Below are 128,168 nucleotides of genomic sequence, written 5' to 3' on the forward strand. Positions count from 1 at the left end.
TAAAATTAAGCTCTCTAACCTAACTCGTTTAAATTGTAAGGTCCTTTATAATGGAAATGGAGCATTTTACCGGTAAAGTTTTCAATGTTCATGTCTTACCGCGCGCGATATCTGAATCCTGCAGTGTAGCTGTAACACGAGTGATGCAATTAAGACGGTCTACTTATAACAATAAATGCTCGGGGTGTAGAATTAGTGCCGGTAACGACGCCCCCTTCTTGCCATTACATGGAAATTAGACAGAACGTTGTCGCCTATACCGAAATGTAAATTCCAAAGCAACCCAGCGTGGAAAATAATTTTATATATATACTTGGGGTAATCTTTGAAATTTGTAGGGGTGAATTTAAAAAATATATAACCTTCCTGCGCAAATTGGGATATACCGCCAGGATGAGACGCTCGCTTTTTGCCGGCCTTGCATTGTCGTTGATAAAATTTAACGCTCAATGTAAAAATTTGGCTTGTACAGTTTCACTTCTTAATCCCATAATAAGAAAATGCACCGACAAATGAAAACTGAATGCAGCTTAATACTAGGTAAACATTGACATTTCAGTTAATTCCTTTTGTAATTTAATCAGAATGTTGCTGTAAAGTAGTGCGAGTATTATGCAAACAGCTTGTCAAGTTCACATTTCTTTTGGTATTTACATACAAATTGGTTTGTAGTTTCCCGGTTTTACTGAATCGCAAAATTGGACGTTATTTCAAGTAAAACTATGCAGATATACACAAAACAGGAAAAGTTTCGCGATTTACATAACTCAGCTTTCAGTAGGTATAGAAGTTCCACGTCCTATACGCGCTGTAATTAAGTGAGACTAGCCAAACGTTTTCGTTATGTATGTAAAAATAATTAAAATCCTTAACAGAAAATGGAATCTGGTCTCTGTAACGACGCATGGTGTTCAATGGGGGTAAATTTCTAAAATTGAAAAGAATGCTCGTTACGGCTGTGCTGAATGGCGCACTCAATGGGAGCCCGTATTTTAAATATAATTAAAATCGTTTCGATTGGCAAAAATTGAATGGGAACTAAGCACCTCTTCTAAATGTACATTTTTGATTCTACGAAGAGAATTTTGTAACACTTCAATAGGGAAATGAAATGGCAACCGCATTTGCTTAAATACGAGCAATGTAATTTTTAGTTTCAAAAGAAAATAGAGCAAACATTCGAGTGGTATTTCAGCATTTAACTTGTGAAGTAACCCGTTTTCTGTTTAATCGTATATTACATTACACATTATGTCGTAAGCAAATATATTTAAATTCTGACTGGCTTTAGCATGGAGGTAAAGCAAATATTTGCTCTATTTGAAAAGGAATACGGGAAAGGTAAATATATGGCATGCGACGTCTCAGGCCAAAAGTAAAATTCTCATTCTGCAATTATAGTTTATGTTTTAATTAGCGAATAATATTGCCTGATAAATAGAGACATAACGACAAGGGTCTTAAAACCGATTCCATTGTTACTTCCAGTACAGACAATTGTTGATTTGCGTTCGTAAATTTATAGATATTGAACATTGAATAACCACAGTTTACCAACCGAAAATACTTGGCATCGAAAAACCATTAGGGTAGGTTTCTCCCGCGCAACTCGTGTATAAGGAACATAATCGATGGTAAAAGAATAATTTATTGCACTCGCAAATTGCCATTTTAATCTATTTGTCGAACGTGTCCAATCTCTTAATAGACATCTAAACATGTATATCCACCAAGCGACACCTTCCAATAAATGGTCGAACGTGACACGATAAAATATCCTTTATTTTCAAAGTTTTCCTTCGTAAATTAGATTTATCATGGCGTTCTCTCTAATGTAAAATTTAGAGAGCCAATTGCGGAGAAATCAGGAGGTAAAGGTAATTGAATACGGCGAAGTGTATGGTGACAAAAGTTTCCCTACTGGGTGGTACTCGTGCGAAAAAGCAATGTTTCTAACGGTTTATTTGTGTCTGTCCACCGCCGAGTAGTTTACGAGCAAAAACACGACCCAGCTCTGGTTAAATCTCTTCAACACAGGAGTACGACATGATCGCTAAGGAACTTTTTACTTATTTGTTTGATCGCTTTAATATAGCGATCGTGATTGATTACGCTTTCCAGGTTACTTACTCGCCTTTATAAGAATAAGCAGCTCGTAACGAATTACAGTTTGGGTATTGAGGACCTAAATTTGATTTAATTAATAAATTATGCACTAATTCAAATTAGTGCTCTTTTACCGAAAAAAATAATGAAGCTGCTAAATATAAAAAGATCTGGATCTAATCTTTGGTCGTGCATAGGCTTTTTTTTATAAGGTAAAATTGGCGATTGTTACACCCACGTGGTGTGATTAATTAATTTTACTGTGACTTACTTATTGGAAAATTTATCCTTTTCTGAAAATTTCATTCAAAATCTTCTTCCTAGTTTGCTTGCTTGCAAAAGAAAATTCAAACAGTGAAAGAATTCCAATGTACATTTCCTTTTTTACAGATTTTTTCTATGAATTGAAATTAACAAGATAAAGGTTCGTGGTCACGATTTTCTGCACTAGCCTGAACTTAAATCGAACTGCTATTCTACTCTACTATTATGTAAAGCTAAACGATGCAATTATAGTGGGTTTCTAAATGGTAAAGTGCATGCAATACAAAACGGCTTCAAATGCCCTAAGATTGATCTCTTTAAGAACGTACAACTCGGAATTTATTTACTATTTTTTTTGTGAAATTTAATTTACGATAATTTTCTTAAAGATTAAGACCTTTAAGTTAATTTAAATGGAATAGTAATGCCTCATATAAGACGGCCCTGTTTCAGGCTGGAGACAACATTGGGAGATTTCCCGTCGGATAACATTTTCTTCCACTAATCGGGCTGTTACCTTATCGGGATGAAATTTATTCCAAAGGTTCATCCTTGGGTTTAACAGATACAAGCGAGCCCTTACCATTTGTTTTCTAAATATTTTTATGCTGGCTTTTAGCCATACCTTTTCAATATTTTGAGTATGAACACCATCAACATAATTTTCTTAATCGTTAATTATTGAACTGATATACCCCATCCTTGTACCTTTCTCAAAATAACAGGAATTGATATTTAGTTTATAAAGTTTTCCATTTTGTTATAAGGTAAGTAGGTAAATGACAAATTCAATTTTTGCGTGAAATTCGGCCGAAATCGATCGCTCTAGGAAAAATATAAGCTTCATGAAAAATTGAATTTCTTATTTACCTACTTACTTTGTAACTTAGAAATTCAAAAAAATGGAAAACTTATAGGAATTAATATTAACCCTAGTTTACTGGCCACTAAAACTTTCAAGTTTACGGGCGTGGGGTGGAACGAACCCCCATATAAAATATTGAAAGAAAAAAACGTATGGACATTGAAAGTGGCTGTGGGGTGCGATCCACCTCAGACCTGTAAACTTGAAAGTTTTTCTAAAAGTAGTGATAAAATAAAAACTCAAATCCTAAGAACGCCAAAAACTATAGAAAAGACTAAACTTGGAAGGTACTTGAGCTCCCAGGCCAAAATATTGAAAGAAAAAAAACTTATGGACATTGAAAGAGGCTGTCGGGTGCGATCCACGCCAGACCTGTAAACTTGAAAGTTTGTCTAAAAGTAGTGATAAAATAAAAACTCAAATCCTGTCGGGTGCGATCCACGCCAGACCTGTAAACTTGAAAGTTTGTCTAAAAGTAGTGATAAAATAAAAACTCAAATCCTAAGAACGCCAAAAACGCCAAAAACGATAGAAAACACTAAACTTGGAAGGCATTCGAGCTCCTAGGCCAAAATATTGAAAGAAAAAAAACTTATGGACATTCGAAGTGGCTGTGGGGTGCGATCAACCCCAGACCTGTAAATTAGGGTTACGTGAGATGAGAGGGAGATACAAATTTTATTTATTTATTTATTTATTTATTTATTTGTTTATTTATTTATTTATTTATTTATTTTGATACTTGCGGAGCACATGGATACCAAATTAAAGGATAATTAAGTATAATAAATTTGTAAGGATCTGTGTACTTGGGGTTGTGATGTAAATTGCAATGTAAATATATACTCGTATTTTAGTTAGCTCAGCCTATGAGTAAAACCACCCCTGTGTAGAATATCTGTCAGGTAGCTAATGCAGACAGTCTGTAAGCTGTCCGTCCCACAAACAAATTTTTAATAGGATATCTTATAGTAAAATGAATAAGTGACCCCTTAATAATATACGGTACTATTTATTAAGAAGTAGACAGAGATTTACGTGTATTTTTCCCTATGTCTACTTTCAAATGACAAAATCTGTTCTGAAGGGCGCTTAATTTTATGCAACCAAAATAACTTCTTAAAACAAATAAAGATCTGGCTCCCGTATTAATCAATTTGAATATTGTTGCTTTGGCTTCGCAGAAAATAAATCCCTCGCGATTTTTAAACTGCTACCGCCAGTATACTAATTGAAAACGTTTTCTTCAGTTGAAATATATCACAGACGAACGAGAATAAAAATACGGAAGCCAAAACAACAATATCCAAATTAATTAATATGAAAGCCAGGTCTTTATTTGTTTTAAAGTTATTGTGGATGCATATAATTAGGTGCGCTCCAGAAGAGATTTTGTCATTTGAAAGCAGACATAAGGAAAAACAATATACGTAAATCCCTCAATATACGTAAATCCCTATGTCTACTTCTTAATAAATAGCAATGTATATTATATGATACAATAACACTATAGAAGCTTTATCGAATCGTTTTTCACCCATTACTATCGAAATGTATTGATTCATTGACGAATTTACAATCCAGAAATTAGAAATGCTCATACCTATGTCTTAAATACTATCACCTATTATTGTGAACCTGGAAAGTGAACGATTAGATATGCCTTTCCAAATAGAAGAAAGTATTTTACTTTCATGACTGCTTTCGCTGTAATATCATTAAGTTAACAAGATTAATTTAAAAACCTTAATTTTCTTTTTCGTGAAACAGTTTTAAATTAAGTTTTTACCATTGTATCTTGATTGATGTGTGACAGTTAGGTCGTGGCTGAGTACTTGTGACTATTTGCGCTACAGTCAACGATAATGGATCCTAATGAACTTTGTCTTGGAGCAACATTCGCGAATCGAGCAACGTGCACTGGTAAAAACTCGTTCAATTGGAGTTTTTTTAAAAAAAGGTAATCAAACCATCTGTAATTGTAAGGAAAATCAAATTTTTGGAATGCTGAAAACGTCCAGGAAAGGTTCAATGAACAACATTATTAGGCTCAAAAGTTTGCTATGACACGGAACGTCCAAAAACTGGCATTCAATTCCCGTCGTGGACTGACTATGTTTTCAACAGTCCTATTTGCATTAATAGGGTCTTTTACCTCTCAAAACTCTTCTAATTGTTCTACATGGGACAAAAGAGTTTTGTATTTCTCTTTTTCATTTTTATGGAAAAACTCTTAAAATTGTAATCGCTGCTAGTACTCTCAGACCTCTAACTCCTTTCAACAACTAAGGTCCAAATACCTCTGTTCTACCAGAGCTTCGGTCATGCCACTATTCTTGAGATACTGGCCGAAGCAGGTGATAACAATTTTTCCTGTATAGGTAAAAGAGCTATGAAACAGCAATAATTGAAGTTCTTTTGCTAAGCGATATACCCCCGCGTCACTCCAGAGAGCTCCACTTGTGACATTGCTTCTTGAAAGTTTACCATTGTTGCGAATAAGGAGGCTTGAGCTGTGGCGGGATGAGGAAGAATGGGTACACAAGTTTTTGGTATATGTTTGTTTGTTATTAGTGAATTGAAAGCACCCCTAGAGGGTATTTTGCAACAGTCAAAAAGAGTGTCTTCTATGAATTAAAAGTCCACAAAATTCAGGCGAATGACCATGTCAACGCAATGTCTTCGATTGTAGAGGTCACATAGTCTGTTCTTGAGATTATGGATGGAACTTAATCAGTGCATCCTCTCGTTTTCTGTTTGGTAAATGGACTAGGTGCAGTTTTTCAAATTGTCCACTTTACACGTTTCCTCGAGCTTATAATTGATTACCGAGGTACCCTATTTTCTGGGGATCCGTAAACTACAAAGTTTTCAACAATTTACAACCGCTTCAAGTTGAGCTTTGCAATTAGGCCAAGATTATACTGCATCGGATGTCGTAAGTGTAAAACTAAGTAATTATCACATACGTTACCTTCTGCATAATCATAAAACACAAACTGCATGCAATTAGTTTCACCCCCAGTTGATTTAAATCTCTCACGCCTTACAAGATATTAAAGCGTTAAATGAAAAATCTAACTTTCGTTATTTTACACGCTCAGCGTAGAATTCACTGTAATTTGCATTGCTTAAAATAACATATTCAGTATTTAGTAATAAAGAATGATATATGTAGTCGGTTGTATTCGTTTGTATTAAAGTAGGTACCTACTTCAATAATTTTATTGTCGTGAATGGACGGACTGTTACATGGAAACACAGGCAGGTTTTAGAGATTACGGATGCCGCCCGAAGTGAAATTATCAATTTCTTATATCTTCTTTGCTTGAGTAATTTGAATTCTCAAGACAAAAACTTTCCATAATACTGGAGATTGTGAAAGCTCTATAGTGACAAAGTGGTGATTTGAGTAAATCAAGAAGTTAATGCATCGTGTAACCGTTATTGGTAGATTATCTAGTAACACATTATTGTACGGTGCAAACTCTATAAATCGGTAAGAGAAACCATCAATCATAAATAATTTTCCCAGTACCCCCGGATTTTAATATGTAATCGAATCGCACAAGCACAAAAGGTTACCAAATACGAGATGGATATATTACGTCAAAAGTATTTTGGTATGTCAGAAGTCAGCGTAGATTTTACAATAGACGACTTGGATGTTGAGTTATTTATTCGTAATATAAAAGAGATGTTTACATGAAGTTGTAAATGCAAACTTACGCATAAGGAAGTTCAAATACACATTATAAATATGTTCAGATTTTGAATACATGAATAAAGGCATAAGGGAAACGGAATATAATACGTTTTAAGGGTATTTTCACAAATCTCGTAAAGCATACTTTCAAAGTAGGTGTCTAAATCCATTTAACTTACGATATTACGCAGAGATTGTAACACATAAAGGTGCAAATTGGTGTTTTGATCATTTTCAGTAACTAACTCAATTTTGTGAAAACGTCCAAACCTATTTCTCTTATTTATTGCAATAAGGATAAGCGATGGGTCGCAGCGCACAGCTTGCGCCCTCTCATATACCCTCTCAGAGACTAAATTATTAAAGCACGAAATAAACGTTAAAGTAAGTTCATTATACAAACATACACTAAAAAATGAAAATTCAAAGTGTTTGTGTCCAAAGTAAAACGTATTGGATCCCAACCCCATTTCTTATAGCCCATTTTGTAACCAGTGGGTTATTTATTTTTTATAAATAAATAACTTTCCTTCACATTTGTACGCATTACAAAAGTAAAACAGAATAATAACTAGGTATTTCAGCACGGTCTATGAAACAAAAGCTACATATAATAGTTTTTTAATTACCCCAAAAAACCATATAATTTGAACTGAAAGTGTTGACTAAAAGAACAATAGAATTTCAGACATCGAAAAGAACCGTTTACATCTTGCTATTCATCCCTTTTTTAGTGAAGCGTATAGCTCATTCCACACAGGAAGCGCGCTGAGCCCCACCGCGTTTCGCCCCGCCCGCCGCCGAAGAATATTCCTTCACTCAGCTGTGTAAAGCTCATCCCATACAGGGAGCAGAAAAATATTCCGGCTTAATACTTTGCCTTTGGTATCCCTCGCTAACCCTCGGAAGCTCGTAAATGTTTTCCGAAGACATCTTAAATTGGTTCAAACATGTCCCTTGATCCTTCAGTAAATGGGGAGAAAGATGGTGAAACTCCCCGTATCGTTTATTGAATGAATACCTCTCCCTCTTCTCCTCCTCTTCCAATTCAATTAGGCAAAATAAAAGCAAATCCTCATCCTCAGAATTGCTCATCTTAATACACAAATGAAAACGTAAACTGCTCAGTGCGGGACACGGGAGAAAATGGCGGCAACGGGCGGGAGGAGAGGAAGCGGAGTCTCCGGTGTGCGACCTGCAGTGGAATAAAGCAATTAAGAAGGCATCTAGCTATTATTTTTAATTTTTAGCGCATTTTTTTAAGAATTAAACGAAAGTGCTATTGTTTGCGTTTTGTCCGTCCGTCCGTCCGCCCGTTCGTCCGTCCGTCCGTCCTCTTTTGCCGGGAAGGGGGGTTAGAAATTAATTTTATCTTTCATGGTATTTAATTAAAGGTCGCAACGAAAATAACCGTTTTGTACCAACTACCGCGCTTCTTTCTGACCCCTTATCAAAAGCGGGAATTGGGGGGGGGGGGGGCTGGTTCTATCCTTCATGATGCTCTAATGGAAGACTATTTATACTTATTTTTAAAAGCGCTTGTAATGTACCTCGGACATTTACAATGAACAATATTGTTTTCTGCAAACATATACGAAGCCGTTTTTAAATACGTTTTCTGCCTAACTATAAAGGAAACCGTACAAAGCTTCAGGAAAGATCATATCTCTACGTACCGATCACCCACATTAATACATTTAATCCAGCTCTTTCATTCCATAAAAAAATCATTTGTTCCGTTTCAAAAAACGACGGTATTCTGCATTCCCGGTCATAATCTGAGGCAAATTTGGGACCACCGAGGTACTTTTTGAGATGTTTGACGAAAAGAAGTCACATGGTGCTAAATCTGAGCTGTAGAATAGACGCGGTAATTCTGTGAAGCCACGGATTGCGATAACTGATTGAATATGGCGAGGTTTGCGGATTCTGTAGTGCAATTCTCGTGCAACCGCGCATTTTTTGCTTTAAGGGCCTTGTTCAAGGATTCAAACGTGCTTCCATGAACCTCGACCTTAATCACGGTTCCCTTTGACAAGCATTCAATCCGTAAAACGCCCTGATAGTCCCCAATAATTGGCCGTCATGTATTATAACGGCAAAGAGTGAGTTTTCTCTGTATGGTTTTCTCAGTTCTAGCCTCAACCGATATTCCTGAGGTCATTATCTCATGTATGTGTGTCGCTCCTCCTCCATTGATAGGTATAGTCTAAGCCTAAGTCAGGGATGGGGCCCACCTAAGCAGAGTTGGACTGGGTCAAGCATAGAGTGACCCAGTGACCCGGTGACCCAGTTAGTTTACTGACCCAGTGACCCGGTGACCCAGTTGACCCGGTGACCCACCTTGACCCAGTGACCCAGCTTGACCCGGTGACCCAGCTTGACCCAGTTTGTGACCCAGCTTGACCCGGTGACCCAGCTTGACCCAGTGACCCATCCTGACCCAGCTTTACTCAGTGACCCGTCCTGACCCGGTGGCCCAGTAATTAAATTATTGTTAGGTATCATCCAAAACAATTTCAAGTAACTTTTAATTTAAAAAAAAACTTCCTCAATAATATTCGGCAACAAGCACGTAGCCCAATTTCATTCAAGAGAACTAATACCTAAAAAAATCAAATGCATTTGTTTATAGTTTGTAGTCAAGTAGTCAATGAAAGTATTTAGAGAAAAGCTTTATTTGGATTAAGCTAACTAGTAGAAAAAAATTAAATGTGAATGAACACCTGTAAGCAAACTGGTAAGCCCTGAAGCAAAGAAATAACATTATTCTAATACAATTCGGGACATGGAAAGTTTTTTACGGCAGTATTAAAGCAAACATCACAGAAATGGCAGTTGTCAAGCAATCGAGTATTATTTTCAACAAACCAGCATTTCATTTATTTCATAATCTGTACACTTGAACCGAGGGCACTGACTTAACTGCGTTATTCGATCAAACTAGGTGACTGGGTCGAATTGGGTCCCCGGGTGAAATTGGGTCGCTGGGTCAAACTGGGTCACTGGGTCAAACTGGGTCACTGGGTCAAGTTGGGTCACTGGGTCACTGGGTCAAACTTGGTTGGTGGGTATGACGTGACCCAGCGACCCAGTGACCCAGTTTAATTTAGTGACCCAGGTGACCCAGTTGACCCAGTGACCTAGTCCAACTCTGCACCTAAGTGCTGTGTCCCTCCTTTAAATCTAATTTCTCATTCCTGGTCTAAGTTAAATTACTCATTTTTTGAAACAGAAACTACTGGCAAAATTGAGCCGACAGAATTAGGTCAAGGTAATTAGTACAATAGCAGTTATTTAACGACAAAGCAATTAATTTCATACTCAATTCTTGATAAGTAATAATTGTCTTCTCATTGTGTGCCATTTTTTTGACGTATTATCCAAATTTTGTGCTTTTAAGATCTTAAAACTATTTGATAGAATATCTAGATATCCAATGAAAAATGTAATGGACTGAACCCTGTTCCTCTCTGAACTCCAAAACAAATTTTTATTTTCTAGGTAAACCAAAAATTTCTGATTTGGCCTTTGGTTAGCTCTAAGAGAAAAATCTCAATACGATTTTACCCTACCCTAAACTGCTCTTTCTGGAAAAACAAAAAAAATGTACTTTCTCTATTCGGTATCTAGAGGTAGACGCCTGGGTGCTCTCAGCTCTCGAAAAATAATCCCGTCCCCTAGTTACTTCGTAAAATTTTGCACGCCCGCAATGGCGGTTTTTGCTACATATATCGATGTCTAAAATTTTCCATGGCTAGTGTCTTTCTTACTACCAATCACAGACGGTTGTTATACATCGTTAATCACTTCCATCTCTATTCAAACATGCACGTCAACAGTTTCTACTGTACGAGTTTATTTTATGATTATCCATGAAAAAAGACCGAATTTGCAACTGATCACTGCAATTTTGACGCCGAAAGTAATTAAGGAACAAAAAAGCCTATTGAAATTTGGATATGTAGGAATGACACTCGCAATTATCCAGATAAATTCGTTGCATAATTAAGGCCAAATTTTGTTTGGGGAGACACTTTAAAACCTTGACACCTTTTACAGCTTTAAAAATCACGAGAATATTTTAGCAACTCCTAAAGTATATAAAGCACTTCTGAAGATCGCCTCAGAGATACTAATTTATGAACCCCTGGGAAAGCTTTGTGAAGAATTTCTATGAATAAATGAATTTTTTGCAGGAATTCCGAAGAGGATTTTTAAGGAATCTCTTATAATTACGAAAAAACTTCTAAAGAATCTGAAGCTATAAAAAACCTCTGTAAAGTCATCGAATCATTTTTGAAAAAGTTCTTAGGAGTCCTTAATCCGCGCCGCTTCTTGGTAATCTTGAGAACATTCGAGTTTTTCTCACCTTCTTTTAGGTTTTGCTTTTTGTTAAGTGGGAGGTTAGAATTCTACGATCACCAGTGGCCCTTTCCTTCTCACCGTTTCCACATTCCTTTTTCATTAAATGTGCGTTGGTTGAGATCCAGGGGGTATTGTTGCAGGGTAAACGATCGTTACATTTTGTCGCGTATCTCTGGCGTGGACGCTGCTAATTCTGCGGTTTTAATACAACATGACGTTATGTATAGACGACGGAAGAATAAGTGCGTGAATGGTAATTAAATCGCAAGGGAAATTGGTTGCAGATTTGGGTACATTTAGTTAAATTGGAGGTCGTGATTATCTGGTGTTACCGTCACTATGTGCTAAAAAAAGTTTTGTAGAAAGGTAGTTGAGTGCCCTAAGAGATTTGTATTGCGCCATTTTAAGGTGAATTAAAAAAGTGAAGTTTACGAAGGAGGCAACTCCAAAGATATGCAACTTGAAGCTATAGTAGTTTGGTGCAATAGTCATATTTTTGCACCTCTATAATCACTGGTATTGTTTTTGCAACTTTTTTGGAAGAGCAGCACATGGCATACATGTCATTGCTGAACCTCGCCCATTCCTAGTGAATAAAGGCATTATTATTATTATTATGGTCGGTGTTTCTTGTGAGAACTCAGGTCTAGCCTGGTTAACTAATCGCACGGATTAAAATCAAGTAACGATTAGTGTCTGTGTCTGTGTCTGGTGAAGTTATGTAGGGTCCTTAAAAAAAAAAAAAAATCACACACGTACATTGGACATCTAGGGATAGTATGTAATTCGTACTTACCAACATACCTATTGATGGGCACAATAGCCAACGCTATCAGGAAAGAGGAAAACAAAACAAAACAAAAAATCATTATAATAATTCCTGTAATTTTATTAAATGGAGTTTATTGTGTAAGTGTTTCTTTGGCTTTGCGTTTGGGTTGAATACGAGTGGGTTGTGATAACGTGGTGTGTTTCTGTGAAGAAGGAGGTTTGTGTTTTTTATTTGTATTTATGGTGTTTCTTTGTTCCTGAGGTCGTATTTGTGAGGTTGCCTGGGTTTTTGGTGGAGATATTGCAGTATTTTGTGAGCCTGTGATGCTGTTAAGGTTTTTGAGCTTCGGTTGTATACGAGTGGGTTGTTTCTGAGAAGAAGGAGTATTGTGTTTTTTAAGTGTGCTAGGGCGTGTAACTTTATTGGATGGACCTGTCTTTGTAGTACATGTTGCGTTACTTGTATTTATGGTGTTTCTTTGTTCTTGAGGTTGTATTTGTGAGGTTGCTTGGGTTATTGATGGAGATATTACAGTATTTTGTGAGCTAGTAGTGCTGTATAGGTTTTTGCGTTTGGGTTGAATACGAGTGGGTTGTGATAAAGTGGTGTGTTTCCGAGAAGAAAGAGTATAGTGTTTTTTAGCTGTGCTAAGCCGTGTAACTTTATTGGGCGAGGACGTCTTTGTAGTGCATGTTGCGTTACTTGTATTTATTGCGTTTGTTTGTTCAGGAAGTTGTGTTTGTGTGGTTGGTTGAGTTAAGGGTGGAGATATTACAGTATGTTGTGTGTCATGTTGTGAGTCTAAAGTGCTGTTTAGGTTTTTGCGTTTGGGTTGAATACTAATGGGTCGCGATAATGTGGTTTGCTTCAGAGGTGAATCTCTGATTGTAGTATAATGTTGTATCATTTGTTGTACTTGTTTGTTCGGTAAGTTGTATTTGTGTGTATGTTTGGGTTAGAGGTGGAGATATTACAGTATGTTGTGTACCGTGTTGTGAGCGAGTACTGTTGTTTACATGTATACGTTGTGGATCATTTGTGTATGTAGTATCTTGTGTTATGTTTAGAAATTTACGAACAATATGGCATGTGCTGATAATGACTGCTTTTTGTAAATGTTTGTATGTGTTTTTGTCTAAACCTAATAGCTGTAAATTGTGGTGTATTGTCTTTGGTATAACTCCGGTAGCACTAAGAATAATGGGAACTATAACAGTAGATTTCATTCTCCATTGCGTCTTAAGCTCGATAGCTATATCGGTGTATTTACGGTGTTTTTCTGCATGTGTTTTAGTTAAGTTGTTAGTGTTGGGTATGGCAATGTCTATAATACAAATGGATTTTTGTGTTTTATCTATAAGTGTAATATCTGGTCTATTATTGTGGATAGTTTTGTCTGTGAGTAGTGTCCTGTCCCAATATAATTTGTGTGTGTTGTTTTCAAGTATGATCTGTGGCGTGTATTTGTAGTATGGTGTCTTATCTGTTATGAGATTGTGTTTAAGTGCTAATTTTTGATGTATGATTTTAGCTACCTGATCGTGTCGATGTTTGTATTCAGTTTGTGCAAGTCGTGTGCATGCCGATATTATATGTTGGATTGTTTCTGATGTTTGTGAACAGAGTCGACAAGAATCATTTGTCACTGTTTTGTCTTTATGTATGTGTTTTTTATAGTTACGTGTGTTAATGACCTGGTCTTGTATTGCTAACATGAAACCCTCAGTCTCCGGGAAGACATCACATTCAGACAACCAACTGTGCGTTGCTATAGAATCAACACAATCCTGGCTAACCTCTTGTGGAAATCGTCCATGTAAAGGCTTTTGGTTCCATGTTTGTATGTTATTTGTGATGTATGTAATTTTGGATGTGGGTGGGAGTATATTAGTTTCGTGTAGGTTAAGTGGTGTGTAAGATTTGTCTGCATATGTTACTGTTTTGTGTAAGACTGAAGTATCTGATTTGTTATAAAAGTATTGTCGTAAATTGTGTATTTGTGTTTGGTGCAATAGTTTTATATCTGTAAGTCCTCTACCTCCTTCCGAACGAGGAAGGTAAAGTCGTATAGTAGAGGAGTGAGGGTGATGTATATGGTGTTTTGTTAATAGTGTACGTGTGTTTCTCTGTATTTGTTCTAAATCTGTATTTGTCCAACGTATAATCCCAAAAGAGTATGTAAGTACTGGTGTGGCATAAGTGTTAATAGCTTTGATTGTATTTCTACCGTGTAATTTTGTTTTAAGTATACTGCGTACTCTTTGTAGGTATTGTGTGATAAGTGTTTGTTTTATACTCGTATATTTAATGTGTGTGTTTTGCTGAAATCCAAGATACTTATAAGTCTCATTCTCGTCCATGGAATTTATTAAATTACCCTGTTCGAGCTCATAATCTAAAAGTTGTCTTTTACCAGCTGTGATGTGTTGTGTTTTACATTTATCGATTCCAAAGTCCATTTGTATGTCACGTGAAAATGTTTCCGCGATGTGTAGAAGGTGATTAAGTTTTATGCTTGTGGAAGAGTATAATTTCAGATCGTCCATGTAAAACAGGTGTGTAATGTTGTGATGTATTTCGTGGTTATGTTTAATATTGTACCCAAAGTTAGTAGTGTTTAACAAATATGAAAGTGGATTAAGAGCAAGACAAAACCAAAGCGGACTTAAAGAATCGCCCTGAAAAATGCCTCTTTTAATTTGTATTGGGTCAGTAATAAGTTTTGTGTCGTTTAGTGTAAGTGTTAACGTAGTGTTCCAACATGACATTATGTAATTGAGGAATTGTGTAATATTGTTGCTGACTTTGTACATTGAGAGTACTTGTTGTAACCAAGAGTGTGGTACTGAATCAAATGCTTTTTTGTAATCAATGTATGCAGTGTGTATGTTTCGTTTGTTATGTCTGGATTGTTCAAGTATTACAGAGTCTATAATGAGTTGCTCTGTACAGCCTCTGGAACACTTATGGTACACCCTTTTTGTTCTTCGTATAAAATGTTGTTATCAGTACAGTGTTGGTATATTTTGTTTGTAATGCATGATGTAAGGATTTTGTATATTGTAGGAAGGCATGTAATTGGTCTATATTTAGATGGGTCTTGTGTATTGTTGTCTTTTGGGAGCATGTAAGTGATACCTTGTGTAAAGAATGCAGGAGTGCGATCTGGTGAATTAAGAAGTTCAGTAAATTGTTGTGCAAGGTAAGAGTGAGTGTAGGTAAAATATTTCCACCAAAAGTTGTGAATGTTATCAATGCCTGGACTTTTCCAGTTATTATCGGTGTTTCTTGTGAGAACTCAGGTCTAGCCTGGTTAACTAATCGCACGGATTAAAATCAAGTAACGATTATTATTATCGGTGTTTCTTGTGAGAACTCAGGTCTAGCCTGGTTAACTAATCGCACGGATTAAAATCAAGTAACGATTAGTGTCTGTGTCTGGTGAAGTTATGTAGGGTCATTAAAAAAAAAAAAAAAAATCACACACGTACATTGGACATCTAGGGATAATGTAATTCGTACTTACCAACATACCTATTGATGGGCACAATAGCCAACGCTATCAGGAAAAAGGAAAACAAAACAAAAAAAATCATTATAATAATTCCTGTAATTTTATTAAATGGAGTTTATTGTGTAAGTGTTTCTTTGGCTTTGCGTTTGAAGAAGGAGTATTGTGTTTTTTAACTGTGCTAGGGCGTGTAACTTTATTGGGTGGACCTGTCTTTGTAGTGCATGTTGCGTTACTTGTGTTTATGTGTTTCTTTGTTCTTGAGGTTGTATTTGTGAGGTTGCTTGGGTTATTGATGGAGATATTACAGTATTTTGTGAGCTAGTAGTGCTGTATAGGTTTTTGCGTTTGGGTTGAATACGAGTGGGTTGTGATAACGTGGTGTGCTTCGGTGAAGAAGGAGTTATGTGTTTTTTAATTGTGCTAGGGCGTATAACTTTATTGGGTGGACCTGTCTTTGTAGTGCATGTTGCGTTACTTGTATTTATGATGTTTCTTTGTTCTTGAGGTTGTATTATTATTATTATTATTATTATTATTATTATTATTATAAATATTCGAGGGAGAAAGAATCAAGTAAATTTAAACTACATGCATATATTAAAGAATCTTTTCTTTTTGAATCGCCAACAGTTTCTAAGAACTTCTTTGAGTTGAGTCTACAGAAGTCATATAAAGGTTTTTAGAGTATTTTAAAACCTTTAAACGTCTCTATGGACCTCCAGAAGTTTAGAAGACTCCCCAAAATACTCTAAGGAGTCTAAGGGTCTTCTAAAATCGTTGAGGGCCATTGTTTGTCTTCAAATAGTCTTTATTAGTTTGTATTGAGGAGGTACATTCGGATTTGCATACTACCTACCTTTACTATGCTCTAAATGTATAAAAATATTCGTGATATGCTGGTTGTCTAAATCATCGCAACGACTAAATATTACATTTTTGCATTTGAGACAATTATTTTGTACTTCGTTGCTATTCACATTAAATGTAACGAAAAAAAGAACGCTTGTCCTACTTTCGCCAACACATTTGTGAGAATATAATAATCCCAAATTTAAAATGTCATGTTACGCCGCTGGGTAAGGACAATTAACTATAAAGGTTTTATTAATTGAATATTTTTTACATAAGAGTGACGCATCTTATTACGTTTCACAATAAATCACCGAGCTCTCCATACTTGCATAATGGTCCTAATAAAAAATAGTACGAGTGATAACTGTTTTTAAATGATTACAATGGAAAGAAAATTGCGGTAATTGAGACACTGCGCACGAAAAATCAGCGCCCATCTCTCTTTTTTCGATCACCTAACCTTGTTGCTTCACGGTGGTGTATGTGCTACTCGCCCAACTATTTTGCTTACGGTCATTTCTAAGTTTTTTTCGGTTTTTAAAAAGAAGTTCGTGAATATTACGGTTAATTTGTTATTATTGAAATGTACGAAGTGAATAGTGCGAACTGCATAACGTAGGATAAGTACAGAAACTGATTGTGTCTCATTATTTTTGTTTGATCTGCATGATCTCATCATTAAGAAGTGACAGTCCATAAACGATACCAAAGTAAAGTATGATAAGGTTATTGTTATGCACTAAAAGAATCGGCTAGAAAATAGAAGCATGAAGAAGCAATTTTTCCGCGTCAAGCAGCTGGCCGATCAAACTTTCCTAAAGTGAGCGGTTTGTCGATCTTCCCTATAATACTAACACTTGTCATTTGTAGGGCTGATAAAAGTGACGTACTGAATCATGATGAATTGCGAATTGCCGATCATAAGGTCGAATATTTTCGAACTACCCTAACGAATATTAGCAAACGTCTTCCGACAACTCAAACTTCTGAAGCCGCAGGGGACAAGCGCATGGTAACCCTAACTCTTGAGGCTCCGAGTTTGTTATCATAGCTTTGTAGAAAAAGTATGCCGAATACCAACTGGCGCAAGTCTTGCAGGAGCAAGGAATGCGAAATGGCGAGACCGAGTGCAGATTACTCCAACCGATCATTAAGGAATGTGCTGCAGCGGAATTGGAGTTGGCGAGAGAGCAAGCCGATCACGAGTTGAAAGTCGAACAAATTGTCAGCACCCCCTTGCAGAAGATCATCGATAATGACCTGCCTAACATTATAAAGCACAAACGTAACTTAAATAAGTATATTTTAGACCGGGACTCTGCTAGTAATCGTTATAATGTAAGTTGCTCTCTTCCTGTCAAGGGGAATGCTATTGCTTAATCTGATGGCAATTGTTTAATTCAGATCTTACGAATGAAAGTAGCACACTACGTAATTTTCTAATGTAGTGTCTCGATTGAATGGATATTGCCATTGGTCTCTGATGGAAATGTTTAAACTGCTAGCACAAGGTGATATCCAATCCAATGTTGACATTTGTTGATGGTTATATACAGGGTGTTAACATGGCAAAAGTACTCTCTATCATTTGGTAAAAATGGTTGCCAAGGGAAGTCATAGTTCATGTTTGATTTGGTAGCCCCCAAAACCCAAAAATTATGTTTCTTTCTAATCTTATGCTTGGCAACCATTCAAAAACAAGGTTTTTTTATGGACAAATGATGCTCCTCCCCCAAATTAAATTAAATTATTTTATCGAAAAAAACTCTTAGTAAAAAAATACAAAGGAATTTGCTTCCTGAAGATTGGTGATCCGTCAAACGCCAAAATGAAAAAGGGTACACTTTTCAGGGACAAAAAAAAATATAAAATGCACCCCCTAATTACAGCTCCAATTGAAAATAATCATTGTCACTTTACAATTAATTTTATGCATGTACGGGTGATATGCTTTAGAAATTTAAGTAAGTTTTGAAAAAAATAGCGTTTGAAGTACAAAGAGCATTTTTGTATTTTTTTTTTCAAAAAACTGCCGTTTTTTCAAAATAACTCAAAAACTATTCTTTGTTGAATGCATACTTGTAGGTTTTGCTTTTCTGAAAATATAAAAAAAAATGGTTCTTCTTGTATAACAATTGAGTCAGACATGATTGTTTAAAGTCTCCATACGTTCGTAAATAGTAACTTGTTCAATTACATTCAGTTCAAACGTTTTGAAAAATAAGGGCTCGAAGAACATTGACAATTGTCAAAGTCGAGGTCAAAGTAATGATACAATTATGGACCAAAAGGCAGAACGATGAGGATGAAGCAGGCGTAGAAAGGAATGAAGAAGTGAAGAGGATTTTTATGTTTTTTGTAATAGAATTCAAAAAATGAATTCCATATAAAATAAAATTTTTATTTTAATTCTTTTTTATTGAAAATTTTTATCAATATGGTTTTGTTAGCAAACGCTGTTTTATATTGCTTTACTGTGTAGAATGTTTTGCTAAGTTGTAAGAATGTAGTTGGATGAGCAAATGATTGTAATCAGTTGAGGTATACAGGGCGCTTAAAAATACCAGGGCGAACCACTATGATTCTATTTGGTAAATGACTTAACGGTATAAAACTAATCTTGAAAACTTTAAAATGATTAAAATTCCTCTCATTAAATAAATCAGACAAAATTGTTTTTTCTAGGAATTTAGAGTCGATGAAGAAGGATTTTGGCCTGTTCATAACCCCCTAGATTAAAAAATAAAATTACACTATTCTTTCAACCCCCCCCCCCCCTCGTCGTATGCATTATCAAAAACAAGTATCAGGTGTAAAAGTGTATAGAATCCAAAACGTAAAAATATACAGGGTGTACCAGTTAATTTTCGAAATTTTGAAGCGATATAAAAATATTACTTTGAGCATCTAATTCGTCATATACAATATATATACTATTTATATGTATAATTTGGCAATGATGACTTTCGAATCTAATTTTTTTAAGGAAGCTAGGGAAAAGTTTGGTTGGAAACTAATAATGGTACATTCAGTGGTGAAGAAGATACACAATATCGCTAAAGGAATTTCTTTGAAATATTTTCGGTTATCTCGTGAGGTTGACCATGATATTTCAGAACTGGATTTTCAAAAAAAGGTAAAGGTGGCGTGCCCTTATTTTAAAGCGGGTGCGGTTATATTTTATGCTATCTAGATTTTGTTCTAGTGATATATTCTACTTCTACTATCGAAAAGGTTCTAGGTCATCAGCTCATCACAGTGGAAAAAAATTATTGTCAGCATTTATGGTTGGTACGCTTTTTCTGTATGTCTTATCTCGAGGCATCATATGGACAATCTATCGGAAAATGACGACCAAACCAAAATATTCCGTATTGGAACAGTTCAACTTTTCGTATTTCAAACGTCAAAACATCCTTTCCCTTTTTATCTCTAGTTAAAGGTGTCATTGGATTAATCATTGAAAAGGAAACAACTGCAACATTCATTTTTTCAAAAATCTAGAAACCCAATCCCCAAGCGTTGATTGGCCAGTGCCCAGTTAACAGATTTTCCAAAGCATTCCCCTTAAGTTTATCATAGTTGTTAGTATATCTCCCTCACCGAAGTCTGTTGCAGGCGTCAAAAAACGGCAACAACAAGGAGTCGCTTAAAGATGACATGGAAGAAGCGGACACTAAGGTGGAGCAGCACCGAGACACATTGGCTGTGGAAATGTTCAGCTTACTGCGGAAAGAATCCGAAATAGCCCAACATGTACTACAGTTACTTAAACTTCAGAGGGCCTATCACGAAAGTGCCTTGAAAAGTTTAGAAAAAATTATTCCTAGTCTTGAACAAAAAATAGGTATTCCATTGCTCTCTTAAATTGCATGCGTGTTTACAATTCACTTGTTTTTGTAGGAGATAGTTCGGTTAAGACGGTCTTTGGCATACCGCTCGAGGAACATTTGCGCGTAACAAATCGAAAGTTGGCCTACCCCTTGGAGATTTGCGTCTGCGCGTTATCGGACGGCGGTATGTCGGAGGAAGGTTTATTTCGGGTGGTCGGTAGTGCATCCAAAGTGAAACGTTTAAAATTAGCGATCGATTCGGGCTGTTTCTCGTTACCCCTACTCTCCGAGTATAGAGACGTTCACGTCTTGGCGAGTACTTTAAAGTCTTACTTACGCGATCTCCCCGAACCCTTATTAACGTATAGCTTATACGACGAGTGGATGGACGCCATGCATTATCCCGAAGAGCAGAGGGTGGCGGTCGTCCAAAAAATACTTAAGAAACTTCCGCAGGCCAATAAAGATAACTTAACTTATTTAGTACAATTCTTCGCGAAACTATCGAAAAACGCCGAAAATAAAATGACAGCCTCAAATATCGCGATAGTCATTTCGCCTAATTTACTATGGAGGCAAAATATGGAGATGGACATGCATATGGCGAACTGTATGACGCTGAACATGATCGTCGAAATGTTCATATCCAACGCAGAGATACTATTTTCGGATAGCGTCAACAGTTACCTGACGATGACCCCGGCCGAGCTGTGTCCGGAGGAAATGGAGAAAATTAGTCACGAATCGGGCGGAGAGTTTGTCTCCGGTAATTACAGCATGGACCATTTTAGTCATCCGGAAACGGCCAGTCCTAAACCTCAAATACGGGCGCGTAAGTCGAAATTGGCGCCAACGCCACCTGTCACGCTGATGAGCAAAAGTGACGAGTACAGCACCGAACACGTGCTGCCATCGTATCCGTCGGGGAGTACTACTCTAAATAGGTCGCATAAGTCCAAGGCGAATCAGGAACATAAAGTGAAAGTCTTGGTAAGTATCTTGATTAGCTGAAAACACGGTGCTACACACATATTAAGCAACAAGGTCGTGAAGTTCTCTACAAAATTGGTAAATTTAGCAATGTATTATTAACGAGAGACAGCTTTCTTTAATCTTTTTTTTGCGAATTCGAATGTTTAACTCTACTTTCACTTTTCAAGCACCGTATTGCACAAGGTTTCGTCCATAGAATATAGAAGGTAGGACTTTGTTCGTTCAGCATAAACAAGTTTCAGCTTTCCTTATAGTCTAAGCGGTACATATTAAAAATCGAAAAAATCTGACGAACAATGCAGAAAGCAAGCCATTTGCCATAAACGATATGTATGTCCAATAGATCGATTTGACCCGTAGCACTCCCTTCCCCCAACCTGTGGAATCAATATGGCGGCCATTTAGGAAAAAGCTGTCACTAGCTAAAAAATATATTTTCAAGGATGGCATCTGCGACAAAAAGAACAAAATTCAAGCAATTTACACTCTAATTGGTCATTTAAATATTATTAAAAATACTTCTTCCAGTTAATATTTTTTTTTTCTTTTAATGTCGATCTAAATCATAAAATAATTGTTGGATAAATAATTACAATATTGGTTTTTAAAAAAAATACATTTTACTAATAAAAAGTAAAACCATCTTTAGTTTAAAAATTCGTAGAAGGCCAAGGAGGGGAGATATAAAAAAAAATTTGCGTTATGAGCGATTAGCCTCGCTATGGACCGTTACAAATCAGAGCGAGTGGAGCCGAGCGTATGTCTCATCAAATCCAAAAAGTGTTATCAAAATTAAAAAATCTTGTGTGCAATTATGTGCAGATCTGGATTCAACAAGTTGAATGGAAATTTTCAAAAAAACGTCACTTTGTATAGGTGATGTTTCCAAAAAATAAAAATATTACTCACAAATTAAAAAAAAATGTCAAGTCAGTCTGCTCAATATCGTTTTCTTACCGTACGAAAACTGAAACTGAAAAATTGTCTTGGATGAACAGTGAAAAGTGCGAGGCGAAGCCGAGCTATAGACCGTTACAAATCTGAGCGAGTCGAGGTGGCAGAGAAATTTAATAAAATCATTAAAACATTCAAATCAAAATCAACTAAAAAATCCCCCCCTCGCTACCGAGAGTATCTCTAGGGTCTTCGTTGATTACAAAGAAAGGAAATGAATAAGTGAAAACCTTCCAGGAAATGTGTTCTAATAATATGAATTCTACAATTACATTATAATTTATAGTTCTCAACGTGTACGACAACATCGAAAAATTTCATTATTTTTCATAATAATGTTACAGGAGTATCATATTGGTAAAACATGTACACTGAAAATTAAAAAAAATTTCAACTTTTCAACGAAAAAAATCGTTAAATTTCCCATTATTATGTATTCTTGAAAATGCAAATAAAGAAAAACCAAACATAGCTTTTGAAATTAAAAAAATCAATTTGACAAGAAAAAATGGTCCGATTTTTAACTATTCCGTATTATTTTGAAAACGAAAATAAGGAAAATCGTTGGATTTGAAATTATTCCATATTTTGGAAAGAGTAAATAGTGAAACCAAACTTGGTTATCAAAACTTAAAAAATTCTCAAATTGACCACAAAAAAATTGTTGATTAATAGTTATCTCGTATTTTTGAAAATTAAAACAACGAAACCAGACTTGGATTTTGAAAATGTCAAACTAGTCAACGGCAAAATTCATTAAGTTTTTCCAATTAATCTGTGTGCTTGAAAAAGAAAATAAGGAAACCAAAATTGGTTTTTAATAGTTTTTTTTTTAATTCTCTTCTTGAGAATGAATAATCGTTAGGTTCCAAAGGATTTCCTATGTTTGGAAATGAAAATGAATTTTTAAAAACTCAATTTCCCGACAAAAAATGATCGATTTCTAATTATTCGGTGTTTTTGAAAATGCAAATGACAAAAACAAACTTGTTCTTTTGAAAATTTAAAAAACATTGTCCACTTTTCAACGAAAAAAGTCGTTAAATATTTAATTATTATGTTTTTTTGAAAATGAGAATAAAGAAAATCAAATTTGGTTTATGATAATTAAAAAAATTCTCTTCTTGACAACGAAATTTCAAATTATTTCGTATTTCTAAAAATGGTAACCAAGAAAACCAAATGAAAATTAAAAGAAAAAGAATCCGAGGAAATGATTCTCATTCGCATTCCCTCTCAGTCCTGAAATCGCCTGAGGGAAATTAAAAAAAAATGTCAAGTCAGTCTGCTCAATATCATTTTCTTACCGTACCAAAACTGAAACTGAAAAATTGTCTTGGTTGAACAGTGAAAAGTGCGAGGCGAAGCCGAGCTATGGACCGTTACAAATCAGAGCGAGTCGAGGTGGCAGAGCCGCCGGAGCCGAGCGTATGTTTCATCAAAACCAAACAGTGTTATCATAATTAAACAAGTATAAATTGTGCACAACTCTTGTGCAGATAAAGCGCATTTTTTTAACCGAAATAGCTTTTGTTTTGATATCACCCTCGATATCACCAATGGATATATTTCTTGCAGACGTCTCAATCGCCCTTTGTGAGTACCTACCCTCTTCCGACAATCGGTTCATGAGGTGCGTAAGGGAATATACCCAATCACGATAAGAAGTCGAGGAGGAGGGCTATGGTTGGTAGAAATTAATTCCTTACGTTGAGACTTTTCATTAGAGTACCATGAAGGATAAAACTAATTAAAGCTTAAATTTATTACATTTTGTTTTTTTGACCTCAGATTTGAAATCAGCAACTTCAAATTATCCTTAAAACATTACTCGCATGCCATCCTTGAAATATAAATATATATTTTTTTAGTCAGAAGCAGATTTTTTCTTAAATAGCCGCCATATTGGTTCCACATGGTAGGGGAAGGGGGTGCTGCGGGTCAAATCGATCTATTGGACATAAAAATCGACCATGCCAAACGGCATGCTTTCTGCATTATTCGTCAGATTTTTCTGTGTACCGCTTAGACTATTAGGGATACATATGGACTCCACGGAGATGAGGCCAGCAGAAACGTGTGTGGTACGTGACCAAGTAAGTTACAGGTCACTGGACACGAAAATCCGGGTCGCACAATGGATTCGAATAAACACACAATTGACAATGACAAAAATTTATTCTGAAACACATGAAAAAAAAAACCTTAATTAGATTTCCCCGCACGCAGACGGCCGACAATTAAAATAAGAAATCTTAAAACTACTTCCGTTTTTTCTTAATAATGCAAACAATCTGATCGTACAAGATTTGCGACAATAGGCGCACTTTTATTATTTCTATCTTGTGGTTTTCTATGTCAACCTACCCATTGCTTCAATTGCGATTGTCTGGCTAGCCTCACGCGAATATTTTGAATGTTTTCCATACCAATTTAAACACAGTACACGCTGATATTGTATGATAACGAGTGGCTACTTTATTTATGTTTGGTAAATGTTGCGATATTGTTTTCGTAGACGACAGAAGACGCAACTTCTAGTCAACGTCGGCAGAGTTTGGTTCTTGACAACGGATCATCCGAAACAATCGAACAAGCAAACATGCACAAGCCAAATGATCACGCAAGATCACCTCTAGTCAACTTAGATGAATCGCAAACTGTCGAAGTAACCTACGTCTCTCAACCAACGGCCAGTATTCAAATCTCCAAGGCAAAACCGATTCAGCAAATCGCTGCGCAAACGGTAAACGTAGATAAGATCACGATCACCTCAAACAACATCCACTCAAAGGGGAACAGTACTCCAATCGTTGACGGTAAATTGACAATCAAGCCGATTGCGGCGCCTCGTACTAGTGTAATATGTGATAGCCAAAAACCTCCGGTGGACACGTCACGAAGTCAAATCTCCAGGGTAGACTCTGTAATGAGCAAGTCCTTAAATTGTGTAGACATCGATGGCGATCCTGTGCAATTGCGGAAAACATACGACAATGCTAACGAAAGACCTTCAAAGCCCGTTGTACCCGTACGCCCGCCTTCCCTAAAAACGTCCGTACGGAGTGCCTCGGAAATCATCGACCCGGCGTTACAGCGCACCCAGTGCTCTGTGTACAGCGTCGCCAATAAACAGCAACCGAGCTATGTCAACATTCAGCTGAAAAACATCGACAAATTCCAAGCGGGCCACGACACGCAAATGGCCGAGAAGGAGAAATTTCTGGGCCATCACGTCGAGAAACCCCAGTCTAGGCCCTCCATCGAGAACAAGTGCGGCGACGTTAACTTCAATTTCACCGAGACAACGCGCAGTCGCACGTCGTCGGTAGGTAGCAACAACAGACCCGAAATACCTCCGAAACTGGGCATAATGAAGTCGAATGAAAAGTTAAATTCCGATTCAGTAGAGAAGCTAAACGGAAACACGAAAGCTAGTCATACACGCACACAGTCGGACGGCAACATCGTCGACGCCGTTCTTCCGGGCACGCTGCTTCAAACGCCGCCCTCCCCCCGTAGCCTGAACAAACCGACACAACCTCCGCCGCCGCCGCCTGTCAATCGAATTAAATCAGATTCGGATAGTACTGATTTATAATATGCTCATGAGTTGGTGATTATTATTAGCGATAAGTATATTAATAGAGGGCGCCCTTTGTAGCACCTCTTCACTTTGATATTTTACTCTGTGCGGGAGTGCGTACTACAAGGGCGCTCTGTATTTAAACGTTTTAGTTGACTGAAATTATGAATTTTACAAAAAGTTGTTCTGTGTTAAGTTTAAAATTGTACGCGAGGTGCTGCAATACTTAGGTTGCCAGTAACGGCGGTTCACTCCACTTCAAGTAGTATGTAGCATGGTGCTATGTACACGTTGTTATACCTCTAGGAAATTTAGGCAACTACTTCCGACTTCTATCTTGCCAGAGAAAAAAACCATACTTTGCAGTTCTTCTAATGTATTTCAGTATTAGATCAATCTTTGGCGTCGTTCAATATTATAAATGCACAATGCAATCAATGTTTCGCTTTAGTTGTATTTAAGAGGCTTCAACATGTGTAAAGAAAAGAAAGAATTAAGTAAATTTTTATAAAATATATCGGTAAGGGCTCTTGTAATAGAAGCTTTTAAAAAATTCACGTTTGAAATTGTTGAGAATTTAGCCGATGGAATTTGGCAATTTTTTTTATTTATTATATATTTTAAGTTTTGCTTTTCTTTGAAATGCATTTATTAATATACAAAATGTATGAGATGTTTTAGTTTGTCAAATTTATTTTGTAAACGTTCAATAAATGAAATGTTGATCAACGATGTTTTCTGTATTTTGTTATAGGAAGCACAAACTACGGCTGGCAATGGATACGAATTTTTCGTTTATTGGAATAAACCGGTTTTTTTGCATACATTTTTTTTAACATAGGCCCGTATGCCCCAAAATTTTTCCAAAAATGTTTTTCATTGATCCTCATTCCTCACTTACGTCTTGAAAACATTTTTTTTAACGTCTGTGGTTAATGGTTCTCTTATGCTATAAAAAACCGCTTTTTGTCAACATCTTGAGAGGTTCCACCCTGTATATACAACTTGGGACGCTGCACACATTTTTTAGAGCTGGCAACCACGCAATTTTAGGGGAAAAGCTCTGTGCCATCTATAGATCACGAACGTCAGTGGTTGCGTTTGGCAACTTGAACGAGTTTCAATCTTAGATTTTGAAGTTGAGTTGATTTAACCTTAAATGCAGATTCATGTGTTTGATACCGTTAACCTTTTGTCTGAAATCGCGTTCATTTTTTGTGTAATGTTTACTAAATCTTTGTTTATGTTTCGATTGCATGGTCTTGGCCCCAACTTAGATTTATATTTTTGATCATTCTTTTAAACGTGGAATTTTTTATGTGTATGTGTCTACGAGTAAAAAATAACAGGAGAGAATATAATGATGGTGGAAAATAGCATAACACGCGACGGAAGTCGTCAAAATATCACTTCCTTTGCGCTGGTCAGTTATGTCGACTTGACTTATCATAAAACAGAAGAGACGATGTCATTTTTGTTTTATTACACCACTGCCAATAATGACGCGTTTCTCCCCACTCTTCTCGCACTTTTATCACTTCCTTTTTGTCCATTTCTGTCAAGTCCCCTTTTAATGCAAGGTTCTCCTTTTATTTTTTATTCTTAGGTATGTGTACTTGTTTTGTTTGTAAACTAACTCTCGCTTTGAAGAGACGGTCACGGGGGTGGGGAAAACTGTAACCAAATGAGTTACTGAATACCGGGACTGATCTTGATAGTCAACTGTGGACTCGAACGAGGGGCGAGTTATCTATCCCAGGGGGTGAGGTTCTGCTAATAAAAACCCTTGGGTTTAGAATCTATGTGTGATATATGAGTTGCGATTCACTGATTTCCACACGTTTATTGTAACATTGAATTAGCTCTACAAGGCCCTTGTTAATATTGTTCTAATTTCATGTTAGGCATTCATATCATTACAAACAATTAATTTTGGTACACAATTTAATATTAATTTATTGGCTGGGGAGTCTTGACTTAGATTAGATGTTATTTGTTCACGTGCCGGGTCGCTTTTTGATTTCAAATTTAAGCCGAAGCAGTTTAGCTTTTAGAGGGAATAGTCATATTCCGGCGGCCATTTTAAACGTTGCCGGGTTGCGTATTGCATATTTACATGTAGGCATTGAATATTATTCAATGATTTAGGTAAACCAGAAACAAATTTTGGTTGGGCTGATATTAATTTTGGGGGGGGGGGGGGGCGATTCTCAGGAGCTCGTAGGGACAAAATACGTATATCTGGCCATGGATACAGAAGAATTGAAAGAGCGTATTAAAATAGGGGCCATTGGATTATTGTTTTCATCTGAATTTTTTTACGTTTTGCTAACAAGGGGTTGATTTTTACGGAGCCAACTGGCTTATTCAGGGTAGCTCGTTTTAAGTTGAATGCACCGTAATAAGGATTCTACGGAAATTTTAAAGATTCTGGACTCTGGAGGGGAAATAAAATTTGAGTGAAGTTTTAAAAATTCCACGCGCTGCGTATCATAATTATAAATAGTGCGACGTAAAAATCACTGCCACAGGAAAAGTACCTGAAAACAAGGAAATCGCCGACGGCACAAACGAATAAGCGCAGGAAAATAAGTAGGTAATACCTAAGGTCTCGCTGTATCGTTCACTTACCTAAAATTAAGTGACAGTAGTGAGTAGAGGATCAAAGCAATTTTTTTTTCAATAATTAACTAAAGGCGCGTTTTTATTCAATTCTTTTTTCAACAGTCACAACACAGGAATACCTAGCTAACGAATTTTCCTATTTTCTTGGATATGCAAAAATGTGAATAAAATGACGCCCTCCGGTCCAGGGCCATCTTTGAACATAAATATAGCATAGGTACGTAAGCAGACAAAGAAGATAATAGTTCTGAAAGTTCTATGTAGGTATACTAGAAATTTTAAAAATAGGTACTAGATAGATTCTATAAAGCATATTCTAAGAAGGTTCCACAATATTATCCCATAAGATTCTAAGGAAGTTGAACATTTTAAGACGATGGTGTTAAGAAGACTATAAAAAATGTTTTCTGCGTTATATTCGTTATTCAATGGTTATATACATACATTCTAGAAATATATTAAGAATATTTGGAGAATACTCTAGGAAGAAGATTCTACAAACGCTAGAAAATTATAGAGATCATTCTTTAAGAACTTAAGAATATTTTCGTCGGTTCTGATGAACATTCTGAAACCTAGAAGACTATAGGTAGGTACCTACTTAAAAGTTGTCTCAAAATTTGTTAAACGTATTTATTATGAAAACTACGTGCGTGAATTTCGCCCGCCCCACTGTCCCACCCAGGGTGTGAGGTCTCAGCACAGATTGAGACTCCTAGGAAGAGGAACAGTAGGAAATTGGTTTTTTTTTCATTATAGGTTTCAACACGTGAAGTGGTAGTTACAAAATAGGTATTTTACTTGCGGTACAAGTCTGTACAAATTGTGACATATTTGGAAAACTGTTGACTTTAAGCTTATGTTATGACACTAAAAAGTGCTCAACATGTAGGTATCGTAAATTGCAAATTACAATATACAGAGCATTCCATTTGATAAAAATAATGTTTGAGACGCCCGTGTGTATGAAATTTTTAATGCAAAAAAAGTAGGTAATGGATGTGTTCGAGAATTTTTCCAGAACATAAAAACCTGAATTGAATTGAATTTATTTCTATTATTTAAAATTACAGGTGACCAAATTTTTCTTTATCTTGCTCCGTGTCTGAGACACAGGATAGAAGTGATCTCCTCTTACTAGAGTAGAGAAGGAGCTGGATGTTCAATTTTTTTATCTAGTTTCCGCCCTGGACCACTTAAGTCGTGCCAAATTTGGTGTGAATTAGTCCAGACGTGTCACATGAGACAAACTTAAACCTACTACGAAACTGCGCTTCTTTTATTTTTCATTCTTATTAGTTATTTCTGATCTTGAAGTCGGAAATTTCTACCCGTGTAGGGTCGGGAAAGAATAACCCTACCGCAGAGGGCACTGCGAGTCGTAAGAGGCGACTAAACAACTGCACCGTCAGGAGCAACGCCAAAGTGGCTAAAATGTGGAATACTTTGAGCAAAGGTGCTCTTTGCTTTGAGGCAAATTGTTCGTGTGACGGGAATGAATGTGGAAGGTGAATGATTTTCCTTAACTTTGACCTTGACTTGATGTTTCCCGAGCTTATAAGACAGAACATTACTTGGTCAGGAGTCGTAGACAAGCAGGATGTGTCATGGAATTTTTTTCTTTGTATTGTAAGTAATGGCGCGATAAAACTATTAGTTGCCCGTTGGTGCGAGATTAGCTCAAGTTCACAGGAAAAGCGTTGCATTTTTGAGGTGCTAAAGGGATTAGTTAGCTTTAAGAAGAAAGATTTTTAAATTACCTAACTAATGAGAGTTGAGCTGTCATAGTACCCACATCAAAATTATTAAGATTACGTCTTGAACCGCGCCGCGGTAGAGCTCGTTTGCGGAATTTGTTTTGGGGCCATACAAGCGTCAATTGCGCGGTTAAAAAGTTAGTAATTTTTTTTGGCGTTTCGTGGAAAACGCTCGAGCGCGATTTCAACAGTTAGAAAATTATCCGCGTCACTAAGTTAAGCTTAAGATTAATACTCGACTACAAACGATAAAAGCTCGTAAATTAAGGTTTCAAACAATGCAGATAAAAGTGGTTTGATGCCTCCATTCAAATTTCAGAATTGAATTTTGTAAAGTTAGTAAACTATTCGAAGCAAATTTCTCTGACTTTCAGAATTTTTTCTGCATAGGTTTAATTCTTTAATAATTTTATGACACTCGAGTAACTCGATTTGCAAAATTCCTCGACTTAAATTAGATCGCACCGTAATTAATTGTTTTCCGATTTTTTACTGTTTTTATATACATATATATAAATATATATAAAATCGCGTACCACGCGAAAAACTTTCAGTTTTCAGCAAATATTCATAATACCCGAAAAATAATTTTCCTGGACCACGGCACGAGTAGCTTGCTCGTGGTCTAAAACCGAATGCCCTAATGGCTACTGCTCTTTCTCCTGATGGACTAATCCCTACTTCTTTTTATGAGGTATTAGCACGCCCTGCTAATTAGTTAACGAGGCCATCTTTAATCATGAACGAGTCGAATGTGTGCAGCCTCACGACCCTTATCCATCTATCAAACCCACGGCCGTTTATTTTGCTAATTCAGTGCTTCCCATGGACCCGCACGATATTCTGCGTAATCCTGACCTAGCTGTGTTGAGCACGTAAAACCCAGCAAGGTAGTATTATCGCCAGTCGATACCCATCCGACTGGCACGAGTAGCTTGCTCAAGCCATTAACTGTGATGACGCGATGGAAACTAGCGACTCATAAGTCATAAGAATACAGAACGCCAATTTTATTAAAAACCTATTGATTTTAAAACATTGAACTCTTAAAAATGTTGTACAAACTGTTTAAGATCTATCAAATAAATTAATATATTTCACGTACACTACAAAAACTTCACGAATTTAATAATTAAATGGTTTAAACAATCTATTTTTGATTTATGTACTGCTTTAAGTGTGATTGCTATGGCCTTAGGAATCATATATCACGGGATGGGATTTTCAAAATTTAGTGCACGAAAATAGTGTACAAACTTAGTTCTACTTGGCATCTTTACATTTCTAATTTGTAATAATCGCTTAACCCAGTTTTTATACTACAAACTTAACTGATAATAATAATTGTGACAATTTTCTCATTATTACGGTGGAAGGTGTAAATGCATAAATACAGCCTACAGTTTCTCCCAAAATCAGTTTTTCTAACCAGTTCTGTGACTTTGAATCGAAAAATTATGGAGCGAAAATTGCGAAACGTCGTATTTTTGGGGATTGGAATGATGCTCGTGTTTAGCGCTTTTCAAACCATCAGCAATATAGAGGCAAGTTTTTTAAATGTATAATTAACGCTGAATATTCAAAAGATGCGCTGCCCGCGCATTTAATTTTCAAATCAGATTAGTTTGCGCGCTTTCGTCGCAGATGTCGGAGCGGTTTCATTGGAAAGTTTGAACGTATAAATTGTAGTAAGGGACATATCATTACTTAGTTTACAACAAATTGCTCGAATGCGGTTGTGTGCGGCAATAGTCAATTGTTTTTATTTACGACATTCTCAATTAACGTACACCAATTCCAATATGGATAGAAAACTAATTAACGTGATTTTACTGGGACTGGGATTCATGTTCGTTTTTACCGCCTTTCAAACGATGGGCAACATTCAGGTATGTCTTTCCAATTTTTCGGCCTGCTAACTCCCGGTGGCGATTGTTTAGGAATTGTAAACAAAAATAGTAGCTATATGTTTCGTATGGGCCACGCGACCTTGCACTTAACTGTTATGATAATTACACTCACAGATAAATACGCCCGGTTTCCTGCCAATGAATCTCTTCTTTTTTCAACATATCTTGAGGAATTCAAAAAATAGCCAACAAACTAAATCAGGTTGAGCAGGTAGGAATCTCACAGAGGGCATTGCCTTGCCCAATAATGGTACCCTCCAATCACGTTAACCAAATACGTTTTGCATTGCATTTTAATTTAATGCAGCTCTTTAAAACTAACATTTTTCTGTACGTTAATGATGGACGTAAACTGTTTGGGATTCAAATTAATTTAACTAATTACAACAATAGGTGCCTAGGTAGGTAGGTACATTAATTTTCAAATTAGATGTTTCGTTTTATTTTCGCCTATTAACAATGAAGCTATAATTGTACTATTAACATACGTCCTTCAAGTACAACACAACTTACGTTTACGTCGTACAATTACTACAATTTTCAAAAATGCTGAACTATATTGTACTGACAGATTTATTATGTATCATAATATATGGACAATTTGTTTAGTGGAAATTATTTCTGTCAGCACTATTTCAAACTACCAATAGCTTTATGTACGCAATAAGCTATGATGTTTTGTCATATTTTAATATGAATGTGCATCACGTTATCTGCTAACATGTTTTCAACATATTACGCGCGTTAATCCACAGTTGGGCGATTAGAATAATATATAACAGTAATAAAAGAATCTAATTTGTATAAGTGTGGATAATAAAGATAACAACAAACTGATTAAAAGATAACGCTGTTTTTAATAATATTTTTTCCGGTTATGAAACTTTTGAAGGGGACCAAAAATGACTCTTATGTGATGGTTTCCGTCCGTCTGTTCCTCACCTAACTTGAGAAGGAAAACAGACCGCGAGGTCTCACTGAGATTCATTCAACGGAGATATAATGTATTTTGAAGAACGAAGTAAGTGTCTGAACAGGGTACTCACAAAGTGAAGATAAAAGTTCTATGCTAGTTTTTGCTATTGTTATTTTGAATTTCCACTTACGGATAAGATTTCATCTAAAATTCCCCTCCTGAAATTCATAGGCGATTCATCGGTAGGTAACTTTAGTCATCATAGTGTACCTACAGTGTTAAAAAATAGTCAAGTGGAATTTCGTAGATAATAACAAAAGTAACGCGTATACGAACCGTATCATATCTAAAATAACGTTTGAATACACCTAAACAATTTTTTTTTGAAAGGGAGTAAACCAAAAATAATCTTGAATGATTGTTATGTGTATCTGATCCTACGAAGATTAGAATGGCAATAGTGATCAACAATTCCAAAAGTAAATGAAGTTTGAAACAATATGCCTACAAGACTCTACAGGCTTACGTTGCCAAATCAAATTGGGTTGATGCATTTAATTTTGTGTAAACTGTCCACTAGTATCGCTCTAGTATTCTTCCCAATGCTTTCCATGGTAGTATGACGTACAGACATTTGTAGCTATTAAAAGCTGGTTAACTGTTACGTTTCATGGACGTGCAAAGAGAAGCACGCGATATCTACTTCGAAGATCATCCCTCTAGGTTTCCAAAAAACTTCCTATTACTATGTAAAATAAACTATATGTTTTGGGAGCTACTGAGGCAAAACTTCAATCAAACCCTGAATTTTAGTGTCCCATTTCTGATACTTTAATAGGGTCCCAGCTAGCGCCGATATTCTATGAAAATTCTTACAACCGTCCCTAAACGAATATATCTCCAAAATCTCCCAGGAATATTCTAAATGTAGGTACTTAGAATAAAGTGAATATTCAAGGAATAATTATATTGGATATTCCATGATTATTTCCTAAAGAATGTTCCAGGAGTAATTAATTTTAGCGGAGGTTCGTAGGGTATTAACAACAGTGGGTGCCACTCCTACTTTCTTAATTTTGTCATTGGTTACACCCCAATATACTACAACAGATATTTTAATGTATAGCTGATCAGTAGTTAATTGAAAATATTCTAAGTAGGTATAATCAAAGTTAATTGCATTAGCGTCTTCACGTGGGACGCGAAATCGTAGTACGCAGATGCTGAGAAAGCGTCTCTCTGTATAAAAATACTTATGAAGAAAAGGTACGAGCAATATCGTTCATTTGAAAAAAAACTTTTTGTTTAATTTGTCCTTACTGATAATTATCAGTAAAGGGAAATTAAACAAACAAATCACTTTAGAAGATGATAGAAACCTCTTGAAACTTTTCACGGGCTTTTAAAGACGTTTAACGATGATTCGTGACACTAGGAATTGTGAAGGTTTTAATATCCCAACTGAGATCCTACAAATCATTTTAATTTTGAACTTGACTACCTCCCTTTAGCAACTTTCTCTGAACATAGCGCTCTTTCAAAAATTTTAAATTAAAGGGGGTACCTACGTATAAGTAGTAGGTACTTACCTTGTTTGAAATGGAGTTTAATGATCTATTCGCAACAGACAATTGGTGCCATAACTGAGAAGATGTAAAATTTTCATAATATCTCTATAACAAAACTCTACGCAATGCAATATTCAGTATATTAGTGTTAAAGCAAAAATCCATTCTACCAGACGTTATTTTCAGTACCCTCATAGTTCCACTGAAGGAGGTACTACTGAAAATCGACTTCATGAATGCTTTTAATACGGTTGATCAAGAGGAAATGTTGCGAAAAGTTTTAGAAATTTTACCACAATATTACAACTATTTGAATCAATGTTACCGTGATCATTCCAATCTTTATTATAAGTTCGAGATATACTCTTTGGTCCGAGGTTAGATATTTCTTTTCAAAGAGATCCTCTGGCTCTTCCGCAATTTTGCATGTATTAATTCAGGACATGATAACAACTATATTTGAGTGATGGTGCTTTGGCTGGTGATTACTATATCATCTTCGAAGATCTCGCATCCATTATTAAAAAATCTACAGAACTTGGTTTGCAACTCAATTGTAGCAAATGTGGATTGTCTTTCCTTTGTGCTGAAGATGATTGTACCTCCATCTCACCAGTTATACGGCAATTTGAAAGTTGTTTAACTTTTTATTTCCCATAATAAGGCAGCATTCAGTTGTTTGATATCAGAAAACAAATGAGTAACAAAAAACAATTGATTTTTTTTAATAGGAATGCACCCTTTCATTAGCCTCATTTTTGATAGAGACACTTTTTTTCTCTTTTCGATGATGTAACATGTTAGTACCCATATACAAGAAAATTAAAAAAAAATTATTATAATTACATCTACAACATTAATCTAGATATCCTGCAACCAAAATAAAACAAATGATCAACGTGTACCTACGTTTCTTATGAAACCTTGAAGACAGCAAGAAATTAGCAATAATTGCTGTAGCAATTTCTCCCAGAATACTCAGACTTTCATTTCAAGCTTTCCATGGTAGGTTAGTTCACTGTCTTGCAGTTAATAATAAAAATATTTTGAACACTAAAATAAAACCATTTTATTGCTAATTTCATTTTGTCTGCAAGGTTTAATAAGAAACGTATACACGTAAACACGATCATTTGTTTTATTTTGATGCAGGCTTAATGTTATGGATGTAATTATAATGAGTTCTTTTGAAACATTTTCTCGCATTAGGGTACAAGTTACATCACCGAACAGAAAAAAAAACCCTTTCAAATGAACCTAATGAAAAAGTGAACTGACATTAAAAAAATTCAATCGCTCTTCGTTACTCATTTGTTTTCTGAAATAAAAACAACTGAATGCTGCCTTATTAAGGAAAATAAAATGTTTAATTAATTTTATATAAAAAATTGTTTTTTACAGTCCTTATTTACTTACCGAGACATATACTATATTCCATACATAATGGGCACCCGAGTCTAGGAAAAAAAACCCGTGAAAAAAAACCCGGAATAAAAACCCACGGAAAGAAAACCCCCCGGAAAAAAAAAACCCCTGGAATGAAAACCCCCTTTTTGCATCTCCACAATAGGTAGGTAAACATCTTAGGGCGTTTGCACAAGGCAAGCCTATAGTATAAGTTATTCCAAGTACAAGATCTGAAAATTGGATTGAATTTTTAGATTTTATACTTGAAATAGCTTATACCTGGTATATACTTGCATTGTGGAACCGGCCCTTCGTAAAATTTCTAAAAGTGCGAGCTGTGTACTCCTGTGCTGAATTAGCTTGCAAAAAGCGTTGTTTATTGACTTATACCCAGTTTCACAAAGAGTGTTAGTTAATCAATGATTATATGGTATATGATTGGTCGATTTTTAATGTTTACCAAATGACATGGGCTCAAACCAAAGTTATTCATATGTTAAATATGAATAAATGATTGTGATCTTAATCACGTTTGCGAAAACATATTTTAAATTCATTTAAAATTACACCAACAACATTTAGGTCAATTAATCCCAAAAAGGAAGAAAGCAAAATATGTACTGCTGCAAAGTAGACTAAAAAATATCTGCGAAGAATACAGCGCCGGACAAAGAGATGTGGTAAACTTCTTAGAAGCTATAAGTCATAATATTAGGTTTAATTAGGGTTAATGGTAGTTTAGGGTAATATGCAATTACGTATTTTGTAAAAATTGTGAAAATTTGTTAATAGAATATCTCAACCGAGTTCTGTTTGATATTCCTGTTTCAGTAAACAATATGCAACTTTAGCTCTCGCGCAATATTTCCTTTTTTTCCCTGTGGTTTTTCTTCCGGTTTTTTACCAGGGGGTCTTTCTTTCCGTGGGTTTTTTTCCGGGGGGTTTTCTTTCCATGGGTTTTTATTCCGGGGGTTTTTATTCCGGGTTTTTTTTCCAGGAGCCTTTTTTTCCGGTACCGGGGCATCCTGTATCCTGTATATGGAGGCCTCGGATCTTTTTTTACGCACGAGTTTATCTTCAGCTATTCTTCCTCTCTATCTCATCAAATAATCTGGCTCTTGATGAAGCTTTATTATTTTGGAATTTATTAACAAATGCTGACCTTTTAGACTGTTCAGCTGCTTTTCCCCAATCACAATGGGATGATGTGATGTGGTCAATACCACCAATCATTCAATTCACAGTATGTTAACCGTCGCCATTTTCTGAATAATATTTAAAGTGAATATTATTAATATTACGTGTAGTTGTATAATATTGCATTATTCGGAGGCACTTTCCAAGCACGGAAAAGTCAACCTTCTTTTCTACGTTTTTATTATTATAATATATTAATAATAAAAGTAAACGTGATAATCAGATAAAGTTTAAGTAGTACACAATTGTGTAAGAATTCCAAACAGTCGTGTCAAACACGTGCCTCTTAGGAGAGATAAATTTTGCAATAAAATTTAGCGTAAAATACGTCACATTTAGGAATTACTTGTTCTTTGTATGCCAATTACAAAATAAAGGTATAAATTGAGGTGCAACATATAATTAATAATGGAAAAAAATTAAATGGTGGAATGGACCAAAACAAACGGTCCCAAAAGTTTAGTTTGCAAGCTACGCCTAAGTCCCAAAATGTGCGATTGTTGAAAGAGCATCTTCTTTTCGATTGTGTAAGAGATTTTTCCTTCTCTAAACGGAGGCGCCTATCAAATTCTGGTCTCCATGGATTTTGGTGCATGAAAGTATCTCAAAAAATTTTTTAAAAAACAATTAAAAAATATAAAAAATTGCATCATAATTACGCAATAATAACAATATCTAACAAACAATTATTTACTAAACTGACCCATTGTTTCAATTTCTTCAGATTCTGTACGTTTTTTTGCATTCTTCCATTCTTTCCAATTTTTCGGATTATTAATTTTTTTTTTCAGTTCGTTCAGATTCTGCAAATCCGTCTGATTTCTTAGACTTGTAGGATTTTCCGTTTCTTCTAATTCTTCTGGTTGTTCAAATTTCTTAAGATCCTGCGAATGCTTTCGATTCTTCGGTTTATTTAGATTCTTCGGTTTCTTCAGATTTTTTAAAGTATTCGGAGTTTGGCATTATATTTTTCTGTTTCTTTCAACATAGATTCTGCCGGCCCGTGTGGCGCAGTTCAGTTGAAGCTGGACTGCGGTACTAAGGGTCCCTGATTCGAATCCGGGTTCGGCCATGGATACCCCACCCTCTCAAAAATAAAGGCCAAAATTAAATTTTAAAAAATAAAAAATTACTTCAGATGTGCTTCAGATCCTTCTCATTCTTCAGTTGCATATCGTTCGAATTTTTAATTGTTTCCAGAAGCTAAAAATTCTTCACAGACTCTTTGAATTCCTCAGACTCCGCAAGTGTATCAAATTTTTAGATTCCTTACACTACAGAGCTCTTTCCCCTGTGACATTGAAAATTTTCGTTTTAAACCCTTCAACTCTCCAACATGTTGTTCAGAATCTTCCAATTCTCGAACGCTTCTCAGGTAATGTACCGTGTGTCCTATTTTGGTTGAGACTGTAGTGTACCTCGGCAATTTTTAAACCCTGTGCCACCTTTTTGTGAAACTTGTAATTCCACAAACACAATCAATCTAAAGTGCAGTTTACGTTTGTGATTTTGCTTACGATTTCTCTTGCGAGTTGTCCTGTTTTCGAGTCCGAACAAACTTATTCTTAATTGTTGATAGCAAATCGTAACGTAAACAGAAAACCACCAAAATAACCGCTAACAAGAGTCGAATAAATAATCGGACGAAAAATCATATGGGAAATCGTAAGTAATATCACATAACGTAAACTGCACTTAACTACGGTTGTTTCTGAGACACAGGGTGAAAACGATCCCATCCATGTAGCTCCTTAAGTCACGTAACCAAATTTTTACGCTTATCTCCGAAAACCCTCCGTTTTTTCCCGTTAAAACGCATTCTTATCACTAACAAATTAAGTCACCCGTTTAACAAAAGTAATCAAAGTGCCCATAAATTAAAACAAAACTGTTACTGTCACAAAATTTAACCATAACTTGTCCCACATTTAACAAATATAGGAATTAAGTTTTTAAAAAGGGAAAACAGGCCACTTGGATACAAATAGAAACGCAATAATCATTTTGTGTGACCCCACCAGAATTATTAAATAATTTCAGTTGAATTTTCGGCATTCTATCACATTGCACTTGTGTTGTCAACAATCTTAGTATTTATAATCCGTTAGGAATATTTTGCGTGTACAGGGTGTAACAATTAAGTATGTAAAAAGACTGGGTGATAGAGGCGGCTAAAAGTATTTTTTACCAAATAAACTGAAGGCCCAAAGTACTTCGTTTTGGAGTTGCTTTCTCATGCAAGAATCTCAAAATTTGCTTTTCTTCATTACTTTTTGCTCGACAACCATTCCACAATGATTAACGGTTTTACTTAGTTTTTGAGTTTTCTCATTTTTTTTTAAAAAGTTCTCAGAGTTATCAAATTTGTAGAAACCAATTCGAGATCGGCTTTTTTCGGATCCCCCTTTAGTGGCGTTGCATCTGGTGATAGAAATTTTAGGAACACTTTTACAAGATCGAAAAGGAAATGCCCAAAAACCTAAATAAAGCTGTTAATTCCATCCTTCTTTCCCTTATGATTACTGAGAAGAAACTGTTACACCTTGTATAGCTATAGTAGGTACTTCGCAAGAATTGCAGTTCGATTTTAACTCTTGGGTCGTCTTTCTCTGAATGCCTCAGAAATGAATTTTCAATATTGGCCAATTAAGTGATGTTGAAATCGTCATTTAGGTATGCTGGAAATTCGGTGAAAATTTTTCCAATGCTAAAAACGATTTGTGGTTGGGTACGCGTACTGTTTACCCGGTATCCCATAATAAAACAATCCGGCTCTGGATCTAATGTGAACTATAAAAGCCGTAGGTGTCTTGTGTGTTCGAGAAGTGAAACACGTTGACCTTTTCCTTTTCAAGAGAAGAAGAGACTTACCTACCTGACAGTGCTTTGTAAATACCTTCTTAGAGTAGGTAATGTCCACCCACGATGTCTATTAATATTTCTTTTCTATTGCAGAAAGTATCGTCGCTCAAATTTAAGACACTGTCAAATGTAACCCAGTAAGTTATTGTTAATGAAATGAAGAATTAATATTATAGGTCAAGTCGAGGGTCAAGTCTAATACTGCAAAGCTAAGGTTGACTCTAATTGGAAAGTGCCTTTTCAATTTGCTTATCCCAAAAGTGTCACTAGTTATTCTTTGCTAGTTTTGTCCGTGTAATGGCCATCGAAAAACAGAAGCAATAATTACTTAAATCTTCAACTATTTTTTGTTAATTGATATGACATTTGCAAATATCTTAGCTCTTAGCTATTGATTGCGAATTTTGCCAGTGCTTACATCACAACGGCTGCAACTTTCTATGGCGTTATGGCAGTTATGGCATTACTATCATTTTTACGCAAAACCGACCAATCCACTATCACTATCGTGATTTGAAAGTATCGGCAATGGCCATATCAACGTTTTGCAACGATAATCTTTACGTCCATTCTTCAATTTCAGTTAACTGTAATAATACGAAATCGTCTATTCATGTAACCTAATTATTGCAAACCAACAAACACGCGCATTCGTCACGGAATTTTCATAATTTAGATAATTATCGTAATTACAGATACCATTAGACTTTTGTTTATTCAGTTTTAATTAACCAAACTTTATGCAGGTGAACAACATTTTTTTTTCTTACACCTCGAATTTCTCTTTTTACTCGTAAGTACGGTGTACGGTTGGGTGTGGACGGATTTAATTGTATGGATATGGCTAGTAAAAGTGAAGGTGTTAACCTTTCGCGAAAGAAAAACACGTTGAACGTTTTGCCAAAACTTTTTTTTGTGAAATACTACCTAATCTGTATTCCATAACTATAGACCAAACAATCACACGTGGTGCTGGAAGGTTCTGATGAATAAAAAAAGTTAAGGTGAAGGCCTTGTTATTATGTAAAAATTAGTATTCGTATGCAAGACAGGTAAACAGCCGTAATTTAATTGAAGGAAAGGTTAAATTTGTACATACCTAACTGTTTACTTTCGCCATGAAAACTGCAATATTTGTATGCGAACGTGCATAGACGTAGGTTACCGCGAGATTCGGGAAACTCAAAGTATGTAAGTGGATTAAAATGGAACGTAATGATCGAGAGGAATGTACTAATCATTCGCTTTCGAATTTGAGGCTCCTTTTTGTTTGCATTAGTGGCATCACAATAGCTGCAGTGACCTCCTAAAGCCTCCTTGCTTATGGTTTTGATTTTCCTAAATATATCAAAAATGACAGAAAGGCAAGAAAGAGGTCAACCCAAACAAAAAAGTTGAAGAAGACGAGAAAATCGAGGGTTATAGCGACGAGAATCTTCAACCACAGGAGATGAAGTACTAAAGCTGAAGAGTACTGCAGGTAACCAAAGAGTCGTTTATTGGTTCAATGTTTGTTACCGTTTATAACGATTGGAAGAATTCGAAGGAACCTAGGAGATAAAAAGGCGAAGAAACCAAAAATAGTTGAGGAATTCGAAGAAGCGCAAAATACCGAAAATGTCAAAAAAACGAGAAACGTGATGAAGCTGATAATCTGCTCGCGTTCACTCTTCGCATGAAGCGGTATATATGAAATTTGACACATATCAAATACATAAAATTTAAACCGCACAGCGGGCTCCCGTTACATAATATTTAACATTTTCAAAGGTTTCAGCGCACTTTTTTCTGGGAACCTGCAGAGGAGAACATTCTTAGACAGTATAGTGTTAGGACGACTTCTAAGAACGTTTTAAAATAGAATTCTAAAATTCTTAATAAGTTTCTTTAGTATGAAAAGGTTTTATAAGAAATATTTCCATACATCAAGAAAATTTCTAGAACAATGTCTAAGGACTGAAGTCCATTATTGACAGTTGCCTATGAATCTTCACTTGAACCTCTGCCTCCAAGCAGCTCATTGATCCACGTTGTCACAAAATTGTATGTACACTATAACTAACACATATCAGAATATTTTCCATCTTACTCAGAGTAATTTATTCGAGGGTGAAAACAAAATGTCCATTTTTTTCTAATCTTAATTAAATATCTGAATATGAGAATCGCAGGAGAAGTATTGAACCGGTTTTTTTCCCCTGACATTTAGGTTACAGATTACAAAGATAAGATCTAAAAACAAATATTGCATTTGGGTTGTTGAACTTGTAATATCAAATTGGCTTTAGTTTCTTATACCGTCAAGTGAAGTTATACCCAAAAATACTTCGGGTATTAATACCAAACAATTTACTCTCATCGACAATCAACATTAGGGCCTATTCGCTTTCCAAATTAGTTAAATCAAGTTTGCTGCTCTGGAAAACGGAACCTTTTACCACAAAGGTTATCGTGAAGATATTAAGGTCAAGAGCTAGGTTAGTAGGTACATATATCAAGAAATTTATTCGTTCTATAAGATCCCCGTTTCTGCATCTTCAGTCAATAATAACAATGAACTTTGCAATGTATGAAGACGCAACATTTTTTATCATTGTTGCGTAAATCGCTCGTAAAACGAGAAATGGGAAAAAACCTAACAACAAATAGTAGATAATAATAAAAGACTTTCGATATTTATTGTTTGCCAAACACACACATTTTCGGGATTTTACTGCAATGGCCAAGAATGTTCAATTGGGAGCCTGTGAGGTCATTTTTTGTTCGAGACACAGTAGTATGCGGTGCAGAGGTGCAGAATTCGTACCCATGATCCATGGATGCAAGAAGAACTAAAATTCCCACCCTTGTCATAGATTTGTAAATCAATTTTACAATTTCACCTTTCTTTTAAGCGTCACTTGCAATACGGGGTTGACCATCACTTCTTTCAAATAAAAATATCGAATTTACTTCCTGAAAATGGATTTTAACAATAGTTTCTAGCTAGCAAAATGAAACGAACAATTACTATAAAACTTTAAATATATTGACCAAAAAATCGATAATGAAGTAGATCCAATTTGGAATTTCACCTTATAGATAATCAGAAGTCTTTTGGAGATTTGCTTTCTTGAAATTTGAACGAGCCAACTTAAAAAAACGATTTTTTGTATCAAACCTAATTCCAATGGATTCATAAATTGTAAAATACATGCAATACAAACGGCTTCAATTTGCTCGTAGTTGGATATCATATACAAATCTCAATTTTCCTTGATAATTGTTACTTAACTTCCACCAAATATAATTTACCTTTAATGTTAAATAAACAAAATTGCTGAAGTGATCCTTCTTTAATAAATTAAGATTAGTATAAGAACGATATGTAAAATTTTAACATAATGTAGAGATTTATCTAAATTTACATTTTTGAAGAGATCTTCCCAAATATTAATAGGGGTGGCCTCATGAACGGACGATATTTATTTGACGCAGTTTCGATGCAATAAAGTTTGTCACATTTCTAAATTGTTCTCAAATAATCGAATAACTTAAAAAGTATTGCCTTTTTTTGAGGCCGGAAAAGAAAATTGTCTGAGATCGACCGGGAAAAAACATTTTCCTATAGAATTTTGCCCGTAGAATCCCTAATTTCAGTTTTGAAGATTGGGCTACTAGATCAAAAGTTACAGCCCTTTGAATTTTTTTTCGAAATTGGTTTTCTGTCTATAACTTTTGATTGAGAAGTCTGATCGAAAAAGTACGAATTGTTTTGAATTCGATGCACCAAAATTAATAAGAAAAAGTGTTTTCCCGAGAAATTTTGGTGTGGTCGATTTTTGGTAAAAAAGGAAGGTTATACACTGCCTTTTTTTGAGGCCCGCAAAAAAATTGTCTCAGATCGACCCGGAAAAAAATTTTCTTATAGAATGTGGCCTGTAGAATCCATGATTTGAAACAGTTCCAAGATTGGGCTACTAGTTCAAAAGTTACAGCCCTTTGAATTTTCTTTCGAAATTGGTTTTCTGTCTATAACTTTTGATTGAGAAGTCTGATCGAAAAAGTACGAGTTGTTATGGATCCTACGCACCAAAATTAATAAGAAAAAGTGTTTTCCCGAGAAATTTTGGTGTAGTCGAATTTTGGTAAAAAAGGAAGGTTATACACTGCCTTTTTTTGAGGCCCGAAAAAAAAATTGTCTCAAGATCGACCCGGAAAAAAAATTTTCTTATAGAATGTGGCCTGTAGAATCCATAATTTGAAACAGTTCCAAGATTGGGCTACTAGTTCAAAAGTTACAGCCCTTTGAATTTTCTTTCGAAATTGGTTTCTTGTCTATAACTTTTGATTAAGAAGTCTGATCGAAAAAGTACGAATTTTTTTGGATTCTACGCACCAAAATTAATAAGAAAAAGTTTTCCCGAGAAATTTTGGTGTAGTCGATTTTTGGTAAAAAAGGAAGGTTATACACTGCCTATTTTTGAGGCCCGCAAAAAAATTGTCTCAGATCGACCTGGAAAAAAAATGTTCTTATAGAATGTGGCCTGTAGAATCCATAATTTCAAACAGTTAATTAATTTATCACTTGATGAATATGCATGGAAGTGTTTCAAAAAGTTGGTTTAGGTTGATTTTGGAATGTTTACTGCGGCTGACAGACCGTAGGACATTTCGGCCCTAATACCGGTCCGCGATTCCGTGGCCAATCAGTGCTGAGTACTGCTATTTATGCGCTTGCTCGTAAGTGGATCGAAAATTAAGGGTCTCAGTTAACGAAAATGGTCTAGGTGTACGCCTCCACGTCGGGCCTCACACGCCCCAACTCCTTGGGATCCAGGTTCGGTGACCGGAAAACAAAAAAAAAGACATACAAAGAAAATATCTGACCCAAAAGATGGAAGGTCGGTGGTATCGTTGCGGGCGGTTTATCGCGCATTCGTGTAGGTGTAAAGGTGGTGCCGTTAATTTACGGCATGCTTAATATACCATGCTACTACCTTAAAACGCAACCATTTACTAATCTATTCCGGTTTTAAAAAAATGCGCATTATCTACACAACACAATTTATACGCGTTTAAGAATGTAACTTCCTTCAAAGACCATAGATTGGCGTAGGGCGGTTTGAATTTGGTATAGTAATTCAAATTTAAAACTATTAAGATTTTAAAAGTCAATTTCCATTCGGAAAAGTATTACTTTAACACAAATTATTGCCATTCCTTTTACTTTTTATGTCTCAATATCAATTTTGATTCCATGCTTTCAAATCACAACAAAGTAGTTTATGCTAAAACAAGCTGGAAAGTAATGTATCTTGCAAACTGAACAACCTACTTGACATCCTTTATAAACATCAAACCAGGCAAGTTATGTTGCTCAGCTCAAGTCGAGTCTTTTGTACTATTCTGTTTCCTCCGTGGTTTCAATTTTACAACGAGGGAGCAGCTTAATGACTGTCCGTCGCAGTTTAGGAAAACAGAAAAATGCGATGAATGTACGAATTGATAATACTGTACTGTCAACATCCGTGCTCGTCATCTTCCATTCCTTTGTGTAAGATGACTGCCATGTAAAGTTTATATTTTAACAAACTGTAGAAATAGGTACTTATATTCACATCGTTTTCGTGGTGAGCATTTTGAACCGTTCGTCCTTACCTCACTTTATGGATGGAAGGCGAGGGGGCTTGTCTCACTTGAGAAAATGAGTTCACTGGGCCGTAAAAGTGCAACACTTCTTGCTGATAAGATACCTACCTTGACATAAAAATCTAAATTACCGATAAAAATCCGAACACAATTAAAAAAATACAAGGGATGACCATATGCTCTAATGAAATGCACATTCACAAATTGTGTGTGAAGTTCAATGGGAGAAAGTATGTTGTGCAGGTGTTCGATATGCTAATGCAAAATGATAAAGGCAAGGGATCGTAGTAATAATAGCACAATTATTGCATATGCCGTGAACTTGAACTGGTTTCATTTACAAAAATGGTTATCTGTGGGAAGATATTCGTTAATTTGGGACGCTTTATCGATCAGAAATTAAATTGTTGTCGTCATCGGCGTTTGGTTTATCCAGCTATCTCCGAGGCGTTCCAGTATTTGCGTAACGTATTGCGGTGTAAATGTCAAGAAGCTGTAAAAATCACCTACGCAAAATGCAGATTTAACCCAGATTTTCTTACATTTTTATGCACTTGCCCAAGAATTATTGCTTGAGAATGAAGGATAAATCTTGGAAAAAGTAAAAGTTCTGGGATCTTTCCGACTTGATATCTATCGGAAAAATCGATCGCCTACTCACACAAAATTTGGGAGAGCCGTCGTGTTGCTCAATTTGCACGGTTAGGCAAAGAAATCATAAGCTCATTTATCAAATTTGCGTATAAAACTCGCAAATTAGTCATTCGACAGCTTCCCAAACTAATGACCGGAGGTTTATACTGAATGAATATAGCAAGTTAGATTCCATAAAGCTTCCCAAAAGAAAAGCGTGCACTTTTATCCAGGTCACTTCAATAAAAGATTTAAGTCTGTAATTATACGACTTGTGGTGACTTAACATTGATGATACACGTTTTTCTCGTCACTTTCTTGAACTAACATGGCCAATACCATCATGGAAACCATATGAATATGTGTTCCATGCAGAATTTAGGTGGTATTGTTTCTGTAAAATCCTTCTTATCTGATTTGCACTTATTGATACATTATCTTCAACCAAAAAATCAGAATAATCATAATCTGTTTTTAAAATTTGATCCGAGGTTTTATAAGGGAAATCTAAAGAGTCTCCCATTTTAAAAACCCTCAACTTTTTAAAAATTATAATCGAAACCCGTACCACCAATCATCCACCTTTTGGTAATCAATGCCGATAAAGGTTTATCATCTTGTCATAAGATAAAGATAGAGAGTTTATTTAGTAAATAAATGCATGTTTGGTATGTTAACAAGTTGCCTATTTTAAGACACAAGATGGATATAAATGAATGACACACTTAACAATTTTTTCTGAATCTCTTTGCTGAAACCATATTCTTTGAATCGACTTACTAGACGTTTTGTCACTGTCAACAGATCCGATGTAAAAATGTTGTTTAGATTTTAGTGAGTTTTGGGGTCAGCGATACACGGTTCATTCATTTAGAAGAAGACATAGGGATTTCATGTGTCTACTTTTAAATGATCAAAATAATTCTGAAATACGCCTACTTTTATGCAACCAAAATAGCATGCGCACGCATTCCGTACTGTTATTCTGGGAATATTTTTTTTCTTATGGGATTCTTTTAACACAAATATTAAAACAGTCAATTTCATATCGTCCATTAAAATTAAGGGTTGTTTACGGTGGGGTCTCATGTGGATCGTATTTAAATAACCACTAATTTTAAAGCGATCAACACAGAAAATAAGTCTGTTATATTACAATTAATTAATATGGCATCAAAATCTTGGTTTGTTTTAAAAAGTTATTTTGGTTTGGTTAGGCGTCCTTCAGAAGAGTTTTGGTCATTTAAAACTAGACATAGGAAATCCCTGTGTCTACTTCTAAATGAATATCACTATATATTATTATATTCTGCTTCTCCGTGTCAACAGCATCGAATAGTTTGGTTGTGGCCTCTTTCACTTCGAATTTGTTGGAATCTGTTGTTCACACGAACGGACGCGAGTCCAGAACGTGTCCTAAGGTCTCGGATGAGATCTTTGTATGTGTGGTCAGGTCAGGATTCAAGCTGATATCTCGATTGAATTTATACATTTTGGTACAGGTAAGTTTGATCGCAAAGTTAATTACTTTGACCCTAACCGGTTCTTGAAGTTGTCAATTTTGTGAGCGATTTGCAATCTTCGGTGGCCATGATGGTTAGCAGGTTCTTGTAATTTTGTTTCATGTCGTTGGGTGTTATGAATTGTATGAATGTAAAATAAGTTCAGCTGAAGAAATAACTCCCTCCAGAACAATGGGGTTGGAAAAGAGGTACGACGATGAACACTTTCGCTTAGTAAGCAACACAGTTCTGCAAGTCCCAAAGGAAATTTTACAAGTCATTCCTTGCCGTTGTTTTACTACCAACTGCGGGGCCAGCAGGAAAATGCCTCCTCGTGGGAAGAACACCTACCATTTTTTTTATTAATATTGAATCGACGAAGATTCACAAATAAAATTAGTAATCATTTGAATTGAGAAACACATTCAACAAGTAATCACAAAATTACAATTTAAAGAGAAAACTAATGAGCCCATCAAGCTCATAATCAGGGGTTGGCCAGGCTGGGTGCAACCACACCTAGAAAGTGGTCCTGGCCCGTCTGGAAATTATGGTTTTAATGGATCCTTTACTAAATATAAATATACCTAATAACTAACCAACATACTAGGTAGGGCTTCGTTAACTTAGAACCACATTTTTAAATTTCCATGTAAAAAAAGTTCATCTGGTCCCATTATAAATTATGCTAAAAACCCTTGACTTTCGGGGAGTGCTATGTTAACGCTAGCACCATCCGATTGCACCCGATACAATTTTATTCTATTTACAAGAAGTTTAAAAAATACATAAAGAGCTACGAAATTAGTTAATTCGCAAATATGGAACAATTTGTTCAGGAATGTAATGGGCAAACTATAAAAAGAATTGAGCCTTCAGTTATAGAAAACCCACCCTGTAGTTTATACATATTAGAAATTACCTTAATTTAATGAATAAAATTAAATTCTATGTAAAACTGTTTAACCCATAACTCCCCATTTAATTAGTGACAGAGAGCTGTAAAGTAGTGCAACGTGGTTTATTTATTTACAATCAACTAACAATAAATTTATAACAGTTTTGAAATGAATTCATTTAAAACCGTAAATGTTGTTTTTTAATTTATTATGTAATTTTTCATTGCAATTATATTTACATTGAATGTTTGCAATAAAAAATTAATTGTCATTGAATGTTTACTACTGTAGCGAATATTCCAGAAATCCCGATAGACATCGAGTAGTCTCAAGGCTTCCACACGAATCCTGTATCCTTTAGGATCGTATAAATTGTCAACTAACGTTTACTATGCTTTAACTAACGTCAACTAAGGAAAATGCAAGACGCAAACGTGTTTAGGGGTAGTTCTGGCGACGTAGGGGGTGCTTGTGAAATTTGCCCCCTTACTTTCATTTTTTTATACAAATAGTCCATCAACTATAGTCCTCAACCTTGCTTCAAAGTACGTACTGCTCCAAACGTCCATTTGCGCTAATATTTCCTTCTATTACGTTCATATACAGGATCTCAATAACAAAACGGATGATGAAGGGGACCAAAACAAACATTTTTCCAAATAAATTGACGGTTAATATATATTTTCCACTATATTACTGACAGTTTTATTTCCTTAACAGAAAACAATCCTGGACAGCATCGGCCAGGAGGACGAAAACTTCAAAGGCGATGGCTACACAAGCATGGCTATTATTTACGCCGTCTTCGCTGTCTTCAATTGGCTCGCACCTTCCGTCATCAGTTTGGGTGGACCCAAGATTGCCATGTTTTACGGAGCGGTTACATATTTGTAAGCACCTCACAGTGGAGTAACTAAATTACGAAACTTTCTTACAGATTCTTCATTTTAACGTTTCTCTGGCCGAAAACCTGGCTGCTGTACCTAGCCAGTGGTATCATAGGGACGGGCGCTGCAATGATCTGGACCGGACAGGGAAATTACCTAACGCTGAATTCGACACCGGCCACCATTTCCCGGAACTCCGGACTATTTTGGGCGTTACTGCAGATGAGGTAAGACCTCCTGTTTTGACAACGTGTAACCTGCCCGCTTTCAGCATGTTCGTGGGGAATCTCTTCGTCTTCTTCCAGTTTCGCGGGTTGACCCACATCGATGTTAATACCAGAACCGTTGTTATATCAGTACTTGGCGGTATTGCGGCGGTGGGCATCGTAATATTAGTTGCGCTGCCACGTACCCGGATTGGAAGTACTGATTCGGTCAACGTGATCGAACAGCAGAGGGGACCCGTTGAAGCACTCAAGTCGGCAGCAAACCTGTTCCTTACCAGAGAAATGATTTTGCTCAGCGTCACCTTTTTCTATACAGGTATCGAGCTCTCGTTCTTCAGCGGGGTCTACAGTTCAGCCATTGGATTTACCAACGCGTTTGGGGAGAGCGCGAAGCAGCTGGTTGGCCTGTCTGGTATATTCATAGGCGCTGGAGAGGTACTGGGTGGTGCGCTGTTTGGAATTCTCGGTGCTAAATTCACTAGGTGGGGCCGTGATCCGATCGTTATCGGAGGATTTGTCTTCCATTTAGCGGCGTTCTTCGTTATATTCCTAAACTTGCCTAACAAGTCTCCATTCGCGCCCACCGACGATGAGGCCTTCATTACGTCATCGGCGATACTAGCGATCCTGTGCTCTTTTCTCCTAGGTTTTGGCGACTCCTGCTTCAACACGCAGATATACTCGATGCTGGGAGGCGTTTTCGCCCACGACAGCGCGTCGGCGTTTGCCATTTTCAAATTTACTCAGGTAGAAGCTTTCCATTAATCGTACGATTCACACGCTCTGATTTCAGTCGGTGGCAGCGGCAATCTGCTTCTTCTACGCTTCCGCCCTGGGACTCCACGCCCAGTTGGGCATCCTACTTTTCCTATCCATAATTGGAACCGTGACATTTGTCTACGTGGAATGGGCCGAGAATAAGAAAAAAAAGAAGATGGAACCGAACGAGGATGAGTCGGACTCGAGTGTTCAAACCGAAAAGTTTTAGACATTTTTACTGAGAGTTCCAACCACAGAATATTCGTCCTATAAATCATTCATTATCCTTTATCTGTGATAAAAAAAGCACAACTTTGGTACTGTGGTTGATTTGCGAGCGACGTAAAGACTGAGTTTAGTCTTGTTATAGATGTATGTAGATTTATTCGTTACCTACCTTTATATGTAAAGTCATACTGTGCCAATCGAATATTGTACTGTTAGTAGCATTGCTGACAATAAGTGGCTTTAAATTTTATATAATTTTCGTAATTAATCTTTTTCTTACCTTACTGCGTATTACCTAATTCAAGAGCAGACAAACTCTCCTTTTCCTTGAATGCTGAACATAGTATTCCCATGACATGGGTAACGTGAGGTGATGGATGCACCTTTCCAACGAGCATGTTGCAGGCCCATGCAAGTATGCACACCGATGCGGCGGTTCGCACGCATATTCCGTTGTAGAAATATTTCCCGTATCCGTCCCGCTCCCGTTCCCGCGCGTATGTGGTCCTTAAATTGTCTTAAGGTTTCCAATAAGATCCTTTCTGGGGATATTCGAAAGAGAAAATTTCCAGAAGATGCTTTTTGTGAATACTATGAGACAGGAGAGAAGGGAAAGATGCATGTAAAATTCCAGAGAGGCCTTGAAAAAGGTTTGTAGGCGGACCTTTAAGATTTCGTAGAGATTTTTTTCTTTAGAAAAAAATTCTATAAAGATAAAAACGTGTAGGTTTAATTTGACAATTTAGAATCATTCTTGAAATTTGATTATGCCAGAATTGTCGCGAACTTTTTTAAATTTTTCAAAATTTTTGTAGAGATAGAGACATTTCTTCATTTTGCAATGTTTCTATAGTATATTACATCATAAGGTTGGAATACTGCGTATTACAGGTGAGCAGAAAAATTGCAGCGGATGATCTATTCTAATTTTTTTTTCATTATGCACGGGTGTAGGTAATGGGTACTATAGCATGCCTCTAAATTATACGTTATGACTTATGACTTCATTTTCAGAGGGGTCGTAAAAAAAGATTATTTCGAAGGAGGCCAATTTAGTCTTCTTTTCCGATCTTGGCATTATCTCTTCCTCCTATTTATTAGCGAACTTTTCTCGAACGAAACTTTTCTTCCATGCTTTATGTTTGAGATGCGCATGCAGTCCGATATCTCTTCAAAATTCTTTATTTATTATTTTATCTCTGAGCTTCTCAAAAAGCCTACGCCAAAGCGTTTTATTTCCTTTTTTTCTTCTTTCAGGTGCGGGATTAGTAGCTTCCGTTCTTCGCATATTTTTTGTGGGAAATCTTCTCCATGCTTCAAATTCGTGGCTCGCTATGGGGACCTCCGTAACGATGACAGATACAGGGTAGGTTAAATAGAGGCAAAGTTGCCCCTTTTTGTGTTTAAAAAAACGCATTCGAAATTTTTTTTAAATCTTTGAAAATAACAGAGATATCACCGAAAATGTAAAATTTCTTTTCTTATTTGCCCTGAAATGTACCGATCCGGTTAGCGCCTTCTCTGGGCAGTGGGCACTCTTTTTCGGAGAATCTGAATCCATTATTAGAATTTCCATAGCACGCTAGATCTAGAAGCTACATGCTACTACTTTCTTATTTCTTATGGAGGCCATATTGGATTTTTTCTGAATGAAATGGAGAACATTTGAATGCGTCGCCATCATTGGTTCAGCAAGATCTAGTTACCCGTGAATCTTTTGTTGAGAAATGAATGCAAAACATTTGATTCTACAATTTTTCTTATAAATTTATTTAAAAGTAGGTATAGTATGACACGTCATTATTTCTCTTTTTAGTCCTCAATCTCATTCCGTAAAAATACAATATGGCGTCCATAAGAACTAAGAAAGTAGTAGCCTGTAGCTTCTACATCAGGCGTTGTTAAAATTCTTATTACAGGTTCATATTCTCCGAAAAAAAGTGATCATAGCAGGTCCTAACGGAAATTCTTCATACCCAACCGTTTAAGCTAGGGAAAAATTAAAACAAAATTTGACATTTGAAATTTTTCGGGGATCCCAATGGTGAGCCACGAAATTGAACCACCCTTTATCGTATAAAGTTACCTACACGTATTTCAAAAAGCGATTCATTTCCGTAAATTTGGACGGTAATTATACAACAAGATAACATCTAGTGCTTTGATCGCTTATTTGAAAAGGTAAACGGGTCCGGTGGCATATTTTTGCTATTTCAATTTCTCTTATGGCATCGCCTTATCATTCAACTTCAATGCGTCACAATGTCGCAAACTAGTTGAGTCACAGAGAATGAAGTAAACTTATTCTCAAATCTCAGTTAGTTATTCGACCCCTAACGGTGTGGTTCACGTAGGTATTCAAATAAATCTGGACCAGGTGAGCTCTACAAAATAAATTTCTTGCGAAAATTGTTGTAAATTTACGTTTCTGGTAAATGTTAACATCTACAAAATTGTGACAATCAATATTAACTAAAATTCATTATGACGTGTGCGACAAACAGAAGGAAATTCGATGAGGTACACCTAAGTGCTTTCTTGGTCTGTGCTAAGAATGTAAATATTAATTAATTTTGTCATAAGGACTGACGTTACTTTCGATGACCTAAGTAAATTCTCGTCGGTATTTTTAAATAGGTTATTTTCATTTTGTACTTTTCTGTTTTTTTACCACCCGCACGTTAGTAGGTAAGTGAGGTATTGCATTGCGGTAAGTAAAACACGTTTTGGAGCGCCAGGAACCCGAATCAAACAAAATCTCGATGATGTCGGTCTCTCTGTCTGTCGGTTCGTTTGCACTCCCATTTTCAGCTAAACGGCTGAACCGATTGGAACCAAATTTGGTACACGTATACATAGGCATAAAAGAGCAAAATCGCGCAGGTGTGCGGGTGGTATCCCATGCTAGCCACAGAAAATTTTATTTATATTAGTTTTGTGGTTTCGATCTTTAGCTGTGTGGCCGGGGAACAATAACCTATCAGTGTGTGGAAGGTAGAACTGTCTAGGGAGTATAGGATTTGTCGTTGACAATCGCTGAGTGGGCTGAATGTGCAAATTATTTTATTTCAATGAGCAAGTTACGTCAAAATAACATAACATAAGATAGGTAGCTATTGATGCCATCACCGTTTTTTGAACATATCAAAATTTCATACATCTCGACGTTTTACATCATTTTAAGTACCTAACTTGTACGTACGTTGGCAATTGATAATTTTCCAAGGTAACGCATAGACTGATTCGGTTCCAATTTTTAATATGTAGGTATATTAGACATACGAAAACGGAAAATAACGAATTTTTGAAAAAAAATTTTGGAGCGCATCAACGGCATCGAATTATTACAATTATTAATCGTGTATTGTCTTGTGACAGTAAAATCAAAAAAATAAATAAAAGAAATAGACAAACATGAGCAAAAAATAAGCCAGGCGTTCCCACCAAGTGGTCACCCATCCAAATACTAACCGCGCCCGACGTTAAAACTTCGGTAATCGGAAGAGAACCGGTGTTTTCAACGTGGCATTGCCGTTGTCGAGAAAATTACTGTTGAAATAATAGCAAATCATTTCTTAAAATGTTGAATTTCGTGATTTTGGGCTTTAGGCACCTTTTAAAAGATCCTTAAACAGTTTTCGCATGTTAGACGAAAAGTGCGTCAAGATCGCAGAGGGAAAATGCGTCAAGTCCTGTGTTAAGAAAAAGACAAAAGCAATAGAGATAATCCAAAACAAAGCAATTTTCAATTATGTACCAATATAAATAATTAACCGTAATTAATAATCGTTTAAGATATAACATCCAAATTACATTGAATTCTGTCAGAGATCAACAAAAATTTTCCTGTGGGAATTTAAAACAGTTTAATGTTTAGTAATAAATCGGTACATATACAACAAATTAATATGACTTTTAGCAGTGTATATTAGCAAAGACTATCCTCCTTCAGGATAGTCTTTGATATTAGACTGCCAAAAACTTTTTTTTTAAATAATTTGCTTAAGCTAGGAGGGTGTTCTATCAAGAATTTAGCAACTGGTTTTTTAACAAATCAAAACTGCTGCATTTCTTACACAGGATTTATACTGGTCTGGTCTAGACTAAAACCATCGATTAGTTATCCGTTCTTAGTTCTTATTCATTAGGGTAGGTAATTATGATACTTGCATAAACGTGCTTTTCCTTCGGCGAAATTGGGCGAAGTGCGTTGCGTTGCGGCGTGGAGGTAACTTTGGAAAATGCGAAGTATTATTAAGCGACAGAGCAAAACGATGCTTATTTTCGATAGTGTCTGTCTATCCTGCTGCCTGTGTACACAATAATTGGCAAACGCTTAGACCGTTTCGGTCCTAATTTTGCACAGTTAACAGTAAACACCATTTTCCACCCCTTTCAACCCCCGGGATTTCACCCACGGAAAAATTCAGCTGTTTTACTTTTTCCCAATTTCTAATCATTTCACCTGCCTGAAAAACCCGGTTTCGCCGGTAACTAATTTTTTTCAAAATAAATTATTTTAGAACTAATTAGTCTGGACTATTTTATTTACATTGGCTCCCTACTTGTTTTAATTGACTATTAAAAATGTACCTAATCATTTGTCTGATATAGGGTGCAACGTTCAGGGCCCTTAATACGCCACTGCCTGGCTGGAGCACGCTTAGGCCCGGACGCCCATAAAAGCAAGTTTATTCAGCATAATGTTATTAACTATTAACTACCGACAGAGGTACTTTAATAATAATAAATTGTTTTTTTCTACAACTGTCAAAAAAACCTGTCATTTTCTGACGAATTTCGAAACGCGAAGTACTAGATTTTTAAACGGTTAATTAATAAGTAAGGTTACTCTTGACAACGTGCGCGAAATAGTCAACAGTGAAAAAATAACTATTTCTGTATTTTAAGTTTTTCCTAGTAAGAGTCAAGTCTAACTAGGAGATATAAAAAGTGATTTGGCCTATTGTTTTTGCTTCATTTATTGTAATTGTATGTAAATCTTCATTTTCAAAATTATATACTTAATTATATAAGCAATTTTGACAGGAAAGGGATACTTTGAGGAACAATACACAATTAAAAGCAATAAAATTTATTTATTACTAACAAATATAATTTGTTTTATATAATATATATAAAACTATTCTCTTTAATCAATATCACAGGAAAAACTGCTTGAACAGCAACAGCATATTATGGCCACCACAATGTTAAGCAACAAAATTTTTACAGTTTTATATACATTAGGAATAATAAAAAAAATCTACATGTGAAAAACTAAACTAAATTGAATACATAAGCTAAACTGAAAAATTTTTCTACATACATGAGATCTTTTTTAATCAACAACTATTATGTACAATAATTAAGTTAAAAAATGGCATAATCGTGAGTAGGATTACAAGCAAGGTAAATGCATTTTGGCACGTGGAATTCGATAAGTAACTAGTATAACTAACGAACAAGTTAAGTAACAATAGAATTTAGTGCAGCCAAAGCGGAAGAAGTTAAAACTATACACTTTGTACACGTTTCCCCAATGTGGGGCATACATTTTATGTACAAGCAAAATTGTTTAGTATTGCCAAAAGTATTGCACGTTTGCAATCTAATTTGAATTAGTGGGTTATCCTGGAGCACCATAACAATATAGATAAAAACACCTGAGACCTGTCGATGTTTTGGATTATGCACTAAAAATATAAATTAGGATGTCCTTTTCTGGTAACTAGCGCGAGTTTATGTTGATCCAAAACACCCCACTCAGATACTAATTGCAAAACTCGGCCATTTTCGGTCATTCTATACACTTAAACCTAAACTCATCACAGAAGTGTGCTTAAATACAATTTGTCACAGCTAGCTTCTTAAAACACAGTGGGCTTTTCCTTCCTCCGAAATCACGTTCACGAACGCCGCCCAATCTTCGAGCCTGGGCGCGCACTGAAGAGTTAAATCGCCCAGTTTTCTCCTGGCCATAAAGACAAACTCTCCAAGCCCGTGTTTCACCCCGCAATGTTGGGGGACTTGAACGGTAATCTCTTTCGTAACGTCTCCGCTATCGATCGAATTTTCGCTTTCCTCCCAATCGTCTCTGTAACCCTCGTCGGCGGTATGTCGGATTAATTTCGTAACTTTAACAGAAATTTGCGACACCTCCAAGTCGTCATCGTTCTCGATTCCGTGGATTATTCCCCTCGTCACTGCAACAAAAAGGAATACAATTAAATGGCAAGTCATAATTTTGAAGTTTGTTTAGACTACCATTGCAAACAAAGGAGGTAGCTTGGAGAAATACGTGATGTTTGGCCATTTCGTGCCAATAAGCTACAAATAGAAGATTTAAAATATTTGTACGCGTCCCACACGAGCGCAATTCATCAAAAATTATATGCATTGTGTGTGAATAGCAAAAACTGGCTTGAAGGCGTTTGAATACATTAGCTTTTTCAGTTATTAATGACGGTCATTACGATCTTGGATGTTTTCAACCCTCAAACTCAAAATACACGCACAGAGCTTTGCCTAATTACCCGGACGATGTATAAAAAAGTAATTAACGCCATAAAAATTTTTATTTGACAACTAATGCAGCGCCGAAAGATATTCAGTTATACGAAACCAGTTGAAAAAAACTAATATGACGTAGCTCGTCTTAATAAACCGGCGCCATCAGTATCACACAACCGGATTTTCTGGTGGTCAACAATAAAATTTGTATTAAATCAATCGTAAATGTGAATACGGCACAAACCATATGGTCGTCTCGTAATGGACATCTTTTATAATCGCCTACGATTTGGAGATTTTTACATATTTTGTGACCTGCCGAGGTCAGATTTGTATAAGCAAATTTCTGTGTTATTCATTATATCGTCTTTATATGGAAAAATATTTATTTTGTGCCTGTATAAGTGGGCATATTAATTTCAATGTTAATATTAAATGACGTTGCTTATGGACATATGGATTGCATTACTTCACTCAAGTGTCCTTCCCACTCAATTAAAAATCGTTTTACAGCGCCAGCTTATATACTTAGAAAGAAAGTGTATCTTTGTAAGAGAATGTTGCGAAATTGTAACAAGCAAAACCATTGATCCAGATTTCTATTGACATTGTATTTCCGTCTTACATTAAAGAAAAATTGTTATGCCAATGAAGCCTTCTAGAAGTGAGGGGGTATGGTATAGCTGAACGCCAAAATACGTTGAATACTCAAAAATGAAAGTAAGCCCACTGGCGTCAAAAATACCTGTAGTGATGAGAAATTATTTATTGTACAGGGTGGTTCAAATTCGTGGCTCAACATTGGGATCTCTGTAACGGTGACAATCGATTGTGACAAAAAAAGGTTTTGAAATTTTTGGAAAATGTTTGAAAATAACTAAGGTATCACTGAAAAACTGAAAATTTATTTATTTAAAGGGTTGTCTTTAATATCAACCACAATATTTGATATAACTACTGTCATTTTTTGCTTGGACTAAACACCCCTAAATATAATTTACCGATCTAATTCTATGCAAATTTTTGTATATTTATTGCTGTCGTTCTTAGTCGTTACATGAAATATGTACGGGTACAACCTCTTGGTGGCGAACTATGCAGTAAATTTAAAAGAAATTTGAAAGTACAAAATTTCGATTTTCGAACATATGCACATCACAACTAATTGCAGCCTTCATGTCTGAAGGGGAGAATTCTGATTGTTCCGCCCCCACTTGCGAAAAGCCAAGTTTTGCCTCTTAACCAATAGATAACTGGTGAAAATTCTTCCGTTTTAGTGGTTTTTGATTTTGCAGTTGCTTTCCCCGTGTAGGGGCGGGTAGAAGAATACCCCCACCGCAGAGACACTGCGTGTCGTAAAAGGCGACTAAACAACGGAGGTAGAGGCGGGCATGCAACCTTGAGAGAAGGGGTATTTTGTTCGTCAGCAAGCTTTTGTGTCATTCGGAAATAGCTTTCTCAGATCATAACAATTAAGTACCAAAATACAATTTTTTATGGCGGAGAGGATGAAAACAATCTGCAGCCGAAACCGCGCATGTCCCATCCAAGGGCGACATTGGAATTGTTTAACTTCTGCTGGTTTAGGCGAGTATAGTCTTAGAAAATGAATTATAAAAAAACACTGTAACAGATTTCAGGAATTTTTAAACAAACTGCTAAGGTTAGTCGACTTTATAGTGGTTTTTTAGGAGCACGTTTCAAGAAAAACAACGAAAGCTAATACCCGCGTAAATTTCATCACAGAGCTTGAGATCTCAGAACTCAGACTGGCTGCTGTTGCGGTTTTTTTGCGTTATCGGTGTAAATGCTTATAGGGACGATCAGGTACATTTCGGATTTCTTATTTCAACTACTGATGCAAAATTGGGTTAGCGCATGAACACATCCACTTGAACGAAAAATTTGCAGACGCTTTTAGGAGAAGTGCGAGTACAATAAATTTTGGTGATATACGGCGAGCCAGAAACTGAGAAAATTTGATTCGATATTTCCATGTTTAAAGATTACAATTTTGGCCAGATGGAAATTTTTTGGCTCCCTCATTTAGAGTGGCACGATCTTGGGGTAAGATATTATTACTTATTTCATTTAGGCTAGGGGCATATTAGAAGAAGAGATGTTAAAAAAGTGCCCATTTCAGTCTGTATTGACTAGACTAGGATTTTCATGTACTTTGTTACGTTTTTTTCTTACCAATTAATATTCCTGATTTTAAATTCCATTTAAGTAACTTTTTGATTTCAGTGCTGTTCCTCCAATATGATACTCCAAAATAACTTCAAATTATTTTAATTTAAAATTGTTTTATAAGATTTTTTGACGTTTCGGCATTGATTAATGCCTTCCTCAAGACGACATGCCGAAACGTCGACAAATTTTATAAATAAAAATTTTAAAATTAAAATCATTTGAAGTTATTGGAGTTATATATTGGAGGAACATCGCCGAAATCAAATAGTGAAAACTAACAACCCTTTTTTAACTTTTTGATTCTCCGTCTCGTGTATATTTGATATTTTTACGCCATCTAGGCATTTCCTTTGTAATCGCCTAGTTTAAATCCAAGTGTAAGAATCCTTAGTACAATAGTACTTTGTTTCCCCGACGGAGATCGTGCAGATGTTCTATCCCTTTTTTTAAATTTGGTCTTGCGTATAAGTTGTATTTCTTTTTCCCTTCAGAGTAGAGTCTGTCATATTGGTTACATGCCAATTATTTTCCTTCGGTACGCCATTACTTTTTTATTCCGTATCTACCTGTATAAGAGGTTATTGGTTTTGGCTGTCACCATATCTTTGGAGTGGTTTATCTCTTTCTTTTTCATGTCTGTGGCTCTGCTACATTGAAGCGCTTTAGGCTGATGTATTTGCACTAATCAGTACGAGGTATGTACATTTATGACGCAACATTTTTCTTAATACGTGTTTTTTTAGAGCTCTAAGTTCTCACTTACGCAGTATGTGAATTTTTACACGTCTACCTACATTAACCTGGTGAACCTTCTTCTACCAACATTACTACCTACTTCGAAATATATACCTGGAGGTTTCAAGATAATAACTGCAACTGTAAGTATTACGAAACTGTTGGATATCATTGTCTTGTAAATTGCTCCGATAAGTATATCTGATTTTACTTGCACAACCTATGTCGCTACGAAGATATATTTCCTTTACCCGATTTTGTCTGCGCTACTTTCAGATTACTACGAAGATTCATTTCCACATTGTATTAATTATTTAATATCGGCCGCGTGTCAGACGTTAGTATTGCTTTCGTAATATTTTATGTGCCGCACTATTCACTCCTCTCTTATTTGTTTGTTCGTGTCGTCATCTGTTACGCGTTACGGATTAGGCACAACGCGCCCTTTTGAGCTCAATTTAAATTTAAACTTGATATTACAGATCTATATATTACAGTATCCTATTTTTAATATTTTGAGAGCATTTATTAAATCACTTTTGATTTACTAAAGATTAAGTGGCGCTAACAAACTACAAAATCAAAAATTACAAAAGACCGTTGTTGGGGAGCCAGCTTCAGATTATATTTAAAAAAAATACAGAACCCAAAAAAACAAAACATATCGAACGACCTCAAAATTTATTTTCTACAAAACGATAAAAAATAGTCGATATATAGAGACAATTCCACTGAAATATCTGCACTTTTTTTAATCGACACTGTGCGTGTTATGAATCACTTATGATCATTTGAACAAAAGTTAATTCTACCTGGAGTGTTTATTTTCGATTTAAATGTTTTTTGCAACCCGAGTATAAAAATTTGGATTTTATTCATTTTGGAAAGTGAACGTGAAAAGGTTTCGAAGAACAACCATATTAAGGGCGTTTCAGATAATGTAGCAAAACGGTATCGTCCGGGGAGGGGGTTTCATACAGTGTGTTTCTGTTAAAATCAGCGTTGCGAAAAATAACCCGACTGAGTGAGTTGGTAGATTCTTGCTTTGGTACGTGGGTAGCAACTTTCAAGGTACTTCCACAGTATGGTCGCAGTGTATATCATTGTTTACAAGTATTGTTAAAGGGTCCTATGATCTGGCACATCTGGCGTTTTGAAATTTGGAAATTAATTCCTGATGTGTTGTTTTCAGTGGTCATGAATGTACCAAAATCGCTCTTGACCGTCTCCATATTGCTACAAAAATTCATTTTGCTATATTTATCTCAGGATTTTTAAATAATTGTGAAATTATTAAAATTAATTTCGTACCCTCAGTTTTTTCAAATAGAATCGCAGTGGCTAATTTTGGTATTTTGAATTTTCAAATTCATAGAATCGTTCGTTTAATCTACAATGGAACAAAAAAACACGCATTTTTTGTGTTATATTCATGTATCGGTTAATTATTTTTACACACTTCGTACAAAATTGTCTGTAAAACCCAAAAATGTAACAATTGATTTTTACTTGTAATCCAAAATTTTTTATATCCGTATCGTATCAACGCCACCAAAATTACAGGGGCGAGCCTATCAACAGGCACTTCCACATGATTGTATAGTCCGTTCCAAAGCAATAACCTCATTGCTTATTATAATTAATCAGTCAGGTATTTCCAATAATAAGAAGGGTGGAAAAAGTAAGTTTCTACCCTTATGAATTAAAAAAAAACTGAATCCTCTATAGTATATACAGGCTGTTTCACGTAAACCGTTGCCTAAAAGTATTCAGGGTCTCATTGATAAGTTAAATCTGAAAATGTGAGTCAAAAAGTCTTCCAAAATCAACAATACTGATGACTTGGTGAGAATGATATAAATTTCTATTGCCCTTCTACATGCTTGATTTGAAAAAATGAAAGTTATTAAAATTGACCATCAGTTTTAAAACGCCCTGTAGAAAGTCGATCAATATTTTAATAATTCTTAAGTTAGTGTAGATTTTGGTCTCATTTTTTTTTAATTCAAATCAACGGAATCATAGGTGTCTACAGGTATGAAAAGAAAAGCAGTCAAGCGTCAAAAATTTTGAATAACTTGAAAACCTTTGATGCTGTGTATAGGAAAATGTGGTATCAAACGACGTAGATTTTCATCTAGATTTCAAAAACAGAATGTTCTATAAAAAATAAGAAAGTTGCCATCAACAATCGGGTGTGAAACAGTCAATGAGAGCCTGAATACTTTTAGGTAACGGTTTGAGTGAAACAGCCCGGATACATTTCCCGCATTCTGTGCTATTTATAAACAAAAAAATTTTTTTTCCTGCCCAACAAGGTTTTTTTGTTAGATACATGGGCTGCAGTACTGTTGGTCAACAAACAACATACCATCATTCCCCAAAACTTGGGAATTTTTGTACTCCCCCGATTTTCACCTACTCGACTCAAGCAGGAGTAATCGGACCCGAACCAAAGAGTATGCCATAAACTTGGTGATGATTATTGTATGTATTTGATTAGGCTCGTGAGCGTTAAAATCTTTAGCTCATTTTACAGTGTATGTGAGATCCGCCCAATTTCCAAAAGGAGTAAGTAGGTAATAATAGTAGTCGCGCAAAAAGTTTGCTTCACACATAATAACACACTTGAAGTTAGATACCACCCTCCTTCAACATTTTTGCATGGATATCGATTTTAAATTTCACCCTCAAGCAGTGACCCGATCAATCGAATGACGCGAAAATTACTTTCGAAATTAAATAATTGCCAAATTGTTACGAGACCCATTTCTTAATAAATAATGATAGTCCGAAAGTGTACGATTAATAATCTTCTCCTCTCAACAACGCATTATTATTACCCGAAACCAAATGTCAAGATATACGCATTTTGGGGTCGTGTGAAACGCCAAAGAATATCAAACAAAAGCTACTTACCAAGGTCGCTGGTGCAAAAAGTGTGGGCCAGTTCTTCCGCGCTGCACGGTCTACATTCTGAAAGGATAATTAAAATATAGTACTAAAACCAATAAACGGCAACTTTCACTTATGTGAGAAAACGTCGTAACATCCGCTCAATGTTTATCAAGCGTATAATTAAATAATAATTAATCAGCCTAATTACCTTCGGTCGGATCGTACGCTTGACTTCCTTTTGGTAACGGTTCGAGATCGTATTCAATTTTGGCGACCCTCTTGATCATGCTGCTGCCGCCGATCGCCTCGATGTAAAGGGCAACCTGACCGTGGCGACTTTGGAAACATCTACAAAAAACCGCGCGCGTTTAAAGAGAATCCCGATAACAAGTTTACGGATATTACCTGACGGGTTTATGTCCCCCATTTTCATGTGAATAGAGGGGCAATAAAGATCTTGGCCCTTCCAAAAATAAACGAGCGGCTAAATGTTGATTTACGCCGTCGGGATGTACTTTAATACAAGCCCTAAATTCTCTATCTCGTCCTGGTAGGCGAAGTAGTACTCTGAGTGCCCCTCGGGGGTAAAGCCACGTGACCCTACCTGTTGTACATCTCAGGTAAACCGGCGTCACCCCTCGATCTTCTGACGATGTCGTTAAACCGCTGTAAATAAAAGGATCGTTTTAGAAAACTTCAAATTTACACACAATTATGGGGGGTTGTGCCATTTTTCCTTTCATTAACCAAAACTTTGAATGAATAAAAAGTGAAGATCTGGACCATCTGGTAAAAATCATCACAGCGATGAAGATGGCGACATTCCAACGAATGTAAAGTAGTAACGGAATACATTTATGCACAGATGGTTAATTTTACAAGACGTATTAATGATACCGTTACTGAATAAGATTTTAAAAGCAAAGTGTCATAATTAATAGCCGTTAAAATCACGTCTGGGAGGCTTAATCGACTTTCCATTATTGTAGACGGGCCGTTTCCGGGCTTTAGCCCAAAATTGCCGACGGTAAAAGGTCATAAATGCGAGAGTTTACCTGGTCAGGTGCAGACAGACGGTAATTATACAAATCAAAAGGTTACGGAAGACTGCTTTGAAGTGCCGTCTTGACTGGGACTAATGGATGTTCGGCTGTAATTTTGCAGGAGATAAAAATGGTGATGACAATTAAAATTGAACAATGCGTACGTAAACCCCATACTTCCTGACAAAGATGCAGGTTTCGTGTTGGTAGGGTTGCGAAGAAAAGATGTACACCTGAACTGTCTAAATGCTGGCTCAAATTACAAAGACGAAAAAGATCAGTTTGCCAACAGGGGGACAATTCACGTGTGTTGTCTTTCAACAAAATTAACTAATCTCGTCTTTATGCCCATTAGCTATTGAGTGCAGCCGTCAGGTGCCGGTGGTAGGCGATAGCATTGACAACAAACTACACGCGCTTCTTTTGATTGCAAATAAAGAACTCTCCTTTTAAGGCTCTTGTTACTGGAATTGCAATTTAGCGATGGCCGTCAGACGGTCTGATGGCACGTTATTCAATCTCTTTTTTACGTGCCATTACACTTTTTTGATTGTCCCTTTCGATAAAACCCCAAAGAACCTCCTTGATTAAACACGCAAAAAGCGCCAATTTAATTCTAATTACCTTCGCCAGGAATTTAAATTAAAGTTCTCTAACAGTATAATTTAATTTGGAAGAAATAATTCTACAGACATGCAACAAAGGCAATGGGCCTTGCTGTTCAACCTTCCTTCTTATAAAACATTCACGCGGCTATTATTTCACAAGTCTTGGTCGAGGAAAGTGAATGGGGTTTGGATTCAATTACGCTATCGTTTTTAATTATTTATCAATAGGTATATGCAAATCACGCCTTTGCATTCACTTTGTTGACTGTCGTGGTAAAAATTTCAAACACACACGCGAGTAAAAGTAGCTCAGTTTCTCTCTGGAAGTTATATGTACGAAGAGACCACGCCTTGATCTAACTTTCGATTAAGTACTGCTTTTAGTGTCTAATAATTATCTATTAATGGATGACTAAACACTAATCAGGTTCTCAGTTGTGTAAGAGATTCATGGACTGATATAAATCTAGTTTGATCTATGAAGAGAAGGTTACTGAACAGTAAGGGCTTAAAAGCCGTTCAGTGAATTCCCAGATCCAAGATCAATCTAAACTATAATTTTTTTTAAATTAATTTAAGCAGGTTTTTACTTCAACCGGCAGCAATACCATTAATTATGTTTAAGTCGCCAATTTTTTGCACGTGAGCATGAAGATCTCATCTTAAAAGACACGATTTTCGTTAAATTGAAGCAAAATGACTAAATTAAAGCCGAATCTAAAAATAAGAACACGTTTGGGATTGGGCTCACTCACCGTTTTGGTTTCCATTCCACATTTTTGTAGGTATATAGACGTTAAAGGATATCGTTCACAAAAGTTCTCTTGAAAAAAGTGTTGTAGTACTCGTCGTAGTAGCTAGTGGATTTTGTTGTAAATTACAAAATTAGAAAAATACAATATTCAGGATCTACTATACTAAAAGAGTTAGGGGGACAATAAGGGGTTGATTAAGAAATCGGAAAGTCAGCTGGAATAAATTTTTACAAAATTTCAAATGAATGTTGATCACTAAAGGGGTACGACTATCAAAACTTCGAATAAAATTGAGAGAAATTGAAGCTTCGTTAGGAAGGAAGTCGTTAAGTTAATCCAAATAATTCTTTATGCAAAACATTGATATTGAGTGGACATGAAAATTCTTTAAAAAATGAAAATGTTGGGTATGTACGAGTATGTAATTTTAACTTAAAAAATATCCCAAGGAAGTGTAGTAAAACGACTCAAAAATCCAGCGTTGTTTGATCAAAAAAAAAAGTTCCCTAAACTTACGATTGAGCACGCTTTAAAAATTCTTATCGATTTTCAGTAGGGGAATGTTTTGCCACTCGGCTCGCATTCGGAAATGAGACTTTTTATCCGGCTCATATTCAATAGCACTGCTCCTTGAAATCGTAGAAATTGATTGGCGACAGTTTGACATCGCTATCTATTTTCGTTCTCGAGTTAGACTAACAGACGGACAAATCCATCACATAAGGGAATTTTTTCTCTTTTGAAAAATTTCCCTAAACCGAATGCAAAAGTGTATTGTGTTTCTCTATGTCTACTTTTAAATGGCAAAATCTCTTTTGAAGGGCGCCTAATTTTATGCATCCAAAATAACTTCTTAAAACAAATAAAGATTTGACTGTCATTGTTAATTATTTTGCATATTGTTGTTTTGACTTCGCGGAAAGTAAATCTCTTACGCTCTCTGAATTGTTACCGACGTTATACCAATTGACAATATCAACTTTCCCTTCAGTTAAATACATCGCACGCGAACGAAAATAAAAATGTACAGAAGCCAAAGCAACAATATTCAAATTAATTAATATGACACCAAGATCTTTATTTGTTTTAAGTAGTTGGTTGTATAAAATTTTGTTTTTCTGAAACTACTTAAAAAACTACTTTCGTCTCTAAAAAGGGTGAAGAAAATGCAATTTTCCCCTCTAGTGAGGAAAGTAAAAAACAATTGCTGCGTTAATCTAATAATGACATTTGAAATTGAAACATACCCGTATCTAGGTTGCTATATCTGTCACAGTTAATTATTGCAAACAATAATTATTCAATTTTGATTGTAGTTTCAAAAAATATGTGGAAAACTTGAGAGGAAAGTGTTTTTTTTCAACTCGAGTTCAAAGTTTGCGTAGTTGTACAAATAACTATTTTGTCAGTTAAAAGTAGACATAGGGAGAAACAATGCACGTAAATCCCTATGTCTACTTTTTAATAAATATTTTACTAGAATGTACCGAATACACTTATTATTAAAGATAATTGATTTTGGTAAAATCTTTATTATGTATTATCCATCGCGATCCCCATTTTTATACGGTGTGTTTGGTTTTTTATACGACCCTAAACTACATTTTTTCATACGGACCATCCTATATATGGAGCGATACATCAAAATTTCGGAAATTTTACGCTTTTTTATTATTAATTATGTGCAAGGACCTACTCTGAACGTGCCTTCATATAATTGGTATAAATGGAAGTAGTTTAGATTTAATCGAATAATCGTAGATGTTGAATAATTGCGTTTAATCATCAGGTAATAGTCACAGTAAGTGTGAGATATGAGGTGGCGTAAAAGAACAAGTTTGGGGTGATAACAGAAATATAATTTAGTATTATTCAAACTAGTCATTTCGCGACTGTTGTCAGTGTATGTCCGGTTCGCTTTGTGTTTTAGTGTTGCGTAGCTGCACAACTGCAAGGAAATCATGTGAATTTGGGCTTAAGGTACACGAACACAGATCTTACTTCTAGGCTAGTCAGCAAATCCTTCACAGGATCTAAGGTGCGAACATTAGAAACTTTTTAGAAATTTAAAATCTTACTAGAAACTTTTGAAAACCTTAGCGATGTTCTTTGAGTCCCAGAATCTTTTCATAAATGTTTTTTTTAGATGTTCTTAGCAGTTTCCTTATAAACACGTACAAAAATCTCCCTGCAAGTGTTTTCAGGAAATTTCTTGGCATAGGCATGTTCCTTTTTATTGGAAGTTCTACAAATATTTTGCGAATTTGTTCGGAATGCCATATATCTAAATCCCTTAGAGACCTTACAAATTTAAAATAATTTCTAGGGTTCGTCCTAGAAAACTTCGAGTAAAACTTTTCTTACTGTCCTGAAGTTCCGAAGTTATAATCACATCACCATCTCTAAAATTGTGATCGTGTTTGACTGTGAAGTTTTAAAACTCTTGATCAACCCCTTTAAATAATTGCAGTAGGGGCACTCAAGATACTAAATGGGGGATATACGAGCGCCGTAGGGACCTATTGAACTTTTAAGATTAGATTTTATTTTACATTTATATCTTATTTTAATTTATATATTTACGCAAGGTAATGAAAAAAAAGGCATTTATTATTATTATTAGATGGTAGAAAGAAAAAAGTAATATATTGTACATCCCTCCACCGGTGGGAGGCTGCACTTTTTTAATAATGCAAAAAAAGTACTCGAGCACGTCAGATAATGGTAGTGCATATGTCCATCTCGGATATTGGAGGTCTGCCGGTTTGCATGATGGGGGAGGCTGTACGGAAGGGTAGAAAAAGCGTCAGATATTTGGAGCGTTGTATACGTAGGTATAATTTATTTATGACACGATTGCCTATGATCCTAGTCAATGACGTGCTGAACACACTGAACTTTATTGAAGATATGTGCCACTTTGTGGCGTTCGCCATTTTGGAACTGTGAAGTATTCAGAGTGCTTCCCGTATTTAAAAAAAAAAGGTAAATTGTAACCCAATATCAAAAATCATCATTTTGGATTTAGATTTTCAATTGAAAAAGCGCATGTTGTTTCCTTTATAATTAGTAATTTAGCATCTTCTAGATTAACTCTATTTATACAACTACCGGAAGTCACCCCATAACCACAGGTAGCAGAAAACCTGCTACGTTCTCGGTACGGTAAGGTATACATTTACAATTAAAAATACCGACCCAACTGGGGCTATGTAGATTCTGTGTTAGATAAAGTTTCGGTTCAAGTAATTGTGCAGCATTTTAGGGAATAGGGTGGCAGTTGACCTGTACCCTAACAAGCTCTGAACGATTGGATGATCAAATCATCTTTTTTTTGCACTATACTAGTAACGAGAAAACTGGTCGAACGCCCAGCCGGTATTCAAATTCGAGTATGTACCGTTAATTATCAATTCTACAACTTTCCATTGCTGAAGACTTATATTCTGTTTTTGATTAGAAGCGTGCACTTTTTTGCACGTTTACCGTTAGACGCAGGCACAGACCTTGTAACAGGAGTAGGGGTCAAATTAAGGAAATGCCAAAATGAGGAATGCACGTTGCAGTTTTGGCACAAGGTAAAAAAAGTGATTAATTAAAAACTAGTTTTTGGAAGTGCCAATTAGCATAACTAAATGCTTCTGTTTAAATTTCTGCGGTATCAGGTGTACCCATAATTAGACCGTTCGCGGTCATACATTCGACATGCATTTCTTGCTGATAATCTTAATTAAATATTTATCTAACGCACTGTACGCGCTTCAAAACTAGTAGAAGGCCCCCCCTAACCGCAAATAATAAGCTCGGTTTTGCCTGTTCCGAACTGATAACGGATGCTAAACTTGGTGAGTGGGTGAGTAGTTAACCAATTCCACTTGCAATCGACTAATGAAGAGTAATTGCTCACTGCTTTATTACGAACACGTTTGTCATTTGTACCCTGAAATACTAGTTCCACTTTTTCCTACCCGGTGCCATTTTACGTCTTTATTCCAAGAAGTTACACACTCTCGTTAACCTTTCCAGATAACAGATAAGAGCCGCGCCGTTTGAAGATTTATATAGAACTATATCCCCAAGATTGTAATATTGATAACCCTCATACGTTTCGGTACCATTTCGGATGATTAATTGGTCTCAGAGTCTCCTCCGCCACGCTCAACATAACGGGTCGAATCCTCGACACTTCTAAATCTGATATAAACGAAATTTGAAAGGCAAATGCCCCGTAATGTGTCAATTTGTCTTGTTTTTATTAGAGTAAATTAAATAGATCGACAAATGAAGTGGAACTTGTTACTTTCCAAATTATAGAGGGGGCGTTTTAAATTTATCGGTTCATTAATAGCTTGAGTTTGGTTTAATTAAAAGTTACATTGAGATCTAATTAAAGAAATTGGTAGTCGACGTTTGAACAATCGTACTGTTTAATTGGAAAATCGATCAAAATTCGTCCCCCGGGAACACTCAAACCTCAACCCATAAAATTCTTCTCGACTATTCGCTCGCACTACATTACCCCAGGGAGTATTGGCTTCCAAAAGTGAGGAAAGTGTGCTTACGGAAGATCCTCTCTCAAAATATTCAACAAATCTAAGAGAAATTCCATTCTATTTCTGTGATTTCGATTCACGGTCATTATAAATATTAATTCGATCGTAAAAGAACGATACCAGATTGGACTCTCTCAGGAGACGAATTTTCACTGAAAGGGAAACTTGACTCTTAATATTCAAAGTGAGTGAAATCTTCCCACCAAAAATATGCCCCGCAGAATATTGTTATCTCCTCGAAAAAGGAAGTTCCCTTCTATTCTGACGGTGAGGAAATTTATAAAGGCCAGTTATTCAATATTAAACTTTCTTGGGGCAGAACTTTACGAGACCGAACATTCCGGGGTGAAAATGCCCTTAAAATCATCTCAGAGTATCCCACTTATAGTGTTGACATTTACGTATTAATATTGGATAACAAAAATGACGCCCTTAAGAAAATCAGTTACGTTACAATGCCATGAAACTGTACGCTTCCACAAAAAACCATATGACAATTTTACCCCGAAAGCTCGCCCCCCAAACAAAGGCGCACAAGATAAAGTCTCCCTACCGTGGCAATCGAGGGGTTGTTCACGACTTATTTTAGGGGACGAAGATTTCCTTCATTGCCTAAAAATTGCCACCATTTTCCTTGATTTCCTCAACATTTCTAGCATTGCCTTAAATTTCCCCAAATGAGTAAAGTTACTTCCCTATATGCAGAACCCTCTTACTTACTTAAAATCTTCCTTACATTTTCTCAGAATTTCCTGGGTTTTTCCTCCAAATTTCCTAATATTTTTCCTAGAATTTGTTCATTCCTTTGAAATTTCCTCCATTTCTCAAAAATGTACTAAGATTTCCTCCAATTTCGCCACATTGCACAACTATTTCCTCGAAACTTCCTACATGAGGGACAAGAATTTCCATCATGATCAAACCCTCGGGGTTGGTTACTGCTTATTTTAAGGAACAAAGATTTCCTTCATTGTATAAACAATGCTACCATTTTCCTTAATTTCCCAAACATTTTTAGTATTGCCTTACATTTCCCCAAATTTCTTCGAATTGCCATGAGTAACGTTACTTCCCTATACAAACCTTTTATTACCTTAAAATTTGCTTAAGATTTCCTCTTAATATTTCCTAGGAATTTCCTTTAATTTCGTCCATTTCCTACAAATTTCCCAACTATTTCCTCGAAATTTCCTACATGAGAGACAAGAATTTTCTTCGTAATGGTTACGGATTATTTTACGGGACAAAGATGCATTGCCTAAAAATTGCTACCATTTCCCTTAATTTTCCCAACATTTCTAGCATTGCCACAAATTTACACATTTCCCTGAATTAACGTGAAATGAGTAACATTACTTCCCTATAGAAACCATTTATTTCCTTAAACTTTGCTCTAGATTTCCTCTTATTTTCTCAAAATTGCCTATTTTTCCATAGAATTTCTTCATTCCTTTTAAATTTTCTCCTCTTTCCCCAAAATTTAGTAATGATTCCTCTAATTTCGTCCATTTCCTACACATTTCCCAATTATTTCCTCGAAATTTCCTACATGAGGGACAAGAATTTCCTTCGTGAATAACCCCTCGGTAGCAATCGCTCACTAAGAAACTGACTACAAAGAAAATTGCCGCCAATTCGCTGAAATTATTGCCAAATGGGATTTTTAATTCATTGCGAGTTGCCATTCCGAGTAACTAATATAAAGTGGCGTATTTACGTGAGCGAACATTTTCGTGCTCTTGCATTATTGGATTAGCATGATCGCATTTAGGTAAATTTTTACCACGAAAGCGTTGTGGTCAGAGGTACAGAACGTTCCATTGCGTTTATACTTGGGAGTGCTTAATTATGATTAGAAAAAACAATTTGATTAACCAAATTTGTGCGCCTCTCTGTTTATACGGAGCGATAATAATAGTTTGGATTAAACAACAACCGGCAAAAAGTTTAAAAGCGTGCTCTTGGGGAAAATTTCCATACTGCGAAACATTGGAAAATTACGTGGTAAACACGTCAACTTTAGTTTTCAGTGGGGTACACAACCCACATGTCAAAAATTTCAAATGGACATAATAGTCAAGCAACACCTAAAAAACATTTAATAATTTGAAAAAAATTTAACGAATCTTCTCCCAATCTACCAAAAACCTTTGGACATTGAAGAATCTCTGAAAAAGTTCATTGATTCTCTAATCGATTTTTCAAGAAATAACGAACACTTTGCGTCATATGTTTTTAAGCACCAACAATCTTTAGATTGGGCCTGTGAAGATGATTTAAGATATATTAATTTTATTACAAAATTCAAGCGCGGTGTGGTGAAAAGGGAGGGAACGATCGACACAGGGTTATTCAAAAATAAGTGCAAAGATTTTAAGGGCGTATTCACCAGACAAAAATAAGACATTTTTTTCATATAATCGTATGTCCTAACTTGCCTCGTTTTTTATATACAGGGTGTAAAAGTTTTTTTAAAAGTGGGTTTTTATTTATTTTATTCCCAGCAAAGAAAGGCCCTTATGCCGACAAATTAGCCTACCAAATTTTATTTAAATCGGCTGAAAGGTTTTTGAGTAATTGATAAAAAACAGATTTTGTTAAAAAACTATTACGCCCTGTATCTAGGAAACGAAGGAACTACATACGATTATATCAAAAAAATTTCTTATTTTTGGCTGGTAAAGACACTCTTAAAATCTAATATATATTATATATTAGGAGTACAAGAGAAATTTGAAAAAAAAAGGCGGAAAGGTGATGGCGTTTTTCATGGATCTAAGGGCATTGACAGAAGCAAGGGAAAAATATAAACAAAATTAATTAACAGAGTTGACGAAGAACTCCATTTTATGTTTTGAGTGCTTTTGAGTTTCGACTTTTCTATTCGCAATGGTAAGAGGGGAGTTGATGTATGGAGCAGAGGTATGGGGATGCAAAGAATGGGATGAATTAGAACCAATACGAAGAATGTACTACAAATGGGTACTGGGACTAAACGAATCCCACAAACCGTTTCGCTCTTAAAGTCTTGCCATCAGCAAAATGTATTTCTTCCAAACTTCACAATCGCCCTTAATGAGTACCCATCCGCTCTTGAAATATAAGGAATTATAACCGATCAAGATAAGGGCTCGAGGAGGACTATGGTTGGTAAAATTTTTGTAGAATTTCTGAAATCACTAAAACACGTAAAAATCCTTAAATATACCTAACCAATTCTTCTAAGCATATCATTGGCGAATCTGTCCTTTCTATTTTACCGTTAATTAATTAATTGCATTTCGGGACAAACACTACAACCACCAGTGACCACAAGCGAGGGTTCCAAACAACATTCCTCCTTTCGTCGACATTTGCTTCATTGGAATTCTTTTACCGTTTTCTTCAACTTAATTAAAATTTGCAATTGAAAAGGTTTTAAAATGTAAATGGTAATAGGCAATTCTGTAATTTTGAATAGGCAATAAAACTCACACATTGTACCGTAACGCCAGAATTTTTCTCACTGCCGTACATGTCCGAGCACGGAAACGGCGAATTAAGTCAAATTAAAATTATGCTTCCTATTGGAGATGCTTGTCCATGCAAAATTTGATTGTCGATAATAAATCTCGGTCATTAATGGGTTTGATAGCACGAGTTCGGTTCCGTTATTCGATTGCCTCGATGGTATCATATTATGTATTAATGAGATGGGATGATAAGCACTTTACACCTTGGGTTCCTTTCAACTCTCGTAAAGATCAGGGTTGGTTTCAAGTCACGATCTTCAAGTCACGTTACCCCGAAGGATATTCGCCCACTCCTCCAAAATCTAACTTAAACATACGTTAACCTTTATCACGTAAGTCAATATTTGTCAATCGAACATGAACCTATCATTACCATTAACCTAACACGCATCTAACACCACCTGCCCAATGTATACAATTCCCAAGCACGCGAAATATTTCCATCCCGGTCAGGGAGATCCGCAACCCCTTTCGATTTGGTGAACGCGCAGGCAAATTCTTTTATACTAACCAGGTAGATAGTATAAATATTAGAAAATCAGTAACAGCTGCAAATCTATGGTTTGAATACAAAAGCTGAGCTTTATCGTGTTATGTGTAACATGTCGGACGTAAAAAAAACAAGCTACACCTGTTCGTGCGCTAACTGCGCTATTAACAATGAGGAAAAACAGGGAAACGTTGACCTTCTGGGACTTTTTGTCTAAGGTCTTCGGATTTAAAAAGAGAAAGCTTGAAGAGAAATTGGAGTGGTCCGTTATCATTTTACAAACACATTATTCCGTCTGTCATAATATCAATTATAAAGGTCCTTTCATGGATGAAAGTCTATCGTAAGACAAATATGATAATTTTCTTAGAGGAAACGTGATTACGGTCTTCTGTAAACTTCGGAGGCTTCTTTAAATAAATTATTAATTATAAAGTGTAGTCATCGATTTATTTTATCTGTCGTATAAACAGAAAAAGTGGCGTCGTCGATAGTAAGTTAAAGCATGCATGGGAAAAAAATTTCAAATGTCAACAAATTCGAATGAAAAGGCAAAAATCACGAATTTGGCACCAGTGCCATTTTTAGAACTTGAGCAAGTTTGTAAATCACTTAAAAACAAGTATTTCTGGCTACATTTACGTTTCCGAAACTGATAGATGACTTTGAAGTCTGCAAGGAAATGAAAAGCAGTGGAAGGAATAACAAGATACGTACGTAGTTTGGGCGTCCATTTTTCTGTGCCATTTTTGTGGTATGATAGTCTAGGTTCAAGGTTTACTCCCACAAATAAAGGCAAAACTGTAAAGCATAGATTTCCCAGTTCGTGATTTTGAGAACTCGTATATTTTTCAGAAATTCGTGTAAGATTAAAAATTCCATTACATTTTAAAGCATCTTCAAAGACGGGTCCGGAGGTTCTTCAATGGCACTAGATGCCTGATGCCTGGTGAATTTTTCGCTACATTGCAGTTTCTCTGTGGTGCATTCTACCTGGGACACACTGTATAAGAATTTCTTCAAGCAAATTCTTAAACAAAGTATCCATAGGTGTATCTCACTAAATCTTCAAGTATTTTCAGAATATCTGGCAACATACATTTTTACGTCAATAATTGTTCAGAACTCCAGAAATCTGCAAAGAATGTTTGAAGAGACTCTCGGGAACACAAAGATCATTGAACAGTATCTGATGAATAATTACTAAATCCCAAAATAAACAGTACCGGGTTTATAGCATTAGAAGACTTACTTTCTTTAATACGGTAACGGTTAGCGCTCGATTTTCCGTCGTCTGTCGGTCTGTTCCAGTTACTGTTGCCGGTTACTCATCATTTACAGTTGTGTTACCAAGTGACACCGACGAGTGGGTTTTGAAACATTTTTTGAGTGTTTTGTGATTTTTTCTAAAAACTTTTCCGTTTGCTTGTTATATATGTATGTAAAAATAAATTAGCTGGTAGAGGGGATCAAAACAAGCACTTTTTTCCAAATAAACCGAGGGTCCAACGTGTTTTGTTTGGAAGCCACCCTCAAACAAGTTGTGAATTTGCATTTCTTGTTTAATTTTTTCTCTCAGCAACCATAAGAGTTACAGGTACTGGTGGCACGTCTTTGAAATAGGATTTTGGGTTACGCCCTTTTCGATTTTGCAAAAATTGCATTATTCCAAGTATCACAATACCGACTTAAATCGTTAATCTTTTGTTATTTGCGACATTTTCGACTACTTTCTGACTCGAAGGAAAAATTTTTAAATATAACTTTTTTTGAAAAGTAATTTTAAAAAACTGCTAGACAATTTTGGTCCATATTTCATCAAGAATGTACACTCAAATTTCGTGGAATTCTCTCCATGTTCGTTGTCCGGTCATGAATTGCAGTGGATTTTTTGAATTTTCAAAAATGCAAATTTCACCTCTTATTTGAGGGTGGCTTCTATACGAAACACGTTGAACCTTCGATTTATTTGGAAAAAGTGCTTGTTTTGATCCCGTATACCACCCATTTTTTTTGCGTACACCCTGTATATGCAAACTGAAGCGTGTTTACGAGTCGTTCCAACAATGTGTGTACAAGTGAGTGATCAATATTAATTAACTGTTATAAATCAACCTATTTAAAGTCTGCCATTAATTCAATAATAATTAATTGCAAATAAATAAAAAATAATTTACGTTGGAATACAGGGTGGTTCAAATTCATGGCTCAGCATTGGGATTTCCGCATCGGTTAGAGATACAGCGTAGGTTTAATGGGAGTAAAGTCGCCTTTTTTGTGACCGAACCGCTTATGAAATTTTTGAAAAATTCGAGGAATAATCTTTGAAAATAACTGAGATATCACCGGAAAATTTAAAATGTCAAATTTTTTTTCGGAGAATTTGAATCTGATATTAGAATTTCCATAGCGCGCTAGATGTAGAAGTTAAAGGCTACTACTTCCTTACTTCTTATGGGCGCCATATTGGATTTGTACGGAATGGGATAGAGGACAAAAAAGAAGAATAATGACTTTTCACACTCTATACTTTTACATGAAAAATTTCAAAATCAAATGTTAATTTAGATTCGGTTCTCAACAAAACATCCACGGGTAATAAATAATAGATCTTGTTGAATTAACATTGCTATGATGTCATTTCGCAAAAATCCAATATAGCCAGGTCTCGGGTTGGTTATAAATGGGAGTAACTGGGCTACATGGTACCTATATGTGCTAAATTATATATTTTTTGCATTATTTGCAATTCCTGTGGTTCTTTGTGAATTTTGTTTCAAAATCAATACAGATAAATAACTGTATGAAACTGCATCGGTCATTATACGTACGCAATTCTATTATAAACATTAATTACGAGGGCGCCGAGCCAAATATAAGCCAGGACGCTAAAAAGATAGCCCGGGGTCTTAATATAGCGCCCATAATAAATAAGTAGCCTGTAGCCCCTTACTAGCGTGTTATGGAAATTCTAATAACAGATGCATTCTCCGAAAACAAGTGCCTACTGCCTAACAAGAACTGTCCATTTTCGAGTTTAAGTTAGGGAAAATGAAAACGAAATTTTCGGTTTTAGGGTGATCTCGTTTGTTTTCAAAAATTTTTCAAAAATTTCTAATGCATTTTTTTAGTCACAAAAAGGGGCAACTTTGCCCTCACTTAACATACACGAATTTGAATCACAGGGTGTAGCAACTAAGACCATTCGGATCATAATTCCTTACCATAACAGATACCGAAAGTTGTGCACAATTAGTGTCGCCATGTTTCTAAAATATTTTTGATCACCAGGGGAATGCCGTACCGTATCCCAGTGGCGTATGATACTTGCGTTTTTTTAAGTGGGACACCCCATATTTTATTACTGATTCGGAAAGTACTTACTTTTTTATGTAACACGTTATACCCTTAACTTTAACGATTTCCCTGTTATAACCTTTTTTTCTTGAAAACTTGAAAGTTTTGAATTGACGCACAGGTTAAAATAAAATTTCTGATTTTAAATGGCACCCCCCTAAAAAAATTATACTTCGAAATCTCTGAATCAAATTTGGAAAATATATACCTGAAGATCTTTTGGGATTCTTCAAAGATCCAAACATCCCTCAGAATCCTAAAAAAATTTCACACCTCTTTGATTAACTGCTGATGTACCGTGTGTCCTATTGTTGTTGAGACCTAGTGTATCGATAGCGACTTGTGGTTTTCGTCACCCTGTGCCACTTTTTTGTGAAACTTTTAATACCACAAACAGAATCAATCTAGCTACCTTTGTTTCTGAAATACAGGGTGAAAACGAAAAGTTTGACTTTTTGAAGCGTTATTTATTATTTATTGTCCCTCTCTTGTTATCTATCATACCTTACTGCCCATAAAAGATATAAAAAAGGTAAAAACAGCCTATTTTAGATATTTTTACGTGGAATCCAGTGGCGTGGTCAACAAAAATGCACCGTCTTTGAGATTTGACACAAAGTTGGTATTTTTAAATGCAATACCCTGTGAAGGTCAAATTTTTATTATATGATTATATAATATATCATGTTTTTCAACATTTTGAAGTAGCATGCCTTTTTAATTGATCTAAGTTACCTTGGATACAATAAACAAAACAAAATCTCCATGGTCACTTGTTTAAAAATCGTAAAAAATAAAGTTTTTATTTTTGGTTCATGGCTAATATTTAAAAAAATATAGGTTGTGTAATAGTGCCCCAAAAGAGGAAGAGAACTCTTCAAAAATCAAAGTTTTAACCTAACCTTTCGGATAATATTTTGTGAGTCAAATAGTCCAGGGATTATTTTTTCCACTTTTACTTTTATTTTTTATACGGCAAAAGATGCACAAAATTGGGATCTAAAAATGCGTCGATTTTACACCGCCAAGTGTAAGCGTAAAACTTCATTAGGTAATTTGGCGTCCATTGGGAAATGATATGGGATTTGTTTTGTGATCTCTGGATTTACTTGTAAAACTTCAATTTAAAAATGTGTAAGATATATAGCAGAAAATAACACAAAATCAGTGAATGATTGGATTTGTTCTATACCAACTGCCAGTTTTTAAAACCTGAAGACATTTCGAATGAGAAGCCTAAGGCTACCGATAATAAAAATTATTTATTTGCCATAATTATTGGTGGTAAATCTTAGATCATGGGAAGCGATTTTACAAAATCCGGGTCAAAGTTGACCAAAAATTTGCATTATTCTCAATGTATTTATTTATAAAAATTATTTCTTTACAATCATCGCCTTGACATTTCCACGTCGGTGATGGTAATTAATTTTTTCTAACGAATTCCTTCAGGATGTACCTTTGAACAGTCGTATATTTTCAAGGCACGTACCAATACTTAATAATACAATGGCCGGCAACGATTATTTCCAAGTGTGTAGGTACAACAATACTTCAATATATTACTATTATTAACATAAAAACAAAGACATTCTTAAATGTCGTTGAAAATCTCGCTTAAAAGGAAATCGCTAGTTTGTTTAACTCAATTGTCGCTTTCTGATTGTATTTGTTCTAGATAACTGGGCGCGTTTCCTGTGTATTTAACCAAAATTGGAATCCATCCAGGTGCGGGCTGTATAAATATCGGGTGGGTGTCCCTAATAATACTCGACCGCGGTAATAAAAGGTGGATTATTCGGCAAACATTAGGCGTGCTCTTAAGCCTAGATGAGAATTACGCTTAATGGTTTTGTAATCCGAAGCTTTTAGGTGTTTATCTCCTTTATCTTTACATTTTAAGTGTCACTCAGGTATGCTGGATTTTAATGTAGGTATTTAAGCGCGGACGCTCGCCTCGCCTCGACCGACCACATAAAAAAAGGAGTAATTTAAAACAATTTGTATAAATAGACTAATAATGTTACTGTACTATAATTTCCGAGAATTTTAATACAGTTGTAATTGCATTTAAATGGTATGAATAGGCACATGTTTAAGTAGTGATTAGGCTCGCACATAATTGATACCCAATACCTAAGTTCATCCACATTACACGAACTTACGATTGATTGGCGTGAAGGTCTGCGCAATTTCCGTAACAAAAAGGTCTATTCAAATAGTAAGCTATCGCTTAGACATTTGGATTAATGATTTATGTATATGAGAATGTATTAGCGAGAGATCGCCCAAAGCTGTTCAGGGTTATAAATTACGTGGTCCAGTCCGTAACAGACTAAAACTTGATTACTCCTATAAAATAATGGACAAAGAAATGACTGCGCTACAATCGAAAGCTCTTAAAAATGATTGTATTCATAAACCCTACCCTACCCATAAGGTCTTCGTTTTGTAATACGCGGTTTCTTTATGAAGCAACAAGGACGCTTACAAATGACAATTGCAAAAACTTGAATCGTACACCCGCGATAAACGCGCATATTATCGTAATTACAATTGTCCTTCACAGGTGCAAACGCAAACCGCACCTCATTTTTCTCAATTTCGTCACGCGTGCCTGATGAAATTGCAATTTGCCAAATGCTCCGAGTGATGAAACACCTTGACAGCGAACAAAATTCTTAAAACAAGCAACCGAAGCAACTGCTATGCTAGTTTTCGGGAAAAGGTACTCTATTCATCCTCTACACTGGTATTGGAGGTTTCCACACCTCCGAATAGGTTTTAGAACTCTCGCGAATTAAGTAAATTATTCCCCCTAGACAATAATCATAAGTATGTTAGTTGTTCGGGACCCGAATGAATGAAAAAAATATAATTCAGCACATCTTGCCGCAACGCCCCCCCCCCCCCTCGAAACTGGCGCCCATAGCCCAGTTAGCCAATTTATAACCCAGGACCTTTTTCGGGTGGGAATGTGGCACGGGGGTCTGGGGGTATTGGATACTAAGCAACTACCTTTTGGGAAAAGTAATCGATTCCTCCTGTGAAACCCTTCTCCGCTGTTCTCCCTCAAAACATGCAGCCCTTAGAGCTTTGATGAATACGATCTCCCACAAAATAATCATGCTATTGTTCTAGACATTTTGGGCGATAACGTAGCATCTGGGGCATGGAATAAAAAAAATGAAGTTTGATTACCTTTTCCAAAGGCAACTGTCATTGTAGTTTGCGGGCGAATCAATTAAATTTTCGATCGCTGCTTTGACGTTTTGCTGTTATTTAATCTGTCCCCAGAGCATTTGCCAAAAGGGAAACTCCCAATCAATTCATGAATTTTTCTTTCATTCACTTGTGGTAATTAATAAAATTGGTAGGAAACTAAAAATAATGACATCGCTGATATTTTAAAAGGTGAAGCTGAATTTTTCAAATCTCTTGCGAGCGCATTCTCGTGATGAGCACAAATCGCAGGGTTGGTCTTTGGGGATTATGTTAGGAGGCGAATTTAGTAATCATAACAGCCTCAAAACCACACCCTCCATTCGTTTGGCTTTTGAATGGTTTTGTTCAGCAAAAAGGGGCTTTCATCAGCAGGGCAGAACCCTCTCAATTATAGATTTGTCAATTAACTGCCTCCTTTCACAAGTGCAAGCAAGAGAAATCAATTATGTAACATGTGGTAGGGAACGCTGCCAACCAACTACAAAAAAACAGAGGATTCCAGTGAGTTATTTTAATTGTACGAACCATGGCATACCTCTTAAGTCAAGGGATGACACTTTGGGACAGTGTTTCAGGAAATGTTTTACTCGTATGTTACCGGAATTTCGGAGATATTAGGCGACGTCTGAAATGTCGCAAACGTTTTGAAAATATTGAAATATTAAACATATTGAAGAAATGTGTAGGAAATTTTAGAAACGTTTCGAAAACCCTTGGGAAATGTTGCACATTTCAATAACAGTTGCATTATTTTCTTACAATTTTTACGTTTTAATGAGTGTGCTAAATGCCTAAATTTCCCAGTCATTGCAAATATCCATAAAACATTTTATGTCTTACTAACCTATCATAGCACATTTTATATCTGTGATACGCGAGCATAAAGTACCACTTTATGCCCTAGGGTATTAAGTATCACCATAGTAACTCATTTATACTTAATGACAAAACGAACAAATACTTGCAGGTCATTGAAAATTAGATACGTCAATTATTAATTGTCAATATCTACTAAATCGCAAGATTGGCCTTATTTCGTATAGTTTCTGGAACTTCTTCCTCATTCACGATGAATTGAATTATTTAAAATTACGTTTGACGTTTGGATGGTTTCAATCACATTAACAAATTTGAACCACGCATACTCGATCAAACATAATGAATTATTTTGTAAACGAATTTTGACGAAGAAAACTATTTGTAAAACATAAAATTGTGTATGTACCACGGGCATAAACTGATGTTTATACTCTCGGGCGACTAAAAAGCTCTCGGGCCATAGGCCCTCGAGCTTTTTAACTCGTCGCCCTCGAGAATATAAACATCACTATTATGCCCTTAATACATAAATAACTATAACGTATTTAGTTATTTAAAATATTACGTACCTACTTATATTTTAAACGCATTTATTTCATACTGTACATTAGGGGTTCCCAAACATCCTTTTATAGCGCCCCCTTTCTGAAAACAAAAATTCTCACGCCTCCCTTCCCTGATTAAATACGAGATTTAAAAAAAACTGCTGTTACTAAAAATACGTATTTATTAAATACAGTTACATGTTATACAGGGTGAGTTTTTTTAATGTTCACTATGGGGATTTTTTAAATAATGTCGGACATTGCAGCCTTAACATTAATGGCTTTTGAAGTCGTTTTTAGTTCATTCGAGAACATGATGTCTACCCACTCTCTTATTTGTTTTGGAATTTGTCTTATATTCCTAATCCTATTGTATATCGTAATATATAATAATATAAAACAAAGTCGTGTATGTTACACTACTTATACCTCAAGAACAACTGGACCGATTTTCATGATCTTTGATTTGTTAGATTCGTCCCGAATAGCGAATAACTATTATAATTTTGAATTTGGGAAAGAAATATCAAATAATATAAAGAAAATTAGAAAAGTAAATAAGTGCACTAATGACAGCAACCGTCAGATCAAAATGTTTTCGATCTTACCAACCCTGATTAAAAAGTGATAAGTATAGGTGTGTTTGATTTTCCGTTTCAGGAGTATACAGAACGTGTGGTGGACAAGATCATGTGATCAGTCAATTGGAGAGGACACAAAGGCTAATTTTTAAGTTACAATAATCTTCAACATGTTTTGAAAGACAACCGCACATAAGTCCTCAGAGGATTTCAAATGAGCACGGCGTGATTTTGCAATGAACGAGTTAACTCACAATACCTCCAAATACTTAAAAAGTGCACAGTGTGCCCCTTAAAAATACGCAATCCTTCAAAATATTTAAAGTGTACACATTGTAATTTTGCAACAAATCTTAAACGTATTCTGAAACGACATCTGTTACGACACAACTTCAAAAGATTTCAAATGTGCACAGTCTGATTTTGTAACGCATTACCCGCCACCACTATGTCCTGAAATGGTGTCTTTAACTTGCACTTGCACACTGTAATGGCATTATATTATATGGCAATGTTAGGCAATATGGTAATGCGTACAGGGTGTTAAAAAAATGTCGGATATTTTATCCACATCCGTGTATCCCACCGAGAACGCGCCATAGGGGAACAGAATTAATGTATTTTTTCGCGAAGGATCCACGAGGCCTTTGATATATATATGAAGTTACTCGTACGTTATAATTGATGCAGAAATTGTTGATGTAAAACTAGCTTTACCTCTTCCACACAAGAAAAAAAAACGCTTTGATTAGAGTTAACTATTGACTAAGAACCTCCAACCACAGAGTGAGCTTAAAAGTTTAAAGTGGGAAAATGCAGTCTTTATTCTTTAACCATCAGCTAAAGACGTTAAAACTTAAACTTACAATCGAACTTTCCACCTTCGACCCTAAAAACAGTCGGATATTGTCAAATAAAAATTGAAGTGGACTTCGAAAAGCATCCTCCAGCAATATATTTACATATTTCAAGTGTGTAAGTATGCAAAATATGCACAGCATATAGCAACATATTGAGATATAACATTTACACACACGATTTACAATCCCCTAAACTATCCTACCTTCGCTCGCGGAAAAGAACATAACGGGTAATCCACTTCTATTGGGGAAATGAAGCCGTAATTATTGCTAATTAAAATGTGAATATGCATTTCTGGAATACTACTACTAACTTCGAGCAACCCTATAGCCATTTTTCCATTTCGGTAGCTATATAAGATGAGGCAAAAAGAATGTTAAGTGGTAAAAAGAACCAAAAGCGATCTTTGCAAATATGTGAAAACAAATCAAAGGCGTTAACGACGTTCTACATACCTTATTAACACCCAGTATACGATATTTTTGAAAGTTAACGTATTTACATAACATTTTAATTGTAAATTACAGGTAGTAAGTTGAAAAAGTGGAAAACGTTAACGTAATTGCGATGTTCGAACCTCGAGTGCCCAAAAAAAGTTAATTGACCAACTATAATAATTGTATATCTTTAAGCTTCTATTTGGTAATGACGGCATTATGCGAGGATGCTGCGGCGACATTCCTCGTTCGTCTGTCAAAGAACGTTCCTGCATACATTAGCATATCATTTCCATATTTTCGGTTATCCGGATTTCGCGAAGTTCGTACTAATGGCTATCCCCCAAGGATTCAAACATTTGCGCGTAACCTGAAGGTAATACGAGACGAAAATCTCCCGCTCAAAACAAACACGTATTATAGGGGTTGGGAAGAGACACATTCCTTCCTCGAGTTTTAACATCAAGACGCCGACAAAAATCTTGTTAATCCCCACGAAAGTATTAAGATGGAGCCATTAATTTTAATTTGGCTGTTTACAAAACAACGTGTTCTTTAAGAGGACGTTAATCTACGAAATTATACACGCTCGGAATGTACACGCTTTGTTTTAATTGAACAATGAAATTGTCCTTATTAATCATGGCGTACGTAGGTAAATTTTATTAAAGCCAACGAGTCATAAATCGTGTGTGTAGAGGCGGTGTGGGTTTTAATCTACTCTACAAAATAAATTTTAACCTCCGTTGGCACGCACCAACGATCTTATTATTAAATCAACCTAATCATCTTAAAATGTGCCATACTTTTTTTGAAAAATAATCTACACGGTAATGGATTTCTAGTATAATCCATTTATTGTATGTAGGATTGTGGTTTTCTTATCCTTTGTGTTCTGCGTGGGATGTAAACCTACACACTTTCAGCCTTTTAACATTACAACGCATAGGTGCTGTCCACAATTTCAACATAACTAATAAATATCTTCTACACGACTTTAAGGGCTTAAATGGAGTGATTCATTTTCAATTTTTCATTTTTTTACTGGCTGGAACACTGTGCCTTTTAATTTTATTCGGTTGGGTATACTGTTGTGAGTTGTGCACGTTAAGACAGAAGGTGTTTGATTTTATTAGCTTGATGTTTAAATAAATACAAAATATATAGGCGCATAAGTTAATTTTAGACGCCCCACAGTTACTTATTCAAGTGGTTTATACGCATTTACCACCTGATGTCCTCGATATATATTTATTAATTAATGTCATGCAGATATTTTAGGGGGTGATAGCGTTAAAATAAGAAAAAAATGCAAAACTGCAAGGCCTAAAGGCCGTCGTTTTCGTTATACAGGGTGGCAAATAAAATGTAACACCCTGTATACAGCGCCCTACTATTTTGATACTTTATTGTAACGTATCAAATTTTATACAATTGTTACAGAAGCGAAAACCCATCAAAATACGAGAAAAAAATAGAAACTTTCCCACCCTGTATATCGCAAACGGCGCCCTTTAGACCGTACATATATTTGCAGTTTTTTTACGATTTCCTGTATAATATACAATAATATTATCAAATTTAACAGAAAAACCCAAATTAACAAAAATGAATGTGTTGACTAATTTAATAATTTCACTAGTTCGCGTTGAAAACAATTTATTGTATCAAAAATTATTTTAAAAAAAGGTAAATCTACATTCTCTCTTATTTCTACTGCCGTGCGTCTATTTAGGCGTCTACAGAGCTAAGAGAGCCACTTTTTTATGCAAAGCACTATTTTTCGTTTTGATCTTGCAGAAGTAAGTCACTAACCACACATGTAAAGTACCTAGATTGGTAGCAAACTGTTTATAATTTTGGATACCATAAAAAGCTTCTCCAAAAAAACTGTTGTTGTGTAGATATATTCAGCATTCCAAACAAAATGTTCACCCTGTATAAGTGGGCCTCTAACTGGGTAGATGCGGCCTGATATTGAAGTTCCAAAATTCTCTTAATCTACCGCAGAAAATAAACTGTGGAAATAAAAGAAATGTTGTACTTTTAATAAGCTTTATTCATCTATAGCATTTAAAAGCTTTCGTGAGTCCCCAAATGTTTTCGCTTCAAGTTTTATGGTCCCCAAAGGTTTCCAAGAATCTGCAAGGAATTCTCGTAGTGTCTTCTAGAGGTCTTTATAAACTTAAAACCCTGTACTGACATATTATAAAACAAGTATACATTTTAAACCGAAATAGCTTAGTCAATAATTGGGTTATAAGGTGGTAGTAGCATATTCCCTTTGCGACATGATCCCTTTCTGCGACAATCCATTTTTGGACATTGATACTTAAGTTTTTCCATCGCCAATAAATATGTCTTGTCGTTCCAACCGCCCTTTGAGAGTAATCTACGCCGACTCACCGTTTTGCAGATATTCGCGCTTAAAGCAACCGTCGTACCCTCCTTCGACACTCCGCTCTTGCCATATGAGGGATTATACCCGATCACGATAAGGAGTCGAGGAGGTGGACTGTGGTTGGTAGAAATTAATTCCTTTTATTGAGACCATGATTAATAAACTCAATTCCTGTGCGAAATCCTATGCACTTTTATGAAAAACAATCAGAAAATCCTTGGGGATGAACGTTTTGAGAGAGAATGCAGTACCGAGGGATCTGGGGGGTACAATACTCCCCAGCCATTCATTCTAACGCACGAAAATCTTATGATAGTTGTAGGAAAAGGCTGAATTTTCCTTGTTCCATACCCCCCCAGTTCCACATTTTCCCCCAAAATATTTAGTGCTTCTGGCTAATGTATCATGCTGTTTAAAAAAGGACCATCGAACGTTAAGACCAGAAGAGATGCTCCTTACAAGAAAGAAACTTCGATGCACCTTTATGAAGAACTATCAGGGAAGGGGTGAACGTTTTGTGAGTGAATGTAAAACCAGGGGGTCTGGGTGGTACTACCCCCCAGCCAATCCATCATATCTTATGATATAATTGTAGGAAAGGGAACACAGAATCTTTCTTTTTCCTGGGGGGTAATCCATACCCTCTAGGCCCCCGGGTTCCACACTCTTCCCCGAAATATTGAGTGCTTTAGGCACTTGTATCATACTGTTTAAAACAGGACCATGAAACGTAACAGCAGAAGTCCGTGGTGAAGGGAAGCTCTGTAGGAAAGGAAAATGCACTTTGCACGAAAAACTATTAAGGAATCTTTAGGGCTGAACATTTTGGGAGAGAATATGGCACTGGGGGAGGGGGAGGGTCTGCAATACCCCCTAACTATTCCCTCTACCGCACTAAAATCTTATAATTGTAGGAAAAGGAACACAGAATCTTCCTTGTTCCAGACCCCCCCGTTCCACATTTTTCCCCGAAATGTTTAGTGTATCCTACGGTTTAGAAAAGGAGTATCGAACGTAACACCATAAGTACGTGTGGAAAAGATGATCCTTAAGAATCGCTGCATCTTTATGAATTTTCCGGAAATCGTTACCATTTTCCTATTTTTTTTCAATTTTCGATTTATACACTTTCCAATTTTGTGATCCAGCGTCAACATTTTGATTTTAGCTCTCAATTCCCGCGTCTCAATTACTTTGCGTTTTTTGACTTCAGATCTCATACCCCAGTTTGTACATTCCAGTATTCGGATGTGACTGTGATAGTAATAACGGTGGACGTTCAAACTTTCTTAGATTCCATTTCCCGATGTCACTTTCTGCACCCGAGTCTGGATTTTAGTTGACAGTTTGGAGTACGAATCCCAGTTTCAAATCGCAGATTCTACGTTTTAGATTTATGGCTCAAATCTTAGTGTCCAGATTCCAGATTTATAACATTCCATTATCCGAATTCGATTTGCAGTTTGTAAAATTCAACACCAGGTTCAAAATCAAAGATAGGTCCCCTAATTACAGTTCCCATATTACAGTTTCAGGTTTCTAACTTCTGGATTCCCTATTCAAATACCTCGAATTTTCCTGATTCGTCACGAGCTCCTGGATTCCAGTTTTCACATTCCATGTTCCACATTTACAGATTCTCCGATACCCGTTTCTAGATTCCAACCGAGACGTTCCGTGCCTCATTTCCGAATTCAGTTTAGAAATTCCCAGTCAAAGGCTCTAGTTGAGATTGGTGTTTTACGATTCACTTTTCTAAACTGAAGGTCACTATTAAGGATTCAAAAAGTTTCCAAGATAGTCTTTCAGCGTTCGTAAACTTCTCTCCTATGAAAGCGGTATCTTTAAGAATAAAGCTTTTTAAAAGTCTCTAAGACCTTTAATAAACAGAGGGTATTCAAAAGCTGTGGAATGGTGAACGTGGCTTAACGCTTTTTAGAGATTCTACGCATTTTAGAATGTCTCAAAAGCTTTTGAAAGCCTTCAAGAGCCTTCTGTGGGCATTTAATCTTTATCGGTCTTTAAAAGCCTTCAAGAATCTTTAAAGATTTGTAATCATGTTTAAGGGTCAACTTAAATGACACGTATCGATTTTTTAGTTCCGTGGGATCGATGGACTTCTAGAAAAATTTGAGACTCGGTTTAGGGCTCAACTTAAATTGATGGCAAAGCGGTTTTGTGGAAGGGCAATCTCCAAACCCCAATATCTCCTTACCTCTTACATTTGTCAGCATCTACTTCCTTGCCTACAGTAATCTAAATTGGCGTGTTGTTCACGATTTGGGTACAAATAAAGAAAATCTCGTGCAATCTGAGAAAGGGGTCATCGGTGGTAAGAAAAGAAAGCGAATATGACGCATTCTTTCCAGGAAGTTCATTTCACGAACATTCTAGAATATTTGAGAGCGTTTGGAAGCGTTCGAGAACTTTCGGGAAAGATGGACGTTTTTGTGTGCTTCAGTCAGTGAACTATTAGTGACAGAGCTCCCGGTCGTGTTATGTTATAAATTGTGAATGGTAAATAGTAATTACTGATACAAATAATCAATCAAATACGTAATCGGAAACTAAACACTATTCAGATTATTAGATTCTGCTAGCTTCTTCAGATTTTTATGCTTCAGATTCCTCGGACATTGCATGTGCTCGGGACCTATGAATTTTTTTACTTTCTTTAGATTCTTCGAATTCTTCAAATACTTAGGATTTTGCGGAGGATTAAAGTTTCGAAAGTCGACCTACAGCCGATTTGTCGCTTTTGGTGTTGGCAGTTTAAAATTTAAACTTCAGTTTATTGTAGTTGTTGTTTAAGGAACTTGTAGTGTTGAAAATTTAAGAATCGAAGAAAGACGAGAATAATTAAAGACTCCTACTGTTTTTTCAGTTAATTTGATAATCCTTCTGGGATAACTATAGACTGAGGAATAATATAATACGTGAAAAAGCTCCAGGAGTAGAATGTAATCCAAAGCTCTTGATGCTTGTAATTGTTAACAACATGAGCGATAAGTAATTCACAAAATAATGATGTAGTTGTCATTTATGTAATAAAGCAATTAGGCCCGCAATAAGGTAATTGATATGATTTCCATTTTACACACTACATCTTCATCGAATATGTTTCCGGATAAGTGGCGTTTCTTTTTGAAGAGGCCAAACGGTAAACAAGACACAAAAAAGTTGAGCTCATATTTTACAAATACGGTTATACGACAGAGCCAGTGGCCTGCCAAATTGCGCATATCTTTATAAGGAGAAAGCAAAAAACAGTGATTGCGCTTTACGGAGTTGGAGACGATCCGTCGGATGTTTTTGCTACCATATTTGGGTTATTATGCTGTAAGAAAAAGACATTTTCCCAAGCCGGCGCGTAATTAATTTAATAATCACGAACATATGCAAAGATGAACCCGTTTCGAAATGTGTGGCTGTGTGGCAACTTTTGATTGATATCCGTCCTTGAGGATTCCGACGGGAACTGTGGGGGTGAGACATTTTAGGGTAAATTGCTTTAAAACGAATTGACGTCTTCCTCATCCTACACGAACCGACAAACTCGCCAAGTCGGTGGCAATTTAAATAAACGGGGTTGCGTCGTCGTGTAATTTTAAGTGCCCGGCTACTGAAATTTGATGCTAAATATTCACCAGACTAATAACCGTGAACGAGAAATTCGAGAATTTGATTTAAATAACCAAAAAATTGCGAAGGAACGAAAATTAGATAATAATAGCTTAGGTACGACCTTCTGGTTTGGTTTTAGGGCATACCAGAACGCGATACCCTTCGGGCGATCGAACTATTTGAATTAATGTCCGTATCATGACGATCTATGGATGATTTTAAAAGAGAACTTCAGGCTAGTTCCGTGTTCGGCGTAATCGTTGAGAAGGCGTTGGCGTGTCTAAGTTGATGGTCAAAGCCTAAGGTACTAGTAATTGCCCAGCTAATGCCTACAAAGAATGCGATGACTTGCTCAAAAATGAAAGAAGCGATAATGGACTAATGTTGCCAAGCAAAAGGGGAGGAAAATGGGGACGATCTAGATCGAACTTTTTAGACATTCACCTAACCTCGTTTAAATTACAGAAGAAGTTATGCTAATTTCTCACTTTACGGCATATATGGTTGTGCTTTGTTCTCCATTGCGGGACGAAAAAATGGGAACAGTTTCTGTTGTTTAGGAGATATTAATGGCGGCTCGTTTTATAATGACACAGCTCTTCGTTCCAAGTTTTTTTCGTTGTAAGCGGGTGGTAAAAGAAATATCAACATGACAATGGCATTAATGATGCAGGGTGGAGCTCTCGCATGACCACATAGACTATATTTTATTCCAAACAGCGGCGTACCTATAATTCGAAATAGTTGTAGGTGTACATTCAACTCGTGTACCAACAATCATTTCTGATCCGATTTATGCGAATTGATTATAAAGTGTATAATTTATCTAGAGCCCCAAGGCGGGCAGCCTGTTTGTGCCTCGTGTCCGATGTAAAAAGGAGTGGGTTGCAAGTAATGCATTTGCCCGAGGTGCATTCAATTACAACACACACTCAGACAGGTATTGTGACTAACACGAGATTTTATATCTGCATTTCACTACCTTTTGTGTGCTTTGAATTTCGTTTTATGGATTACTCGCCGTTATAATGGGTGCACGTGGCTGATATCCGTATAATTTTCAACCCCGAACATTAATTTTATAACCCCAACATTTTTTCGACCCAGACGCATCGAAAGTAAATCCGGAAAGAAGCTAATTACGGTTTCAACCACAACCTGGTTTATTATGGAGCGCATTGTGATGCCCATATGGTCAATCCCAAGTGCAATAAAAGTTTCCTTTTGTAAATACTGTAGGTATTGCGTGTCAACTGCGCCTACTCCATTCCGATACGTTATTTACTTACAATTGCCGCAATTTATTTCCCCTTTTATGGATAAGAGTAAGATCAATGCGCGTATACGCAATCCATTTCGACCCAAAGTAACATATGAAGTTTGAAAGTTCTAAACGTTACCTAATAGGCAAATCGGCCGTTGAACCGGTTTTACCAAGCTTGCGAAAAACAATAAAAACGTCAAAGCGATTATTTTAAAGATAAACGAGTGATGAAGAACTGTTAATTCTTAACTTGCCCGGTACCATATTATTCGTTAGGTCAAACAGTACTATTTTAAAATTCCAAAGAAATCAGACAAATATTTTGCAAAAACAAATTACCGATAAAAATCCCGTTTCAAATTTCTTTAATTTTTTTCCCACTAACCATAAGGTGCAAGAGGATAGTATCGGAATTAATTGTGACAATTAATGGAACAGTGCACAGGAATCTCTTTTCCTTGGATTATTCTCCAAATCTTTTTGAACTATTTTTAGAATCCTCTCAGAATCTTCAAAACTTTCAAATGCCTTCCCAGAATGTTATTGGCAGGAGAAACAAACGAAATAGGTGGACCTGTGCTGAGAAGTTTAAAATGTTTAACATAACTACTCTGGATTTTATCGGGATTTTATCACAAAGAAGATACAAACAGTAAGGTCTTCTATTCAAAAAATCAATCAAAGCTTTCTAACTTCTATAGACTAGGCTAAATTTCAAAACAAAGAAATTCGATATTATTTTAAACTTTCAAGCATATTTCCCCCTATTTCTTCTTTTTAGTGTATTTTCCCCTCGATTTTCCCAAAGAAAAATGAACGTTTTTGTTCGCACTTTGCCCGTCTGTACCACTATTATCGTTGCGGTTTCTTTCTATGCGGTGTAGCACAGCCCTGAGATCAGAATAACAAAAGATTTTCTGGATTAGTCACTTCCTTCGGTACGGGGAAAATGAGGTCCGTGAAGTTGCTCCTGGAAGCTGAACCAATTGTTTCAATTTCAAACCTCCGTTGGTTTCTCCTTATTGCTTGTTAAAAAAAATTGTCCGGGAATGCTTCTCACACTTCACTGGCATTTACTTGAATTGTGTGGGTTATGCACCGTTTTCGCTTGAGTGGTAGTTTCTGGAAGCTTTCATAAAATCGTCGTTAGTTTCCCCTTCAGCGGTAAAAAAATTAAAATTTATCCGGGAAAACTCACACTTCGTCAATAATTATTTACATAAAAGTCAAGAAAATGACACATTACTGGCGAGTTTTGTAATAAATTTTACCCGAAATCGTATTTTAATATAAAATTTCAATTTTTATATAGAACTTTTAATTAATGTCAATCTGACAGTTATGACAGGAGTCATTATAGACATTTAGCAATGTCACAAATGCAGCCGGTAAAGTGTTGGTGCGGCCAGTAAAGTAACAAGCGGCAGGAAACGGAGTCTGCTCTGCCTCTGCCATGGACACCATAATTTCCTGACAGAAAGTAGGCATGAAAATGAAGGTTTCAGGACGATTTTGGGTAAAATTTATTTGAATTGTTAATGAATTCATACGTATAAAATCGCTAACGCAATATGAGAATGAACAATTATACACAATTTATAGAGTCAACAAAAAATACCATTCCCTTATGCTTTCCCAGAAGCAGAGTACCACCTCGAGTATCAACTATTTTGTCAAGAATGCATCCTAATAAGTGCCTACTGTCGAAAATGTGCTGCTGATGCTATTGGCAGGATACTGCCTAGACCAGTAGTGGGAGAAAGTGGAAAATTTCACTGGAAATCATTTTGCATTCTCTGAAGATAACCTTTAGATGGTGTAGAGCGGTTCCAAGTGGCAGATGAAGTTTCAAGGTACTCAGCACTTTCGCACGTTTTTATCTTGTTTTAAAGTAACTTAAAAACCTTGACTTTAGTTCCTTTAATGGATAAGTGTTATTATTTTTTATTCAGAATTTCATGTTCTTTCGAAATATGAAAAGACATACAGGGCGTTCTTAAAAAAAAGGTAATTTCGAGGGTAATTTTTTGAACATCTTGATGTGCAATTGTTTTATGATTCAACCACTGTAATCGCGATAAAAAATGCTTGATATTTCCTAATTTAACCAACTTTGTACAAAGAAGAGATGAAAAATTGAAGAAGCGAAGAATTCGTCGGAGAATAAGTCGGATTTTTTCGATTAGGGGGGAGGTTCGGGGGGAGGGGCAAGTTAATTGACATATCTCATTTATTTTTTTAACTCTTTGAGAATTTTTGTTTATTACTAAAAGACTAATTTCTAAATGCCACTTAATTACGTACTACTTTGCCGTGATTGTTAATTTTTTGCCCCCACAACAAAAATTCGTTTCAGTAGCCCAGTGACTGATAATTAGAATTGCTTGGGTGGGGGCGGAAGCAATACCCCCCAGCGAGGGGGTTCGGGGGGCCTCTTTTTAAAAAACACCTTAAACAGTAAAATATTTAGTGGTTTCAGACGGATAATTTAACAATTAACAAATTTTTAAAATCATAGTATTTATTTGGTAAAATATTAACTTGATCTATACGTACTAGAGATGCAAGGGGGGTGAAAGAAAACCAATATTTCCTAGATCGCATATTTTTATATAAAATCAAATGATTATTTATACCTACTCTTGTTTGGCAAAATTATATCGAAAAATGACACATGGAACCCTGGAATTATAAATCAATACAATGTTACTTAGTAAAATCTTTTGATCGAATATTATTCATAATTAATGAACAATTGAATTTTTTTCCGTCTCCTTTGTTTAAAAGAAGGCATTTCTTACACAGGTCTACGACAAAAACCTCCGGCTAAATTACCGCCGGTCAAAAATTTGATACCTATGTACTCCAGGGAAATTAAGAAAAATAATGTAAACCTTCAAGTAACGTAGTGCCCAACACTCCTGGTGTCCTTACTGCCTTTGAATTCCTTAAAAATTTTGGTATGGGTTTGCTTTAGAAAAGAATCCACCTCGGAATCCACATACACAAACAAACTACAGAAAATGTGATAGTAGGTGTTATCTCCCGGGGGTTTTGATAGGGCGGTTATTGTCTTTCGGGGGATAATGGAGGGGGGTTTATGTCCGGGAGTATTTTCGTCGGGAGTTATTGTACTGTACCAATTACTAGACACTCAAACTAAAATGAATGAGCAAAATACAATAATGCGACAGCGTGCGCATCCTTTCTTGGTAAGCCATTTTTTCTGCCTCTTGGAGCCCCTCCGGTTTAATTCGTTAGTCTTAACGTTTGAAAATGGTCTATTGCTAGTTAAAATTAAGTCTTAAAATAAGACAAAATTACAGTGGAATTGAGTGCTACTTTTGCGCCAAGTTAGCATCACCGGTAAAAAATTTCGTTTTCTGAACATTTCAAAATTTTTTAGCTCTGAATCAAAGTTGGTGTTTAACCTCGGGTTTAATTAGACCAAGAGTATGAAACCCACATTTTTGACTTTGGTGTAGTGGAGGTGGCATCTTTTCTGATACACATAATATAATGGCAAAAAGAGGTGAGAGAAAACACACAATTTATGCAAGTCAGCATATACCGTTTAATATGATTGGGATAAAAAATGACTCCTCTCTCACTTTCTTGATCGAAATGCGCGCTTTGAAGCGCCACGAATCCGAATCAAAGAAAATCTCGATTATATCGATCTGTCTGTCTGTACTCTCATGTCCAGCTAAACTGATTGGAACCAAATTTGGTACACATTATATATTAGACATAAAAGAAAAAGCTGAAAAGCTTTTAGTTTTTGAAGTTTGGCCATATTATGGCTGAACATTAATCGTATCGGCATAAAACGCTCCTCCCCCAGTAGCTAAAGGGCCTAATTAGACACTATAATTCCCAGTATAATTCCTGTATAAAACTTGGGTTTAAAATAAGTACTTACAGATATATTCGTGCCGTAATTGGAATGTCTTGCAAGTAAACTTTAATTTGAAAAAGTGGTGTGGGCCCAGTACACTCGGCCGCCCGACAATAAATTCGAGAATCCTCCTACATACTACATTTGACATATACAAAGCTCCTAAATAGCTAGTAATTTTGATACAATTTTTTAATTAGTGAGGACATTCCGCTCCTCGTGCAATTATTTATTTCTCAAACCTCGGCGTTTAGTTCGCCTTCCACAGAATACTTTCTTCAGTGAATTGATCGATTTTAACTTTCCCCCGTCCATTCCGAATTCATCGAAGCATACCGTAATTAAGCTCTATAGACGCGATACACCGCCCACAGAGAAGAAGCGGAACTGGTGCCCTAAAACTTTTGCCCAATGTTGTAAATTAACCTTACACTACAAATTGTAACATTTACCTTTAACGCAACGATCCGTATCCGCACCGATACGATCAATACGTGAGGTAAAAGTCTGTTACCTTGAGGAGCGCCCTCCAGTACGAATTGAATTAAGTTAAACCCTCAATTATCTTTGCATTATTCTTTTGTAGAAAATAGGCCTCGCATGATCGATTTATTTAATTGATAGCAAAGTTCTATTTATACAATTAACAATGTAGTTAGCTTTAATTGGCTCCGAAGCGATCGCTTGCGAGGACTATAACCGAAAGGGCAGAGTCAATTAAAATGAATTTGTTTGCTCTTTACACAGTCTGCCTCTAATTTTCATTAAAAAGCCATTTGTTATAATGTGGAATAATATTTTCAAGAAGTCTTGTCGTGTTATGAAAACATTTAACCCAGATTATGATTTATTCGCTCGATCGAGCTATGCAAAATATATAATTGGTGGATTAACGGTGAAATTGAACACCTGGAAACGTCTCCTCTCCACGCGTCACCCTGGCAGATCGACGCGTCGCCTTCGAAATTTTTAATTAATTCCATAGAAAAACAGTGAAACGTGGGAATACAAATCGTGCCGACTCTCACGGAGACGAAAAAATCGCACATGTGTGCGCAAAAATTACGCATCAACCTCGGCATCAACTTTTACGTTCAAATCCTTAACCTATATCGATATTCATTAATGTCGTCTATTAACGCTCTGTATATTTTCATTAGTTGGAGCACACGTTTTTGCTCCATGCCAGACCTTCAATATTTATAAAAGCTTACATCACGAAAGTGTTATCTTGGGAGAGACGTATTTTGTTTATAAACGAATATCTCGCCAGGCGCTTATAGAACAACAAAAAGGCATCGGATTTATTGTAATTTATATGCAAAGGTGTGCCGTAAAGGTTTGCTATACCATGTGATATCCCGTTGTTTTATGGATTCTAAAGAGACGTTTCGGTTCTTAAATTAAAAATCAATACATTTTCGTAAATTATTGCCGAATTATTGGTTGATGGCAATTTTTTCGGTTGTTGCCATACGCTGTGATTTGTTGGCTTTGGTTTTCACTGGAAGAAACGTTCTACAAAGAAGAAATAAATTATCTAATTATGGGTCATATGTTTAAGACAAGCTGTTGCATACGTCATTCTGTGGTTGTTCTTGGAATTATTTCATGCCGCTTGTAACAAGCTTGAAGGAAGAAGCACTGTTATGTCTCTGAATTTTCTGTCAATGCTTCCTCTTCTTCTCTGTCCATCTGTCCGACATCTTCCTCGACCCAGTTCTCCGATTCTTCCGTCAATGTTGCCTCTTCTTCTCTGTCCATATATCCAATATCTTCCTCGACCAAGTTTTCCGACTCTTCTGTCCATGCTTCTTCTTCTCTATCCATCTGTCCAACATTTTGCTCCACCGGGTTTTCCGAATCTTCTGTCAAAGCTTTCTCCTCTTCTCTCACCATATGTCCAACATCTTCCTCCACCACGTTTTTCGAAACTTCTGTCAATGCTTCCACTTCTTCTCTTCCAATCTGTCCAACGTCTTCCTCGACCACGTTTTCTGACTCTTCTGTCAATGCTTCCTCTTGTCCTCTGTCCATCTGTCCAACATCTTCCTCGACCACGTTTGCCGATGTCTTATCGAAATTTTTTGAAGGTGTGTCCTGGGCTCTCGATTTCCGACACATCTTCTCGATTGAGGACTTACTCTGGTGAGATAATTGAGCCACTGGGCACATGTAATGTTACGATCAGTTTTGGAAACAAAGTAACCATTGGGCGCTTATTTATTGTGGGAGATCATGTTGACTCTATTTGCGGCCGACAGTGGATTAGGATCCTGGATCTTCATAAACGTCCGCTGAATGACTTAGAAATTCACGAGGTCACGGTCACGCAAGCAAATTCCGATGAATTGTTGAAGTCGTTTTTGAAGGAATTCGGCGATGTTTTCGATGATAAATTAGGTCGAATTCCAGCGATGGAGAGCAATTTACAAATGCTAGAGAACACCGCACCAAAATTTTGGAGAGCTCGACCAGTACCGTATGCCTTGAAAGATCGTGTGAACGCTGAAATTGATCGACTAGAGGCGATGGGCGTGATTGAAAAGGTTGTTCACAGTCAATGGGGAACACCCGTGGTTCCGATTGTAAAATCTGACGACTCCATTCGTTTGTGTGCGGATTACAAGGTGACATTGAATCGATTTTTGAAGGATGACAAGTACCCCATTCCCAGGATCGAAGATATTTTTGCGAAAATGAGCGGGGGAAGATTTTTCTGTACACTTGATGTCAGTCGCAAGTTTCTGGGAAAGTAAAATAGGTAGGGTTTTGAAAATTTGTACTTAGGAGTTACTCTGAAGGCCGAATCGATGTAAAATATTTTCAAAATGGCCGCACTTCCGGAAACACCGGAAGTAGATAGTAACTTCGTTATTTTAAATGGCAACCCCTATTTTTTATTGCATTTTTGGATTCTACGTGAAATTTCAGTTCTTTTGATACCCATATGTCGATATCTACCATTTATGGTTTTTAAGTTATTTTGACTTTATGAAAAAAATGGCGGATGCAGATGGTACCTTGATAATTGATTACTTGAAAACGGTTATAGTCATGGCAATCCATTTTTATCAGTGCTAGTTAAAATAACGAAGCTACTATCTACTTCCGGTGTTTCCGGAAGTGCGGCAATTTTGAAAATATTTTACATCGATTCGGCCTTCAGCGTAACTCCTAAGTACAAATTTTCAAAAACCTACCTATTTTACTTTCCCAGAAACGTTTAACTAAAGCTCCCAAAAAAACACCCTGTATAGGTACCTTTATTCTCGCCTTTATTTTTCGGTGAGCGGCAGAATTTAGTTTTCCGCAAAATCCATTTTCTTTAAGTCAAGGTAGGTATAGGTCTGATCTGGAAATCGTAAATATTTCTCGAGATCGACTCGAAAAGCACTCGCGATCGACAGCACCACTGTTACAGGATGTTGAATGTTACAAATCGAAATTAAACTATTCCAACTTATTCTACACCTAAAACTGCCTAAAGACACATGTTTTACAAATGATTGGGTATTAACAAAACTTATGTGTAACATTCGAGGACGCGGCATAAGAAGTTGGTCACTGGTTAGCATTTTTGTAACCTCGACAGAAACACGAGTTTCCATAAGAAAACAATGGACATGTATTTCAATTTCCTCCTTAATTTCAGTGCGATTGCGGAGCTTCATTGGTTGTCTACGAAGAGACTATGAGATTTCTGAACTGTAATAATAAAATGTACTTCTATCGAATAGGCGTAGTACAGTCCTTCCACTGTACCTGCACTGCATATATTGCGGAAAGTGAGGCTTAAAAAAAATTCAAAATGTCCTAAACATTTACAATACTTACTAAAAACATTTCTGAAATTTTCCTGCCAAATAATTGGAATCCACTCATTTTAAGAAAGGGGAAGTGACATTTTCTTCTTGCTCTGCGATCACTTAATCCTTTTACAGTACAGGTACGTCTCAGCGAGGTCTCAGTTTATACTTTATACTTCAAAATCAAAATTAGTCCTAAGGGTGTGCCGTTCCGAAATGAGTAGACAACAATTGCACCTCAATACCACCTGTTGAATGAACTCGTGTATTTCAAGAAAAATCAAATTCCAAAATGCGTTTTTAAAATTTTCTGGTAAAGCTAGACTCACCTGCACTAATTCTTGAAGTATTCGCGCTTGATAATGGCAATTGGTACTTTTAGGAGGATAATTGTGATCTGTTACTCCAAATGCATCCAAAAAGATAAATTAGCAAGAGTATAAATCGGATAGAATTTGCCGGGGAATTGCAATTATTCCAAAAATTTGAAGGTAACGGCGATTTTTAAGTTCTGTAACAGATCCTTCCGTAATTACTTTACTAGAATTAAATTAATTAATTGAATGATTGATCATTAAGGTGTTACTGAAGTGATATTTCTATACCCAAATACCCATACCTACCTACAACGAAAAACTGGGCCAGAAAAATGTAACCTTCTTTAAAAAAACGAGTGAATTTTGATTATCGAAATCTTGCACTAAAATTACGACTTTTTTTATTCTTTGATTTGGGGGACCTAAAAGTAAATTTTATTCAATAATCAAAGTGGAAACTGGAAACGAATTGAAGATAGTGAACAACCTATCATGAGAAAAACTTGCGTCATAAAACGTGAATTTGGCAATAAAATTTTTTTATAATTGAGCACCTGCAGAAGCTTGTTGTAGGTATTACCAATACAAAATTACGAAATATTTGACCTTTTTCCCGTCTTATACCCCAGTCATTACCTGCAATACGACGCACCTCAAATAATCGTACCGACCAACAAATGAATTCAAATTGGACAACTAATACCATTAATCTGGCACGAAGAAGCATGGAGGTGTAATTGTATCGAAATTTCAATTTGATTTTTAAATTAGTACTTCGAGCGTTCCCAAGCCTACGCATTCGTTATGCATTTGTGACAATTTTCGTAATTTCCTCACGAGACGCTAAATCTGAAAGTTTGGACACAACCATTTGGGTCAAACTCGTCTCTAATCTACATTTTACTGTTCTCACTCGAAATCGTAAATTTTCACGAGTGCTCCACAAACCAATAAGGCCGAAGGCGAAGCTGGTTATAGGCAGATTTATTCATTTTCGCCTAATTGAGAAGTGTAACACACAACACTTCGGGACGGAGACGTTGATTGGTGACAATTAGGGTTGAAAAGTATAGAGGATTTAATCTTACCTTCCGGTCCAGTCGCACTCATCACCCATAATTGTCGCAGATGTCACCCACATTAGACATGCAAATATAACACAGTAATCCATTAGAGCTACACGTCCTCGGCCCCGCTCATACACGTCCGGCCCCATTTTACACATTACACTTCACATTAATTAATTCCATCACCTTTTTTTCCGCCTCCCCTTGTCAAAAAAGTACGAGGAGCGCTCTTGAAAATCTCTAAAAGTCACTCCACTCGAACACCCTCGCTTAACTCATAACAGAGCGGAGCGAGAAAAGCTCTTCGCGCTTTCCAAAATACGGTAACGCACGTACGTAATTAAAGTTGAAAGGTTAACGCATAACATTCTACTACTGCAACCACTTTCAGCTTACTGAAACTGAATTTTACGGCGGGAAGTAACAAGTGGTTTTAAAAATTAACTGGCACGAGTTCGCCACGAACGTCACCGAATTCCCACCACTTGTTGGAACGAGACGAGATGAGATTTCAAAGATTAAAGGAAAACAAAGGGGGACCGAAGCGAATAGTTCCGAATGTTAGGTATCAAATTGTTTTCGTCGGAAGGGTGGGTTGCGGACACCTTCCCCGCAAGGGATCTTCATTACTTCTCCAATTAAACATAAACGCATACTACTCCACACCCATCTCAAGTATTTTATGTAAATTCACTGGCGAAGCAAATAATGCACAATGCCTCTATTGTGTCTAAAGTGAGTGGGATCTGGATCTTTGTCCTGATGAGACGCAAAAACCACCTACCTTTTTACGATTTATTGCCAAACGAAAGTGTTGAAAAGTAAGCAGAGCTTTTTTTACTGTGCTCCATGCGTGCTGTTCGGCATCTCCAATAAATAATAGAACACAAATAGGTAGGTATTCCTGGGCTCTATTAAATGCGACGCCGAAAGCCATTCCATTTCTCCTCCTACACGTCTATTAACTAGCAATCTTACCAATTTCCCTTAGGATAATCGTTGTTAATTCAAGGTATTTGTACTATGTACTTAGATTTACTCTTCCCGTTATATCTGTAACTAACTCAGTTTTGCTTTGTGCGATTCTGATTCCTGACTCGATGATACTCTTAGAATAAAATGTGTGAATTGTGATTGGTTACGACAGCAGTATTACAGAATTACATTTTGCTACTGCACTTTATGATTCGTAGATGAAATCGAATCCGAATTCAGATGTTTGATATGACTAACAGTAGCAACAGGGCTTTATTTAAAAATAATTCAACCCATATCAAAAAAGAAAATATTTATATAGATAATGCCCAAAGGGCGAAGTTCACGAGGAAACCAAATTCCGCCATGCTCTTCCTCTATTTATTATTATTTGTGTACATTGTGTCCAAGATAAGGATCTCCGAAACCATAGAAGATACGGCAATGGTAAAATTAAAGAAAAAATGCGCAATTAGAGTTATTATCATGCTAGAAAAGTCTGATTACTTTCGAAGATATGCCAGAAAAACCGAAATTTCCCGATTTCGTTCATGAACTTCATTAAACTTGGTGAGTACTATAACGTGAGGTTAGTTCGGCGCTGTAAAACTCAAACCCCGCCGCATAAACGGCCAGCTAGCTCAGATTCTTAATTAAAAGAAGGGCTCGAGATGAGAATCTTCCACAGCGGTTTGTTCGTTTGGGCATATAACATAAGTTTTTGATCTTTGGTAGTTACTAGAAATGATTAGTTGAGCGCCACCCAATTTTGCACAAATTCTGACCTCTCCTGTATAGAAATTGGGAAAACACAAGAGAGCCAAATAATAAATTCACTACGAACAATTCTGATTTATTAATCCTGGCAAAACGGTGCAGGATCAGCAAATAAAATGTATCTTCAATACGACAATAACAAATACTTTAAATGACAAAAATAATCCCCAAATAAATTCATGAACACTTCCCTAATAATTACGTTACCAGACCCCTACAACAATGATCGAGCAAAAATGTAGTTAAGATTTCAATGGATTCCAAGATTGAATTAAGTTAACCCGAATAACAACTCATATAGGCAACACTGGGTACAAGTAAATTAAAAATCTTACCTTGAATAACACATACGCTGTCTTCTCCGAAAAAGAGCTCTCCTTCGAAGTTCCAGTTCTGTAACACAAAAACAAACCCCAAGCTACAACGCTCGGAACGATTATATGAGCCGGAAGGGCCAAAAATAGCTTACTCGTAGCCGGCTCGTTTACCCATACGTTAAATACAGGTGCGTTGCTCTTGAAGAGAGCCACGACCTCAAACACTAGACGTGAACAAAATACAAAGCTCCAATCATAAATCGTCGGAAGGTTACACTAGATTAACGGTATTGAAGCAAATAAAAAAAAAAAAGGTTGTGTAAAAGATCGTATCTTCCGAAAATTCCACAATCAGCTGGTCGCTCCCCGGTATCGTTTAGGTGTTAGCGCTTATCTACTCGGTGGTACGCCGGATAGCTGCCGGCAATCAACAGGTGTTCGTACTCCGGAATATTCGCCAGATGCAAATTCATTTACTATCCCAAAATTATGCCAGGTCAATGTCCTCCGCACACAAGAATGTGCAAGGATATACTATAAACTATACCATACAAGAATTCATCTACTACATGGATTGATCGGTACAAGAATTCATCTACTACATGGACCCCCTGAAATCGTCAGGAGGGTAATGAAAAATACTTAAATCAATGAAATATGGAAATTATCCAACCTCAAATTGTGAATATGTAGGTAGGGCGATGAACTTCAACCAGATATAGCCTCGCAATGGGGAAAACGGCTTCTGAGTACACTACTCGACAACGCCAATGAAGAGGTAAAATTGCCAGAGATTTCACGTGAATGATGGCAAATATTACCCACTGGTTTAAGAAGAATTCACAATGCCACGCTCTACAACAAGTACAACCTCGTTGGCTTTAAAACGGAAATGAAGTGAAAAAATAACGCGATGAGGAAAGAAACACGCGTACAAGTGACGCCATCTCACCTATATCCTACCTAACCTAGCAAGCGGTAATTTTGAAATTTGAATATGAATGAAGTAAACTGTTACAGTACACTCTTTCTACATCCAAGAAAAAAGTTACGCATTTCAAATAACGGATGAAATAATTTTGAATATTCAACCATGGAATATTCTGCTTCTTGGAAAATTCAGCATCCTAAGGTTCTTAAGGTTTCTGGAAACTTTGTTCAGAAATTTATCGGATTTGTATAGCATGAGATCAACATTACATTACATTACATTAGATACGTTTGCTTACTTTCCTTCGCGAGTAGTAAATTTGCAACTATTTAATACCATAAATAATAAATATAATAAATGTAACTGACAGTTGTCAATTGAATTTAACAGATATTAGTCAAAAAGTGATCGGACTTCCATATTTTAGTTAACTTGATCTCATAATGTTTATGAAGATCTAAAACAATCGTTTTCATGAAACCGGGTGATCGCTTTAGAATTAAAAAAGTAAATTTGGTAAAGATGGGGAGATTTACACATGTACCGTTTCATAGCGAACCTGAACGAAAATGTGTCGGGCGATAACAAGTCATATCAAGAAACGTATTGAGGCGAGCGAGCGCGGTTCGGACCAAAAAGTCCATTTCGTTGTGCGAAAAGCCCAGCACGAGACGAAAATTCAGGGTTTACTACACGTTTAGAAGGGTATTGTTTCATTCACAAAATAGGGCCCGTTTATGTTTTTTTATCAAGCGAAATTCAAATAGCGAAGAAGGTGGGAGAGATTCTGGCTTCAGTTCTCGAGCCGAAACGTACACGGTTTGGGCGCGTTAAAAAATTAGATGCGAATTTGCGAGCTGTTGCGTACACCCTTTGGGTACCTGAGTTTTTCTACTGTTAAAGATTTATTATAAATTGTTTTTCACGAAACCATTGTGTACTACCTTAAGTGGGTTGAAATTGAATTTTTACCAAAGTTATAAGTGTAGCCACGTGCCATTTTGTGTACGACGATTTCGTGGTGCGATTTCAATGCATTTTTATGCGTGAATTTTATACTTCCTTTTTTAAAGCAGAAGGACGTAGTGGGGCTACGAAAGGGGTTTCACTAGTTAGTAGACCTCCGGAAAGTTTGTCTTTCAATATCAGTCAGTAGCCGTGTTCCTTTGGTAAGCGAAAGTAAACACTTTATTTGAGGGTGATGGTTTTTTTTCACACACCTCAGGAACTAGAAAGAAAATTTAGTGATTAACGGCATATGGTAAAGATTTTAAAAACAATTAATTTGTGCAATACAATCAAAAGTGGAATTTTATCTCTGGGCATAAATAACCACATCACCAGTACTACTTTCTCGAATGTTGAAGCTACCATTTATACGAATTTTCCTTCCGTCAAAATTGGCATTTATCACGAAGATAACATACAGGCGCGTTGCAGGAGGTTTGGTTGTATCGTAAATGTATTGTATAAAAAACTATCTTTTCCAAGGAGAGATCAGATCCGTTATTTTCAGGAATTTGCATATTAGTACAGGCGGTAAGTGCATCGGTCTAAACATTTTGGGGGGGAAAGCTGGACTTTGTTGAAATGTCTCAGGTTAGGTGTCCCGAATAACGTACTAAAAGCCCAGACCCCCAACTGCGCCGCTCGTCGAGCTGTGGCACGTTTTTGCCCCCCGAAATCAGTTTTTCGTTAATATCTCGAAATGTAGCAGGCTTAGAGAACAACTTTTCAAACAAAAAATGTTCCTCGTAAAATTTCTTACACGAAAGCTTATTTTCAAGTTAGCCCAGGCCTAACCGTTAGCCTACAGCGTTCTTTTGAGTAGTCTAATATTGAGTTCTTTGATGATTTTTTGTACTTATGGTTGTTATTGATGAAAAACATACTTCTCACTTATTGTACCATAGGATAGCCGATTTGAACGTTAGTTTAAGAAATTTCATTAAGATTCTGGAAGCATACGTATTTTCTTATTTACAGTTCAAAATTATAATCACTTAATTCTATATACATTTCATCGTTCGACTCAACAGCAATGTCATCATCCGAATGCAGAGTAGTTTCGACATCGGAGTCCATACTGTCGTCGAAGTGTGACTCTTCCTCAGCTTGTACCTCAGCATTGAGGCATGAAAGACCCATACACCCGGAGCGTAAATTGGAACATTTCAGTCCTGTAACACAGAGAAGAAAGAGAAATGAGTACGTATCTCTGAATTTCAGAACCTCGAAGAGAACTGAACAGAAATCGGTGCTTAGTCTTCTATCAGGACGCACCTGCTTTTCTGTACGAACATGCAGATAAGCATCCTTTTTGACAAGCGCATGAAATTAAATTCAGCAACTCGTCAGGAGTAGTTAGGCGCAGCGGTCATCGGTGTAGGCAGAAGTTCTGCACTGTGTATGTGCCAACCCCATCCGATCGGAGAGAAATTGTTTCCTCTCCATTTTTGCACCTGATGACAGCATCGGTAGGCGTGGAGACTGAGTGCAGCGTTTTTTTTTTCGACCGCCTTATGGAACGAACCGATGACGATCGAAATGTCTGCTTGCCTGACACAATATTTGACTCCGCTGACGTAGCTAAAGTAATTCGTGTTGAAATAGTGTATACTGCAGGTAGACTGGCGAAAAACTCGATATTAGACTACTCAAAAGAACGCTGTAGGCTAACGGTTAGGTCTAGGCTAACTTGCAAATAAGCTATCGTGTAGGAAATTTTACGAGGAACATTTTTTGTTTCAAAAGTTTTTCTCTAAGCCTGCTACATTTCGAAAAACTGATTTCGGTGGGCAAGCACGACGAGCGGCGCAGTTGGGGATCTGGACTTTTAGTACGTTATTCGGGACACCTAACCTGAGACATTTCAACAAAGTCCAGCTTTCCCTCCCAAAATGTTCAGATTGACGTTTTTTGTGTACTTATCGCCTGTGCTATATTGATTTTGTTTGAAGTAATCTTAATTTTTCCCGAAGGAATCGACCCATGAGAATTACTTGCATGAGCAGATTTGTATTTCATTATTGATAAGGATCAGATCGAAGCAAAGGATTTGGATGGGAATCACGAAAAGGTCATTTTCCTTGAAAACCGCTACTCTTGAGCAATTTTTAGAAACAATCTTTTTGGGAGCAAATTTCCCTTAGATGCTTATAAAATACCTTTAAACGTACCTTTTTTCTAAAAATATTTAAAGTTAATACCAGTTTGCGACGTTTCTTCATAAAATCGTCAGTGCAAAACCTTTCATCCATTTAAAAACAAAATTGTATTTTCATGCTTGTTGACGTGTACTGGCGATTTCTGACGTTTACCTCGAAATCCGCGACTTCAACACAAATTTGGAAAAAAACCCGTCCGAAAGAGCTTAAAATTTCCCATTAGGTAGGATAAGAAACCTTTCTCCTTTCATCTTATAAAAAATCAGAATCCAAAATTCCATTTCCTTTGTATTTTATTGGCATAAAAATTCGCATTAAATAGACCAATGAAGTTTTTTAACAATGAATATGCTACTCTTTGCAAACGATGTACCTACCTGCGATTTGCCGCATTTTCCTAGAAAACCGTAACTGCTACACAAATTTGGATGAAAACCTTTCAGAAAGAGCCTCAAATTCAACTCAATGCAACTTGAATTTAAAACCGTATACTCACTCGTGATTTGGCACGTTCTCTTATAAATTTGAAAGCAATCCTTCCGACTATCCGTCGCCCATTTGCCACGTTTTCATTGAAAACCGTAACTTTTGGAGACATTTGGAAAAGAACCTTCCAGAAATCGCCTAAATTTTCCCGTGTACCCACTGGCGATTTGCAACTTGCATTTTAAAGTTCTCATTATGTGGGTCAAATTTTCAGTCTACTGTGTAATAGGGATTTGTCACGTCACTCGTACATAAATTTTGAAGAAAATCTTTACGACAAATCTTCAAAATTCACATTAGGTAGATCTAAGAAAATGTTCAAAACATGAGATTTTCATCCAAGGAAAATGTTGAAATGCAAGATTGTATTTTCATGTCTGCCGTGTAATAGCGATTTTTCACGTTTTCCTCGAAAACTATCACTCTTCCACAAATTTGGAAGTGGGTCTTCCCGAAAGAACTCAGAATTTCATATTGGGGTTAAAACTTTGGAAAAATGTGTTTTCATCCATGAAAATGCAATTTTGCGTTTCAAACTGTGTACTTTTAGGAGATTTGGGTGGGTTGCTATCTAAGGAGTTTTAAGGAAAACGGGATAAATCAGGAGCAGTAATAAAACACTATTTTAAATTTGGAAATTCTTACCGAAAAAAGTGAGATTTGGAAACCGTTCTTGGACCTATTTAATTAAAATCTTATGCTCGATCTAAAAAAATCCTCTTGTAAATTTGCGTGCAAGAAATAAGATAGAGGCTCTAGTTAGGTTTTTAGTATGTTAAATCTGCGTCCGTCCTCAGTGCATGCGTTATATAACGTGTAATTTACGCCGTGCGAAATAAACGCAAATTTTAGTGGATAAGCAGTAAAAAAAATTACAAAAGCGGTGCAAGAATACAGAGGAAAATGAAAGATGCTTGCCCAAATAAATACGAAATTAACCTCATTGGTGGCCCAACCAAATAGTAACGCAGAGGTAATAAACGAAGAAAATTTAAAATTAACGGAGGAAGAATCGATGAGTTAGAAAAAGAGATACTATCGTAATCTAAGGGGTGCAGGACAAGAATGAAGAAGCGCCAGAGGAAACGGAAAACAAGATACAAGAAATGGAAAAAGATATAATAGATAGAAAATATAATAGAAGAATAGAAGTTTGGGGAGCTGAAACTATTGAAGAAGAATGAATTAACACAAAAAGAAGCATTGAAAATACTGCAGACAAGGTGATAGGAAGAAAAGCAGAGAAAAAAAGAATCAGTGGTTTGCCACTAAATGTGAAACAATGATTAAGAATAAGAAGGACGCGAGACTTGCATGGCTAAGAACAGGAAAGGACGAGGACCATAAAGGGTATTAAGAAACCAGGAAAAAGTGCAGAAAACTAATAAAAGGAGAAAGGGTATGCAAGAATTACAATTCACAGCAGAATTAGTCTCCTAAACACAGTATACAAAATCATGACCACAATTAATTCCACTTTCGACGTTCTTTTATCCCAACGTTGCCTAGGCTAAAATGTTTTTTCCAATTCTTCAAATTTTTGCAACAAGAACACAACTAATTTTGCTAAGTTACATTTGTTACAATTGATGTCAAGATGGACGTTATTGTCAGAAGTCACATGCACATTTTCAGGAATAGGTTAGGTACCCACGATTACAAAACACGGTTTGAAAAAGAATCATACCTTATTAATTACGTTACGTACATCTATTTTAGGAAAAAAAGGGGGAATCACCTAACTAAAGGTTCCGACATTATACTGCCCTAGAAGTGCCCATTACCTTCTGGATCGAAAATGGCCAGAAAATTATTGTAAAATTTCAGAAAACAACTGGTGCCAAAATGGAATTAGCGTCGCAAGTGCATTTTCAATTCCAAAAATACAATTTTTCTTAATTGAGGAGTTTAAACAACTTTGGATGACAAAGATGGAGCAAAGCAACCGTGGCTATTAGCGGGAGCGGCCCGTGAGAACAAACGGCATTTCGTATTAAGATTGTGCCACTTGGAACGCATGTTCCCTAGACCTATTGGAGTGATTTGAGTCGCAGAGCCGGAAGTTCCGTCCCTTAGGATTGAAAATGGCGCCAATTTTAAAAATTGAGGCGAATTTCAGGAAATATCTGTTTTTAGAGCGATTTTTACGTTTAGGGTGACGTTTACGAGGTTTCCGAGGGTGAAAACGACAAAAACAATATCCAAAGTTAATTTCTGTGTGGGAAGCATGATTGTATGATATCTTTAACGTCCCACAGGATTCGAAAGTTTCTTGGAAAGTTTGACCGATTTTCGTGGTAGAGGTGGCGTTTTTAAGATTCTTTTGGGTGAAGATGACCAAAAAACACCCATTAAAGACCTTTTTCTACAATCGATATCCAAAGTACGCATTTGCGCTCCTATTTGACAACGCAAACGTCATATTTTTCGAGGAATGTCAATTTGTCGCTTATAAAAAAAACGCTCGCTCTCCAAATTATAAACTATAAATCAAATACGCATTGCTCAGAGTATCCAATGACAACGAGTAAATGACATCTTAGATTTTGGGCATAAGATTAAAATAATAATCTATATTTGAGTGAAAAATTTAAATTTTTGGAAATATGTGAACTGCTCGATTGTAGAAAAAATCTTGTGTGTAATTCGAGCGCAAATTGATTGTTGATTTCAAGAGATTAGCGCGGCAAATGTCTCTTTCAATTGAGAATATATCATTTTGCGCTCTTAATACACAAATAGCTATTTTTTATGAATTTTTAAGTATTTTGAATAAACAGGTCGAGGTAAACTAAGTGCAAAGGTGAAACTTATTCATTGAATTCGGTTTTTAACTAAAAATTGTTGATTATTGAAACGTATTTACACAAGTACAAAGTCATAAGTCATCAAAGGGGAATGCCTCATGATCGCTCATATCTCCTGTTGCAGTCGAGGTATAAAAAAATATTTAGTTAAAATCATTAAAAATCAAACTCTACAGTCATATTCATAAAATAAGCATGTACATATATACTTGGTTCCGATTTTTGCAGTGTTCTTGACAGTTAGAACACTGTAGGGTGCAGGGAAGGCTGTTTCGTAAGCATGAGCACCTCATGGTCTCACAAGTTCACTTGCATCCGTTTTCCCTAGGATTGTGAGCTCCTTTCATATTTACATCTATTTGGTCCAGTTTGGTTCCCAGCCAGCCCACTTTGCCTCGTGTCCATCCTCAAGTTGATGGATATGGAGGGCATTCCCTAGGATAGAAGCAGTGCCCCCACAACATATGACCTGCTTGATTAGGGACAGGAACTGCAGTAATTTATTTTTGGTACAAAATAAATATTTTCCCACATTAGTAGTGGATTTCTCCTGTGCTTCGGGGTCATAGAGAACGGTAGTAAATTCTTCCAAAGTTTTAATTATTTTTTTCTGTTATTCCTCTTTGTAAACTGGAGAGTTCAAGTAAAGCTGGTGTCACGTCCGGGCGTTTCATCCAAGTCATAAACGCCTTCTTGTTTCCAATAGAATTGAAGCAGGGCGTTGTGGCGCAACCTGTGTAAGAATGAAAGCCCCGTAGGACTTGTGAATTTTCTTCTCCAAGTGCTAATACAATCAAATGGGTCGATATATATCTACGCTGGGCACCAACACCTGACAGATATCCTTCTTTCAGTCCGAGTTCTTTCAGAAAAAAAAACAAAATATATATGACCATCAGAACGTCAGTATCTCAAGACTGGGCGAGGATGTTCTGGGCTCCATGCTCCACCATATCTTTCGCATGGAGGATGATTCGCCCGTCCGCCTCTTCTTGCGTAACTTGTATCCCATCAAAAGGGAAAGCGTTCTCAATCGTAGGAAAATGCGGCTGCAAGTCAACTTGTGAGACCATGAGGTGCTCATGCTTACGAAACAGCCTTCCCTGCACCCTACAGAGTTCTAATTGCCAAGAACACTGCAAAAATCGCAGCCGAGTATATGTACATGCTTATTATAAACATGACTGTCAGCGTTTTATTTTTAATGATTTTAACTAAATATTTTTAATAGCTCGACTGCAACAGGAGATCTGAGCGATGATGAGGCAGGCATTTCCCTTTGATGACTGATGACTTTTTACTTGTAAATACGTTTCAATAATCAACAAATTTTAGTTAAAAACAGGATTCAATGAATAAGTTTAAGTTTTGCACTTAATTAACCTCGATCTGTTTATTCAAAATACAAAAAATTTCATAAAAAAGGCCTTTAATGGATTTTTTTGGTCATCTTCACCCAAAAGAATCTCAGAAACGCCACCTCAACTACGAAAATCGGTCAAAACCTTTGAATCTTGTCGGACGTTAAAGATATCATACAATTGGCCTATATATGATAAATGAAACATGCTTTCCACACAGAAATTAGCTTTGGATATTATTTTTGTCATATTCACCGTCGGAAACCTCGTAAACGTCACCCCAAACGTAAAAATCGCTCTAAAAACATATATTTCCTGAAATTTTAAAAATTGGCGCCATTTTCAATCCTAAGGGACGGAACTTCCGGCTCTGCGACTCAAATCACTCCAATAGATCTAGGGAACATGTTTTCCAAGTGGCACAATTTTAATACGAAATGCCGAATAATACCAATATTGATCACGAGCCGCTCCCACTATATGGGCAATTGCCACAATGCAAAATAATGTGGAAACAACGCCTTCATAATGTAGGACAATTTATTCTATTTTAGTACGTTTTATGATGATTCTTTTGTGGTATAAATTAATACAGAGGCGATGACACTGTATTTTAAGCACAGACGCTGATGTCATTGTTAACATGAAAACAACCGAGCGCATATGAATCCGTAATTAGTTTTTAAAACGATCGCAATTAATTTCCATTGATGTGACCCAGGGCGGCCATAATGACTAACAATAAATTCCTTTAATTATATTCATAACGGTTTCATCTTCCAACTCCGGGGAGGTTCGTTAAAAAGCACAAAACCAAGATTAAGCAGACTCCCGTTGTTCACTTTAAAAATTTCCATACATTCGGACTGGCGAAGTCATCTTTTACAATAGAAACCTGAATTTTTGAAAGACATCTTAAAAGGTAAAGCCAACTAAAACCTACACTTTGCGGCCGTAAAAATTATGCATGTTTCTAAAGCCTAAGGACAAAAAGCTATTATATACCGAGATCGGTGATGGCCTGGTTTTCTTACGGTACGGCAATTTTGAAACAATGCTGTTAAAAACGAGCACGAGCTATGCAGGTATTCAGACAGGACGGGTATCTTTTTTAACTACTGCAACAAATCATAAAAAGAAGATGTTACGTTAGAATTATATCTTCTGCGGCTTGCCATAAAACGTTGGGAAACATCTCCTCGCTTTGCATATGTTCGTATCAAAATTCATTTTATTATTTTCAAACGTGAATACGTAACGGAAATGGATATAAAAATTCTTTGGTGGCCCAACAATATGATATTCAAGGAAAAGCAATTCATCCTACGTTTATTAACTGCGGTAATGCTTAAATGTAATTAGCAAAATTGTCTTTTTGAATGCGCCGACCGTTTCGTTTAGTTTATTCACTAAATTACTTCTTAGTGGATTTATTTCGACATTTTCGCTTGATACATGATGCCTACGACCAAACAGGCAAACAGTATGACTTGGGGGACCCGGAAGCAAACGATTTAGTGGTTGAGTCAAACCTTCTTCAAAACAAATTAAGTAAACGCAAAGATTCTTTAGAAAGACGCACCTCATTTATAAAATTTTGCAATTGTAATTTATATAGTTTTAGAAGCTTTTGAAAAAATTGAGCAAGGCGTAAAAGTGAACTTTTTTTGATTTTTGAAAAGATCACTTTCCTGAAAAGTCATTAAAATGATTCCGCGAAAAATTAATGCAACAGCCCTCGTCAAATACAATCTCCCAATATTAATTACAGTTTACTAAATATACATTTTACAGCAAAATTGTATAATGAATAGTTATATAACTTGTGTAGGGCGGCCCAGAACTCCAAATTTCCACCAAAAATTGTTCTCAACTATATATTTTGTATTATATTTTGCTATGTGCAATGGCAAACGGTCACTAAACCACCCACATAAACCCCCGTCCAGCTAGCTCAATAAACTCAGGTACTAACAAAATCTTTTAAATGAAAATTTCGACTATAACATTTTCACAAGCCACCTTCGGCGAAAAAAATCGACAAGACTTTCATTTTACCATTTTGGGAAACTCGGCACCCTGGATCACTTTCTCCTGGGTCGTAATTTGCGCTCGATTAAACACAAAGCTAATCATTTACAAACAAAATAAATTTATTTGCCAATGGGGGTTTACAGTGTAGTTGAATTCCGCAGTTCCAATTGAATAAGCGTGTACCTGAAACCATAAAACATTTTTTTGGACAGTAAAAGTTTATTTAAAAATAGAGGCTGATTAGCAAAAAAATAATGAACATGCGCGGTTTTAAAGATGTATTCAAAACGATATAATTGTGGCGGGCTCTGTGACGTAATAAGCCCGACCAATCAGCTCCTAGAACCATCCAGATGACATAACGACTTGGCAATATTGCAGGAGAATGGCATTTATAACTTGCGTCATCTGTCACAGGCACTTGTCACTTTCGTGCTAGATGCAGTTAAACATCCCTCTCAAAACGTCAAATGTGACAAACGTCAGACCCTCGGGTAAGGTTGCCAGCTCACTTCTACGTGATTGGTTGTAGGTTTATGACGTATTTAGTCTGAAGCGTTTCAAATTCGGACTAAAAACACAGCTTTTCAATAATTTATTTTGGGTTTATTTTACTCGCAAATAAAAATTGAGGACACACGGGTCTTTTTATTTTTAATGTACTTTGTGGATCAGAAATAAAAAATGAAGGCGGGATGAGCCCATTCAATAAATGAAGATGTCATTCGAATTATAACATTCACTTTCATAACGATGTAAAGAAAACTCTTTAACTTTCTCCTATAACAAGAACTTTACGATTATAAAGACCGACTGTCTTTCCAAACCAAAATCGATTAAGGCGCCAACAAAAAATCTACGTTTCACGTCCGCTTCGTCTTTATAAAACATTCTTTTCTTCACTTCCGCTTCTCCTTTATTGTATCAAAGTTAACACTGAACACCTGTGTTTTCTTTCGCGGCACACCTGCTTATCTAAACTAATTAGCTTTGCGCAGCGATAACAAACTCTTATCGCAGATGATAGATCTATATCAAGATGGCAGAATGCACGGTTAGTTTCGCAAATTTTTCCCGCACTATTGAGTTTTCATGCTGTTCTCTGTCTTTACGAAACAAAATGCAATTGTTTCGAAATGATAATATTTAATCTTTTAGCACTTTAATTCATCTTTACAATTAATTACAAATCAAATTAACAAAACGATCATTTAAACAAAACAAACATCAAACAATAGTGACACAAAATCACAATGACCACGAATTTAAATGATGCCATCGAATTTGTGTTCAATCTCAAACATCTAAGAACAATGAATTTCACATCATACAGGGTGGCCCATTATTATATGTGTTGACGCCAAAGAAAACGTCCGTATGACAAACTGACCGCCGATTAACTTCGAACGCTTTTTTCGTATCAGTCGGCGTATCACTCGAAAGGGGAAGGGATACCTTTCGCGTTTTCCATAGACCACCTCTTTGTTATCGACCGCCGATTAACTTTGAACGCCTAGCAGCCGGTGATTAACTGCAATCATGTTGTAGTAGAACATTTTCAGAAGTATGTATACTTTGTTAGTATTTCAAGCTCGATAATTTCTGCTCATCTGTAAATACACATGAATTATGTAAATCATGTAGAGATAACTACTCACTGCTATTATGGTATAATTAGTAACGTTTATTAAATCGTGGAAAAATATCATAACCTATTAAACTTAATAACGTCATGGTACCACTATTTGTTTTAAACATTCTTCATAAAAAATTTAGCATCAAGATTAATAACAAAAATGGGAAAAATTTCAGCTAGGCCTGATGATGGGGCACACATATATCCCGAAATTGTTCGCCATAGAAAAAAATCAATAACACTTTTATTTCGAAAACGTCAATTAATTTATACCAGAACTCAAAAAACTCTTGGAATGCAAAAAAGCAATTTCGAGTCTTTTAGTGCATTTTCGAGAATATAGAATAATGTATAATTTTGCCGTTGAATTCATACCAATAAATATTGCAATTTGGGACGCTTCCCAAACAAAAATCAGAGTGTAATAACTAATAAGGATACAAAAAACTGGTTTGAATTAAATGGGGAAATTCTAAATTATTCACACCAACCTTTTGTACGTCCTTCTTAAAATCTGATCTTTTGGGAAGCATCCAAAATTGCAATTTATGTGACAAAATCAATCATGCTTTTTACACCTATTTACATTTGCATTTTTTTACGATAATGCCTTCCTCCCAGGAAAAACGGGACATCAGTAACAATTTTGATGTTTTTTCCCAAAAATATGTTGTCACCATAGTATACATGGACCACTTGGGAATTGGGCGATAGAGTTTTCCAAGAAAATTGATGCATAAATATCGATTTTGACATTGTGATTGACTTTTGGTCACTAAAAATACACATGTGTCATTTCTTGGTCATCGAGTTTGATCTTTTTCCCAACAGAATTGGTGCAAAATATAACGATTCGGACCGATTTCGGGCAACAACGTGATGAATGCAAAAGTTAATGTGTGGGTTCGAATTCGAACCCATAACCTTTCATATAAGGAAAACCTGAAGTCGATACGAGGACTCGGGACTGAGCTATAGCATAGAACGACAGACAGGCGGACGGAAATGCGAAGACATAAGCACACCACTTTCGTGGGTTACGCACGAATTTCTTTAGCGGGTGGCGCGGCAAACAGCAAATTAATTATATATTTCGCTCGCCCGCTCTGTAAATTTATTTGCCCGCTCTTAGAAACTAATCTGGCTACAGCCCTGGATTGCTTGAAAAAATCTCTTTCCAGTTCCTGAAATGTGACTGCAAGAATTGATTTGTTATAGGTTTGTTTCTAAGTTCAAAACACAAAGTTTTCTGAGTTAACTTTTAAAATACCGCCAAATTTGATATAATTCTGCTTATTTTCTTTGAAGAAAAGTCGGGCCTTTATTTTTTACATAAATACGGCCTTTCTCTTCCTCTTCATATCTTGATACAGGATATAGCCAAGGATGAGTTGGTTACAATCTCCCTAACGAATTCTGAATGCTGAAATTTTGCGACGACAGCTATTTTCGAAAATTTAAAGGAATGCCGAATGTTACAAAATTGCTGAATGCAGTTGTTGTTTCTGTGGTGGCCTGCTTTCAAAATGGCAAAGAAACCACAAAATTCCCTAGCGCAACAGTCTGGTGTGTGTGGGTTTACTTAGAAAATGTAAACGCATTTCTCAGTTTTTTATTGGTATTGTTTTAATAAGACAAATAGATGTTTATTTTATAGCTACAGGAAACAGTTAAAAGTTCACCACACTAGGTATTTCACAGTAGTATCCGTTTGCAAAGGAAACTGAAAACAAAGAGGTCTTTGTGATGTCGACGAAATATCTCCACGTTTTAATAAATTTGTCCTTAACCTTGGCGTCAGTAAATATTTATCTCTGATTTTTAACTGTTCGTCAGTCCCATTCTTTAATTTCTTGATAAACTGTCGTAAAGGTATGAATTAAAATTTTACATACTAGCGGCGATGGTAATTGATTCATTTGCGGATTTTTCCCCTACAACTGCGACGTTCGGCACTCGAATCTTTGAATTGGAAAAATTTCACAATACTTTTTACCTTATAATGTTTAAAACTACGACTTTTTATTTTTAAACTTTTAAATAAAATGGACCTAACTGGTCGCTTTCAGTGCTAAAGCGCGAATTTTCTTTTCTAGAGGATCGTACTGATCGCCATAAATAGAAAAACGAGAATGCTTCTCCAAAATCATTACTGAGTAAACCTACATTGGCGAACTATGCTCAAAATGGCGATGTCTAAATTTCTATTGGTTAGTGACTTTGTTAAATAAACTAATTCCAAAACTTAGGCAAAAAAGACGCACACTCAGCACTTTAGAAAACTTTCACGATCTACAATCAAAATATTTTAATGTGTAAAATGCAATTGTAGATAATATTTAATATACCTAAATATAGAAGTGATACATCAAAATATATGAAATTTTACGCCCTTTTCACAAACTTCAAAATATATACGCATGAAAAATGTAGTTTAGGGTCGTATAAGAAAAACCAAACACCCAGTATAAAGACATAGGTACATGTTCATACTTTATTTTTGAAAGAAGGGATCGTCGAAATTATTTCTAAGATAACTTTTCTTCGCCTCATCCAAAACTAAAGATTTAGGTATAAAGCATTAAAGTAGAGCAGCGCAAAAAAGCGACATTCCTTACTAGCAGGAAAGGCGTATAATTTGAACTACATCAAGCCTAATTACGTAGCAAATTACGGTAACGTTTCATTACATTTTACTCTCGTTTGTTTTTTCTTCTTCTAACATTATAAGCACGTGTGTTCAATTTGCAATGCGATGCGTGGGTAACCGGTAGCGGCAGGTAACGGCTGTTTCGCATCGATAATGAAGACGGGGAGAGACGAGAATAGGTACATTTCCACCCAGACAACAGTAGCGCGAGCTAAAAGAACTGCTTAGTTAGGCCATTGTTACACCCCGATCGTGAATCATTCGTTTACGTAGCGGACGTGCTACCACTCTCTTTAATATATTCATTCCTCTTCTCTTTTACTTTATCCACTATGAAATGTACGCGTAGGTACTTTTCGACAAGTCCATTTTAATGAGGATTTAGTGGGTACTTGTCTCTTGAAGTTGCAGTGAGGCGTATTTATTATGCATTGAAATTTTCAATCAGTAGGTACAGGTGGTGTGCTTTTATAGAACGATCTACTTTTTATATCAATCTATACATTCAAATGGAAATTCGAACCTGTTGCGTGATTTTTCAATAATGGGTTTCATAGCCCAACAGAAAGAAAATGACATGACACGAGAGCACCCCTTAAAGACATTGTGATTTGACAATTGACTCCGTGTGGAGTATCTATGTGAAGAAAAATTTAAGTCAGCCGAAAAACGACTTGGAAAAAATTCGTAGAATCCAAACCAGTCAGAATTTTCACGATTGGGATAAATCATCAAAAGTTACAGCCTTTTGAATTTCCTTCTTTTGATCCTGAAAATTGTGATCATTTCGGATTCTGCAGGTCAAAATCTGTTAGAAAAAGGTCTGCGAAAATCACATTCCGCTTCCCATTTATTAAGGGGTGGATTGTCTCAGATGCGCCATGTGTAGGCATGTGGTCAGTTGTTATCGGTTTCTCTTTATCTATACTACAGTCATACAATGTTATTCATAGGTACCTAAAATCAAACCATTCGCGAATGAATCACCAGTAAATGCGATTGGGTGTGCTTCGTTCATATTATGAAATCCATTGTTTTATATTCGTGGAAAGGCCTTGGAATGTTTTGACCTAATGTTTATTTATTTATTTATTTAATATCCCTCTCTTATTCTGGGCCCTCAACAGGTTTGCGCCCAATTACAGAGTGACCCGCATAATATTATTTAGAGGTGCCTCTGTAGAAGATCTTATAAGTTGTTCTATACTACTCCGGTATTTACCTTACGAATTAGGAAATCTGCAGGAAAACCTAATTCGGAGTAGCCAGCAGATTGCTCGAAACTGATCACATATGAAAAGTTTTAACTCAGTCCAGGTTCGAACATCCGACCTCCGACTTTTATAGCCCAACGCTTTACCATTGAACCACAACGTGGCCAAGACGTTTATCCCTATAAATATTAGTAGTTGTTCCCGCGACACAGTGGCGCTGCAAACACACGCCACACAATGAGAGAGCCAAAAGCGGAATGTTGGGACTAACACTGCATCACCATATTAGAAGGTGTTAATCGAAAATTTAAAAAAATAGGAAAATGGCACTTTGAGCATTGGCAACTGGAGTTTAAAAAGCAGAGCGTTTGGGGGGTGTATTGAATATCTCTCAGGAAAAAGAAAGATTCTGCATTCAATTATCATAGTATTCTCGTGCGCTTGAGGGATTTGTATTCTATACTCCAAAACGTCTCAAGTTAGTTTTTAATAAAAGTGCAGAGAATTTCGGGCCGGAATTGGCTATAGACTAGAAACCAATTTCGAAAGAAAATTCTGGAAAATTATGGATTCTACAGGCCACATTCTATAAGACAAATTTTTTCCGGGTCGATCTGAGACAATTTTTTTAATAATAATAATACCGTTTATTCCATGAGACTTGTATACAAGCATTGGAACGTCAAAATTGCGGGCCTCAAAAAAGGCAGTGCAGTAACCTTCCTTCTTTACCAAAAATCGACGGCACCAAAATGTCTCGGGAAAACACTTTTTCGTATTAATTTTAGTGCGTAGAATCCAAAACAATTCGTACTTTTTCGATCACACACTTCTCAATCAAAAGTTATAGACAAGAAACCAATTTCGAAAGAAAATTCAAAGGGCTGTAACTTTTGAACTAGTAGCCCAATCTTGGAACTGTTTGAAATTATGGATTCTACAGGCCACATTCTATAAGAAATTTTTTTGCCGGGTCGATCTGAGACCATTTTTTTTCGAGCCTCAAAAAAGGCAGTGTATAACCTTCCTTTTTTACCAAAAATCGACTGCACCAAAATTTCTCGGGAAAACACTTTTTCTTATTAATTTTGGCGCGTAGAATCCAAAACAATTCGTACTTTCTCGATCAGACTTCTCAATCAAAAGTTACCTAGTACTCCGTCGAGAGTTCAAAAAATAAAAAAAAAGGTAATAATTTGCTCATAAAGTCTTTGTGAACTTCCCTCGTAATCAAATCCCGTAAAAGCAATATGTAATTCTGTATTACTGCTGACGCAAACTGGCCAACGCATCTTTATCGAACTATGCGGAGAGAATCCAAAATCTAAAATAGTGGTGCTAAGGAGAATTTTCCCCCGGGGGGTAGTACTAACCTAAAAATACAAAAGATCTGACGAACTAAGGGCCCTGCCAGATAGAGCGTGGTCTGCGATGTCTGCATTCTATGTAAATGCATTAAACGGAGCGATAAGGCTGCATTCAGCCTCGGCGATATTCGTGCGATTCACACACAGGTCTCGCGCGGTGTTGTCTAAATGATATGAAATTTTGGATTTTGATGTAAATAAGATCCTCCTGAGAATCGCGGGGTTATCGCTTTGTCTGAATGTCGGACCGTGCAATCCACAGAATACAAATATCGCAGAGCGCTGATTTCAGACCTCAGTCTATCTGGTAGTGTTTTTTCAGTTTTTTTTAGAGCAATTGTGTTTTTCAAAGGGCTGTACCTTTTGAACTAGTAGCCCACTCTTGGAACTGTTTGAAATTATGGATTCTACAGGCCACATTCTACAAGACAATTTTTTTCCGGCTGATCTGAAACAATTTTTGTTTCGGCCTCAAAAAAAGGCAGTGTATAACCTTCCTTTTTTACCAAAAATCGACTGCGCCAAAATGTCTCGGGAAAACACTTTTTCTTATTAATTTTGGTGCGTAGAATCCAAAACAATTCGTACTTTTTCGATCAGACTTCCCAATCAAAAGTTATAGACTAGAAACCAATTTCGAAAGAAAATTCAAAGGGCTGTAACTTTTGAACTAGTAGCCCAATCTTGGAACTGTTTGAAATTATGGATTCTAGGATTCTACAGGCCACAGCTTGCACGTAACTGTCCATTTGAACCAAATGACATTGGCTCACTTGGGATTAAAGAAATCAAAATAAAATTGGTGGCAAAAAATACGAATCAGGTTATTTATTTTTCAACTTATAATTGTCATACAGAGAAATAAGTAATTTATTTGTTCTTTGGAATTTTGATGGGCACTCATCACGCTACACAGTACATCCAGATTGGGGGTAGCACTTTAGCAAAACTGACACCGGTGAGACCAATCCGTAAGAGAGTCAGCCCGAAAGTTACTATTTTGGAAATAAACTTAGAATTCATTGAAATAATTAAAATAAGTTAATTAAGTTATTTAAAACAGTAACAAATTTTTTGAAATCGTTTTTTAATTTTTTTAATTTTTTTCAGTTACAAAATTTTTTTGAATTCCTTTTTGAATTTTTCAAAAGTTTCGTTTTTGAATTCCTTTTTGAATTCTTCAAAAATTCAAAAAAAGTTACTCGTTTAATCAATTTTGTTTTAAATTTTTTGAAAAATTAAAAAAATTGTTTTCATTTCAAAACTTAAAAAAACTTTTTTGGATTTTTTGAAAAAGTTAAGATGACTTCAAAAAACTTTTTTAAGCTTTTTTAGACTTTTTGAGAAACTTTTTGAATTCAAAAAACTTTTTTAATCTTTTTAGGATTAAAAAAAGATTTCAAAAAACCAAATCTTTTTTCACGCGAATCTCCGGTGTTTCACATTTTTGTTTTTATCGTTGACATTGCTAACCTGATACCACCCATCTGAAGGGATTATGTATGTGTGCTGTACTGCGCATCCACGTGGAATCACAACTGACGCGTTTTCCAGATCCCTCCGATTGGACGTGGTGCTGCAGCCTTCCACAGACAAGATGTGACTCTGGAACAATAAAAATAAATTGCTACATGCTACATTGTAAATCATGCAATAAAAATTCTTTTTAAATCACCCATTTTTGTTCCAAATAAACCTAGAAATCTAAAAATTTGTTCTATGATCCTCAAACGTATTACGTGAACACATTAAATTATTATTAAAACGAGGAGAAAATCTCACCTCTGTTACAAGGCTGACGTATTTAGATGGGAAGGCTACCCGCTCAAGAAAAATATCTTGTTAATTTTCTGTTTGGACCTAAGAAAATCTATAGTGCTCGTAGAAAGTTTTCATTTGACCATTTACCAGGGCATTCAGATTTGCGCAAGTTAAATAAAGGGAGACTCTTCGTGTTTCGTTTCTATTTGTGGATTGGGCAATAATAAAGCTCAATACACGTCTCTCATTCGATTTCAAGGGCATTTTGAGCGTTACCATTTCCCATATAAACAAAAATCCCAAAGGAGAAAATAATTCTTGAAACTTTTCAATAATGACTAACTCAGTCATTGTTGTCAATACATACTTTTTATTTGGATTTTCAAATGTGGCCCGTGGTGGCTATGAAAAATTTTATTTTGCCCCCTTGGAAAAAATAGTTGACCATGCCTGCTTTCAGGTCTACTACAGAAATTAATCATGCCTAAAAATTGTAAAACTTCTTTTTTGTTCTAAGGCTCAGGAAAATTTTTTATTGATGAAATTTGATAAAATTTGTGGCAATGATTCGGTCAGAGTTTGTTTGAAATTTGATGACCTAAAAATGTTAGTGATTGTGTTGTGGAAAATGCATTTTTGCTCATTTAAGGTCAGACCTTCTGCGTCAATGCGTTTTAAAACTTCTTCTAAAATGCTATTATGCTGCTATCTAAAACTTTTAAAGTGTTTTGAAACTTTTTGAATAAATGGTAAAGAGCACATGAAGTATGAGCTCCGGAATCAATTAAAAACTCTACATTTTTGTCTCTATGATTTACTGTTATTGGTCCTAAAAACGAATTGACATCTTGAGTCCTCTTGAGAATGTCTGCACAATGAAATTGTAACTCAAGCTGTTCTAAGTTTAACTCTTCATTTAAACTATTACTCGTAGTATGGATCAATTTCACCTGATTAGTACTTCTACACGCTATTCCCCAATGTCCAATGACAACTACATATATCGCGAGAATGTATTCGCAGGCCACAGGACCCACACTTCTCTCTACTTCCTATATTGCCGCTTCGAAGCATGCCTTTTCCCCTATCTAGGCTGAGGACTGCATTCGACTCACTTCTCGACCAGATATGCTTGTAGTTCAGTTTGCTTAGCCAGCATTTTAAATCAAGATGTTCCTTTAATTGAAGGTGCTCCGAAGATTTGGAATCCAGCATTCCCACAATCCTATCCCGAATAAGTTCTGAGAAGATTAGAAGGTTAAAGTGCAATGTTCAGCGAGTGAAAGCGAATTTGTGATAAATCACTCGATTGACTCTCCTGGTCTTTGAACCGTTAAACGTTAACCTTTCAAAAATGATATTGCTATTATCTTATGATTAATATAATTTGTGTTTAACATAAATTTTGTGTGTGTTTATTCGAACCCTTTAACGATCCAAATAAATGCCTCATGCTCAATTATGATTGATTTTGTTGATCACTGAAGGTTTGTTTCAGATGTCTACAAAAGTTGTGTAAATAATCCTTTTGGAATTTAAAGAATTTGATCGCGGCCATTATTTGCCTTAGAATTTGGAATTTGAAGTTGATTTTGAAATTTTTCATTGGTTCGAATGTGTCGTGGGAGAATTTTAATAAGAGAGTTACCTAAGCTTAAGGTGTTTTATGTATGGTTCATTTTGGTCGGGCCACTGCACACCGCAATTATTATTTGCCCAACGTGGAGCATTGCATATATTTTTTATGTGAGATTTTGATCAAAACATGTTAGACAATGTCAAGCATCAAGATCGTTAGAAAAAAGACGAAGAGCATTGTGTCAATGCCCATGACATGAATTTGATGCCTTTTTGTTGGCCGTATGTATTTTGCAAGGTTGAAATAACTGGTCGTTAAAAAAATGATGGTAATACTGAGGATCTTTCGATATTTCGTTGTATCAGTTTAAATGTAGGCCCTTATGCTTTCTTAGCGAAATAATCGTAGAATCAAGTGAAAATGTCCATACTCCATATAGAGAACCATTTTCTGCGTTGTATATGCTTTAGGGCCGGAACAAAACCTGATAAGAAATGCAAAAAACTCAAAAAATGAAAATTCCATAAATGAAGCCATTTTCAAAGTGAAGCGAATTTTTCGTCTATTTATCAGCATCAACGTAACGCATCCATCCCCTTGACTGAAACAGTTTCCTCCATTTTGCCCAAATCAAGTAAAAATTTGTACCCGTTTAGTTCTGCCGAAAAACCGATTTTAAGGTGGGGGTGTTAACTTGAAATCAAGTTAGTACCCCCAATTTTTCCGATTGAATTTATTAGTTGCACCAAAAACTATGAATTAACGATTAATTTGTACCCAAGTTAGATTTTGATTGTTAACCAATTTTTTTCACTAAAAAAGGGAAATTCTCAGAATTAATAAAAAGAAATGGAACGTACAAATTAAAGACTAATTTGTTCCCACAAATTTGTACCCGCTTGGTTCCGCCGGAAAACTGATTCTAAGGTAATAAACATTTAAAGGTAGCCTAGCATAAATGTGAAATATACGCTATATAATGCAAGAAGATTTAAGCCCTTAGAGAAATTTTCCGCAATCTTGCATTTTCCCTTTGTAGCTACCTTCCTTCAACACTCCATTTTCGATATTCACACTCCCTCCGAACCTCATTTCAAGTTAGCACCTCCACTTTAAAAATCGGTTTTCCGTCAGAAGCGGATACAAATTCTAATTTTATGGGCACAATTAGTCTTTAATTAGTCCTATATTATAGGCACATTTTTACTTGATTCGAGCAAAGGCGGGGGTGCTAACTTTATCGCTAGATTATGTGTACTAGTTGAAATGGAAAGTGGTTGATTTAAAATATAAGCTGTCATATAATTAGCACAGAGTGCGAAAGATACTTGTAGGCCCCAAGTTGCAACCAAAAAGTATGGTCCTAGGCCAAACTATCAAATGAGGGAAGGCAAGGTTTGAATGTATGTTTAAACAATTCCAATCTATGTTCTAATTGTTACCAAACAAATCAAAGGTTGATGCACTAAAGGGTCGTTAACATTCTCCTGGCCTTTTTTTTTTTGAGAATTTTAAGTGACCAATCAAATTCATTACAGTACATGTGTACACAAGATTGATCTGCAAGAATAGTCTTCAAAATAATTAATTAAGACTGGCATCCTCCACTTTTACGGTATCTTTTATTAAACAACTATTTATATCTACGAGTAGATACTGTAAAATGTTATATGACGATTAAATCCAGTAATAATTTGTTTTCTAAATTAACATTACTTAATAATTAATTGACACTAAAACTTTATAACTCACGCCACACCTGCCGCCCGTCCATTTAAATAGTAGTAATTACTCTCAGTTTATTAGTACCTTTTTATCTTTTGGCTACTGTGACGAGAGCCCATTATTTTTTAATAGCCCAACGCCCGTCTGATAAATCATAACAAAACTACTGTCAGCAAGGTGGGTGGAATGGTAACCCTTGAATAATTCCTCGAACTGCACGTCTTTAATGCTCCCTGAGAAATTGAAAATTAAAAACTGGCTCACACGTTCTATTTTGAGAGGACCCTACATATGTTTGTCTTCAAAGCGAACATTAAATTCATCATCACACGTGCATGACACCGAAAAACCGTCTTAAGATTGAATAAACGAAATGTGAAAATCCTTTTTTTTTCAATAAAAATAAGCAAAAGTCTCGCGAAGATTTTGGTTTTTCTAGTTGTGATTAATTGCGCACTGTGACAATCGGTAGATTTTGGCCAGTCTGGTGCGCTGAAACTCTTCATGTTTAAAAGTCGCACCTTAGCTCAACAGTACATTCCCATGATCATAATTTACTAATTACGCTTGTTTTTCTATGACAGACTCTTCTCATGTCATTTATAGTTATATGACAGGCTTGTAACGGAACGCAACGGCTGTCCAATAAAAAATTTATAAGCCAATTTTCGACTGAGAAGGCACCTATTGCAAAAATTATATGGAGTTTGTTTTTCTTCGTTTATGAAATAATAAAGTCATAATCAGAAGCATTTTTCCAATATTACCTATTAGACAGAATTTGAAAGCTTAAGACTTACACCCAAATTGAGAGTGCATTTTTTACGCGAATTTTTGTCCGTCGCGAATTGTTTAGTTTTTCAAGATTTCAGAACGAGCGTTTTTGGCTTAGACTAGATCCATTGAGACATTTTACGCGAACGCCTTCCCTGCTCACCAAATATGGGCACATTGACTTTTGGCGAACTGTTGGATAAGTGTAGATATGATTTTTGGTCATAGTATGCATTTTGGTCATTGTGTCGTCGAGCACATGCTGGTGAAAAATTGAGGCATCCGTTTGGTTGGGTTTACGGAAAATCGTTGGGAGATTGTCTTGATGCCGCTTGCGGGATTTAATCTGATAGTCAATAGAGAAACCGTCGTGAGACGACCAAATATATACGGATACCATTGGAGTTCGCACGAAGCTGTCTTAGGGAGTTGGATGAGGACCCCCGAAAGGAGTCTAGGAAAAAAAACCGTGAAAAAAACCCCGGCATAAAAACCCCCGGAATAAAAACCCACGGAAAGAAAACCCCCCCGGAAAAAAAAACCCTGGAATGAAAACCCCCCTTTTTTAAATCTCCACAATAGGTAGGTATACATCTTAGGGCGATTGTACAATGTACAAGGCAAGTATATACCTATAGTATAAGTTATTCCAAGTACAAAATCTGAAAATTGGATTGAATTTTTAGATTTTATATTTGAAATAGCTTATACCTGGTATTGGTATATTACTTGCATTGTGGAACTGGCCTTTCGTAAAATTTCTAAAAGTGCAAACTGTGTACTCCTGTGCTGAATTAGATTGCAAAAAGCGTTGTTCAATGACAAATGATTGTAATCTTAATCACGTTTGCGAAAACATACTTTAAATTCATTTAAAATTACACCAACAACATTTAGGTCAATTAATCCCAAAAAGGAAGAAAGCAAAATATGTACCTACTGCTGCAAAGTAGAAACTAACAAGTTAAATAGTAATCGTAATATAAACAAGTTAAAAAGTAATCGTAAACGATTTACATAAAGCGCATTTCCACTTGCATTCATTTCCCATTTGTAAGATGCAACTTCTGTTAAAATCCGGCCACAAATATGAAAGATAGCGTTGCACATGGGCAATCCATTGTTGACGTGCTACTTCAATTTCAGTTTATGAGAAGAATTTCATTTCAATGCTTTTCTAAATAAAAAAGTTGGAACTGCGCATGCGCAAACCTAAATTTTAAAACTAATGTTAGATTTTCCTTTGTTCCAAGCGCCTAAGTATCAAATTTCACTTAAATAGTTCCATAGATAAAAAAGTTGGCACTGCGCATTCGCAAAATAAAATTTTGAAACTAGCGCTACATTTTCCTTTATTCCAAGTGCCTATGTATCAAATTTCGTTTAAATTCTTCCATAAATAAAAAAGTTGGCACTGCGCATGCGCAAAACCAAATTTTGAAATTGGCGTTCGATTTTCCTTTATTCGAAGTGCTTATGTATCAAATTTCGTTTAAATTCTTCCATAAATAAAAAAGTTGGCACTGCGCATGCGCAAAACCAAATTTTGAAATTGGCGTTTGCTTTACCTTTATCCCAAGTGCCTATGTATCAAATTTCGTTTAAATTCTTACATAAATAAAAAAGTTGGCACTGCGCATGCGCAAAACCAAATTTTGAAATTGGCGTTTGATTTTCCTTTATTCCAAGTACCTATGTATCAAATTTCATTCAAATACTTTTATAAGTAAAAAAGTTTGCAATTCGGCTTATAAATGGTCGAGATGCGAAAAGGGCACTGTGAATTTTGAATCGATTCGATCCAACTTTTGGCATTGCGTATTATATGGCTAAATCTATGCCCATATTGAATTTCATGCAATTCAGTTCATAACTAACGGAGATGTAAAAGCGATCGAACATTTCTAAACAAAGTTATCGTTCACACGGACAGATAGATGGACAGACAGACAAAGGAACAGACGGACAGACCAACAGGCAGACGACAGATAGCAATGCAAAATTATAAACGATCTCTAGGATCGTTAATAAACGGCAAAAGTGTAAAATTATGGAACATGTAAAAAACGGTTTTTTGTTTTTTTTACAATAACTTTTTTTGTAAGCGGTACAGAAAAAATTCCTTCCTTGGTACAAGACTCGACACCATAACGAACCAAATAGCGAAAAAAGTAGAACAATAGCTCTTAAGATAAAGAACTAGTAGCGTCGCAAAACGAGCGGACGGACGGACGGACAAAGTGGCCACAATAGCGCATTTTTTTTATTTTTGTGGAAATGC

At 36.1% G+C, this 128,168-nt stretch overlaps 3 protein-coding genes and 1 long non-coding RNA gene across 6 annotated transcripts; 2 read left to right on the forward strand and 2 right to left on the reverse strand.

The window, feature by feature from the left end:
• The first annotated feature begins 16,775 nt into the window (after positions 1-16,775).
• On the forward strand, positions 16,776-26,543 carry LOC116172943 (bargin-like). Its single transcript, XM_031490222.1, has 6 exons — positions 16,776-17,267; positions 17,318-17,459; positions 17,507-17,785; positions 20,066-20,294; positions 20,351-21,270; positions 24,746-26,543. The coding sequence occupies exons 1-6, from the start codon at positions 17,215-17,217 to the stop codon at positions 25,826-25,828; spliced, it is 2,706 nt and encodes a 901-aa protein (XP_031346082.1). The 5' UTR covers positions 16,776-17,214; the 3' UTR covers positions 25,829-26,543.
• A 5,073-nt stretch (positions 26,544-31,616) lies between these two features.
• On the forward strand, positions 31,617-51,089 carry LOC116172944 (UNC93-like protein MFSD11). Of its 3 annotated transcripts, none has more exons than XM_031490223.1 (5): positions 31,617-31,739; positions 49,441-49,610; positions 49,658-49,834; positions 49,879-50,581; positions 50,628-51,089. In XM_031490223.1, exons 1-5 carry the CDS (start codon positions 31,653-31,655, stop codon positions 50,820-50,822), a joined length of 1,332 nt encoding a protein of 443 aa, XP_031346083.1. In that variant the 5' UTR covers positions 31,617-31,652; the 3' UTR covers positions 50,823-51,089. The 3 variants fall into 3 exon arrangements, with proteins under 3 accessions (XP_031346083.1, XP_031346084.1, XP_031346085.1); XM_031490224.1 differs by lacking the exon at positions 31,617-31,739 and adding an exon at positions 31,822-32,084; XM_031490225.1 differs by lacking the exon at positions 31,617-31,739 and adding an exon at positions 32,823-33,126.
• A 4,811-nt stretch (positions 51,090-55,900) lies between these two features.
• LOC116173211 (meteorin-like protein) lies at positions 55,901-100,735 on the reverse strand. The gene is made up of 5 exons (XM_031490548.1): positions 100,348-100,735; positions 63,566-63,826; positions 63,369-63,508; positions 63,182-63,238; positions 55,901-57,027 (listed from the first exon to the last, which is right to left on the reverse strand). Exons 1-5 carry the CDS (start codon positions 100,482-100,484, stop codon positions 56,684-56,686), a joined length of 939 nt encoding a protein of 312 aa, XP_031346408.1. The 5' UTR covers positions 100,485-100,735; the 3' UTR covers positions 55,901-56,683.
• On the reverse strand, positions 98,338-99,605 carry LOC116173212. The gene is made up of 4 exons (XR_004145888.1): positions 99,566-99,605; positions 99,272-99,482; positions 98,861-99,190; positions 98,338-98,814 (listed from the first exon to the last, which is right to left on the reverse strand). It is a non-coding gene; the product is annotated as an uncharacterized LOC116173212 (long non-coding RNA).
• Positions 100,736-128,168: the final 27,433 nt, after the last annotated feature.

The sequence above is a fragment of the Photinus pyralis genome, unplaced genomic scaffold (assembly GCF_008802855.1).
Source record: "Photinus pyralis isolate 1611_PpyrPB1 unplaced genomic scaffold, Ppyr1.3 Ppyr1.4_LG6, whole genome shotgun sequence".
NCBI lineage: Eukaryota > Metazoa > Arthropoda > Insecta > Coleoptera > Lampyridae > Photinus > Photinus pyralis.

Coding starts and splice junctions, on each gene's coding strand:
- LOC116172943 (XM_031490222.1), top strand. CDS start 17,215: ATGAAGAAGCAATTTTTCCGCGTCAAGCAGCTGGCCGATCAAACTTTC. Junction 20,295..20,350: donor TAGTCTTGAACAAAAAATAG/GTATTCCATTGC, acceptor TTGTTTTTGTAG/GAGATAGTTCGGTTAAGACG. Junction 21,271..24,745: donor AACATAAAGTGAAAGTCTTG/GTAAGTATCTTG, acceptor TTGTTTTCGTAG/ACGACAGAAGACGCAACTTC.
- LOC116172944 (XM_031490224.1), top strand. CDS start 31,926: ATGCGGTTGTGTGCGGCAATAGTCAATTGTTTTTATTTACGACATTCT. Junction 49,611..49,657: donor TACGGAGCGGTTACATATTT/GTAAGCACCTCA, acceptor ACTTTCTTACAG/ATTCTTCATTTTAACGTTTC. Junction 50,582..50,627: donor CCATTTTCAAATTTACTCAG/GTAGAAGCTTTC, acceptor CTCTGATTTCAG/TCGGTGGCAGCGGCAATCTG.
- LOC116173211 (XM_031490548.1), bottom strand. CDS start 100,484: ATGTGTAAAATGGGGCCGGACGTGTATGAGCGGGGCCGAGGACGTGTA. Junction 63,827..100,347: donor GAGTGCGACTGGACCGGAAG/GTAAGATTAAAT, acceptor TTTTATTTACAG/CGGTTTAACGACATCGTCAG. Junction 57,028..63,181: donor TTTTTGCACCAGCGACCTTG/GTAAGTAGCTTT, acceptor TTTTTGTTGCAG/TGACGAGGGGAATAATCCAC.